Consider the following 127,682-nt stretch of genomic DNA (forward strand, 5'->3'; position numbering starts at 1 on the left):
AGAAATTTAAGGTAAATATATCGGGTATGATTTAAGGTTTTTGGTGTTTTTTCGCTCTCGGCGAAAAAAATACCGTAAACCTCTGAGATTCAAAATGGGATAATAATAGCATCGCTATCAAATCGAATTAGACCGTCGTACGAACCCGCTCGGCATTTTCAAAAATCAAAACACCGTAAGTAAAAGCGCAGGTAAATTTAAAACTTTAGCCACGTTGCGAAGAGAATTAAAATAATAAAAAAAAGAAAAAACAGAATATTCAACGTCCTTATAATATGTGCCTTGCCCCCGAAAAGTCTCGACTTTCGAAGGAATTCGACATCGGGGGGCTTCCTTAGCTCATTAGATTAACGCACGGGAGCCCCTTTCCCCACTGTCACCGGGGAGGACGTGAGCGACACGCGTCCTCCCGCCGACAAGGCGTTACGCTAGCTTGTTGCGTGACGACAAGACGCGACGGGGCGCGTCGAAGCGCGTCCCGCGTCCCTCCTGGCATCACGACAGAAAGGACGTGCGGTTCGCGACGGTGGGGGGTGCTTGGGGGGAAACGTGGGAAAATGATTTTGGAGGAAGGGGGCAGGGGACGGCGGGGATCGAGGGGGCCGACGTTCGGTGCGATCGTGGCCGTCGGATGTGGAGTGATGTCGGGTTGGGGGGACCCACAGGAGTCGGAGTTGGGGGGACCCACAGGAGTCGGAGTTGGGGCCTTGACTGACGGAGTCAGCGGTGCTATTTATCCAATGGTTACGGCTTTTTCACATGAATGACGAGCGACGATCGGAAAAAATAATTGCATAAAATGGTGAAATTTTAATTTATTCAATATAGTCTATAAACTTTAATATAATATTTAATGAAGTCTCTGAAATTTTAATTTATTCAATATGATTTCTCGACTTTTGATACATATTTGGTATAGTTTCTAAATTATATGAAACGCTCAATGTAGCACATTGAATATTTTCATATAATTTAGGGACTGAATTGAACATGTACCAAAAGTTCATGTACCATATTGAATAAATTAAAATTTTAAGGACTAAATTGAACATTGGGCCAAAGTTCAATGGCTGTTTGCATCATTTTCCCATCTGAAAATGCAGTGAGATTGGGAAATCTGCTGATTTTTCCCCAAACTCGCTTACGTTTCGAAAATATGTTAAAACATTAATTTTGCCCCAAACCCCAAACTCCCTAAGATTTTGGTAGATTAATCACGAATGTATCATTTTGAAATTTTTTTTACACGAAACTTAGTTTGGTGTAAACGTGACATCTTTGAAATCATTAGTGGTTTTAACCCATCTTTTTAAAAACTTTTACGAAATAAGTTTCCATCTCGTTAGGATTTCGCACTACTCTATTTACTCTTTCGAAAACACGTTTTGTACATCAAGTGTGAACTCTAGACACCAGTTTGCACCTCGGCATTGGTTAGTATTCCGAATTTACTTACAAAAATCGTTATTTTCATTTCAACTAGGGCAGTTTTCAACTAGTCAAGGAAGTTATGAACTAGTTTCCCCGATCATAATGCATTGATCGGAGCTTGACCGGCGACCTCTCCAATCGGCCATCCGGCAAACCATCGCTCCCAATCTCCTCAGCTTGAAGTGCTGAGGAGATTGAGGCCAAAGGCCGTGCGAAATAGCTGGCAAATCGCTTGATTTTTGCTCGGCCAATGACCCCGAGCCTGAATCGCCGGAATTTGAACTGAACCGGCCGACAGACCAGTTCTGTCAGCCCTATTTTGTCATTTTCCACCGGGCCCGATCTGGTTCAGGACCCAGGTCAACAACCCAGGTTTGACCCCGACCTGATTCAGATCCGGATATCCGACCCGGGTCAACGCCTTTGGGTCAGGTCTGTTGACTTGGGTCGGTTCTTACCCGATCCGGATCCGCTGACCTGACCCGATTGAATATTATATTATTTTAATTAAAAATATTATTTTAAAATAATAATAAAAATATATATAATCCTTTTTTTATTTCTTTTAAAATTAGGAAATAGTTTAGAAATTAGCATTTTCTAATAATTTTCTAAATTATGTAAATTATTTGATTAATAATCATGTTTAAATCGGATAAGCTTATAGGACTATACAATAAGATTTTGGATGTTATTTTTACTACTGTTGTATTATCATTATGCACATTATTTCTAATTAGTATATAATTGAATAAATTGTCATGTATTGAATGTCGTCGCCTTAGTTAGGGTTAGAACCCCGGGCTACATATCTAGTTTGACTGCTAATCTTTAATGATTATGCACTCGTTTGATCACCTCACATGTTAGGAGATAGGTTCTAAAATTAATCCAAACTGCCTAACAAATATTTTCTGAAATGAGGAGGATGAAAGGTACCAAAAGGGCACTAGTCACTCAACTAGTGTAATCAAGTTCTCGAACTCATTTAATCTCTGGTTCGCAGAAGTAAGACAATTCTCCCACTACTTTACTTGGGTGTCTTATCGACCCAACCCAAATTGATTAGTGGCGACTCCTAGATAAAAATTACTTGCAAGTTAAAAACCTAAACCACAAGTCATGATATAGTATGTGTTTGGGAGAGCTCAAGTTAAGTCTCATATCTAGGCTTAGCGCGTACCATGCTACACCATTTTCCCCCATCCCTTTCGGGGAAATTCTGGCGGGTCGCGACAACTAGTCCTTTCAGCTTCAAAGGACTTCCAATGGAGAAGACACTTATGAATCGTAAATGCAGCTATAGGCTTCCCATGGCTGAAGCCAATTTTCTTCTCCACGACACAGTTAATAACAGCATCGATGTTCTCCTACAAATTCAAGATATTCGATCAACAAAAATAGAACACAGGCTAACCATGAAGAGAGAGGAAAATATAAGAAAAGGCACGCCCTGATTTATTTAGGTACATTCCTGTTGGCATTCAGGCGTTTCGCTCGGGGTTTCCTGCCTATAAATATTTTAAAAAACAGATACACAAAGTGAGATACGGTAATGTACATCCAGAACCATGAGTGGAGATGCTAAAGTTGCGTTGTATTACATTTGTCCCATTCTCCTCGATTACATGTTGCCAAAATATTTGGTTCTCATTTTCCATGTCAGAGATTTTCTCGACCGGCCTTCAGATAGGAAGAAAAAACGTCTTTGACTTGAGAACTAAGGAGAAATCCAAAAAGAGGAAAAAGTAGAAAACTGGAAACCAATTGACTGGTTTAACATTGCATTATCCATTTTTAACACGGATAGCAACCATAGCAAGCAAGAAGAAACGAACCTTCGCACATCCGTCTTCATCTTAATTATCTTTGACTCTGCCTCCAGAGCTTGCTTCGGTCTTTCTTCACTAATCCTTTTTGTCTCCTCATACTTTTTCTCAGTATCATCAATTTTCTTTTCCAGAGAATTGACCAAACCCTGCAATTTGTGGAAAAAGGCAATTCCCAATATAAAAGATGGGACCCCCAAACAAACCTATTAACATTTTATCACTCTCATAAGTGGATGATGGTGAACATGCAGGTACTGCTCCAACTATCTTACCTTGAGTTTTTCGTTTTCACATGAAAGCTTCTCCATCATTGTATGATCAATGACTGGAATCTCCTGTATAAGAGGGTATATCTCGGCTGCTCTTTTTGCAGCTTCCAGTTCCCTTAAAAACAACTCTTTGGTTTCCTTGAATTTAAGTTGTATGTCTTTCAAAGTAGACTGCAGTTTTACATTTTCTTGATTCTTCGGCTCTTCTAAATCAGCCTGCAAATTTTAGCAAAACGAATAATAAATGGGAGTGAAAATTTTTTTTCTGTGAATTAGTTTTCTGGACTTTTACGCGTTTAGTTTGCTGAAAATGATCAGTCGACGAAAAACCATTTACGGTCAAAGAAAATATGCATGTTTAAAGTTAGGAAAACTAATTCCCTAACTTGAAAAGGGGAAAACATTTTCTTGAAAATTGATTTGTAGGAAGAAAACACACTCTTAAAACATATACGATATGTATACATTACACGAACAATTGCCTGAGAAACTCGTTACCGCTTCTCAACAAATTCCTCCGATTCTAAGCCACAAAGTAACAAGATATGAAAACTTCCGAACGAAGCAATAGATAACTAGCTAGCTATCAAGTAACTTTTCGCTGACTAACCCTCAAGGAAACAATTAAGTCCTTTCAGTTGCCTCATGCTAAAAAAATTGCCAAGTCACACCAAGGTTATGAGATGCCTCTTATATTTGTCCGAGGCCTTAATCTTGCATGCACTGGAAACGAGACAGCCAAACCTAGTCCTTATACTGTGGAGGAAGACCTCCAACCAATGAGCAGCACATGTATAGCCTTGCCCTCCATGCAAATGGAACAGCAATAACTCCATCGGACCATAACTTCGGCAAATAAAATCAAAAGTTAAAAGCTATACCATAGCTGTTGAATTTTAGATAATCACAAAAGAAATAACACACAAGAATTAACGAGGTTCAGCAATAAGCTTACGTCCTCGGACAAATCTCTCACAGTGTTTCTCTCCTTTTTGTCGTGAGTTTTTGCTTTGCCATTATTCTTTCTTTTTATACAACAAAGGTAACAAGCAACCGGAAATAGGAAAACACTCCTAAATAGGTAGTAAGATAAAAAATACAATATTGACAATATCTCTTTTCCTAGAATAAGAGATCCAATCCTGCAACACTCCCCCTCAAGTTGGAGCGAAGACATTGTCAAAGGTCAACTTGTTCACCATATCTTGGAATGCTCCTTTGGGAAGAGCTTTGGTGAAAATATCCGCAAGCTGATCTTCACTACGAGTGTAAGGAGTCTCAATTGTCTTATCTTGAACCTTCTCCCTCACGAAGTGACAATCCACCTCTATGTGTTTAGTCCTCTCATGAAAAACAGGATTAGAGGCAATGTGTGTTGCTGCTTGGTTGTCACAAAACAACTTTGTAGCTTTAGTCGTAGTCTCACATCCCAATTCCTGAAGCAATAATCGCAGCCATACAATTTCGGATGTTGTGGTAGCCATGGCCCTGTACTCGGCCTCTGCACTAGAACGAGCAACAACATTTTGCTTTTTTGCTTTTCCAAGTAACAATATTTCCACCCACAAATGTGCAAAAACCTGTAGTAGATTTCCTATCCACAGGATTTCCAGCCCAGTCTGCATCAGTATACCCAACAATCTCTGTGTGACCATTATTCTTCATCAATATTCCTCTTCCTGGTGAAGCTTTTAAGTACCGAAGCAGGTGGTTTATCAATTCCATATGCCCCTGTGTTGGATTCTGCATAAACTGACTCACATAACTGACGGAATAAGCAATATCAGGCCTAGTAATGGTTAAGTAAATTAGCCGTCCTACTAGTCGCTGAAATTGCCCAATATCCTGTAATGGTGTATTGTTAGAAACAAACTTACTGCTATAATCCATAGGTATATTGGCCGGTTTGACTCCAAGCTTGCCAGTTTCCTTTAGCAAGTCAAGAACATATTTTCTTTGCGATAAGAATATTCCTCTGTGAGAACTTGCCACTTCAATACCCAAGAAATACTTCAATTTGCCAAGATCTTTAATATCAAATTCCTTGCTCAAATGAAGTTTGAGTGTTTCAATTCCAGATGAGTTACTACCAGTAATAACAATGTCATCGACATAAACCAGAATGACAACAATACCTTGATTGTCGGCTTTAGTAAACATCGACGAGTCTGCAGCACTTCTTTTGAAGCCGAACTTGATGAGTGCCAAACTGAGCTTACCGTACCAGGCTCTAGGCGACTGTTTAAGTCCATATAATGCTTTCTTTAATCTACACACAACTCCATCCTTATTTTGCAAGGGATGTCCTGGAGGAAGATCCATATACACTTCTTCTTCTAAATCTCCATGAAGGAAGGCATTTTTTACATCCATCTGAAACAAAGACCATCCACAATTAACAGCTACAGACAACAACACTCTTACCGTGTTCATTTTTACCATTGGTGCGAAGGTCTCTTTGTAGTCTATCCCATATGTCTGAGTGTATCCTTTGGCAACAAGGCGAGCTTTATATCTCTCAATAGAACCATCACTATTATACTTGATTCTGTAAATCCATCGACATCCAATAGTGTTTTTCTCCTTTGGCAATTGTACCAACTCCCAAGTGTGATTACGATCCAAGGCTTGAAGTTCATCTTTCATGGCGTCAATCCATACACCTTTATCCTTTGCTTCCAAGTAGCTAGTAGGTTCCTGTTGCTCCTCAATAGCAGATAAAAAACTGAAGTGGTTATGAGAAATTTTGTCATACCCAATAAATTTCTGGATAGGATGATGAACAGTGTAATAAGTGGAGAAATCCCGAAGACGTGTTGAAGGTCGAGTAACACGTGATGACCTTCGAAGTGAAATAGCTGTTGGCACCTCTTCTGCTGCATTTTCATTCATTATACCCTCAGGAACAACTTCTGAATTAGCAGCTGGGAAGGCATCACTATTAGCGGTGATATCAGAATCACGTGAGTGGTCATGAACCACTTCTGGGCATGAGCTTGCAGAACCTGTAGGACTCCTGACATATGGCGTCTCCTCGGGAGGTATTGGGACAGGAACAAAATCAAGAGAGAATTCTCTATAGTCATCAGTGTACTCCCCCTGAGTTTGGTTCCTGTCAGAGAAGAACATATGAGCTTCATCAAAAAACACATCACGAGAGATATATACTCGGTGGGTACTCGGGTCGTAACACCGGTAGCCTTTCTTGACGGAGGAATACCCAACAAACACACACTTCCTAGCACGAGGATCAAGTTTACCACCGGTTTGAGAATGAACATAGCAGATGCACCCAAATATCCTCAAATGAGAAAGGTCGAATTTCCGACCATGTAACACTGCCATAGGGGTCATGTAGCCCAAAACCCGACTAGGGAGTCGGTTAATTAAGTAACAAGCCGTGAGAACAGCATCGACCCAATAGGTTTTTGGCAAGTGACCAGAGAACAATAAAGCCCGAGTTATTTCAAGAATATGGCGATTTTTTCGTTCAGCAATGCCATTCTGTTGAGGAGTACCAACACAAGAGGTCTGATGAAGGATGCCCAAGTTGTGTAAAAAATTTTGAACTGTTGATTAGTATATTCGGTGCCATTGTATCGTACGGAGAACTTTCCGATGAGTATTAAATTGATTTTTACTATCTTGCAAAATTCTTGAAAGACACGAAGAACTTCAGTCTTTGACTTAAGAATATAAAGCCAAGTAGCTTGAGATTTATCATCAATAAATGTGACAAAATAGTGAAAACCTTCCTTAGAAATAATAGGAGAACTCCAAACATCAGAATGTACTAAACCAAATAATTCAGTACATTTATTTGTGCTAAGAGAAAAAGGCAGTCTATGCTGCTTAGCAAAGTGACAGGGATCACAAGTGCTAGAATCATGACTGAGGGACAAGTCAAGAATACGGAGTACGCGATCAGAGGGATGACCCATGCGCCAATGCCATAAGCGAGACGTGTCGGCAACAGCCTTACTTGCCATCGAAATTGCAAGGTGAGACTCCAACATGTACAACCCATTCTTCAGTGTGCCTTCACCAATCATCCTCTTGGTAGTGCGATCCTGGAAGAGCACCTTTTGCGGAGTAAAAATAACATTGCAATTCCACTGTTTAGCACACTTACTGACTGACATCAAATTAGATGATAATGTAGGGACCAATAAAGCCTCAGACTGTTTTGAAAAAAATTGGAGCTGTCCACTCCCCGTAGTAGGAACTTGCCCACCATTAGCAATAGTAATAGCAGGATGTAAGCTACTTGAAGTAATATTAGATAATACATAGGGAGAATGACACATGTGGTCTGTGGCCCTAGAATCAACTATAAACTGAGTGTGAGAAAGAGCAGAATTAGCATACACATTACCCGAAGCCTTAGCAAGATTTGCAGTGTTCGAGGTAGTAAAAGAAGCTTCTCCCTGACCATGGGTCTAAAGTAATTGCTGGACTTGAAGTGCAAGAGATTCCAACTGGGTCTGAAATTCTACCCCATTACTATGCATTGCAATCTGAGCATTCGGACCTCTGTATTTGGCGGGACGAAGGTGTGGATAAAGAACCCAACAACGGTCTTTAGAGTGCCCATCATGATTACAGTGATCGCAATGAAAGCGAACTAATTTCTTGGATTTTCCCTTGGCAAAACGCACACTGGACACCAAAGCACTAGACTCACCTTGCTGATTTTTTGGTGCGGCACTAGTGGTGATTGTAGCATTGTGGGCCAAGTTTTCCCCCATGGCCGTGAGTGGAGGTGGAGCCAAATTCATGACCTGCTTGCGGGTCTCCTCATTTTGTACAGTAGAGCACACCGAATTGAAGGAGGGAAGCACGGGACTTGATAAAATTTGTTTCCTGGTATCTTCAAACTCAGGCTTAAGACTTGCCAATAACTGAAAATTTTTGTCTTGCTCTTCTCTTTTGATATAATCAGCAATTGTTTGGGTGGCAGGTCGATATTGGCGGAGTTCATCCCATTGTTTTTTCATGTGACCCAGATGTTCAGTAAAGGATTGATTCGCACCTTGCTTGGAATAAGCCAAACCTTCTTTGCAATTCAAAAATTCAAGAAGAATTATTAGCTTGGCCATACATCTCATCGAGAGATTCCCACGAGCTTGAGCGATATCGAGAATAGGCAAAGATCTCATATATTTGAGATTCCATAGAATTGAAAAGCCATGTCATGACTTTGTGATCATTGGCTTGCCATTCCTCAAAAGAGGGATCAGACTCTTGAGGAATTTTTGTTCGATCAGTGATGTGAACCAATCGAGATCATCCACCAAGGGCAATCATGACGGCTCGGGACCACGGCAGAAAGTTCCTCCCATTCAGCAACAAGGACGTGAGTCGCTGACTGTGTGCCTCCTGCACAACGGTCTTTGATGACTCCGCAATAGCTTGCTCTTTATCACCCATGACTCAGAGCAAATAAAAAAAAAACAACAACCAACGGGAAATTGCAACAATTCGTGTTGAAGCAGTGTGCAGCAATAACACGAGCAAGCCACCAGAAAATCAGTAGGATGTAACTCGCTCTGATACCATGTTGAATTTTAGATAATCACAAAAGAAATATCACACAAGAATTAACGAGGTTCAGCAATAAGCTTACGTCCTCGGACAAATCTCTCACGGTGTTTCTCTCCTTTTTGTCGTGAGTTTTTGCTTTGCCATTATTCTTTCTTTTTATACAGAATTAGGTTGCTACAACAAAGGTAACAAGCAACCTGAAATAGGAAAACACTCCTAAATAGGTAGTAAGATAAAAAATACAATATTGACAATATCTCTTTTCCTAGAATAAGAGATCCAATCCCGCAACAATAGCTGACAGAGATTTTAAGCACAGAATGCCATGGGACTTACTCTTATGCGTTTCTTCAGTTGTAAGTTCCCCGTAAGTTCTTCCACTTGCTTTTCTAACTTATTTTTGGCAGCTTGAAGAGCTCGAGTTTCCCTGGCAGCCTGTGTAAATACAGGGAAAGAACTTATTACTAAATTGAAAAGAACGGGCACGGTCTCCAAATTTTTCGGAAAGACCACACGACTGGAAAAGAAACACAGGCAAGGAATGCATGGCAACTCCAACCGCTCATCAAAATTTCCACCTTAAATTAAATTAAATTAAATACTACATTACCCAAAGGGAAAATTTTAAATAAGGGCATGAAGTGCCCTCATTTTTCTCAAATAAGCGCCTGAACTGGTCAAATCGTCTCAAATAAGGACTTTTGGCCGGCCGATGACTAATCCGGCCTTTGAAGAAGGGGTATTTTAGCAAATTTTTTTTTTAAGTAAGTATATATATATTTTTTACTGTCCTTTTCTATTTCTTTTCTTTTCTTTTCTTTTCCCTCTTCCCTCCCCCGCCATCGCCGGCAAGTTCCACCGACCATAGGTGAGGGCGAGGGTCGCCTAGGCAAGGGCGGCCCTGGCTTGATGCCAGCGGAGGGAAAAGAAAAAAACATAAAAAGGAAAAGAAAATTCAAAAAAAGTAAAGGACGAAAGTGCCCTTCGGCCAGTAAGGTCGGGCCCTTATATGACAAAACGAAGGCACTTCAGACCTTTATTTAGAATTTTCCTTTTGACTCAAACCCTAAGCAAAATATTCAAACGAATTTGGAAGAACAATTTGGTCCTTTGGATATGGGCTTTTACGTAGAGCCATGTGAATAATATTTAAAAAACTAGAGATGTGTATTAACCTATTTTTCCTTTGGTGTAACAACCCCGAACGGTTAGAAACGACACCGCCGTTCATTCTCTGCAACGGTTAATCGATTAATTTCAAAGTTCAAACTCTGCAACGGTAAACCGATTAATTTCAAGTTATTTCGAGTTCAAGTTCAAGATAGAGACGCTCTGTCACCTTCTCCGCCCCTCTCTCTCTCTTTGTGTGAACCCCTGATTTCAAAGTACACAAGCTCTCGTCAACCCACATTTTCTATGAACCCTATAGACCTTCTCCGTCTCCATCTACAATGGGGAACCTCATCTATACCGTCACTTCGCCTTTGGGACTAGCCTCCTCGGTTTCATCCTTGCCGACATAGTCAGCATCCAGAACTGCAGAGATGACATCAGCTCCTGCAAGAGATTTGCATTTGTGCGTGAGCCCTCAAATATAAAGGACGCGAATGCCATCCTAGTCCTCAATACTAGGGGTGTGAGGGTTGGTTACATCAAGGCCTCAGCTGCCCTAGTCTTGGCCCCACTTATCGACTCTCAGCTCATCTCCGTCGAGACCATTGTGCCCTGAGTTCCTCGCATGCGAAAATTGGTTTTCGTGGAGTCTCGAATTCACGTAGATGCCAGAGTCGACGACTTTGAGCACGTTAAGTTGGCAATCTTGAGAGGCAACTTGATGCTCATCCCGCCCGTGGGGAAGGAGGTGAGGAGCGTGGATGAGAGTTTCACGCTGGTCGGCCGTAATGTCAGGAAGAAGCGAAGCCGGAGCCCTTGAAGCCTCTGGCGAAGATCATAATGACCCATCTCTTGGAGCACCAGAAATAGGAGTTGGGTTGGTTGGTTCATATGGAGAATACAGGGGAATTGTCTCCCAAATCATTGAGTATCTTGAGAAAAATATGAAAAAGCATATCCCACATAAATTTATTTTCCATCTGTTTATCTTGTCCATTTATCTTTTCAGTTGAAAAATCTAGAAAATTATAAAGATGGTGCCCCGCTAGCCCGCGTACATTTTTTCCTTAGAGGGCCGGGGCAAGCTTAGGCGTGCCTCGGTAGGACCTCAGGAGGTTTGGGCTCGAGCACGCCTAATCATAGCCCACTTAATGAGCAGGCCAAAGTTTACCCTTGGAGTAGACCACTTTACATATTCACATCGATTGTCTTTACGTCTCAATTCCTGTCTTCGAAAAACGCCTATCCCCCAAATTCTAAATTTTCTTGCCCACCCAAAACACTCAAAATCAATTAAAAACCGCATTTCGACCCTAAAAAAATTAAATTAAATTAAATACCACGTTACCCAAGGGGAAAATTTCAAATAAGAGCATGAAGTGCCCTCATTTTTCTCAAATAAGGGCATGAACTGGTCAAATCTTCTCAAATAAGGACTTTTGGCCGGCCGATAACTATTCCGGCCTTCGAAGAAGGGGTATTGTAGCAAATTTTTTTTTAAGTAAGTATATATATATATATATATATATATATATATATATATATACTTTCCTTTTCTTTTTCTTTTCTTTTCTTTTCCCTCTTCCCCCCCCCGCCATCGCCGGCGAGTTCCACCGACCCTAGGCGAGGGCGAGGGCGGCCCTGGCGAGGGCGGCCCTGGCTCGACGCCGGCTGAGGGAAAAGAAAAAAATAGAAAAAGGAAAAGAAAATTCAAAAAAAGTAAAGGATGAAAGTGCCATCCGGCCAGTAAGGTCGGGCCCTTATATGAGAAAATGAGGGCACTTCAAACCCTTATTTAGAATTTTCCCTTTGACCTAAACCCTAAGCAAAATATTCAAATGAATTTGAAAGGACAATTTGGTCCTTTGGATATGGGCTTTCATGTAGAGCCATGTGAATAATATTTAAAAAACTAGAGATGTGTATTAACCTATTTTTCCTTTGGTATAACAACCCCGAATGGTTAGAAACGACACCGCCATTCATTCTCTGCAACGGTTAACCGATTAATTTCAAAGTTCAAACTTTGCAACAGTTAACCGATCAATTTCAAGTTATTTCGAGTTCAAGTTTAAGATAGAGACGCTCTGTCACCTTCTCCGCCTCTCTCTCTCTCTGAACGCCCGATTTCAAAGTAGAGAAACTCTCGTCAACCCACATTCTCTCTGAACCCTACAGACCTTCTCCGTCTCCATCTACGATGGGGAACCTCGACAATACCGTCACTTCCCCCTTCGAGACTAGACTCCTCGGCTTCATCCTTGCCGACATAGTCAGCATCCGGCATTGCAGAGACGACATCAGCTCCCGCGAGAGATTTGCACTTGTGCGCGAGCCCTCAAATATAAAGGATGCGAATGCCATCCTAGTCCTCAATAGTAGGGGCGTGACGGTCGGTTACATCAAGGCCATAGCTGCCCGAGTCTTGGCCCAACTTATCGACTCTTAGCTCATCTCCGTCGAGGCCATTGTGCCCCGAGTTCCTCGCGTGTGAAAATTGCTTTTCATCGAGTCTCGAATTCACGTAGTTGCCAGAGTCAACGACTTTGAGCACGTTAAGTCGGCAATCTTGAGAAGCAACTTGATGCTCATCCCGCCTGCGGGGAAGGAGGTGAGGAGCGTGGATGAGAGTTTCACGCTGGTCGACCGTAATGTCAGGAAGAAGCGAAGCCGGAGCCCTTGGAGCCTCCGGCGGAGATCATAATGACCCATCTCTTGGAGCACCAGAAACAGGAGTTGGGTTGGTTGGTTCATATGGAGAATACAAGGGAATTGCCTCCAAAATCATTGAGTATCTTGAGAAAAATATGAAAAAGCATATCCCACATAAATTTATTTTCCATCTGTTTATCTTGTCCATTTATCTTTTTAGCTGAAAAATCTAGAAAATTATAAAGATGGTGCCCCGCTAGCCCGCGCACGTTTTTCCCTTAGCGGGCCTGGGCAAGCTTAGGCGTGCCTCAGTAGGACCACAGGAGGTTTGGGCTCGAGCACGCTCGATCATAGCCCACTTAATGAGCAGGCAAAAGGTTTTTTTGGTAAGGATGAGCAGGCAAAAGTTTACCCTTGGAGTAGACCACTTTACATATTCACATCGATTGTCTTTGCGTCTCAATTCCTGTCTTCGAAAAACGCCCATTCTCCAAATTCTAAATTCTCTTGCCCACCCAAAACACTCAAAATCATTAAAAAATCGCATTCCGTTCCCAAAAAAATTAAATTAAATTAAATACCACGTTAACCAAATGGAAAATTTTAAATAAGGGCATGAAGTGCCCTCATTTTTCTCAAATAAGGGCCTGAACTGGTCAAATCTTCTCAAATAAGGACTTTTGGCCGGCCGATGACTATTCCGGCCTTCAAAGAAGGGGTATTTTAGCAAAATTTTTTTTAAGTAAGTATACATATATTTTTACTTTCCTTTTCTTTTTCTTTTCTTTTCTTTTCCCTCTTCCCTCCCCCGCCATCGCTGGCGAGTTCCACCGACCCTAGGCGAGGGCGAGGGCAGCCCAGGCGAGGGCGGCCCTGGCTCAACGCCGGCAGAGGGAAAAGAAAAAAACATAAAAAGGAAAAGAAAATTCAAAAAAAGTAAAGGACGAAAGTGCCCTCCGACCAGTAAGGTCAAGCCGTTATATGAGAAAATGAGGGCACTTCATACCTTTATTTAGAATTTTCCTTTTGACCTAAACCCTAAGCAAAATATTCAAACGAATTTGGAAGGACAATTTGATCCTTTGGATATCGGCTTTTACGTAGAGCCATGTGAATAATATTTAAAAAACTAGAGATGTGTATTAACCTATTTTTCCTTTGGTGTAACAACCCCGAACGGTTAGAAACGACACCGCCGTTCATTCTCTGCAACGGTTAACCGATTAATTTCAAAGTTCAAACTCTGCAACGGTTAACCAATTAATTTCAAGTTATTTTGAGTTCAAGTTCAAGATAGAGACGCTCTGTCACCTTCTCCGCCCCTCTCTCTCTGTGAACCCCCGATTTCAAAGTACAGAAGCTCTCGTCAACCCACATTCTCTCTGAACCCTACAGACCTTCTCCGTCTCCATCTACCATGGGGGACCTCGACGATACCGTCGCTTCCCCCTCCGGGACTAGCCTCCTCGGCTTCATCCTTGCCGAAATAGTCAGCATCTAGCACTGCGGAGACAACGACATCAGCGCCCGTGAGAGATTTGCACTTGTGCGCAAGCCCTCAAATATAAAGGATGCGAATGCCATCCTAGTTCTCAATACTAGGGGCGTGAGGGTTGGTTACCTCAAGGCCACAGCTGCCCGAGTCTTGGCCCCACTTATCGACTCTCAGCTCATCTTCGTTGAGGCCATTGTGCCCCGAGTTCCTCGCGTGCGAAAATTGATTTTCGTCGAGTCTCAAATTCACGTAGTTGCCAGAGTCGCTGACTTTGAGCATGTTAAGTCGGCAATCTTGAGAGGCAACTTGATGCTCATCCCGCCCGCGGGGAAGGAGGTGAGAAGTGTGGACAAGAGTTTCACGCTGGTCGGCCGTAATGTTAGGAAGAAGGCGAAGCCGGAGGCCTTGGAGCCTCCGACGGAGATCATAATGACCCATCTCTTGGAGCACCAGAAACAGGAGTTGGGTTGGTTGGTTCATATGGAGAATACCGGGGAATTGCCTCCCAAATCATTGAGTATCTTGAGAAAAATATGAAAAAGCATATCCCACATAAATTTATTTTCCATCTGTTTATCTTGTCCATTTATCTTTTCAGCTGAAAAATGTAGAAAATTATAAAGATGGTGCCCCGCTAGCCCGTACACGTTTTCCCTTTAGCGGGCCTGGGCAAGCTTAGGCGTTTCTTGGTAGGACTTCAGGAGGTTTGGGCTCGAGCATGCCCGATCATAGCCCACTTAATGAGTAGGCCAAAGTTTACCCTTGGAGTAGACCACTTCACATATTCACATCGATTGTCTTTGCGTCTTAATTCCTGTCTTCGAAAAACGCCCAACCCCCAAATTCTAAATTCTCTTGTCCACCCAAAACACTCAAAATCAATTAAAAACCGCATTCCAACCCCAAAAAAATTAAATTAAATTAAATACCACATTAATCAAAGGGAAAATTTCAAATAAGGGCATGAAGTGTCCTCATTTTTCTCAAATAAGGGCCTGAACTGGTCAAATCTTCTCAAATAAGGACTTTTGGCCGGCCGATGACTATTCTGGCCCTCGAAGAAGGGGTATTTTAGCAAAAAAAAATTTAAGTAAGTATATATATATTTTTTACTTTCCTTTTCTTTTTCTTTTCTTTTCTTTTCCCTCTTCCCTCCCCCCGCTATTGCCAGCGAGTTCCACCGACCCTAGGCGAGGGCGAGGGTGGCCCAGGCAAGGGTGGCCCTGGCTCGACGCCAGCGGAGGGAAAAGAAAAAAAACAGGAAAAGGAAAAGAAAATTCAAAAAAAGTAAAGGACGAAAGTGCCATTCGGCCAGTAAGGTCGGGCCCTTATATGAGAAAATGAGGGCATTTCAGACCTTTATTTAGAATTTTCCCTTTGACCCAAACCCTAAGCAAAATATTCAAACGAATTTGGAAGAACAATTTGGTCCTTTGGATATAGGCTTTTACGTAGAGCCATGTGAATAATATTTAAAAAACTAGAGATGTGTATTAACCTATTTTTCCTTTGGTATAACAACCCCCAATGGTTAGAAACGACACCGCCGTTCATTCTCTGCAACGGTTAATCGATTAATTTCAAAGTTCAAACTCTGCAACGGTTAACCAATTAATTTCAAGTTATTTCGAGTTCAAGTTCAAGATAGAGACATTCTGTCACCTTCTCCGCCCCTCTCTCTCTCTCTGTGAAGCCCCGATTTCAAAGTACAGAAGCTCTCGTCAACCCACATTCTCTCTGAACCCTACAGACCTTCTCCGTCTCCATCTACGATGGGGAACCTCGACGATACCGTAACTTCCCCCTTCGGGACTAGCCTCCTCGGCTTGATCCTTGCTGACATAGTCAGCATCCAACACTGCGGAGACAACGACATCAGCGCCCGCGAGAGATTTGCACTTGTGCGCGAGCCCTCAAATATAAAGGACGTGAATGCCATCCTAGTCCTCAATACTAGGGGCGTGAGGGTCGGTTACGTCAAGGCCACGGCTGCCCGAGTCTTGGCCCCACTTATCGACTCTCAGCTCATCTCCGTCGAGGCCATTGTGCCTTGAGTTCCTCGCATGCAAAAATTTGTTTTCGTCGAGTGTCAAATTCACGTAGTTGCCAGAGTCGACGACTTTGAGCATGTTAAGTCGGCAATCTTGAGAGGCAACGTGATGCTCATCCTGCCCGCGGGGAAGGAGGTGAGGAGCGTGGACGAGAGTTTCACGCTGGTCGGCCATAATGTAAAGGCGAAGTCGGAGGCCTTGGAGTCTCCGGCAAAGATCATAATGACCCATCTCTTGGAGCACCAGAAACAGGAGTTGGGTTGGTTGGTTCATATGGAGAATACAGGGGAATTGCCTCTCAAATCATTGAGTATCTTGAGAAAAATATGAAAAAGCATACCCCACATAAATTTATTTTCCATATGTTTGTCTTGTCCATTTATCTTTTCAGCTAAAAAATCTAGAAAATTATAAAGATGGTGCCCTGCTAGCCTGCGCACGTTTTCCCCTTAGCGGGCCTGGGCAAGCTTAGGCGTTTCTCGGTAGGACCTCAGGAGGTTTGGGCTCGAGCACGCCCGATCATAGCTCACTTAATGAGCAGGCCAAAGTTTACCTTTGGAGTAGACCACTTTACATATTCACATCGATTGTCTTTGCATCTCAATTCCTGTCTTCGAAAAACGCTCATCCCCCAAATTCTAAATTCTCTTGTCCACCCAAAACACTCAAAATCAATTAAAAACCACATTCAGACCCCAAAAAAATTAAATTAAATACCACATTACCCAAAGGGAAAATTTTCAAATAAGGACATGAAGTGCCATCATTTTTCTCAAATAAGAGCTTGAACCGGTCAAATTGTCTCAAATAAGGACTTTTGGTCGGGCAATGACTATTCCGGCCTTTGAAGAAGGGGTATTTTAGCAATTTTTTTTAAGTATATATATTTTTTACTTTCCTTTTTTTTTTGTCTTTTCTTTTCCCTCTTCCCTCCCCCGCCATTGCCGGTGAGTTCCACCGACCCTAGGAGAGGGCGAGGGTGGGCCTGGCTCGACGCCGACGGAGGGAAAAGAAAAAAATAGAAAAAGGAAAAGAAAATTCAAAAAAAGTACGGGACGAAAGTGCCCTTCGGCCAGTAAGGTCGGGCTCTTATATGAGAAAACGAGGGCACTTCATACCTTTATTTAGAATTTTCCCTTTGACCCAAACCCTAAGCAAAATATTCAAACGAATTTGGAAGGACAATTTAGTCATTTGGATATGGGCTTTTACGTAGAGCCATGTGAATATTATTTAAAAAACTAGAGATGTGTATTAACCTATTTTTCCTTTGGCGTAACAACCCCGAACGGTTAGAAACGACACCGCCGTTCATTCTCTGCAACAGTTAATCGATTAATTTCTAAGTTCAAACTCTGCAACGGTTAACCGATTAATTTCAAGTTCTTTCGAGTTCAAGTTCAAGATAGAGACGCTCTGTCACCTTCTCCGCCCCTCTCTCTCTGTGAACCCCCGATTTCAAAGTAGAGAAACTCTCGTCAACCCACATTCTCTCTGAACCCTACAGACCTTCTCCGTCTCCATCTACGATGGGGGACCTCGACGATACCGTCGCTTCCCCATCCGGGACTAGCCTCCTCGGCTTCATCCTTGCCGACATAGTCAGCATCCAGCACTACGGAGACAACGACATCAGCGCCCGCGAGAGATTTGCACTTGTGCGCGAGCCCTCAAATATAAAGGACACGAATGCCATCCTAGTCCTCAATACTAGGGGCGTGAGGGTTGGTTACATCAAGGCCACAGCTGCCCTAGTCTTGGCCCCACTTATCGACTCTCAGCTCATCTCCGTCGAGGCCATTGTGCCCCGAGTTTCTCACGTGCGAAAATTGGTTTTCGTCGAGTCTCGAATTCACGTAGTTGCTAGAGTCAACGACTTTGAGCACGTTAAGTCGGCAATCTTGAGAGGCAACTTGATGCGCATCCCGCCCGCGGGGAAAGAGGTGAGGAGCGTGGACAAGAGTTTCACGCTGGTCGGCCGTAATGTTAGGAAGAAGCGAAGCCGGAGGCCTTGGAGCCTCCGACGGAGATCATAATGACCCATCTCTTGGAGCACCAAAAATAGGGCTTGGGTTGGTTGGTTCATATGGAAAATACTGGGGAATTGCCTCCCTTTTGGGAGGATAGGCATCACGTGTATGTGAACGTGTTGACCAACCATTGCCCGGTTGAGCGGCCGGAGCCTCTGTGGGACGGTATCTTCGTGGATCAATCGGGGTTGGGTAAGACTCTCACCCTTCTTTCTTTGATTGCCTTGGATAAATTTGATGGTTCGATGCAATCAGTTCAATCTGATTCCGCTAAGAGAAAGGGGAAGATGGGCATTTCTCAGTCTCCAAAGAAGAGTAAAACTGGACACAGTAGTTCGAGCAGCGTGACCCTAGATGATGAGACGTGGGATGGCACCAAATCGACACTGGTCGTGTGCCCTCCATCTGCGTTATCCACTTGGACCACGCAAGTAAGCCAGCATACTAGGAACATGAAATTGTATAGATATCATGGACGCAGGACCAAGGATGCCGAGGAGCTTAGAGAACATGACATTGTGCTGACGACATATGCCATACTGGCTAATGAGGAACCTCTGGAAGAATCTCCTGTGAAAAAGATAGAGTGGTGGAGAGTCATTTTGGATGAGGGCCACGTGGTCAAGACTGTGAATGCCCAGCAGAGCCGAGCGGTCACTAACTTGAAGGCTAGGAGGAGGTGGGCGGTAACTCGAACGCCTCTTCAGGATGGTTCGTTTGACCTGTTCTCTTTGATGGCATTTTTGCGGTTTGAGCCTTTTTCCATAAAGAGCCAGCGTCCACTCAGCCAACAGAATCAGACAGGGCTTTCCCGTCTGCAGGTAATTTTTCGGTGTTGATCTTTATGTAACAATTTATGCCTATTAGGCGGGACTGTCAACTTTTGTTCTTGTGTGAGACATGCACTTTATGTGGTACTACAATGTCCTTTGCGCCATTTCAGGTTCTCATGGCCACCTTTTCTCTACGGAGGACAAAGGACGAGGTTTTGATCGGATTGCCCCAAAAGACAATAGAGACTTGTTATGTCGAACTTTCTTCCAAAGAACGTGATTGTATGACCGCATGGAACAAGAAGTCAAGAGTGCTGTGGAGGAATATTTCGATGCTGGTAGTGTGATGCGTAATTACACTGCTGTGCTTGGTATAATTCTAAGACTCAGACAGATATGCAGTAGCATGGCCTTGTGCCCCCCAGAAGTGACCTCACTTCTCCCATCTAACAAGATTGAAGGTATCGATGAATATATGTTTTTTGATATTTGACTTGGGACATTATTTTACTATGTAGTAAGACCAGTTTGCTGAGATATGTCGAGGTAGTTTGTGTGATTGAACTGATGTTTGTGTAATTGTTGTCACAGTGGTTTTTTGTGGTTCTACTTTCATAAACATATATAATGCAGAACTAGATTTCAGCATTTCTGCTTCTAGAATTTCCTCAAGTTTCCCACTTATCCATAATTGGGAAAATAAAGAAAAAATTGATGTCTCCTAATGCTTCCTCTAGTTCACGTATCTGTTCAGGAATCAGCACATGTAATCCGATGTTCTCATGATTTACACAAGTTCTGCCCATCTGGGACCTTAGTTAGGGCAATGGCTAGGTCAGTATCAAATTTTGACTTAGACTCCGAGATGGCAAGGGTGGGAGTTGGACATGCTTTAGGTTTGAGTTATCTTCTGACCTGTGTATAGCTTGGTTGTAAAGGAGCCAGCCTGGACTAAAACTCTAGTCGGGTACATGCATGTGTCACGGGTCGATCGATCTAGCGTTTCCACACCTGTGCGGCCTTAGGAATTTCTCCCCAAGTAAGCCTTCCCACGCTCACACTCGCAAGAACTTTAGAGAGAGAAACTCTAGAGAGAGAAGCTCTGAACTTTGTATTGCTTCTTGGAAAATGAGAGATGATAAAATGAGGGGAGGAGACCCCATTATATACAAGTATCGGGCTGACCGTATCCGTAGATCTCTCCCCGATCTCAACGGTTGAGATCGTACTCCCCCAACTACCCCACCTACCGCATTTATTATGGAAGGGTACAATTACCGTATCGCCCGCCCCCAGGAGTATTCTAGAAGACATCAAGAAAACCCTAGTACTAGAACACTCGGGGCCCGCCTTCTCGTCCAAGGGTCGATCACGGTCCATCGTCCAGAAAACCTCAGGAACGATCCAATTCTTCGGGCCGTGACACATGCCTGCAACTCAAATACAAAGTCAGATTACTTCGACAGTATTAATTGGATATTTGGCACATTCCAGTCAACGTATGGAAGCGTTGCAGGATAAAACTATTTCTCCTCTTATGTTGGGTCTGTGATAACAATTGGAATCCTAGTACGGCACATTTTATCTGCAAATGTGCCTTTCTATCTAAATTTGCATTGGGAGTCATGACTAGGATCTGAAGTCTTAGTGTTTTGATGAACACTAAGACTTCGCAGAACTTAAACTTTGTTTAATTAGTGATATCCTTGAATTTGTACTTTTGGTTAACTATGCAAGTGAATTTTCTAACTTTTAGTTACTGGGCCATAGATGCTGTCATACTTTAAGATGCATGTCAATCGTTTGCCCTTGGAAGACCAACTATGGTTGTGGAGGTCGTTTGTGTTTCTCCTTAGATATGCAATGTGCTGAGTATTTGCAATGTGGCAGATGTTTCTAACAATCCAGAGTTGCTGAAGAAGTTGGTTGCAGTGCTACAAGATGGTGAAGATATTGATTGCCCAATATGCATTTCTCCATGTACAAATCTAATAATCACTCGCTGTGCTCACATATATTGCCAAGCCTGCATTAGTAGGACTCTGCAGAACTCAAATAGGCAGTGCCCCCTTTGTCGCAGTCCTTTGGCTGAGTCCGATCTGTTCTCTGCTCCACCGGAATCATCTGAAAGCAGCAAAGTGGAGAATCTTCCTTCTGCCAAAATTTCCACTCTTTTAAATCTTCTCCTTGCAGCGAATGATCGCAATTGGAGCGCCAAATCGGTTGTATATTCTGAATTCAGAAAAATGCTATTACTTCTGGATGGGCCCCTTAGAGAAGCCGGTTTTCATATCTTGCGCCTAGACGGTTCGATGAGCGCAAACAGAAGGCAAGAAGTCATCGAAGAGTTCGGAGCGCCGGAGCAAGGTCCACCCACCACGTTGCTCGCCAGCCTAAAGGCTGCCGGTGCTGCTATAAATCTGTCTGCTGCGTCAACTGTTTATCTGTTGGAACCGTGGTGGAACCCTGTGGTCGAGGAGCAGGCCGTGGATCGAGTGCACAGGATCAGGCAGAAGGAGGATGTGAAGATTGTGAGATTGATAGCAAGCAACAGTATCGAAGAGAGGATATTGAAGTTGCAGGAGAGGAAGAAGACACTGGCGAGGAAAGCTTTCAGGAAGTGGCTTCGACTGATGGGAGGGAGATTGGGTTGGATGATCTCCGCGCACTAGTGTCCTTGTGAACACATGGAAAAGTAGTTTTTGCACACTTTTTTGTAACTAGATGTTTCTTTTTTTCTTGCTTTTGGAGGTTTTCAATGTCGACCGGTCGAATTTCAGACAGAATGCTGTAGCCAGCTTCGACTATGCTGAAATTTGTTGTAAATTCTGGCCCGGACATATGCATACTATCCACGACATACTTTTACCATCCACAACTGCTATTCTTGTCACTGTATGTTGAAAGTTTACGAGGCAAGGCCAGAACCATCGACGTAAACTCCAAGACCAAAATTCCAAGGGCATGCTGCGATTTTCGTGGATATTAATCTTGAGGGATTGAAAAGAAAGGAAGGCCCGTCGGCTTGACAAGGAGAATCAAACATAAGAAGACAAGTGCATGAAGTTACTGGTGATTAGAGCAGCAAATAGTTATCTGCAACAATTATCCAATCCCATATCTCAGTATCTCCCAATTGCACTTTGACATGATCAAAACCCTCAATTCAAGTGCTTTGTATGCTGCAAGTTTAACAAGCATCTGGTTTTGAGCTTTGGAGCTACATATTCTATTTCATCACATCGAGAACCTACAAGTCATAGCGAATTCAATGACACCACACGATAACTAATTCAATCTTTTTTCATCTGAGAACTAATTCAACCTTCATGTCACACCTGCCCTCTCGATAGTGATACATCTGCGCAAAAGAACTTAGCAATCTTACTAAACCAAATCAAAGCCATGGCTTCAACGTTAGACTGGCAGAAGCAGGGGGAGGCAGTGAAGATGTTGGTTTTGGTTATTTAGAGGACTCGGCACTGATTAAGGTCAGAACAGAATAAGTATATTCTTGCGCCACATCAGAAGGTTACAAGTATAAGAGAGGAAAAGAGGGGAGACGAGCACGAGCAACACTTCCTTTATGGCTTGTGTGGTGCTGAGGAACGCAGGTAGCTCAGGAGAGCAGTGGCACAGTTAACCAGCATATCTCTAGGTGGAACACATTCAGTAATCGGCAGAATTTCAATGAAGTTTTGTGCCCATTCATGAAGGGATGGGAACTTCTCAGCATCAAGTATATTCATGCCTCCAGCTTCTTCCATGACGCCGAGCCAATGCGGGATCCAAATAGCCTATCTTCTCTCCCGCGAAGACTTCTTCCCCTCGATCTGCTTCTCGAGATACGCGGAACACTCTAACGCAGCCTCCACTGCTTTCTCCTTTCCTAGCCCATATTCGGCACGACCGGCTCCCCAAGCGCCTAAGACACACTGTTGTCATTGACACGGGAAAGAAGAAGAAAAAAGCAAGTTCGTCATCAAGACGAATTATTTGACTTGACGAGAAATTAGTTCTGCTGTAGCCAGAAACTTGCATAATATAAAGACCACTATTTCGGAAGGAGGTGAATTCTATATTTGGGTGCCAGAAGAAAATCTGAACTTAAGTTGATTTAATAACATTTAACTCTTTTGGCACATGGATAGGCATACCCTCGGCATAGCCGGCTCTATGGTTGAATTTCCACATCTATTGAATTTAGGGGTGTGACGTCCCAGGCCGTCACCACTAACGACAAAGGGTCTAATAATCCATATAAGCATGCGGAAGCTATTAATATTTTTGAAACAAGTATGTAAAGTATCTTTTATTGAGAAACATACACAAACGCACGCTGGTAAATACCTTTATATATATATACACAAAGTTAGAGTCAGGGTACAGGCGAACTAACTGTACAAATATACAAATCAAAAGATAAGTCGCCCCTGGAAGATTAGGTATACTACTCCACCTACACAACCACCCCTAAATGTTACCCTGCTACAACAACTATACGACCCTATCCAAAAAGGTCCGTCATTTAGGTCGTGCTACCTCAAAAAGTCGTCCATCTGGTCACCCAACTACTCCTCCATATTAGGATCGCTGTCCGACCCTGAGTTTGAGTCAATATCCAGAAATGGAAGCGGCCCCCAAAGCTGTCCCTGGCAGCGGATATACAACGCAACGAAACGGTATGAATCTAACCTTGGCGCAAAGCCTACATCAAACCCACAGCGTGGACACAAACCTCACAAAAACAACATTCGGAAACTCAGGAAAGGTCACGTCCTCCCAATGGAACGTAAAATCAACAGGGGCTCCATAACGAGCGCTATAGATAGCGGGAGGAACGGATGGCATATCTACTAATCTGAAAAGATAAATAACCACGGGAGCAAGCATAAAGCTTAGCAAAAAGATATCTAAAACATCGACAACACGAATCATCAAATCACCACAAGATGTAAACATCATTTATGAGAGGAATGATGCAAATGCAATAAAATGGGTGCAGTGCATGTTATATGCCAGTTATTATTCCAGTTCTCTCATCAAATATCCACCCCCGTACCACGGTTACATCGGCGTGCAGACCGACCTGTGCGGGTAACTTCCAGCGCGCAAACCGGACTTCCATGGTATACCAATCACAGGCATCTCACTCCGAGACATCGTCAGCGCGCAGACCGACGGCATCCAAGCCTTTCGTACTTGGGCATCCCGATACTCCCGTGGGGCATCATCGGCGCGTAGACCGATGGTCCTCACCATTCATTTTCACATGATGCACATGAAGCAATGCACATAAGGCATCGTCAGGAATCCCCCGTCTGACGACCCTCACTATCCATTATCACACAATTATGATATGATGAGTGCAAATGATTCTAACAGAAGCATGTGAATAACAATCCATATATGGGGCATATTAAACCAACGAGACACCAACGATACTATCCAAAGCGCAGGCAATATAACAACATCGTGCACAAAATCACCATCTCATATAAACTATCCTTCATCACACGATTAGCTGACGCGAGACCACGTCGTCGCCATCCATGGGCTCAGTCACCACCAACGTCGGCCTACGACATAGGCGTTCCTCACACCTCCATCCCGCACCGTGAGCCACCCCCGTGCTACTTTCTATTCCGTGGCCACCACGCGCCGTTAAGTGGTTCGGCTCAACGCAAACCACGACTGCCCTTATCGACTCCTTAAAACCATTCAAACTCACCATGTGTCATCCCGACACTTGAACAACACCAAAAACGACTAGAAAATCAAACGAACATAGTAAAAATTTCATCATCCAACTTACACATAACCTTAACACGTCTCGTTCGAGCCATCCAAGCTCGTTTTCAATGATCCGTCACCATCACACGATATCCCGACACCCGTACGTCCTCAGGAAACCAAAAAGTCAAAGACTTTCCGAACTTTTCAACTCGAGACCCAAAACCTTTCATAAAAGGCCAAAAACCATTTATCTCGGGTGAAAAGACGAATGCGAAGTCGAGGAATTAGAATCTACTTGCCTCGGGGATGATCTTATCGAAGAATCGTAGGAAGTCGAGCCGATTTTCCTCTTGCGCGGCCACGATCCATCCAAAATGAAGAAGAAAGAAGAAGAAGAAGAGAAGAAGAGGATGAAGAGACAAAAGGAAAAGACTTGATATAAAGGAATTTCGGACAGAATATTCAAAAATATTCTGATTATATTTTTTTTTTGAATTTTTTTTTGCGCCAATATGGAAAAACACCAAAAATCAGGATGTCACAAAGGGTCCGTTGTTTTCCATGGAATTTTCTCAGTTGCAGATATGGTTTCATCATAAAACCCTTTGATGGAGAAAAACTCATCAGGAATGCATATTCCGTTGTCTAGCATATTTGAAGAAGAAAATCCCAATTCCAAAGAGCTTCATCCATATTCCATGGCATTAATTGATCCTGCCATTCAGGAGCTGGCATTTCGCTTGATACGTATTGTATGGGTACACAACACGTATCAAGCGAAATGCCACTCCCTCGTCACGCGTTTACATCAATACGGTTCTCCTCCGTATTCTCGGGTGAGTAAAACTCTCTGTCTCTCTGTCTCTCTCTCACATATGCATCGAGCGAGCATGATAACGCAAGAAATGTATCCACAGAATGAGAAAGAGGAAAAACTCTTGTGAACATTCAATTGATGTATCTAATAGAAACTCGAGCCAATTGAGCGACAAGCTTGAACTAGACTCGAATCATTGGCACGGCAATTCAAATTCAACTTCCTAAAGATCAACTTTGGGGGAGAAAAAGGGAGCATCATTCAACAGAAAAGTGTCTGTACATCTACAATACATCAGATTGCACGATATACTCCAATTTTCCCCTAAAAGCATCTAGTTAAATAATTGCTCCATCATAACTCATACTCATCATGACGGGAACAAAACAGCACAGGCAGACTGATAAAACAATAACTTGGGGAAAAAGGTCAAAAGGGTCATCTTTTCCATAAGCAGACTGAGCCCAGAAACGAACTTGAAGGGGTCTTGCGGCAACAACGGAAAAAGATCACCTCCCTTCCACTTCTCATCAATGATGTACTCCAGGATCACTTTCGACCCTGCAACGCGACCTCATCGTCCAAAAGCACCGGGACCTTCTTGTGCACTGGGTTCGACTTCAAAAGCAATTCGCTCTTCCTCTTGCTCCATTCTTCAACAATCATCTCGTCCTCGAGGCCCTTCAGTTTTAGAGCCCACTCGATCCTTGTGCAGAACATGCTCTTGTTTTGTTGTTTTGAGCAGTGTAAACGAGCTGGGATGTCTCGTGTGTATAAATAAATGAGATGTGCTCTTGAGAATGACCGCGATGTTTAGTCCGGGAAAATTACCAAAAAAGTCCTAAACCTTTTGCAATTGTGCCAATTCAGTCCTAAACCTTTTTTTTTTGCCAATTCAGTACTAAACCTTTTGCAATTGTGCCAATTCAGTCCATCCGGCCAATTTTGGGCCGCCGGCGCTGACGTGACCGCCGGCCGGCTGACGTGGCGCCACTCGGCGTCCACGTGGCAATATTTTAATATATTTTTTTCCTTCTCCCCCTTGGCCTGTTTGGCCAGGGGGAGGCTCATCGGCGAGGGCCCAGCTCCAGCGAGGCGAGCTCCGCCTCGCCCAACTCCGGCGAGGCGGAGCTCGCCATGGCTGGGCGAGCTCCGCCCTCGCCCAAATCCGGCGAGATGGAGCTCGCCTTGGCTGGGCGAGCTCCGCCCTCGCCCAAATCCAGCGAGGCGGCCAGATCTGGCGAGGCGGAGCCTTGGCTGGGCGAGCTCCGCCCTCGCCAGATCTGGGCGAGGGCCCAGCTCGCCATGGCTGGGCGAGCTTCGCCTCGCCGGAGCTGGGCGAACTACGCCCTCGCCGCCGCTAGGCGAGCCTCGCCCAGATCCGGCGAGGCGGAGCTCACCTTGACTGGCGAGCTCCGCTTCGCCGAGGATGCGAGGCGGCGGAGCTCGCCCGGCCATGGCGAGCTCCGCTACCGCCCGGATCCGGCGGCGGAGCCTTGGTGAAAGCGAGCTCCGCCCTCGCCCCGGATGCGGGCGAGGGCCTAGCTTGCCATGGTTGGGCGAGCTCCGCCTTGTCGGAGCTGGGTGAGGGCGGAGCTCGCCATGGCTGGGCGAGCTCTGCCTCGCTGGAGCTAGGCGAGGGCCCGGCCGCCATGGCCGGGCGAGCCCGCCTCGCCATCCGGCGAGGCGGAGCTCGCCTCGCCATGGCGAGCTCCGCCTCGCCGGATCCGGGCGAGGGCGGAGCTCGCACGGCCAAGGCGAGCTCCGCCGCCGTAGCCGGACGAGGTGGAGCTCGCCCAGCGGCAGCGAGGGCCCGGCTCGCCTCGCCGGAGCTGGGCCCTCGCCGGCGAGCTTCCCCCCTGGCCAGGGGGAGAAGGAAAAGAAAAAATATTCGAAAAAAATAAAAAAATATTAAAATATTACCACGTGGACGCCGGCCGGCCAAAAGTGGCCGGATGGACTGAATTGACACAATTACAAAAGGTTTAGGATTGAATTGGCCAAAAAAAAAAGTTTAGGACTGAATTGGCACAATTACAAACGGTTTAGGGCTTTTTTGGTAATTTTCCCGTTTAGTCTAGTGCTGCCAAGTTTGAATCTTGGAGCAGAGAAATGGCGCGGCCATTGATGAGGAACAGAGAAAGGCAAGGCCAAGTAGGAGAAAAAGTAGGAGAAAACCGAAATAGGTTTTAAAAAGGGGAAATAATATGTATCTGTCGTTCCACGACAAGAAAAGAAAGGAACTAATAATCTTTCGGGCAAGAAGCAGAATGGGTTTGATCGTTTGATACGCACAATTAGACTTCATTGTTTAATATAAGTTCATCCTGAAACAATAATAAATTTCAGGCATTTCTGCTGAGCTATGTGTAGATCCACACTTCATTGGTTAAATATATAGGTCTATAAGCCTGTTCAGTAGCTTCTTTTCTTCTTTTCTTTTTTGCTCAGTTTTAAGCATTACAAACTTGCTCCCACGACGAAGCATCGCTCGAATTTAAGCTGCATATAAAATCTCCCAACGGGAATCTAGTTAAGCATAGAAGTAGAATAGAATCGTTTTGCGCCATATTATAATGTTCCGAGTAAAAACATGTCAAGAGTCTCATCTTCGCAATGCATTTAGGGTTTATTTGGCTTCTAAGGGAAGGCATGGTTTCTTGAAAATGATCTTCAACTTTAGTTCGATATCCACTGCGTTTGAATGATCGAGCCGGACACACAAGTTCCTGGAAGTTCCGGTCATTGACAAGCAAATGGGAAAGGGACATGGAGTGTAGAGTCAGAAATTGGTGTATATTTCCATTAGGCTTAGGTGGGTATTTATATACGCAAGAGTACATTTTAAAAGATTTACTTGCAAAAAAAAAACATAAAATAGAAAACTTTATATCTTCTAAAGATGAGATTCCAAAACTTCCAAAGTCGATAGCCCTATATTTGGTTGATAGAGAGTAAGGAAGTTTTTGTTTGCATGCACGTAGCTTGGAGAGAGAAACCGACGAGATTTGGAAGTAAAAGTGAGATGAGTTTCTCAAGTATAAGAAGTTGACGAATTACAATTTATATTTGGGAGACTGACAATGATAATATACCAGTCCATGGAATTATTATTTCAAGAAGGAAAAGGTATGTAATTGCTACAAATATGTTGTTGTTGTTGTTTTTTACCACGCAATGCGATTGGCATGGGCATATATTTACTCAGACGCAATTTATCTCAACTCATATCTGTGATAGACTAATTTTATGCAACTTTTTTCTTACTCGTGAAACATTGTTTACCAAAAAAAAAAAAAGGCAGGTTTCCTCAATGTATGCATTTTATACAAAAAAAAGACATATAAATTACATCGAGCACCTAGTGATTGGAGGGACGGTGTGCCCTCGTTGGCCCCGCTTGTCGCGGTAAATTTTACATGAAATACAGAAGTATATATGTTCTTTTTTTTCATAAACATTTGATTTTTATTGCTAGTTCTGCAAATTGAATGATTCGGTTGTAGTAAATACATCTTCTATAAATCGTATCACATTCGAAGATCCTTGTGTTTTCTCTTTGACTCCTTTTCAAGTATATTTATCAAAGTTGGCAAGTATTCTCCAACCCAATTATTCGGCCGGAAAACGGAATCAGTACGCTAAAGTAAGCAAACAAAGGAAAAAGCAAAGATTCACGTAGTCCTCGCCTTGCAAGTCGTCATATCCATATTGGAATGGACGGTCATGGAAAGATGAGTCTACCTCTATCGAACCCCATAATTTTCGACCAAAAAAAACAAACCCCAATAATTTGCGACATTGACACCCACGTTGTGTTGTGTCGAAGTTAAATAAATAAATAAAAAAAAGAAAACCATAACACGACCAAGCGGACGGTGCTATTTTTTATTACTATTTTTTTTTCGAAAATTTCTATTTTTTTTATCAAATCCGTGGCCCCATTTATTTATATGCTCATGCTCTTTATTATTGTGCTATTTTTTTATATATTTTTTTTTATTTATTTGCTTACAAATTTTTTATTTTTATTTTTTTAACAAGTGTACTCGGGCAATGCGGGCGAAGCAAAATCCGATGCGTCACTCCATCTCTCCATTAAAAGATAATATGAATTGTTAAGTTATTTTTTAAATTTTACATCAAATCCAGGTTTTTTCCACCCCGTAGGCCGGACTTTTTATCTAGATGTATTGGGTTTATCCGGTCTCAAATCCGGACTAGCTAACGTAGCAAAAGGGGTTTTTTTTTTTGGTCAGGCAGCCAAAGCGGTTTAGAGAGCCAATTAACAGGGAGGGTCCTATTCTATGAGCTTTGCCAATCCAATCGGCACAAAATTCCACAACAACTCCTTCGAGATGGGCCAAGACGCACCTACATTCATTAATTGAGAGACGAATAGTCCATGGACTTTGGATTCGGCCTGATACGGAGTTAACTGTTGACTTTATAGGACCACTTGTAGGTCACGACTCTCCACCCGTAGATCACTTCCCAGCGCCTAGCTTCCTTTCTTCAGTTAAAAACAGAAGTGCTTCTCGCAGAGCTAGCTAGGGTCTCGGCTAGCTTGGCCAAATCGGCTCGAATTTTCTTCGTCAACCCAGCAACCGGCACTCCATGAGCGTCTTGACGGATCTCGACAATTGAAGCCTCCGAGGAGCTGTCAACCCATGATCCGTCAACATTCATATTCAAAAGCCCTTTTCCTGGCAACATCCACCCAATCAGTAAGTCACAAATCTTCGTTGTTAAACTCCTGAGGGTTTGGGACTACAGTGAGAAGCTATTGTGCAAGGCCAAGGTGTCGTCCACGATGGTACCTAGACTTGGGTTGTGACCTTGAAAAAAATAGGAATTTCGAGCTTTCCAAATCAACCAAAGTATACCAGCAACCAATTCTCTCGGAGGTGTGTTAATTCCTACTGTCATATCCTCGAGAATCCATTTGTCCATTCTTGTGATGTTTCTCGGGGATGTGTTGATGTTTATTCTTGGATATTTCCATATAGCCTTGATCCACTTGCACAAAGTGAAGAGATGTTCAACCGTTTCCGGAGCTTGTCGACATGATGGGCTAATCTGATCAGGTAACAACTTACCTCTATACAAATCCTACTTTGTGGGTAGTGCATTTTGACACACTCCACAAAAAGAATAGTATCAAACGTAGCTGCCAAATAGTATTCCATACGCCTTGATTGCTCGCGAGCCCCGTCCGACGACCCATGTTGGTGTTTGACAAACAAATAAGGCATTTTCCTTGTCTCACATAAGAAAAAAAAGGAAAGTTTTGATCACTTTATAAGTAAAAGTGCTATTTACTATTGTAAATAGAGAAAATGGGTGAATGGGCTAGAAAATAAAGCATCGGTATGGCACCATTTGAGGCGTTATATGGTCGAGCTTGCAGAACTCCAGTCTATTGGAATGAGGTCGGGGAAAAGAATGTCACGAGTCCAAAGCTAGTCCAACTCACCGTAGAAGCTGTACAAGTGATTAGGGATAAGCTTAGAACTGCCCAAAGCTGACAGAAAAGTTATGGTGATAGACGTCGGAAGCCTCTAGAGTTTCAAGTAGGCGACCACATATTCCTTAAAGTGTCACCCATGAGAGATGTATCGCGCTTTGGAAGGAAAGGAAAGCTAAGTCCCAGGTACGTAGGACCCTTTGAAATTCTAGAAAGAATGGGGAATTTTGCTTATCGGTTGGCATTGCCACCAAAACTTGCTCAGGTATATAATGTGTTTCACGTATCGATATTGAGAAAGTACGAGCCCGATCCGGCACTCGTCCTAAATTTCGACAAGGTTGAATTAGATAGTAAGGTGTCTTATACAGAAAAGCCGGTGCGGATCGTGGACCGAAAAGAGCAAGTATTAAGAAATAATACCATCCCTATAGTAAAGGTCCTATGGCACCATCATGGAATAGAAGAAGCCACCTGGTGTTGACACCTGATTTTTAGCTTATTTTTTTTCATATTTTCAAAAATCTCAAAATTAGGACTAGGAATCTTGGCCAAGCCTAGAAACCTATTTCTAAACCAAAAAATAATTTTTTTAGTATTTTCCTGCATTTTTCCTTAATTTCTTTTTGTCAAAATAAGTGAGAAAATCAAGAAAAATACCAAATGGAATCATAAAATTCCATAAAAATATTCATTAGTCTTATTTTAAATCTAATTTCATTAATACATCATCAATTTTGAAAAATCTCAATCGGGTATATGTTTTTCCCAAAATTGGGCAAAATCAAACCCGAATTGAACCAAAAATGCAATTAAATCTTTTCTAGTCATTTTTAAGTCATAGTGTCTTCACAACAAATGATTCTGGGATCTTGAATTACATAATGGTCGGTCCAATTGCATAATTTGTCATAGAAATCAGAAAACCCCAAAATTCAATTGAAAATTAAGAGTTTTGAGTCCAAATTGGGAATCGTGCCCAATATGAAATTGTCGAATCATGAGACCATCATTTCTAGAGTTAATCAGATGTGGGTAATTCAATTTTGGCATCAATTTTGCCTAATCAGGTCATTAGGACATCAAATTGAACAAAATCCTATTAACCCGAATACAAAAATGTAAAAATCTTGGACATGATTATCACAAAAATTAGGGAAAATCACATATTTGGGTTCAAAATGTGATGAGAAATTCAATTTTGGGGTTTAACTTTAAAAATTGGGTCAAAATTGAGCTTAATTTACGAATTTAGACCAACCCGGGTCTGACGGGTCGATCGGGTCAACCCGACCCGACCCAAGTTGTTCATCTCCCTTACTCGACTCACTCAGAATGCCCATTAAACCCAGAAAAAGCATTTCAAGCCCACGACTTTGCCAATCTTTTCCAGCCAATTTGACACATGAAAATCGACTTGGCCAACTAGAGAATCTCCGGCTGGTACCAAGGAACCGATCCAACCGATCGGAAGTCGGTTCCAAAAAACTTTGGGCAGGAATTTTGATGAACAAAAACGAAGAAAAATTGAACATTGTAGAGGAGAAGGTGTTCGACGAATTGCCAGAGAGAGAGGAGAGACAGAATAGGTGCAAAAGAGAGAGAGAGAGATTGAACGTGAGGTGAGTAGATACTCCCTGGGACCGAGCGATCGGTGCTTTTCCAATCGAAAAGCGCCGACAAATCGGTCTTGACGGTGAGTTTCCTCACCGGCGAACTAGAACAGGAGTTGGCCGTGAACACCTAAAAATCGAGCTCGGCCGGCGTGCTCAGAGCACTTCCGGCGAAGCCAAGACCACTAGTTGGAAGTCTGAGTGTTGAAGAACAACTACACGGGCACTGCTTATTTCGGGAACTCCGATTTGATTGCATTCGAAAAAGGTAAAATCCTCTCATAATCACGGTTTTCCAGAATTCTAGAAAGCATGATTTAGTTCAATCTTGCTGATTATGCAATCTTCTCTCAGATTTTGAGTTTCTGAATGCTTAGAATACATTTCTAAACATATTTTGTGTTGTTTGATTGCATTTTTGGGCATTAAAAATGCAAAAACCGAATCGGCCATTTCGTGAACTATCTCGCCGGAATTCAGAGGATCTCGCCGGAGCATCCCCATGGCCATAGGCCGTCAAAGTTAGCATTTTCTCCCCTGTTTGATGATTTTATATCGATTGAGATCGACGTAGACGGCTAGGGCGATTTGTATGATAATCTGTGCGCTTGAATAGATGGTTTAGGATAGTTAGCAAATTAGGTTTTTTGGATCAGTTTTACGCCGGCCAGCAGAGGTCCAACGACGTGCTAAATGGATCGGACTGAAAATAGAATACACGAACTTTACAATGGATCAATCAGAATGACGAAACTCTCATCAAAAGGTCGCCGGAGAATGATTCAAATTGGTGGCCTCGAGAACATAGAACTAGGATTCATGCCTATGAGGTGTTTGATAAAATGCCTCAGTGAACAGAAAAGAAAACGACGCCGTTTCCGGCGTCATGCTTGCCGGAGGAGATGACCGGCGCCGGCGTCGGCGCCGGCGATGCCCGGTTCGGCTCAGCCGAACCGGGTTGAACCGGGCTGGTCCGGTTCATTTCTCGGAGGGAATTTTAAAAAAATAATAAATATAAAAAATTAAAAATTAAAAAAATTCATAAAAATTTTAAAAATTAAAAAAATTCATAAAAAAAGTTCAATTTTTTTTTTGTAAAATCATAAAAATATAAAAAATTTGAGAAATTAGAAAAAAAATTTCAAAAAAATAAGAAATTCCCAGAAAAATAAAAAAAATTAGAAAATTCATAAAAATTCAAAAATTTTCAGAAAATTCATAAAATACAAATAAAAAATGTAGAAATTTAGAAAATCAATAAAAAATTGAAAAAAAATTGGAAAATTCATAAAAATTTTCAGAAAATCATAAAAATCAATTCTCAGTTAATGAAATTCTCAAAAATTCAATTTCCAAAAAGAAAAATAAAAAATTTTAAAAATTCACAGAATAGTTTAAAAATACTGTGGCTAACCTTAGAAAGTGAAATTTGAATTTTTGGAAGTGCCCAAGTGGCATTTTTAGAAAATCTCAAATTCAAGAGTTATAACCCCTAAAAAATCCTAAAACCCTAAAAAATGTAAATCATGAAATGAATAAAGTTCTAGAGCTTCATTAGGGTTTTGATGTTTTGATTGATTTTTATTTTTAGAAACTATTTAGGATTGATTGATTTGATTGACATTGATTGCGCATTTAATACTTGATTGGTTTTTCCCGTGATTAGAATGGATAGAATTAGTGGGTAAGCCTCGGAAATTTGCATGACACGTTAGACATCGTATCGTTCTTAGGTACAGAAAGGGCGTTAGAGATCTCGATTTAGGATCAATAACGTGAGCAAGTCCCCGTACTCAGAATCTCTGGTTCGTAGAATCGTGGTATTTCTCCCATACCCCGATTAGGTTTCTAGTCTATCTACCAATAATGACTAGTGGTGACTCCAAAATCACAAACTTAGACTAAATAAGAAATTACCATCCGCTGTCACGTGAGGTATGGTCTGGGAGAGACCCTTACACGGAAATACCTCCTTAGCGCACAAATCCCGAAAGTCCCAATAAAAAGCACGGCGCGACACCTGGGAAAGTGAAGAAATCATGAAGCGTCAGTACCCATACTTGTTCGAGGAACCAGGTCTATATTTAAATTTCGAGAATGAAATTTTATTAGAGGGGGAGAATTGTGACATCCCTAATTTGGGCCAAGACGACCAAAGGTAAATAGCCATGGACTTGGCGGGCGGTCCGATCCGAGGGCCGGTAATGGGACGGACAATATGGTCGGAATGAGCGTACGGATGGTTGGTCATGGTTCCATCGAAAGATAGCCCATGGATTGGTCATGAGATCGATAATGGAATGACTTTTCGATCACGCAAATCGATTAAAGTAATATGACCACGGATCGACCTTTTGACTATAAGAGCCGTTAGTGGGACGGTCCGGGACAAACATAGATCAGCGCCGTGTGGGCATGTGTCGATCACGAGTGATTTCGCTCGGCCATGCATTAGTTGCGGATGACCATGGATTGATCTTGTAGTACTTAATTCCACGCGACTATATGACAACCGAGGATTGACCATGGGTCGTAGATACTCAAATGAGGACCGGTTGCAAATCGGCCATGGATTGACCCGTTGAGTCGGATAGGCTATGCACGAGCCATGTGCCAGGCCAAGAGCCTCGTGGCTCAGTCGCGGACCAGGCTTTGTGCCAGCCATACCGGCCAAGCCTTATGCCCAGACATGACCGGCCCTTGTTCCCGTCAGCTAGGCCACGGACCGGCTACGTGCCCGGCCGTGTGCCAGTCATTGTGCCTGACCTGTGTGCCAAGCTTTATGCCCATCATCTTTGGTTCCGACCTAGTTCCGTGTCCAACAGACTTGGCCACGAGCCATGCATTGTGCCCGTCCGTGAGCCAATGCATGTATTCGGTCCTTGAACCGGTCCCTTGCTCGTGTGACCCAGCATTGCGCTCGGCGCACCGCTTGTGCGGCCCGGCACCACGTTCGTGCACTTGGCTCCGTGCTTGATACTATGCCTGTGTGGCCTGGCTGTATACCAAGCCTTGCGCCCGGTCAGACCTGACCAAACAGGCCACGTGCCTGGTCAGTCCGATTGGTCCAAACTTGCACCATTTAACCCGAACTTTGGCTCAGTTATACCTGGTCATATTTAGACACATTCCTACACCGAACCACAATTCGAATAGGTTCGTCGATCATTTTAGATTTGTAAATTCTCATTTACTTAGGCATTTTTTCTAAGTATCATTATTGATTTTGGAGGATGCACTTAATGAAGGAGGCGAACCATAATTAGGCTGTCCTTAGTGAATTAGTCGGTACCCATGAAAGACAAGATCAAGCCTTACACGGCCAAGCTTGGAGAACAAGAAGCCAATTTGATCAAGTCAACATTTAACCAATAATTGAGGGCTAATCATTAGGGATGATCTTATCTTATAAGATCTCCAATAATTGAGTGTGTTCTTGAGAGCTCTAGAGAGTCACACGCCCAAGGAACTTGGAAGACGAGAATGAAGACCAAGTTAAGGCCAATTATGAGAGAAACCATCATTAGGGGCTTAGGTGTCCCTATAGTCATAAATGAATAGGGTGACTCATATACCCTAAGCTTCGGGCATAATGGCCCTAACAAGACACTTGTTAGCCAAATGGGATCAACAATAATGGGGTCTAAGATTAGATAAGATTTCCTCTAATTGTAGGCATCACCTTAATGCAATTGATTGGTCCATTTGGCAAGTTAATCATTATAACTTAGTCTATAAATAGGAGGACCACCATTCATTCCTTTTCTTTCCTCAAACCGAACACACCATCACTCTCTCGGCATCTCTTCCTTTCTCAATCTCTCTCTCTCTCTCTCTCTCTCTCTCTCTCTCTCTCTCTCTCTCTCTCTCTCTCTCTCTCTCTCTCTCTCTCGGTCGCTCCCTCTTGCCCGCCTCACCATCACCGGACACCCCTTGTTAGAACTACCTGTGACCCTAGAGTAAGTGAATTCCCTATTCTTTGGTTAGGATGTGGTGTTGTGCGTTTGGGCTCGAGTGGTGACCATGTTTGTAATGTTGGACGCTTGCATGTATGCTTGTTGTTTCGCTTCATAGCCGTGAGTCAAGGCACAACCGAAGCGCGAAACGGGGCATCGTACGGTCACGCACTCATGTTGTGGTGCTACGGAACGAGATCGGCTCGATGCGGGTTTATATTAAATCGTGTAGACCCGGGCTAAGTCTGGCTCCGAGCCGGCGTTCGGCATGGTGGATCGAGCCACGAGTCCTAGACCGTGCTCGGCATGTTAGGCAATTGTCCTAGAGATTATGAAATCACGAACACGGCACGCCTTCGGGTTTGAATGCATGGGTTAATTATCGAGATAATAAACCGGATTGTATACTGCTATTTGCATGATCACACGAGAGACTAAGGCCATTACCGATGGATTTCAGGACATTGCCGTCGTCGATAGATTTTGGGGCGATGCCGCTATCGATGGATTTCGAGACGATGCCGCCATCAATGGATTTCGAGGCGATGCCCGATGGAGTATCGGATGCCTGGTGAATACCGGAGGAACCGATAGATTTTGGTTGAGAAATAATGAATCCCGTGTGTCGATCTTTGCATGCAACATTGAAAACCATGCTTGAGGTTCTCTTGTTTGATGAGTATGCCATGTTTAGTACATATGCAAGGTAAGAAGCATTTTGCTATTGATTTACCGTCAACAAGCCAACGGAAACGATTATTCTCTTTTCAATAGCGAGGTTATCTCTTAGCCGAAGCATAGTAAATTTAACTTACTGAGTTATGTTACTCACCCTTTATATTTTCAGCCTTGTAGGTATGGCTTTGCCACCACCTGTTCACTTTGGTCTCCTAGTAGAAATGCATGTTCGAGTTATAGATGTTGTCGATGTAGAAACAGAAGTCATGTATCGTAAGTGTAGTACCACGGTTTGGGTTCAAGAAAGTGCCGACGAGCTGGTCCCCCATCGTTATGAAGTGTGATTTGTGTGGTTTGATGGAGATCTTTTGGGACCCCTAGCGGATTTTGACGGGCCACCCGGGGCTGCTGGTGATAACGCGCCCAACGGGAACGCCGAAGGACCGTAGCCAGTCGATCGAGCTTGGGAAGGAGCTAACTTTTGCTTTTTGTGAAGGGACGGTGGTAGTGAAGCTAGGATAACCCCAGCCATGTGGATAGTATGCGAAGGACCCGACGTGATCCGGATGTAAACAAATAACCAAGAAGGCCCGTAGGAAGGAGGGCTTGTAATTTAAGTATCTATAATGTAAATTAAGTGTGCTTGTATAATATACTTTCCAGCTCTTGTTGTTGTTTTTGTAATTATTATCGAGTATAATAGCTTTCGCTTGTGCGTAACCAAAGAATAGCGTAACGGGACGTCGCAATATAAATCCCCGGAACAAAAATGAATCACGACCGAGCCGGGACCGAGTGCTACGGTCTTGACCCAGAGCGTGACAATCTTGACCATTGGAATTTGTTGATCTTATATACAATCCTGTGAAACAAGGAATGATAAATCGTCATCCAGGCTTCACTCCATTTCAACAAGCACCAAATACTCAAAAGAAAAAAGGAAGAAACACTGAATACGAATAAAACAATGAAACCCAAAGCAAACTTTCGAAGTACATAATCTCAAAGGACAGCTTCAGAAACTCACCAGTCAAATAAACTTGAGTACACAGTTTTTGCCAGAGCATCTCTTTGGCCAGCTGCAGAATCTGGATCCACGAACTTTGTTATGGTTTCACCACCAGGAGGTACAATTACACGCTTGCAAAGAGGATCCTCCAGTGCCTTCATATCACACCTGAAAAGACCTTACACTTAGGAAGCTGCAAATTTTTTTGCATGAGAGCATTTAAAGTGTAGCAGGATAGCATGTCTAACACTCCTTTCATCTGTAAATAAAATGGCTTAAATACATTAATAGCTCAGCCGCAGTTTTCAAATGAAACCAAAACTTTTCATCCTTGGGCGTTGAGGAATCTATTTCTTTTCCCTCCACACATTCAACGTTCCCGAGGTGAAGAATTGCAGCCACCACTCGAAATATTGCGTCCTGAAAAGACACAACTCAATGAAAAGAGCCAAAGGGGTATGTGCTCCAAAGGATCACTTACGTGTTCCCTCGTATACCTGCTCGTGAGAACTTATCCTAACGATAGCCATTGCTCTCCTAGTCGCAATGTATTCCTTCGAATCATCAACACCATCCAACACAAAACAGTTTGATTGATTCAGATAATGAAATGTTCTTGGGTGTCCTAGCTTGAACCTCTGGATATCTGTCAAACAAAATTGAAGCATGATAATCTTGTTTTAAGAGCTCTTTAAATGAAAGGAAAAAAATCCTTCACTATATCACAAACTTTTTGCGACACAGATAGCATGAAATGTTCAGTATGTCCTCAAAGACCTACCTATAATACTTTTTTTCTGAGATGATGACACGCCTTTGCAAAAATTGACATTTTAGAAGTACCAAAGAAAGTACAGAGCCCAATAAATTCAATTTAATGAATGATCACAAAAGTAAGATTCTGATTGAAACTGAGATTTCCCCCCCTCTTACAGGGCCTAAAAAATTCTGCTTTTAGCCTTTTGTTATCTCTCATGGTCATAACATCACACTTATCAAACAAATACCACAATACCAAAGGTTAGACAAAAGAAACAACCACCTCTAGCCCTGATTTTTTAAAGTAATGGCTAAAAAGGAAGCAGACATAAATGATGATGTAAAAATAGAAAAGAGCGTCTCAGATTAATGCTAAATGTTGGCAAAGACACTAACATTAATAAAATACTAGATGGAACTCACAGGGAAGTTACCCCACATTGAATTAAATAATCGAAAAATTAAATGCTACCCACACCGTTTCGGTGCCCTGCAGGATCTGGCCTATGTGGGGGAAAAGAGCTTTTGCTTGACCTAAACATTTCAGCGGCAAAATCTTGGGTTCAATGATAAGTTCACTCGGTAAAAATGGAAACTTACCAACAAAAATCACACAGCTCATATCAACCTACTACTTACCAATCTTAATTAGAGGTCGATGATAAGAAATTGATCTCATTTTGAAACATGAAAAGGGGATAAGCCTACCAATAGGAGATTAAATTTCGTTATAAATCTCTGTTTGTTAATTTCTACTGGGATTATAACAATAATATCTAGTCAGTTATGTCGCAATCAATTTAAACTCCTTTAGCAAGAACAGACCATATATTATTCTAGTAATATAGTTTTGTCCCTCTTCATCTCTTCTCACAACTCGTCTCCAAAAGTGATGCACTTCCATGGCATGCTTTTCTTTGGTAGTATAAACAAAAGAGGATAAAAGGCTTGGTCTAAACATCTTGAAAGAATGCTTGATTGGAAATCTAGATCCTCACCTCCTGAGGAGCAGCACAAAGCATATAGAAACAGTGATAGTTTCTCTCAGGATCAGAGATCTTACAAACACGTGACCTCTCCAACAAAAAAGTTCTGACAGCAGCTCCAGATATCCGTCCCCTTTGGTCAAACTGAATCTCCACAAACTTACCAAATCGACTGAAACATTTATCAAACAGAGAAGATGAGACCAACTGGAGAGGTAGCAAAGGATCTGAGCATATGCAATAATATTTATGTCCATACACGAAGATAATCACATCTTGAGTTGTTGTTCCTGGCGGTCCTGGCGTTACCAAATGCTTCTAGTACAGGGTTAGACTGCAAGATTGCAGTATTGTAAGTGTACGTCGTGCAAGTCACGTAATTGTTGAGGTAAAATACTCAATATTCTTTGGTGTACTTAGTTACCTTCAAAACCTGCTGCTCGACAGTTCTGCCCTCTGCAGCAGCTCGCCCACCCAAATAAGGAAGATAACGCATAAGTAGCTTTGTGCTCTCAGTTTTACCCGCCCCACTTTCACCAGTAATCAAGATTGACTGACTTTTCCCATCACTGATCATGAGTCTACACATATCAACAGCACTCCAATTACATATGAAGTAAAAGGCCATAGAAAGTCAAATATTAAGATAAAGCAGCACCTGTACGCGGCATCTGCTACAGCAAAAGGATGTGGACTCCGCTTCCCAAAAGCTGCCCCGTTATATCGAGCCATCATATGGCTATCGAAGAGATGAGGTAATTTCGTAAAGGGGTTTACAGCAATCAGTATATTTCCTATGTAAGTCTGAAACCATCATAAGATTAACATTAGCATGCTAAACCATGAGTAAAAATAACAGTATATTTGGTCAGCACCATCCGTTGGACTCCTCCAAAATCAGTCCAGGAAAAGGAGACAACCTAAAGACGAGGGAACTCACATATATTTCATTCTTATCATATCGCGACCACAAATTCTGTAGAACTCCCGGCTCATGCATATAAGCCAGCTTTGTCATATCATCCACTCCACTTGGTGGTGCTTCAGTATCTTTAGCATATACATCTGAGGCCTTCACATGGACCTGTAACTCCATCAAAAGAAGAAATCCACAACGAAAAAGCTCAATGTCAGGAGATTTGAGAGCGAAGTTTCTTCAATAATGAGAAAGATATAGACCATCCAATCTCTGAGCTTAAGTCTACTCAAGTTGCTAGAATTGTCATTAACATTTACAAACAATTTCTTCAGCAGATTACAGAAAGGCTTTTCAAGATAACAGAAGAAAAAGAGAAAATTTCAGAATCACATTATCTGGCAAATTCCATACCGTCTTGCCCAATGAACAGAGGACTTTCAGCACCGGACCTTTAACTTCCACAACTTCACCATCTATCCAAGCCACATCAGGATAACCAAACAAAAGATCCAACACTAACCTGCATATAGACAAAAAAAATTAGGGAGTCTAATGATATTGGTTCACTGAAGCCTCTATCGATTCATTCACTGTAGAATCAGCTCCTTGGATCCCACATCAACACGGAAGAGCTGGTGCAGGTTTAGAGCATGCAAATTACAGGTCCCAAATAGAACTCCGATTAAAGGTGACATCAGAGTTTTAATGTACTTAAGGCACATCCACAATAGAACAGACACAGACAAAATCTAGATAACGATTTACAGAATGTGAAGTCAATTACAACAAATATACTAAATGAAATCTCAACATTAAGAAGCATGAGAGGCGGGTAGAGGACATCAGCAGTTTCAAGAATTTGTTAAGATTCAGAAAAATGAAAAGGAATAAGTAATAACAGGATGGAATATGCACTTCAGGAAAGGATTAACTTTGTAAAACATCACTCTAGACTAAGAAAACGAGAACAAAAGTACCAAACATGAGAGATAATCAGGTTTATGTGTTTGGAAAAACTATTTCCTCAAAAGTTGAACTTTTCTTGCAGTAGAAGGCATGATCCTCCACTTATGTCTACATGCAAAACAGACATAGAGCCCCGCATATAAGCACCTAAGAAAGTCAGGCCTTCCCAATACGTCTGGATAGGAATGCATCTTACCTATTGAAGTAAGAGATACTAAAGATTCAAATGCTTCATGCTAAAACCAAATTTCTTCAAGTGAGCAAATTTTTCTAGAGAAAGCCGCTTAAGCTCAAGAGAAAATTATATAATGTGGCAATAAGGCTAGGAATGCTTCAAAGACAAGGTGCTGGGCTGTTAAGAACCAATCGTGTGCAAAATGACTGTAGTAGAGACGAAACTACTCGGTTGGATAAGCAAACACATGAGAAAAGATAGGATTAGACATTAAACTATCTAAGGAAAAGTAGGTGAGGCTCCTACGAGGGCAAGACATAAGCTCATTTGAGATTGTGCTGTCACGTTGAATGAAACATTGAATGAAGGCCTTCGGCACCAGTACAATAAGGGGATGGAGACTCAAGTTAGAAGGGGCAGGAGAAGTCCTGAAAAGACTTCTAATAAGACGATAAGGAAAGGTATGGAGCACCCAGAGCTTACAAGAGATTGATAAAAAATCAAGCTCAAAAGCAAAACTAGATTCATACAGCCCAAACCACTCTTTCATCATCATCAATATGTCCAGCACCACATTCAGATTTTGCGAGCTACTACAGTGTAGAATGGCACATTCCCAAAAACAGATAGAAATACGATGCAATGAACAATCACATTCGACTAAAGATTTTGCTAGCACATAAATCATTCCACAGACCGAAGAATGTCAACAAACACTTGTACCATTTTGACCGAACACGATCCAGTCAGAAACTCCTCTCCTCTCTAACCAACTGGCCACCAACAAACTTGGACTTCTTCGTTCTCGCAGAAGCGTCCGGTTCACTCCTCCAAGCAAACACTCCAAAGAAGAACAAAACCAAAAAAACATTCACTTCACAAAATGAAAAGCTTCAAACTCATTGAAAGAGAGAGAGTATCGATTCGCAGAGAATTTTTGGAAGTTGTTTTCGTGTGCTCCTGGCTCTTCTCTGCGTTTTTCCTTCAATGTTTACGAAAGATATTTATGCATGCGTTCCTCCTTCTTCTTTCCCGCCTCTTAGCGCTTTCTGTCGACGTCAACACTCGGAGAGTTTTGTTAATTACGGAAAGCTTCTCATAAATGATAGGATCAAAGTGACATCAGACCAAAATTTGTAACAAGGAAAACTTTAATTTTTTATGAGGTTAAATCAAAGCCACTACCAATACAAGTACTAGTTGATAACTCCTTAACTAGGTAAGAGGGCTAAGATTTAAGCTTGATGGTCAATGTCGAGACCATCTCTTTTGGATTAAAAAAAAACTCACAGTGGGCATTTATAAACATGGAACTTACTACTTACGTCAAGATCCTTTTATTTCACGGAAAACATTTTCCTCATTTTATGGCGTTTGGTTCGTTTAGGAAAATCAGTTAACGAAAAATGTTTTCCTAGTCAATCGAAAATATTTTTTTACCAAAGCTTAAAGTCAGGAAAATGATTTCCTTTCTGAAAGAATGGAAAAACATTTTCCAAAATATGACTAGGTATTGGTGTTTGGATCCAAAACTCTACACTTGGGCACGGAAACCCCAACGTTGGTTACCGAGTCCCGACATTCAAAATCAGGTTTCCGCGGCCGGGCCTAGGTCCATTGAGGTCGAGCCTTGGACCCAGTGCTTGAACTTGAGGTTGAGCCCCCGGCACCTATGCCCGGGTCCATTGACGTCGAGCATGAACTGTGACGCCCCAGAATGTCACGTGCGATACCTGTCCTTTCCAATTATTCTTTTAAATTGGTAATAGCATGCGGAAGCACTACAAAATTTTCGCAACATCATTTACAAGAAATTACACGAGTTTAATAACAAACATATCTTCATCTTTATACAAACATCAGTTACTATCATAACAAAATACATAGTCCTAGGAAAAAGGGTCGGGTTAACTAGCACCACTATACTAAACCAAAAGCAAGCCTAGACATCCAAACCACCATCCATCTCAGGAGTTGGTGGTCTCCCTCGATCGCTTCCCACCTCATCGGATCGGGTCGTTTCTGGCCCATCGGCTTCCACCTAGCTCATCCCCAAACCACACACCTAATAGTGGGGGTCCGCTTTAACATCCTTGAATTAACTCATCTGAGGTAACATCCGTTGTGGCCCTTCCCATACTGGGCCTCACGGCTTCTCTTTCTCATGTAATTAATGATAATGAAATACTTACCTTAATTCATTTCTCATTATGCCATTCAATGATCACATGCACTCATTAGACAAGGTGTGAATGTATGCATTTATACATACACATAGACATGCATCATATTCGTTATTAGCATATCATTTTATCCCCGACTCTCAGGCATCCTAACTCCGGGACATCCCGACACACAGGGCATCTCAATTCCGAGGCATCTCGACTCTCGAGGCATCTCAAAACACTTCCCGGGGCATCCCAACACACGGAGCATCCCAACTCCAGGGCATTATCGCCACTAATATGTGGATGGCGGAATTTACTTTCCATAATTATTCACATAACAACAATTGCATCCACAACACTCGTTTCAATAGTTAACATCCGGTACACAACACCTTTCATGTATATCATTACCTTGCCATTTTCTTATAATTACATATGTGGGTAATGATAATCACATATTTACTGCTTTTCATTTCTCATACAAGCAAAAATAACACATTCAACAAATCAACAAACGGCCACACTCGTTAAGTAGGTACACTCAGCAATAGCAAGTGAATCATAGTAAGTAATGTATTCAATAAGTGAATATGATCAAACAAATGAATATATTCAGACAAGTAAATATGCTCAGGAAGTGAATATATTCAAGAAGTGAATTGATCAAACAAATGAATATACTAAGACAAGTAAATATACTCAGTAAGTGAATATGATCAAACAAATGAATATACTCAGAAAAGTAAATACTCAATAAGTGAGTATATTCAGGAAGTGAATATGATCAAACAAGTGAATATATTCATACAAGTTAATATGACCAGTGAGTACAAAGTGGATCTGACGAGCGAATATAAGGTGAGCATGATCGGAGAACATAAGGACAATGTTATCATAAAACATAAGGTAAATATGATCAGAGAACGTAAGGTGAATATGACCAGCGAATTTAAGGTGAATATGATCAGAGAACATAAGGTGAGTATGATTAGAGATCACAAAGTGAATATTATCAGAAAACATAAGGTAAATATTACCAATGACGGGTGAGTCTGAAATCATGAAAACATCACTCTGAAGTCTAAATTCATTATTTGACATATAACATATTGCCACACTTGCAAGGAAATTCCGTCAAATACCTTTTAGGTATGTAAGTACTTATCAAAACAAATCAAATCATTCCAATATCCAATCACACCACTACTTAATTTTACTCATACCTTCCATCAAATTTAACTAACTTTTAAATTTAACAACAAGAATCAATCAAGTCAAGAGTACTAAGAAGATCATCCTAACTTAACTCCTAGAATCTTCACTTATCTTGAATAAGGACTTGACAATTTAAAACTTTGGGTCACCTCGGACAAACTTAAAAGATTAAGACTGAAACTTTGATATCACAAGTGTGGGACCTTCGCCTTTACATGTGGGGTTTGAAAATGAAAGAATGAAGAAGAGAGTTGGTAATTGGAAGTTATTGAAGTAGATATTTCTATCCTAGGATCTTGAGTATTCTCAATGATCAATCTTCACGGCCAATACAAGGTTATAAGGGGTAAAATTGATTAACCAATGTTAAAGTTATAATAACCTTGGGTTAAAATGCTAAGTGTTTCAATGAATAAGCTTCGAATGGCCCCTATGAAGTTAGCTAGGATACAAGTGACCCAACAGAATTAGTCACAAGAAGATATTTTGATAGAAAGGAAGATGACCCTCTCTATTTCGGCTAAGTATATGCATGAATCATCCTTGTATTAATGAACTAGGGTTAAAATTGATGATGTCATGCATGACATTAAAGCTAACCAAATTCAATGTCTCAAATTAAAGCATGGGTTTAAAATTTTGGTAGAAAAATGAAGAGTAGGCGTGCCAATTGAAGAGAAATCAAAGGCCAAAGAAACCAATATTCATTGATAAATTCGAAAATATCTTAAATTCACTAGAATTATTGGTAAGCCACACCGGATCTTAGGAAAATTCCAATTCAATAACTTTAAAACTCGAATATCATTAGATATGAAATTCGGAACAAACTAGCCCTTTATACAAATAATACGGTTGCGGGTTAAATACCATCATTCCACACCACTAACGTACATGTCAAAATTTATCAATCGAACTCCGAGCGATTATGGTCGCGAAAAATTGTCCTTTGCTCTTCACAAAATTAGAAGCCTACATAACATCCGAAATTCCAAGCTAAATAATGCTCAACTTTATATTCTAACTATCATCAATGAAAATAAAAAATTCCGGATGTCACAATTCTCCCCTCTCTTAAAGAAATTTCGTCCTCAAATTTTAGAACTACCTCACCATTCGAATAATTGCGAGTACTTGCATCTCATTTCATCTTCAATATGGAGGAAACTACAATCAAAATTCACCATATCCACTAATTCCACAAAATTTTTTACAGTAAGATCGCATCCTTCGGTTATGAAGATCACATTTATCATTCCAACTGATAAACACAAGTAAATTTATGTCTCACGTGACAATTCAACATACAACTTCTAAGATCAATCCTTATCATACTAAATATCTTCATGTAACACATAAAGACTTTCAATATATATTCTCCTCTTCTAAAAAGAATATCATAAGCTATCTCAACCGATCATAACTTAATTCTCAAAATCATCACTCACTATCTCTAGATCATAACTTAAGCTTCTAATCACTAGCACATCTTATCACTCCATTAACCTTGCAAATGGCGTTTGCCATTCCTTGAACTAAAGGCAGCTTACTCTAGTGTCTGTTTTTCCATGAAACTTCCGACATTTGCAAGCGCTAGAAGGATTCTTTCCATTGGAGGATATTGCTCAAAGGTCATCTTGTCTTACAAGGCCTTCACATATCACTTAACTTAGTGGCTAACTAATAAGTAACAAAAGTTACTTGTACCGCACAACCAATCAATGGCAAACACATGCATTTAGTATTTTATACTAGCAATTAACTCCTTTTTTCCAACCACTAAGCGTACCTTATCACTATCAAATTGAACCGGAATATAACATGGTACGTAATTAATTTTGATTGAATCAGCTGAAACCGAATTCAACCAACTAAACAATCGTACTATATGTCGCCCAATTCGAAACCCGCTCGGCATTTTCGGAATAAATATACCGTAGACAAATGCGATTAAATTAAAACCTTGGCCACGTCGTGAAGAAAATTTTAAAAAAAATAGTCCAAGTCCTTGTAATATCAATATGCCTCCCAAAAGTCTCCACTTTCAAGCCGCAGTGCATGGTCTTTTTTAATTCATTAGATTAGCGTACGAGGTTGACCAAAAAAAAAAAAGATTAACGTACGAGAGTTCCTTTCCCCGCTGTCACTAGGGAAAAGGTCAACTCCACGCGTCCCCCACTCGGCCATACGTAACCGGTAGAGACTGTTTTTTCGAATTTAGCTCGAAATTTTTTTTTCCTTCGAATTTAGCATATTCAGTTTTAACTCTAGACACCAATTTGCACCTTGATATTAGTTAGTATTCTGAGTTTACTTACAACATCGTTATTTTTATTTAAAAAATACCCAAACCAAAATCTAAAATTTCCAACCTCACACTAACTCGAAACCTAACTCATCCGTTACTGGCCATCGTGATCTGCCACCATTCTTGTCTCCGTCTTACTCGTTGTCGAGCGCTGACGACCTCAACGCTAACAATGATATATGCGACGGATAGATGATGGATATCGAAGTAGACGGTTTAGTCCGACGGGGCATTAAAATCCCTTTTTCTCGTGTCTAAATCAAGAATTGAATTTTATGACATTAAAATCAATTGATGATTTGATAAATAGGTTTGGCCGCATCAAAATCATGCAAATAAGCCACCCCATTTATGAAAGTATTTTAAATCCAATTCGCACCCCGTCAACATTTTATGAAATCAATCGTACTATATGTCGGCCCCGATATGCACCGGCTCAGCATTTTCAAGATAAGAGCACCGTAGAAAAATGCAATCATTTTAAACTTTAGCCACGTGGAGAAGAATATATAAAAAAATGAATTGAAAAAGAATAGTCCACGTCCTTAAAATATGACTTCCAAAAGTCTCGAACTTACAAGCAAGCTGCATGGTGCTTTGCTTAGTTGGATTCGCCATCGTTGGGTCTTTTTTAAAGATGCTAGAGTGACGGTGCATAAACCAACCTTTTTTTTTTTTTTTGTGTATTTTTCCCCAAATCACAAGTTCTTCCAACCAAAAAACGAAATTGGTTAGAAGGCTCATCGAGTTGGTTGATTTGGCGTCGCTCAAGGTATAATGTCGGACTATGATCTTAACAGAAGATGGTTTTTCGACTCCACGATTGAGTCGGATTTGAGTTTAATTTAACTCGACTCGACTCGATTACGATAAAACCAAATTCTATTGCGGAGTGTAGAAATCAACTCCTGTTCTCATAGAAAAATAAATAGATTTCATTTTCACGTTGCTTCCTTTTGCGCATGCATCGGCATATCGTATGTTCATGGCCTAACTACTTGTTGTTCATGTTTTTTTCCAAAAGGGCTTGCAGTTGCAGTCGCAAAGTCACTACTAATACCACGGCGCATCGAGTCGACGGTATCTTTGGCTACGTAAGAGAAAGTTTTTTGTGATATAATGTGGTAGACCTATCAGTGCTTTAAAGTTGCCGACGGAGTTGGTGGAGTTATTGGCGGTAGCCACCGTGCCCTTGGCCGGAGACCTAATTCGGTTAATTAGTGACATTCGCCCTATTGCTGCCTAGTAGATAACTTCCTTAACTAGGTAAGAGAGCTAAGATTGAATCTCGATGGTCAATGAGGAGACTCCCTCTTTTGGATTCAAATAAGCCGAAGTGGGCACTTATAGACACGGAACTTTCTTAATTACATCGAATTCATCCACGGTCAAATCTTGTTTCCATGCACTAAACTCGCTAAGTATCGTATCTTACGTTACAAAAGATTATACATTTTGAAATCCAAAACGAAAAAGAAAAAAAATGAGAGCATCACTGTCGAATCGAACCGGATTGTTACAAGGCACGTGATTAAATTAGATCGAGTCGACCGAAACCTTATTCAACCAACCAAGCAATCGTCCTTATAATATGACTTCCAAAAGACTCAACACTTTCAAGCTTGCATGGCATGTTTACAAGGTGCGTGATTAAATTAGATTGAGGCGACCGAAACCTTATTCAACCAACTAAGTAATCGTCCTTACAATATGACTTCCAAAAGACTCGGCACTTTCAAGCTGCATGGCATGGTTACAAGGTACAGGATTAAATTAGATCGAGTCAACGAAAACCTTATTCAACCAACCAAGCAATCGTCCTTATAACATGACTTCCAAAAGACGCGGCACTTTCAAGCTGCACGGCACGGTGCTTAGTTGGATTACGTTGGATGGGAATGGATGCTGTCTGTTGGGTCGGCGACCGGGAGTCGCGGCCTTCTTCACCGGCGGAGTTGGCCGGTGGTTGGTCTTGGCCTCGAGAATAATTTGCGGCTTTTCACATGGTTGACCAGCGACGATCGAAAAGAATATCGTATAAAAATGGGATTTTTTTTTTTCTTTTGCGAATTTTGCTCGGAACAAAAGGGATGCGCCAAGACTCAAATCGCCAAACCTAATGTAATGACGCCCGTTGATCGTATATGTAATAGATATTGTAATTATTTTCCTTTTTTAAAGTTGTTACGAAACAAGTTTTTACCTTAGGGTTAATATCACGAAAAACTCCAAACTGGTACATCCGTGACAAATTTACCTCAAACTAATTTTTTGACCATCAAAAACCCCAAACTGATACATTTGTGACAAATTTACCTTCCGTTAAATTGTATTAATACCACGGAAATCACAAATCGATACATCTGTGACAAACGGAGGCTAAAAACCCATACCAGTACACCTGTCAATTACCACGTGTCATTTAACTCAACAATTCGATAGTAAAATTTAACGGAACTCACCAAGGGTAAATTTGTCGCAGGTATACCAGTTTGGGGTTTTTGGTGGTAAAAAAATTAGTTTGAGATAAATTTATCACAAGTGTGCTAATTTTGGGTTTTTTCGTGGTATTAACTCTTTATCTTATTAGGACTTCCCACTATTTCATTTACTCTCAAAATAACACTTTTGCATATTCAATTTTAACTCTAGACACCAATTTGCACCTTGATATTAGTTAGTACACTGACTTTATTTACAACATCGTCATGTTTATTTAAAAGATACTCAAACCAAAATCTCAAATTTCCAACCCCACACTAACTCGAAACCTAACTCATCCGTTACCAACTATCGTGACCTGCCACCATTCTTGTCTCCGCATTGCTCGTTGTCGAGCGCTGGCGACCTCAATGCTAAGACATCTCTCTCAAATGACTTTAAGAATGTCTTAACATCTCTATCTATTAACTTTACTCTAACTCAAAAAAGAAAAGAAAAAAGGGTCATGCTTTTGTATTAACTACATAACAAAAAAGTTGTCTACAACCCAACTTTGAATTTTGCTGCTGAATTTCTCGAAGTATGATAAAGCTCGTCTTTCAAGTGGGTTCAAATGAGTGCAACTTCTGAAGCCAGGAGCTCGGAGTACGTAGCCCGAATGATACATGAACTCACTCAATTATTTCAAACAAATTATAGTGGAGTTCGTACGTATGGAGAAGGGAATGTTTGTGCCTGACTGGTTGGTCGGTTAGGCAAACGATTCTGGTGATGTAAATCCATGGCGACGCAGCTCTGTTTTCCACTCAATCGAGAAACAGGGGACTCAACCAAATTCTGCAGAATCAAGTGATTTCTGTAATATTCGCATGAATTAGCAGCAAGACTCGCTAGATCTGGCGAAAGCCCTTGGCGAGGCCATCGCGGCCCCGCCAGCCGCGGGTGAGGCGACCTCGCTAGATCTGGCGAAAGCCTTCGCCGCCTCGCCTGCAGCCGGCGGGGCCGCAATGGCCTCGACAAGGGCCTTCACGGCCATACCGGCCGATGGCGAGGCAGCCCTCGCCCAGTTTGGCCAAGGGCAATGCCTCCGGCGAGGGTCACCGGCGACCCTTGCCAACCTTGAAAAAAAAATGAAAAATAAGAAAGATAAAGAAAAATAAAAATTCAAAAAAATCAATAAAATAACACTAAAAAAATCCACATCGGATGGAAATTTAATTAAAAAGCCACGTAGGACGATTTCCCGGAAGTGGCGCTCAAATGATTTTTTTTTGCCGGAAGTGGCACTTAAGTGATCTTTTTTTACCGGAAGTGACACTTAAGTGAGCGAAAAAAAAGTTATGGCACTCAAGTAAGCGCCGTACGAAAGTTATGGCACTCCTAGTGTCCTTATCCCGATTTTCAGTGCCAGTCGTTGTTAAAAAGTGGTTATTTCAGTGCCAAGCGCACACCAGCACAAATTTCACATTAATGTTGCCTCACTCTCGATCCACCACCCTGGCTTGTAAGAGCGAGAATGATAACCATTCTGTTCCAAAAATCAATTTCTGACCAAAAATAGATTTTTTTATTTCTATTCCCTGGACTAGTTTCTGAGCAAAAATGCACGTTTGATAACAACATAAAATTTCTGTTTCCGAAATAGAAATTCGTTTGATAACGATACAAAATTTTTCCCTTCCGGGTGGCCGACGGAGGACGGTGGGTGGCGGAGGACGGTGGCCGGCAGTAGCGGAGGACGGAGGCCGGTGGCGGTGTAACACCCCGGGTCTACACTGTGTAATATTGTCCGCTTTGGGCCCACTGACCCTCACGGCTTTAAAACGCGTTACGGGATAGGCCACCCAGGCCTTATAAGCAACCCCGGGACTCCTCCCTAAGCGATGTGGGACGGAGAGATGCCCCCTTGCCATCTTAAAAGCTCGCCGGAGCCGCTCCTTGTCCGGGTCCTTGAACCCCGGCGACCATTCCCGCCCTCGTCGGACCGGGTCGTTACATTCTCCCTCCTTCGAGCACGGCGTCCTCGCTGTGGCCCCACACGCGGTCGGGAGTCGGCTCGATACTACTTGTAACACCCCGGGTCTACACTGTGTAATATTGTCCGCTTTGGGCCCACTGACCCTCATGGCTTTAAAACGCGTTACACAGGATAGGCCACCCAGGCCTTATAAGCAACCCCAGGACTCCCCCTAAGCGATGTGGGACAGAGAGATGCCCCCTTGCCATTCTAGAAGCCTTCCAAGAGCCGCTCCTTGTCCAGGTCCTTGAACCCCGGCGACCACTCCCCGCCCTCGTCGGACCGGGTTGTTACAGGCGGGAGGTGGTCGGAGGCAAGAGGCATCCGGCGGTGGGTGGCTGGCGGCGTCGGGGGCGGAGGACGGTGGTAAGAGGCAGCCGGTGGAGAACGGTGGTCGAAGGCAAGAGGCAACCGGCGGCGGAGGACGGTGGCAGGCGGCCTGCGGTGGACGGCGGCGGCCAGCACCGGGCAGTGGAGCACGGCGGCCGGCGACATCTGGTGGTCGGTGGCGTAGAGTGGCGGAGGACGGTGGCTAGCAGCAAGAGGCTGCTGGCAGTGGAGCACGACGGCCAGCAGTGGAGGACGGTGGCCGGCGTCGGGCGGTGGAGCATGGCGGCCGCTGGCCTCGAGTGGCTGCCGGCGTTGGGCGGCGGAGGACGGTGGCTGGCAGTGGACGGTGGCCGGCAGGTGGTGACGAAGGACGGCGGGAGGCGGCGATGGGCGGGTGGTGGCAAATGGCTGAGGATGGCGGCGAGAGGAGGCGGTCAGCAAAGGACGGCTGCGGGAGGCGGCCGACGGCGGGAGGCGGTCGACGGGGGGAGGCGGCGAGAGGCGGCCGACGGCGAGAGGCGGCCGACGGTGGCGGGAGGTGGCCGGTGGCAATAGCGAGCGGCGAGTGGATAGCCGACTAGTAACGAGGGCGAGCGATAAGAAGAGTTTTTATTTCTCTTTTTTATTCCAGAAATAGAAAATTAGATTTTTTTTACTTTCGATTTCTATTCCAAACCTGTTCTCAGAAACAAAAAAATAGAAAAATAGATAAATATAATGATTATCATTCGCGACTTAATTGTTCTTTTCATTTTTCTTTATTAGGTTCATTCATAAAACGGGGTTCAAAATTATTGAATCAAAACAAATACGTTAAGTGCTTCTCTCTTGTACAAGGAAACTATGTAAACTACAGCTACAAGGCATTCCCGCATAACAATTCCTCTAGCGTACTTTGAGCCTATGTCTTCTGTTACAGTTTCTGAAGTGGCGGCTTATGCCCATAACATTTGGAGTTTGGAAGGAGGGTGGACGTGGAGGGAAAGGAGGGAGAAATATACACATGAAAATGCCACATAGACTTAAAAAAATAAAAGCAACTGAAATTAAAAGTTTAATTTTGAAAGCCACATAATTAATTTGGCCAGAATTTCTCGCCGGTAACACTTAAGTGATCATTTTTTCTTCGATTTGGCATTTAAGTGAGTCGACGAAAACTTTTGGCATTAAAGTGAGCGCCGTACAGTACACAACTTTTGGCACTCCTAATGTCCTTTTCCCTACAATAAAGCCTTGTTGTTCTCAATCCTCTTGCTCATCTATTGTGTTCCAAATACATATACACTTGCACACAAGGTTCCGCAAAATTCGACATGTACCATACTTCTTCACAGGTGTTGGCCTCCGTTGTTCCTGCTTATAAAGGTTTTTAAGAAACAGATACACAAAGTGAGATACGGTAATGTACATCCAGAACCATGAGTAGAGATGATAAAGTTGCGTTGTATTACATTTATCCCATTCTCCACGATTACATGTTCCCAAAGTATTTGGTTCTCATTTTCCATGTCAGAGATTTTCTCGACCAGCCTTCAGATAGGAAGAAAAAACGTCTTTGACATGAGAACTAAGGAGAAATCCAAAAAGAGGAAAAGAAGAAAACTGGAAACCCATTGACTGGTTTAACATTGCATTATTCATTTTTAACGTGGACAGTAATTAGGCAAGCAAGAAGAAAAGAACCTTTGCATATCTGTCTTCATCTCAATCATCTTTGACTCTTCCTTCAGAGCTTGCTTCAGTCTTTCTTCACCAATCTTTTTTGTCTCCTCATACTTTTTCTCAGTGTCACCAATTTTCTTTTCCAGAGAATTGATCAAACCCTGCAATTATTTGAAAAAGGTAATTCCCGATGTAAAAGATAGGACCTCCATACAGGCATCTAAACATTTTATAACTCTCATAAGTAGATGATGGTGAACATGCAGATACAGCTCCAACTATCTTACCTTGAGTCTTTCGATTTCAATTGAAAGCAACTCTTGGGTTTGCTTGAATTGAAGTTGTTTGTCATTCAAAGCAGACTGTAGTTTTGCATTTTCTTGATTCTTTGACCCTTCTAAATCAGCCTGCAAAATTTTAGCAAAATGAACAAGAAATTAGGGAGCATTTGTTTGAGTGAAAGAATTTTTCGCGAATTAGTTTTCTGGACTTTCACGCATCTGGTTTGCTGAAAATGATCAGTCGACGGAAAACTAATTACGGTCAAAGAAAATATGTAAGTTTAAAGTTAGGAAAATGAATTCCCTAACTTGAAAAGGGGAGAACATTTTCCTGAAAATTGATTTCTCGGAATCATTTTCCTTTATCATGAAGTTTTGCCCAACACAAACACTCTTAAAACTTTTATGATATATATACATTACACAAACAATTGCCTGAGAAACTCATTACTGCTTCTCAACAAAATCCTCTGATTCTAAGCCAAAAAGCAACAAGACATGAAAGTTTCCGAACGAAGCAATAGATAACTAGCTATCAAGTAACTTTTCAATGACTAAAACTCACGGAAATAATCAAGTCTTATATTTGTCCAAGGCCTTATTAATCTTGCATGCATTGGAAACGAGACAGCCAAACCTAGGAGACCTTATACTGTGGAGGAAGACCTCCGACCAATGAGCGGCACATGTATGGCCTTGCTCTCCACGCAAATGAAACAGCAATAAGGACCATAACTTCAGCAAATAAAATCTAAAGTTAAAACTTAGACTATAGCTGACGGAGATTGTAAGGATAGAATGCCATGAGACTTACTCTCCTGCGTTTCTCCAGTTGTAAGTTCCACGTAAGTTCTTCCACTTGTTTTTCTAGCTTATTTGTGGCAGCCTGTGTAAACACAGGGAAAGAACCTATTACTAAATCGAAAAGAACGGGCATGGTCTCCAAATTTTTCAGAAAGACCACACAACTGGTAAAGAACATGGGCAAGGAATGCATGGCAACTTCAACTGCTCATCAAAATTTCCACCTTGAAAAATGAGTCCGAGAATTTGACAAGTCAAACATGCAACGGCGACAGCAGAACAAGCAAGTCATTAAGTCATTATGAGGTACACTTTTCAGTAGCCCTGATGATTTATTTTCCTTTGCAAATACCACCATTCTATCCACGTCTGCCTGTCTCCTTCATCCAACTTCCAAAATCACATTTTCCTACTAATTCAATGTACCTTTTTTCTTGAAAAATTGCACTTACTACACTGCATCGATTTTCTTTTTGTGGACAATTGGAAAGAATTAAAATCAGACGAACAAGTCCAAACTGAATTTCCACTAACAATATACCAAACGATCGGAAAAAAAGTCATATGACGAAAGAAAACAAATTACCATCTTAAGCTTCCGCAGTTCTCTACGAGCAACTCCCCCTCTCCATGCACACTGAGTTGTAAGTGCTGCCTTTTCAGTATCCAGATATTGGACCCGTGCCAGGTATTTGCGACAATGACTCTGGAAAAAAGAAAATAGAGAGAGAGAGAGAGAGAGAGAGAGAGAGAGAGAGAGAGAGAGAGAGAGAGAGAGAGAGAGAGAGAGATTATTCCGAAGTGATATAAAACAGAAAAGAGAAGTATGGAATCCTATAAAGATCAGTATTTTAAGCAAAAAAAGACATTATTATGTAAACCTTTTACAAGGAAATCGGATGACACGAACATTAGCAGAGGCAAAGATTGCTTCGAACTCCTCGGTGGAAGCAAAAGCTTGGACTGGCAAAAGGATTGCAAACCACTCTGGATGAAGAATGGACGCCTACCTGAATAACGATAGCAGCTTTGATTTGCTTTCTCAGTCGTAGCTCGCATCGAGCAGCCATCCCATGTAAGCCTGTCTGTATACATATGGCTGAGGAACACAAGTCCTTATATGCTTTTCTAGCAATATGCATACGCAAATATTTCTGAATCCTGAGGCAGGCAGCTTCATGCCACATGCTCTCATATATGTGACGTGCGAGTTGTACTGAAATTGGAAAAAGAAGAAACTTCAGGCTATATACACAACCAGTTCCCATGTTTAGTATGTGAAATGACCGAAATACAGATTCCCCCAAAGTTAAAGAGACGAGTATGACACCTACTGAGCATATACCTTGGCAAACAGCTTGAATAAGCATAGCAGACTTTTGGAGCAAGACAAAACTTCGCCTTGCCAAATAAGAACGCGTTTTTCTCTGAATGATGCTTGCCGATCTTCCTAAGACCTCAGTCCTACGAGCATCAAATTGTGCCATTTGAGTAGCTCTGAGAAATACTTCTGTTTTACCAATCTGCAAATATAAATTTTATCTTAGTTCATGTCCGAAATTTCAACCCAGTGCCAGAACCAATCCTATCAAGAAACGCATTGCATTGCCCCATTAGAAATCATTAGTCATCTTAATTTATGGCCGGAAAATGTTCTCCATGACTGAGGCCATTGCATGTCCTTAGAGAAATCAAAAGTCACAAAAGACAAATGACCATTGCGATTCGGGTGGGAAGTGAAGAGGCGTGGAGGTGGAGGTGGAGGTGAGTGGCCATGGACGGTAAGGTCGGCCATCTGCAATGTCTATCTCCTCTGCGGTCAAGAACTTCAGGAGCAAGAATCCCAAATTGGTCCACAAATTCAAAAAAGGGCCTTCTTGTTGGATATCCAGCACAACTTATCCTATTGGCCTCCATAACAACCTAAAGTGCAATAGCGAGAGAGGAAAAAAAGGTCAGAAAGAATTAAGAACAGCAGCAGATTGGTTTGAGGCAACCAAACTTGTTCCAAGGCTACTGAATTCCAGTAAAAGTACTACCCCACAACGCAGTTGTTGTAAATCATTTATACTCTCAGAAATGTCTGGCTTGAGAAGGTTATTTGGCTTCACACATCGTATATAATGTGGCTCAGTAGCACTCAAAGTTTCAAGCAATGTCTGTAATTGTTGCTGCATAAGTCAATAGGGACGCTATTAGTAAGACATAAGAAATGATGAAGTCGGCAATCAGGCATAAGAGATCAAGCAAACATGAACCTTGAATCGAGATCCTATTAACCACAAGTGCTTTAACTGTTTGGAAGACTCCTCAGCCGGAGGCGGAAATAATCCAGAAACAAAAGACCATTGAGAAGCACTCAAGAGTGCTTGATGTTCTGCAATAACATAGTCTTTGTTCTTGTCTAAGAAAAGTTCAGCCTGACAGAAATACCAAAAACAGACAGAAATACGATGCAATGAGCAGTCACATTCGACGAAAGATTTAGCTAGCACAAAGATCATTCCACAGACCGAAGAATATGTCAACAAACACTTGTACCATTTTGACCGAACACGATCCAGTCAGAAACTCCTCTCCTCTCTAAACAAAACCGTCCAACCGGCCACCAACAAACTTCGACTTCTTCGTTCTCGCAGAAGCGTCCGGTTCACTCCTCCAAGCAAACACTCCGAAGAAGAGCAAAACCCAAAAAACATTCACGTCACAAAATGAAAAGCTTCAAATTCTTCGAAAGAGAAAGAGAGAGTATCGATTGGCAGAGATTTTCTGGAAGCCGTTTTCGTGTGCTCCTGGCCCTTCTCTGCGTTTCTCCATCAATGTTTACGAAAGATATTTATGCATGCGTTCCTCCTCCTCCTTTCCCGCCCCTCCGCGCTTTCTGCTGTCAAAGTCAACACTCGGAGAGTTTTGTTAATTACGGAAAGCTTGTCATTACGGGTTTGATTAAGAAGACCGATACAACAGCTTGTCAAGGACAGCTCAACCTTTGTACACGTGGGTCATTATCGGACTCAGGGGGGACAGCTCAGCTCACGACCGGGCGTTAAAATTTCTTTCCCTCTTACATAATTCAGGATTCGTGAATTTTATGAAATCCAAAATCAATTGACGGTTTGATAAACAAGTTTGGCGGCATCAAAATCACGCAAATAAGGCACGCGGCTTACGAAAGAATTTCAAATCCAATTCGCAACCCGTCGGCGTTTCATGAAATCAATCGCACTGCATGTCGGCCCGGATTTGCACCCCGCTCCGCATTTTCGAAATAAGAACACCGTAGAAAGATGCAATTGATTCAAAACCTCGGCCACGCCGTGAAGAGAAGTTAAAAAAAGAAATGAAAAAGAATAGTTCCCACGTCCTTATGATATGACTTCCAAAAGTCTCAAACTTCCAAGTAAGTTGCATGGTGCTGCCCGGTCGGATTCGCCGTTGATGGGGTCTTTCTCTATTTCATTCGATTAGCGTACGAGAGTTGCTTTGCGCGTCGAAGCGCCTCCACCTGACGTCATCCTACGGACGTGTCGGATGACGTGGACATGATGTGAAGAAGGGGAGAGAGGATCGGAGAGGGACGGTCTCGATTGAGGGGGGGGGCCGATGTTCGGTGCGATCGCGTCCGTTGGATGGGAATGCTGATGGGTCTTAGCCTCGAGAATAATTTACCGCTTTTCACGTGGTCGACCACTGACGATCGATTTTTCTTTTTCTTTTTCTTGGCATAAAATATGGATTTTTGTTTTTTCCGAAATTAGCCCGAAACAAGACAGATGCAACTAGTTGAAGAAGAAAGTCTCACCTGGACCCGGATCGCCGAACCCAGCGCAATCACAGCCGTTGATCGCATATGTAATGCTCATGAGATTAGCAATTATGATACCGGTCCATGTGGACCTGTATCTAGATAAGAATGTAAGTTTTTTTCGTTCTTTTTAAAGATATTACAACATTAATTTTAATCTTTTTAAGATTCCGCCCTATTATATTCACTTTCAAATACACAGTTTTTGCACATTCAGTTTTAACCCTAGACACCGATTTGCACCTCGATCTTGGTTAGAATTCTAGATTTACTCACAATGCTAGTTATTTTTATTTCAAAAATACCCAAACCAAAAGCTAAAATTTCCAAATCCCCATGCTAACCCGAAACCTAACTCATCCATCGCCGACCACCGTGACCTGCCACCGTGCTGGTCACCTTGCTCATTGTTGAGCATCGACGATGTCAACACTAACATCTCTCTCTCTCTCTCAAATGAATTTAAGAATGTATTAAACATATTATACTATCTATTAACTTTACTATAACTCAAAAAAAGAAAAAAAAAAGGTTCACGTTTTGTATTAACTCCATAGTTTCATCGTCGGTTCTTGGATTGGGGGTTGATGCTTTCTAGGCCGTTTGATATAGATGGGTCAACCCGTTGAGCTAAGATTGGCAATCAAATTTTCACTCCTTGAACATGTAGGTTACATTATAAAGTTTATTACCTTCGTTTTTGTGGATTGTTTTTGCTTAATTTCGTTGGCGTGGACCATGACTTGGCACTTCGCGTAATACGAAGCAACAATGCAGAGACCGTTGTGACGATAACATTACAAGGAAACCTGTTATTCGAGCGTGTCGCTGTGTCGAACTTTGCCGAGTGCAATTTGATGATTTTATCACAGTTATGCAATGTCATTTGGTCAACATGAACGATGAGCGCGTCATGATATTCGACAGCAACCAACTAGGCGACTTAGTAATATACAAAGCCCAAAGATCTCTGAATGTAACTTGGGATCGAATTCATGTGGATTTTGTATCCATCGACAAGGACGGACATTGTTGGAGCAAAGTGTTTTCCATGTTCGTCATTGTGCTCTCCAAAAGGCACACTTAGACATAGCCAATCTTCCATAACTAATTAGCAGGTATACATAGACTTGATCTCCATGAAAACTCAATTATCCAATGTTCCATAACCAATCGGTGTGCTCCATGAGTCGCCATTACATGGAAGACTTTCTGTGTTTGATTTCACAGAATTGCCGGTTTGTCTAAATACGGAGCCAAAAATGGATCGGTCCGGAAGGGAAGACCAGTTCTAGCTCCCAGTTGCTTGCACCCAGCAGCCGCCTGGAGTTGAATAATGGTGGGATGAAAAGAACAACTCATAAGCGATTAGTATGACAAAATTATGTGATGTTCCTGTCTTTCGTCTGACTTAACTAAGTTCAGACACTTTCTAGGTAGCAACTATAATTCTCTTGTCACTTCATCAATTCAAAGGAAGAAAGTCTACATGAAGGGATGTATCGAGAACCGAAACAGAACGATCACGCAGAAATCAGAGAAAATAGACGATGTACGAATTTACCCAGGTTCACCCTCGAATAGGGCTACGTCCTGCAAAGAGATTTCACTATATTTTCGGTTTACAGCCACTCAACTCGTTACAATGATCAGAAAAACGAGCAAAATATATATGTGCCCCAAACGGGCCCAAAACCTAAACCTATACGAAATCTCTTAATCTCGCACCATACGGGCCAGCTTAAATAAAAGCCCAAACCCGTTGAGGTTTCGGGGGCGCTGCCCCCGAGCCCCCGCCCGCTCACCGGCGAGCGGGGCAGCCGTCCGCTGACCCCGAACCCCCGCCCGCTGACCGGGCAGCGGGGCACCCGTGTCGGGGGCGCTACCCCCGAACCCCCGCATTCCGCACGTAGGGGTCACATGTCATCAGATAACACTTCAGTGTCCCTAAGCTCACGTGGGCGTACCCGGTGTGAAAAACAAGGGTCTCCGAAGTATTCGCCAACTCCAACACTACTTACCACTGTGGCAGCAAATGGAAGCATCTTTTCCGGGCCCATGTTCATACACAATGCTGCAAGAACGAGAACGAAAGTAGAACACGTCAAGGTCTTCATCCGAGAGAACCGATGCATTTGCACATTTATATGTTGGTGTGGAGTGTCATGTGGTATGTCGCTCTAACATATCATACTTTGTCTATCTACGATTGATGGTTAAATATCATGTGATAGGGAGCATACGACCTTTTGTAAAGTTTATGATGCAAAAGTAATTTGCAACCAAATAATACTGTTGACCATGGTCTGGCCCATGCGGGATACTTGCATGATTATCTCCGAGTTTATGATTTACATTGTCATTTATCACGTGACAGAATATGAGTAATGGGAAACAGTTAGTCAAAATATGGAGTGAGCAACCAAGCTGTGCTATCCCACCATGAAAATGAAGCATGATTAACTGCACAAACAAATGGAGAGTTTCTAATCTATAGCTAAGCCTACCATAGAGAATAGCTCCGGTGAAAGCATCGCCGGCACCAGTTGTGTCGACTAGTTCTGATGGCGGTATCCTTTCGGCAGTACCCACGAGCAATCTACCGGTCAATGTCCCAATTCCGTTTGCTTTCAGTTTTACCACTTTCTGACAGGAAAACAAATTGTCGTTAGTTATTATTCCAATGTAATCAATGCAAACCAGACAATGTCATGCATTTCCAAGCTAGAACAATAATGAGCGCGGGCACTTCAAGTATAAAACCAAATTTCTACCCTAGGAGTGTCGTGTGCTTCTAAAATGGAAGGTACTACAAACTATTAGAAACTGCCAAGCTGCCTTTGAGCAACATTGCCAAAATATTTTTCTCCCCCAATCACATCTAATGAATGAAGTAATCGGGACAAAACAGAAAATGGGAAAATTTATTTGTTGGTTGTACTGTAGTAGTAAATGGAAACCCGCCTTCCATTCGAGGATCATGGAGAGGGTGATTTGTGTAAGGCAACTACCATTCGAGATTGCTTACGTTGTGTTTAAACATCATATCTTATTTTTCCTTATTGCAAGGTATGCGACTTGGATCCTTCATCGATGGTATGGGACTTCGATGTGTGGTTTATATGGCCCAGGGCTCACCCACCTCAATACTAGCTTTTGGGAAGTAAGATGAGAGTTCATAACGGATTTTAAATTCATTAGCATAGAAGTACTTGACTGAATCAGGCTTCCTTTCCTAGACTACTTTGCTTATAAGCATAGAGGATTGACAAGGACCTGCTCATTCTGAACAATTGTAATCCGGACAATGGCTAGAGGAAAAGTATAACCAGCATTTTCAAGAGTAGACTTAAGAAGATATCTGGCAACAAGTTAGAAAAAGAGATTCATTTCAATGCAACGGGAGGACACATTTTCACATTCAATTATACAATTGGTTGATATGTTCAATCTCATAATTCATTTTTGACTAAGCGACTTACTATTATCAAAAAGTCATGCATTATCAGTAGATAGTAATTGGGAATTGTTGAAATTCAGCACAGAAAGCTGCTCTAGTATCTCCAACTGGCTTTAAACACAATAATAACACAACGAGAAAGCTTATTTGACGTCGATTAGCAAAGCACATTACCGATGGAATGCACATTGGTCTGGCTACACTATCATCCTTTTCTTGCTCCAAAGAGTGCAATAAGCTATCGGCATCTTCTTCTCCCATCGGAGGGTTCTCTGCTGTACATAAAGTGAAGACTTAAGCATCGGTTGAAGGCATTCCTGCGTAAGGGGAAAGAAAAGGTCACGGCCGGAGTCCCGAACTTACCATCTGATGATCTCTCCAGCATCAGGCATCCATGTTTGCCCAAGGTCACGATTGCGAATTTCAGTTTTGGTAATCTAAGAAGTATGGATAAAAGGGCACTAGGCAAAGATGGTGCCTCTGTCCATGCCTGTTGTACATAGAAATCATGTTGCATTCAGAGTTTATTGACAAACTGAACAGCCAATAAGCACACAGCGAAAGCAGACGAAAGCTCCAATAAATGGCTCGAACCGTTTATATCTGACAATGTTGACCAAATGTAGATGTCCAATGTGTCAAGGTTACTAGCTAACTTATACAAAGCATCAGAGGAAACTCGTGGAACATTTATATATTGAGTACTACATGCGATGAAGTGCGACAAGTTTCTAGCAAAAGCATTCAGTAAACCAAACTCAGCAAAGTTTCCTTAATAAACAATAATTTGATAGTCGAATATCAAATGTCTTTCCTAGCAGATGAGTAGCAGCTTTATCATCCGGCTTAGAGTTTAATAATCAACAATAGACTGGACTGCCCTATAGTTGGTTTACCTGCAGAAATTTAGCTGAACATACGACATAATCCAATAATTGAAGAAGACCTTCCAATCCTGGCCTTTTCTTTTCTGCATCAAGCAGAATGGGTATATTTTGCGCAGCTCCTTGTACCGACAAATGAGATGTAGTCTTAGAATATGAGTATTAGAGAGTATTTCCCAAACATTTCATGTGAGAGAAAATTCCTAATCTGCTGTATCTTATACAGTAAGCACCAACAAAAATAGAAGAAAATAAGATGACTATACCTCTTCGGCAACAACTATTGCAGTATCTGTGTCTTGCATCAAAGTAGACAAACCTCGCTCCTTCGAGTGCAGATTTTAAAACCATCTGGGAAATGTCAGCCGGTTCCATGACGGGGAATCCTGGTGTGAAGATGCAAGTACGTGTTCTCCTGAAAGTCTCATCAAAGTTGATAGCCACATGTAAACGCCGGATATTACGTTAGCATCTTTTGTTAAGAAAAAAAATATACAACTGAGAAATTGTACGGAACAAAGTAACACGACAGGACATTTGGCATGGTATCCCAAGAGCAATCCTAATTTCTGTCTCTTTTTCAGAATTTGAGCATAATGATTGCAGCGAGAAATCGAAATCCGTGTCATAGTCCATCAACATTTTCAAATAATCATTTCTATAGTACAACTGATCCTTGAGTTCTTAGAAATGACAGAATTAAATAACTTCCCTCCGAGGAAAAGATGAACCAAAGCTAAGCAAAGGGTACTGAAGATTGAATGAACTGGAATTACGAACGTGAAAGAAGCATTCTTCATATGCTAATTTTGCCACTGAAAAACCTATATCCCTATTCTCGATATCTCAAAGAGAATGCTAACACAAAGAATGCTAGGGAAGAGCAGCTTAAATGCTCAAACATGCTTACGAAACTACATGAAATTCTGGTCAAATTAAGATAGGAGATGTCCTCACGTTGATTCGTCGACCATAACATAGGAAAACGGCGTTTGTCCATCCTTGGCAACCTGGAGAAAAGACAAAGGTTTTGGGGACAAAAAAGCCACTCGAGTGGACAGCATGCAATGCTCTTCTAAGAAACCAGTGATTAGGTGTAAGTGAAGAACAACAAGAATTGCAGATTTCTAATTCTAAAGTTATAGACGCCAAAATTAGTTCCTCAGTGACTTCGTTCTTTTTAGCTGAAGTCTACATAGAAGCAACTGCAGATCGGTACTTGAATAAAAACCTCAAAGCTGCTGAGAAGAAAGTGTTTGTTCTCCTATAGAAAGAAAATGATCTCTAAATGAGTAAAACCAGAATCTTTTGGATAGCATGCCGACGCAGAAACGGATTTGAGCTAGATAATCTGCTTCAGCTTAATGCACATCCTAATAATTTACCAAGCACATGCAGATGATTACTTGAAGATGCTCCCTTAAACGGCAAGGTATCAATATAAATCTTACCACAAGAAAAGAGGTATCTACACCATCAGCCTTTAGCTCCCCCAATATGCACTTACCGGGGACGTCATCAGCAATCTAGTTAATTTCACAAAGCATGCAGAAAATGTTTAGCTAAAAATCTAAATGTGGTCCTCTAAGTCAGACATTTGAGTAGATCAAAATGGAAAATTTATAGATATGCCAGCCAGTAACCTTGGACATAAGCCTTGCTCTCACACCCAGACGAGCCAAACAAGTTAAAGCGTTCGCTGCTCCTCCATTTCCTTGAACCTAAACAGTAGACAGAGGATTTAAAGGTCACTCCAGAAACCTAATTGTCTAAAAGCATCATTTCTGGCATACACGTTTCTTCAATGGCATCAACATAAATGAGAAGTGGTTGGACTGGATCAAAACTGATGAACATAAACAACGAAAAGCGAAGAACGTGAAAATGGATTTACTCCTGCTGATGTCTTATCTCAGGATAAGGACACTAACACTGCCGTAACTTTCATTCAATTCTCATTTTGGTATCATAACTTTTTTCAAGAACAATCTTCCATGGAACAATCTGTCAGTTCACTTTCTTAAAAACAAGTCCATCCCTATGGAAGGCCAAGAAAACAAATTAAAAAAAAATCACAGTCAGGGAAAATGGAGTACTTTCATGCTCCTGCATTGGGTTTTGTCACCAGGCATGGGTAAAGTGGACAAAACAGCCAAGTAATCCAGACAAGTCTCACGAATCCCGCCTGTGCTTCCAAACACACAAACATCAATCGAATTTGAAGCAGTTTTTTTTTTTCTTTTCTTCAAGAATGTGAAGAGAGGTAATATACATTTTGTGCTCTGCTTAGACGCAGGCATGAATGAGCATTCATGCAAATAGAGTGTGTGACACAGACGTACAACGAGGCATTGCTCAGGCGATGGAGGAAGAGATGTGGAGGACATGATGATGTTTGAGTATGAAACGAGAATAGCCAAAAGATGAGAGAGCCAAGAGCTGGAGAGAGACTGTCTTAAGGGGGAAGCAAAATGCTAAGACTTTTTATATGCAAATATTTAAGGAATAAGTATAGTGGAAGTTCTAAAACTATTACGAAAGTACAATCAAGTTTTAAAACTTTTAAAAAGTGCAATTAATTCCAAAAACTTATCAAATTAATACAATCAAGTCCCAATTTTGTTTTGATTTTTTGAAAATTTTAGGCCTCAATTGCACTTTCGTGACGAATTTTATGACTTGATTGCACTTTTTGAAAGTTTTAAGACTCGATTGCACTTTTGCAATAAGTTTTATGACTTGATTGCACTTTTTAAAAGTTTTAGGACTCAATTGCACTTTTGTGGCAAATTTTAGGACTTTTGATGCACTTATCCCAATATTTAATACTAAAGCATTTGATATTTTACAAATTTGAACATTATTCTAGGGTGGGAAGTCATGATCATCATTACTAATTAACAAAAATTAAGTCATTCTAATCATGAATGAATAAAGGTACTGCATTCAAGGTCTAATCAAAGCGACGTAGCTAAGCACACGAAATTTTTAGAGAAAAAAAAAAAGCTAAGCACATGAAATGCTATCGGAATTCATCAAAGAAAGAAAGAGAAAGAATCGAGTGATAGATATATGACATTTTTACGACTAAATCAATGATATTTACGGTTCCCTATTAATTCAAAATAGATAATTCTTTCACCGACTCTCCATTGGTTTGTGCAGCGTTGCATAGCTACATGATACATCGAGTGGAGAGGCTTCTCAATAGCAAGTATCTTGCTAGGGTTACAATGACGGACTTGTTGCCCCCGAACTTTTAGGTTGCTAGTAGCGCATATAGCTATGGCTCAAATAGAATATTAGCAGGTGTGAGACTCTTATGATATCGCCAAAAAGGATTGCTAGCGCTAATCGCATCCTCCGGTGTGTCTATTCCCTCGAAAACAAGAATATGCATTCCTTGAAAGGGGCCAAGGTATATATATATGTCATACACTTATGAATAAATTTATTTTTCATTTTCAAAAATGACGTTGCATTCCTATACTTAAATTGAATTTAAAATGAACTGATATTACCAAGATATGAATTTTATTTATGTTAAATTAAACTCATCAGTCATGGTTGAATATAATTAACCAATAGGGCAAGGGAATGAATAGCTATTTGCAGGATCCACCCTGCAAACCAAAATGGTGAATTGCCATCGCTTTGACACTCTCACTATGTTCTTTTTCCATTAAATAGATGTGACATTTTAACTTCTTTCATCTCACTCTGTTCTTTTTCCATTAAATAGACATGACATTTTAACTTCTTCCATCCATCGAATTGGACGTGACGTTGGGAAAGGGAATATCACACGTTAACTTTCAAGTGCAGTCACACATTAGTCCCATTGCGAGACAAAAAAGTCTCCCTCACATCGCGTGGTAAGGAAAATCCCAATTAAGGATCTTAAACGGAGCATTTTTTTTTTCAAATGAGGACCCGAAGTGGACTTAATGTCAAATAAGGGCCTGAAGTGCTCAATCAGTCTCAAATAAAGACTCGAAGTGCTCAAAAAATCTCAAATAAGGCCTGGGTCGCCGGCCGGCCAAAATGCCTGCCGGCAGGCAAGAATGTTACTATTTCGGCACCGAAACAGTAAATTTGTAATTTTTTTTTATTTTTTCCTTTTCTGTTTTTTTTCTTTTTCTTTTCTTTTTTTTGTCTTCTCTTCCTCCGCCGGCCATAGCCGGGGCCGGCGGAGGTCGCCGGCCTCAGGCGAGGGCTTGCCGCTGGCGAGGCTCGACCTTGCCCAGCAACGGCGAGGTCGAGCCTGGCTAGTTCTGGCGAGGGCTCGACCTCGCCGGCCGCTGGCGAGGCTCGACCTCACCGGCGTCGGGCGAGGCCGGCCTTGCCCGCAAAGGCGAGACCGGCCTCGCCGACGCCGGCGAGGTCGAGCCCTAACTGAATTGGCCGGGCTCGACCTCGCCGTTCTTCGGGCGAGGTCGAGCCTCGCCGGCTGTCGGCGAGGTCGAGCCTCGCCGGATCCGCGAGGGCTCGGCCCCGCCCGGCCGCCGGGCGAGGCTCAACCTCGCCGGCGTCGGGCGAGGCCGGCGTCGAGCGAGGCGAGGCGAGGTCAAGCCTCGCCGGCCGGCCCGGCGGGCCGAGCCCTCGCCAGATCGGGCGAGGCTCGACCTCGCCGGTAACTGGCAAGGGCGGCCCTCGCCTGACGCCGGCGAGGGCGGCCTCGCCTGAGGCTGACGACCTCCGCCGGCCCCGGCTATGGCCGGCGGAGGAAGAGAAGAAAAAAAAAGGAAAAGAAAACAAATAGCAAAGGAAAAAAAAATTAAAAAGTTACTGTTCCGGTGCCGGAATAGTAACATTCTCGCCGGCCGGCAGGCATTTTGGCCGGCCGGCGACCCAGGCCCTTATTTGAGACTTTTTGGGCACTTCGGGTCCTTATTTGACACTAAATCCACTTGGGGTCCTCTTTTGAAAAAAAGGCCTAACTTGGGGTCCTTAATTGGAATTTTTCCTCGCGTGGTACGTACGAGAAATCAAATGGAAGGACCGAAGCACTTGAAAAGCCATTAGGCTTTTTTTGGGGTTTCCCGACGTATTGATTCGAGATCAATTAAGACCCCACCGAATTACGAAAGCAGTAGAAATCAATCAATAATAAAGATTGAAATTTTGTAAACTAGTGTATCAAGACGTTAATTGTGCATAACATGAGATCACTCGGTGTATAAGATATTGTAAATTTTTCTTAAAATGGTTTGTTAACAAGCGCTAATGGGCACTAATTATCAAAATCCTAAATATCTTTTTTGTATAGCGGCTTAGGTGGCGGTCAAAGTGACTTTCGCGTACCTCGATCGATCTACCTCTCGAGGCAATTTTAAAGGTACACTCTTCCATATCAGCTTGGTACATTCGTGATTTTACTCATGAACAGTTCCTAAGAAGACTTGGACTCAAGACCGCCAAAAAAAGAGGAGCAAATTCCCATAACATCTAGAGTCTAGACCAATACATGGTAAAGCCCTAAAGTTTACTCCTAGAGTGTATATGTAAATATCGAGGACCATGTGAAATCTCCACCCACTTGCACAGACTTCATTAACAGTAAAAGAAAGATCGAGAGAGGTCCTTCTTTTCTTTATTCTTCTTTTTTCCCCCTTTTTGGGTTAATGGACCGAGCAAGTCTCGCATGTACTCGGTGCATGTGAACCCACTTTACTTAAGCTATCCATCTTGCCTCCCTCCAAACGTTCAATTCGTTGGCCGGCTCACAGGGGATAAAGACGAACGTCGCCGACCACAAAGTCTTTCTCTTGCCGACCAAGTAAATAAAGTCGATGGCCCGTGGGACTCCCGATCCAACGATATCCGATGGAGCAATAATGTAGGGACGAATGGAATAAGGCACCCAAGATTATTCCAAGAGTGTATATGTAAATATCAAGGACCATGTGAAATCTCCACCCACTTACACAGATTTCATAAATAATAAAAGAAAGATCCAGAGACGTCCCTCTTTTGTTTTTTCTTTTTTTTTCCCCTTTTCGGGGTTGACAGGCAGAGCAAGTCCCGCTTGTACTCGGTGCATGTGAACCTACTTTACTCAAGCTATCCATCTTGCCTCCCTCAAAACATTCAATTCATTGGCCGGCTCGCAGGGGATAAAGACGAACGTCGACGACCAGGAAGTCTTTCTCTTGCCGACCAAGTAAATAAAGTCGATGGCCCGTGGAGCTCCCGATCCTACGATATCCGATGGGGCATTAATGTAGGGACGGATGGAATAAGGCCCCCAAGATTAGGCTTGCAAATTAGTCATGATAAAGCTTTGAATACGCATTCCCAACCACGCATGAAGAGACAAAAACACGAGATGATTCAGCTCCTCCACGTTTCAGAGCAGGCAAAGTCCTGAGGAATTTCATCGATTCTTTCGGAGCTCTGAAACTTCAAAGCTAAGGACAAAGATTGCTTGGGTTGTCTCACGAGTAGTCCCTTTCAAATGGATAGATTGGATTGGATTTGGGTGGATCGAAAATAGGCTTGACCCAAATCGATTTTTTTTTTTAGTACAATTTTAGCGATTGATATTCAGCCCGAACTTGGACTAACTCATATTACTAAAATACATTCAAATTTATGCCAACTAATCAAAACCCATGCCCACCCATTTAATTTAACTCACTTTAAGCTCTTTGTGTGAATTTGTTATTTGGAGAAAATGTTCTATCAAATAAAAAAAAGTATCTTAACAAAAATAAAATTATGTTAGTAAATAAAATAAAGAATGCAAAAAAAAAAACCCAAAACTTGAGAAGCTTATAAAGCACTAGAAAAGTATGCATGTGTTGTGACGACACATATTCTGAATTCATGCTTTAATGATCCAAGTCAATTTAGTCATTCTTCAATAATTTGCGTCAAGTTCCACGGCCTAACTATTCCCTCAAAAAATTTATAGACTAGAGTGGGATCGATGAACCTGTCCATCAACTCCCATCACGCGCCGTGGCCATCTTCGATCTGGGAGGGCTCAAGCCCACACCCACCTTGCTCTTCTAAAGACTTTGATGCGTCACCCAAGACGTGGGCGATACATGATTTGAAAATAGATTCTTTCTAAACCCACTGAAACCAATTAGACTTTGTTCTATTAGACCCATTCCAAGCGTTTTAAATCTTTGGCAACTCATTTATCACCCAACCCACCAAATATGAAGTAAAATATGGGTCCATGACTTATTTTGCCACATTTCTCATTTAATTCCTTTCTCAGAACGATGGCATGCACCGAGATCATGACATAAATTTTAGGTAAGAGAAAGGAATTAATTGAGACATTATGAATGAAACAATGTCTATTTAGAAATTTAATCTAATATTGGTCATCAGCTTCGGTGGAATTTATTGGCTAAAGCTTAAAGTTGAATTTCACTTTGGATTCGCTTTATTTATTGCAGAAATAAAATATTGCAATAAATTAGGAAAATCGTGTACTTAGTCTAATTTGCATATATTAAACCAGATACCAAATATCTTGATCTTTAAAAGAGCAAAAGCCAACACGTGCAATGCTACTGTGGAACTTTTGCCCGTGGAGAGGAGAGAGGAGAGGAAACGGATGGAGTCACAGAGGTTCCAATGGATCCTTCCTAATAGAGAAGCTACTGTAGAACCCATCATTAATTAGGTTTTGTGACATATGGATTGAAAGTATGTTCTTTCTAGACCCACTAGAACCCATCAATTTAGGTTTTGTTTTATTAGACACATTCCGCCTTATATGGGTCCATTACCCATTTTTCCACCTCGACTCACGAGGGACGAAATGTCGAGGCGACTTCTTATTTTAATACGACGTAGCGCATAACTCTCCCACTTGCTCCTGCTTTGTGTATAGTGTATGTTCATGTCATCCGTTTAAACTCTATTTGTCCTAAGTTAATGAATCTTTCTTGTTGATGTCGATTCTTGCGGTGATCCTCATCACTGATTAGCGGATCACCCTCATCATTCACGTTAATATAATCGGACAAGCTAGAACTGCTGGAGCCTGTGGAGCAGACAAATGACTTGATGCAGAAATTGACAGCAACATTCAAGCACTCACCAATGAAATAATGAATAAAAGGCGAAGAAACTCTTCGAACAGCCAATTATGTGACCATGTTTCTCTCGAGTGTCCTCCAGATTCTCCCTCTTGTCCACTGGCTGTCAGTGTTTCGGAGCTATCAGCTCAGAAAGGGCAATAGGTGCGGATCTGTGTGGTACGGAAGACTTGTTCGAGCTCCCAAAGCTCAACAAGTTGTAGCAGCCTGACAAATAGATGGTTGAAAAATCACGAAATGCACTCTTCAGCGCTGAAATAAATCTTATGGAGATGGCTGAAAATAACATAGAAAATCATTAGCATCAATAGCAGCCAAATCTGCAGGTGAATCCTTCAACAAAGATATCATCCAGACTTATGGCCATGCTAAAAGAAGCGCTAATTGACGTTTGATAAGTAGTCACAAAACATGTATCATAGCGAAGAAGACTGACTGAAATAAACGATTGAACTTCTTAAATACGGCCATGTATAAAACTACCAATAGTCTAGAATGTTTCCTGATCTACGCAACTTTGTATATGACATCTCTCTCTCTCTCTCTCTCTCTCTCTCTCTCTCTCTCTCTCTCTCTCTCTCTCTCTCTCTCTCTCTCTGTGAAAGTGTCTGCGCACATCCAAGTGCTTGCGTGTATTTTTGCTGTCATGGCAGTGGAGTAATAAAATGAATGTACCCAGTAGAGTACGAGCTATATCGAACTTCCACAAGTTAGACCACAAGTTGTTCATCCTGAAATACCAGTGAACAGCCCCAATTGGCTAGGTTATTACGAAAGGAGCACGAGTGCTATTTGCTTACTGCCTCTCGACTCTTCACATTGAATATAGACAAGATTATTCTACTATTAATCATATGAAAGCTACATACTTCAATGCTGAACATAACAAACTGGGTATGAGGAGTGGAGAAACATGGCCATTGTTTCTGCACTTTTTGGGCAATAAAGGAATATCTCTCTCTTGACAATCCTGCCCTTGATAAAAGGAGATCCCGGCTTAGGTTTTGTATGGAATGTATGAAGACCAGGCTTCTAGTCAACAAGGGTAAATAATCTCACTGCTCTTGAACCTAGAAACAGCAAGCACTTTAGATTCTTTTGAATGTGTTATAGGAGGGGGGAAGGAGCTTCAGACAAAGATGCCCATAATCCGGACGATGACTAGAAGAAAAGTATAACCCCTATTTACCTTTCCAATTCCATATTTCCATAGATTTAAGCCAAAGTCTAACTTACGCGTGAGGGGGAGTGTTGAAATATATAAATAATAAACCAAGCATTCATCTAACAGCTTAAGTTTTTGGGTTGAACTTCCTAACACACCCTAACACAATACACAATGGGAGGCAATTTTTTCACATGGTTGGTAATTTCAATCTCATTATCCATTTTTTGACTAAGCAACTTTTACACATTCATTGCAAGGGGCCAAGAATGAATTCACTCCAAGTATAATTGTTTGAAATCTTTGGTGATATTAACCATTCTTTTTAGAAATTTTACAAAATAAGTTTTAATCTCATTAGAATTTCGCACTGTTCTATTTACTTTAATTGCACCTTGACGTTAATTAGTATTCCGAATTTATCTTTTCATTCCAAAAATCGAGTCCGGGCCCATAAGCACCGGTGGGTGCCCGACGAGATATCTGGAGTTTGACGTTGATGGGCTTCACGAGGCTGATCTGTCTTCTCTGCCCATGATTTCATCATCAATTCATGGATTGAGGTTGATGCTTTCTAGGCCATTTGAAATAGATGGGTCAACCTGTTGAGTTAAGGTCAGCAACCACTTCAGTCTCTTGATCATGTACGTTTACATGTACAGTTTATTTCCTTCATTTTCGTCTATTGATTTTGCTTAATTTCGTTCCGTGGACGACGAAGCTGGCGCTTCGAGTAATATGATGCAACAATGCGAAGACAGTTGTGACGACTAACAGTTTTAAGGAAACTGATTGTTCGAGCCAGGCACCATGTCGACCTTGGCCGATGGGTGCAATTTCAGTGATTCACGTTATAGTAACGCAATGTCATTTGTTCCACATGATTCGACGACAATCAACTGGATGACTGCATTACATACACATCAAGATCGCCGGACTGAGCTCGTGATCAAATTTCTTGTGGATTTCATGTCCATCGACAATGTTGGATGCTGTTGGAAAAAACTGTTTTCCATGTTCGTCATTGTGCTCTCCAACAGGTAAACTTAGACATAGCCATCTTCCGTAACTGATTAGCAGATATCTAGGGCGCGAATGATAACCGTTTTATTTCCATGTTTTTCTATTTTTTTGTTCTCGGAAATAGGTTTGGAACAGAAATCCGTTTGGTAAACTAATTTCATTTTTTATTTCTGAGACAAATTTTGGCCCAAAAATAGATTTTGAACAGAAATGAGATGTTAAAATTTTTTATTTTTCTATTTCTGGAACAGAAACAGAAATAACAACTCTCTTTTATTGCTCACCCTTGCCACCCACTCGCCGCCGCCGCTTGTCAGCTGCCTGCCCGTCGCTTGCCGCCCGCCCACTGCTACTCGCCGGCCGTCTGCCGGGAGCATAAATTTAAGAATAACGTATCAAACGAATATCTATTCCGGGAACATAAATTTTGTATCATTATCAAACGCTGCTTTTTGCTCAGAAGCTCATTCGGGGAATAGCCAGAAATAGGGCCGGGGAAGAGAAATGTTGTCATTCGCGCCCCTAGGCTTGCTCTCCATGAAAACTCGATTAGTAAACTGCATAGCAACTCCAGTCAAGGTCAGGAATGGATACTTATCCTTGTTCTCTTGTTTCTTTCTTCGCGGTTGTTTACGAGAAGAAGCGAAAAAAAAAGTATTAAGTTAGAGCCAGGACAGAGTCCAAACATGCAGATTTGCATTCGCAGAAAGAGGCGAGAGTCGTCAAAGCAGAAACTTGCTATGCTGTCTCTCAGCCCCCGGCTTTATTCACACTACAAATGTTTATAGAGAGGCAAACGAGCAGCTGGCTACAGCTTAACAAGCAGTGGCAGATTCACACAACACGTTATCACAAACTAGAGTTACGGTGCAACGTAACCTATTATCACCAAACCAATCAACCAAATGCCGATACCATGTCGGCATGCTCCATGATGTCACCTATACACGGAAGGCTTTCTCCATTTGATTCCGCAGACTAGCCGGTTTCTCCTAAAAACGGAGCCGAACACCATCGGTCTGGCGGGGAAGACCGGTTCTAGCTCCCAATTCCTTGCACCCAGCAGCCGCCTATAGTTATATAAATCGAGGGATCAAAACAACTCAGAAGAGGTTAATATGACAAAATTATGTAATGACCCCATCTTTCATCTGATTTAACTAAGTTCTGACACTCTTTCTAGGTAGCAACTGTAATTCTCTCATCACTTTATCAACTCGAAGGGAGAAAGTCTGCTTACCACCGTGGCAGCAAATGGAAGCATATTTTCCGGGGCCATGTTCATACACAACGCTGCAAGAACGAGAGTGAAAGTAAAACACGTCAAGGACTTCATAAGAGAGAACCGATGCATCAGCACAACATTTACAGGTTGATGTGGAGCATCATGCGGTGTCTCACTCTAACATGTTATACTTTGCCTGTCTACGATTTATGGTTAATATCAGGTGATATGGAGATACGACCTTTTGTAAAGTTGATGACGCATAAGTATTTTGCAACAAAATAATACTGTTGACCATGATCTGGCCAATTTGGGATATTTGCATGATGATCTCCGGGTTTATGATTTACATTGTCATTTATCACATGACAGAATATGAGTAATGGGAAACAGTTAGTTAAAATATGGAGTGAGCGACCAAGGTAAGCTATCCCACTATGAAAATGAAGCATGATTAACTGCACAAACAAGTGTAGAGTTTCTAATTTATGGCTAAGCCTACCGTAGAGAACAGCTCCGGTGAAAGCATCGCCGGCGCCAGTTGTGTCGACTAGTTCTGATGGCGGTATCCTTTCGGCAGTACCCACGAGCAATCTACCGGTCAATGTCCCAATTCCGTTTGCTTTCAGTTTCACCACATTCTGACCGGAAAACAAATTGTCGTTAGTTATTATTCCAATGTAAGTGTTGCAAACCAGACAATGTCATGCATTTCCAAGCTAGAACAATAATCTATCAGAGTGTCGCTTGCTTCTAAAATGGAAATTACTATAAACTATCAGAAATTGCCGAGCTGCCTTTGAGCAACAACCGACATGAAGCCACTGAAATTGCCAAAATATTTTTCTCCCCCAATTACACCTAATGACTGAAGTAATCGGGACAAAATGGAAAATGGGGAAATTTTTTTGTTGGTTGTACTGTAGTAGTAAATGGAAACCCGCCTTCCATTTGGTGATCATGGAGAGGGTGGTTTGTGTAGGGCAAACTACCATCTTGAGACTACTCAGATTTTGTTTAAACATCATATGTTATGATCCTAATTGCAAGGTATGCAACTTGGATCCTACATCGATGGTATGGGATTTAGATGTGTGGTTTATATGGCCTAGGGCTTGCCCACCTCAATACTAGCTTTTGGGAAAGTAAGATGAGAGTTCATAATGGATTTTAAATTCATTAGCATAGAAGTACTTGACTGAATCAGGCTGCCTTTCCTAGACTGCTTTGCTTATAAGCATAGAGGATTGACAAGGATCTGCTCATTCTGAACAACTGTAATCCGGACGATGGCTTGAGGAAGAGTATAACCAGTATTTTCAAGAGTAGAGTTAAGAAGATATCTGGCAACAAGTTCGAAAAAGAGATTTAGTTGGACGCAACGGGAGGCAACTTTTTTCACATTCAATTATACTATTGGTTGATAGGTTCAGTCTCATGATCCAATTTTTTGACTAAGCGACTTACTATTATCCGGAAATTATTATCAGTAGATAGTAATTGGGAATAGTTGAAATTCAGCACAGAAAGCTGCTCTAGCATCTCTAACTGGCCTTAAACACAATAATAACACAACGAGCAAGCCTTTTTGACGGAGATTCGAGAAGCACATTACCGATGGAATGCACATCGGTCTGACTACACCATCATCCCTTTCTTGCTCCAAAGAACGCCATAAGCTATCGACATCTTCTTCTCCCATCTGCGGGTTTTCTGCTGTACATAAAGTTAAAAAGTAAGCATCAGTTGAAGGCATTCTGGCGTAAGGGGTAAAACAAAGTAACAGCCGGAGTCCCCAACTTACCATCAGATGACCTCTCCAGCATCAGGCATCCATCTTCGCCCAAGGTAACGATTGCGAATTTCAGTTTTGGTAATCTAAGAAGTATGGATAGGAGGGCACTCGGCTGCGATGGTGCCTCTGTCCATGCCTGTTGTACATAGAAATCATGTTGCATTCAGAGTTTATTGACAAACTGAACATCCAGTAAGCACATACAGCGAAAGCAGACGAAAGCTCCAATAAATAACTCGAACCCTTTATATCTGACTATGTTGACCAAATGGAGATGTTCAACGTGTCAAGGTGCTAGTTAACTTATAGCAAAGCATCAGAAGAAACTCGTGGTATATGGATATATTATGAGTGATACATGCGATTTAGTGAGACAAGTTTCTTAGCAAAAGCATTCAGTAAACTAAACTCGGCAAAGTTTTCTTAATAAACACTAATTTGATAGTCAGATATCAAATGTCTTTCCTAGCAGATGAGTAGCACCTATATCATCTGGCCAAGAATTTAGAATCAACAATACACAGGACTTCCTATAGTTGGTTTACCTGTGGAAATTTAGCTGAACATACGACATAATCCGATAAGTGAAGAAGACCGTCCAATCCCGGCCTTCTCTCTGCTGCATCAAGGAGAATGGGTATATTTTGCCCAGCTGCCTGCATAGACAAGGGAGATGTAATCTTAGAATATGAGCGTTCGAGCATATTTCCCAAATATTTCATGTGAGAGAAAGTTCCTAATCTACTCCATCTCATACAGTTCGCACCAACTAAAATAGAAGCAAATATCCGACCAAAAAAAAAAAAGAAGCAAATAAGATGACTATACCTCGCGGGCAACAACTATTGCAGCATCTGTGTGTCTCGCATCAAAGTAGGCAAACCTCGCCCCTTGGAGTGCAGATTTTAAATCCATCTGGGAAATGTCAGCCGGGTCCATGACCAGGGATCCCGGCGTATGAATGCAAGTACGTGTTCTCCTGAAAGTCTCATCAAAGTTGATAGCCATATGTAAACGCCGGACATTATGTTAGCGTCTTGTGTTAAGGGGAAACAATATACAACTGAGAAATTATACGGTACAAAGTAACACGACAGGACATTTGGCATGGTATCCAAGAGCTATCCTGACTTCTCTCTTTCAGAATTTGAGCATAATGATTGCAGCGATAAATCGAAATCCGGGTCATAGTTCATCAACCTTTTCAAATAATCATTTTTATAGTACACCTGATCTTTAGAAATGACAGTATTAAATGACTTCCCTGGGAGGAAAAGAAAAACCGAAGCTAAGCAAGGGGTACTGAAGACTGAATGAACCAGAGTTAGGAACGTGAAAGAAGCATTCTTCATATGCTAATTTTGCCACTGAAAAACCTATATCCCTATTCTCGATATCTCAAAGAGAATGCTAACACAAAAGATGCTAGGGTAGAGCAGCTTAAATGCTCAAACATGCTTACGAAACTACAGAAATTCTGGTCAAATTAAGAGAGGAGATGTCCTCACGTTGATTCGTCGACCATAACATAGGAAAAAGGCGTTTGTCCATCCTCGGCAACCTGGAGAAAAGAAAAAGGTTTTGGCGAGAAAAAAGCCACTCGAGTGTACAACATGCGATGCTCTTCTAAGAAACCAGTGATTAGGTGTAAGTGAAGAACAACAAGAATTGCAGATTTCTAATTCTAAAGTTATAGACGCCAAAATTAGTTTCACAGTGACTTCGTTCTTTTTAGCTGAAGTCTACATAGAAGCAACTGCAGATCGGTACTTGAATAAAAACCTCAAAGCTGTTGAGAAGAAAGTTTTTTTTTTTTTTTTTTTTTTTTGGGTAAGGAGAAGAAAGTGTTTGTTCTCCTATAGAAAGAAAATGATCTCTAAATAGTAAAACCAGAATCTTTTGGATAGCATGCCGACGCAGAAACGGATTTGAGCTAGATAATCTGCTCCCGCTTAATGCACAACCTAATAATTTACCAAGCATATGCAGATGATTACTTGAAGATGCTCCCTTAAACGGCAAGGTATCAATATAAATCTTACCACAAGAAAAGAGGTATCTACACCATCAGCCTTTAGCTCCTCCAATATGCACTTACCGGGGACGTCATCAGCAATCTAGTTAATTTCACAAAGCATGCAGAAAATGTTTAGCTAAAAATCCAAATGTGGTCCTCTAAGTCAGACATTTGAGTAGATCAAAATGGAAAATTTATAGATATGCCAGCCGGTAACCTTGGACATAAGCCTTGCTCTCACACCCAGACGAGCCAAACAAGTTAAAGCGTTCGCTGCTCCTCCATTTCCTTGAACCTAAACAGTAGACAGTGGATTTAAAGGTTACTCCAGAAATCTAATAGTCTAACAGCATCATTTCTGGCATACACGTTTCTTCAATGGCATCAACATAAATGAGAAGTGGTTGGACTGGATCAAAACTGATGAATATAAACAACGATAAGCGAAGAACATGAAAACGAATTTACTCCTGCTGATGTCTTATCTCAGGATAAGGACGCTAACACTGCTGTAACTTTCATCCAATTCTCATTTTGGTATCATAGCTTTTTTCAAGAACAATCTTCCAAGGAACAATCTGTCAGCTCACTTTCTTAAAATAAGTCCATCCCTATGGAAGGCCAAGAAAACAAATTGAAAAAAAATCACAGTCATGGAAAATGGAGTACTTTCATGCTCCTGCATAGGGTTTTGTCACCAGGCCTGGGTAAAGTGGACAAAACAGCCAAGTAATCCAGACAAGTCTCACCGAATCCCACCTGTGTTTCCAAATACACAAACATCAATCAAATTTTGAGGAAGCTTTTTTTCTTTTCTTCAAGAGTGTGAAGAGAGGTAATGAAATTTTTGTGCTCTGCTTAGACGCGGGCATGGATGAGCATTCATGCAAACAGAGCGTGTGACACAGACGTACAACGAGGCATTGCTCAGGCGATGGAGGAAGAGATGTGGAGGACATGATGATGTTTGAGTATGAAACGAGAATAAGCAAAAGATGAGAGAGCCAAGAGCTGGAGAGAGACTGTCTTGAGTGGGAAGCAAAATGCTTGTCCTTTTATAGGCAAATATTTAATAATAAACCATTTGATATTTTATAAATTGGACCATTATCTCCATTATTTTAGCTTATTTTAGGGTGGGAAGTCATGATGATCATTTCCAATCAACAGGAATGAAGTCATTCTAACCATGGATGAATAAAGGTCCTACATTCAGGGTCTACTCAAAGCAATGAGTAGCTAAGCACGTGAAATGCTATTGAAATTCATTGAAGAAATATTTGGCGGGACGCAATCTGAATATCTTGGTGACTCGTCAGGGGAAGGAAAAGAAGTGAGCAGAAAGCGTGTGGGGCCAGGATGGGAAAAAAAAAAGAGGAAACAAAATAAAGTAAAACCAAAAGGGCTTTTTGACTTTGCCTCGATTTCCAATCCGATCCGATCCAATTCCATCTAAGAATCGAAACTGAGTTAGGGGTATCAATTTTCAATTTTTAGAATTGAAAATCAATACTTGACAGGTCTTAATCCGGTTTAATGTAATCGATGCCTTCACAATTTTTTTATGGATTGATTTGAGAATTCAATATCACATCAGTTATTGTCGCAAATCAAAGTTTCATTATATTCCCGATGAATGTAGAAATTGAAAAAGCAAATTGCACCGTGATGAATAGTGGATATCGCCTAGAAAAAGTTGCTGAATCCAAACATGGGTGTTATCAATTTCCAACGAATTGTCATCCCAATAGTGACTTGATGATGTCTCTCTAGGTCACCTAATCGCAACTTTGACTCTTCGAGTCAACGAGGCGATCATTGCCGCCCCAAGTAAAACACACGAACATACAATTACAAACGGATGAGGATTTCGCATGAATACCTCTGTCATTGCCGGGATTGGGTGCTTCTGAGCCTCCCGATGAATGCTAAATCTTTAAAAGAAAATGCAAATCGCTGGATGAGCTAGGAACAATATTACTAGGAAGGCGAAACCTTGCCGAATCCGCAAAGTGTGGCTTCACAATTTTTTATTTTATGAGAAGATGTTGGACCTCTGAAGGAGGATTTTGAGGAGGTGGCGAGAGGAGGTGGTCTTGCCGCAATTTTTGGCACCGCAAATAAGAGCGGTTGGAGGCGGCAAGGTGACCGAGCTGTAGGAGATGCAAAAAATAGAGCAAGAGAGGAGGCAAGAGTCGAGATGAGACCGCGAGAGGGAGGCGTCAACTCTAGCTCAAGCAGCGAGGCGTGAGAGGCGAGACGCGAGAGGGAAAGTCTAATGAGGCGTGAGGCAGCGAGGCTTGAGTTGAGCTAAGTGAGAGAGAGGAGTCCGAGGAGAATAAGAGATTAGGGTTTAGCTGTTTTGATTGAAATTTTTTTAAAAAAAAATATGTAATCGGTCAAGTTAAGTTACCACCCTGGAACCGGGAACCGAACCGAAAATCACCAATTCCAATTTTATGGAATTGGGAACTGGACCGGTAGCCCCTGGAATCGCCTGGACCACCCATAATTGACTGGTCCGGGCGGTTCCTAGTTCGGGCGGTTCCCGTTGCACACCCCTATTGCACACACAGAAGAAGCCGCAGTCGCCCAAGAGAAGCCGCACAAGTATAGGAACCGTGAAGTTTTTTCTGAACGAACGAAGTGGCCGTGAACACTATGATTTTGTGCTATGATTTTACATCCAATTAAGTTGTTTATTTATAAACACTTTAGGGTTTTTGTGTAAGTTAGGTGTGAGAAACACTCAAGCGTGTAAGTAATTGTAACTCTGATTATTCGATTATAGTAGATTATTTATTGCTGCCTCTCTCCATAGATGCAAGTACCGACACTCGAACGGAACCACATATCATGTTCGCGTTAATATTTCAACAATATATGCCATGCACTTATGAATAAATTCAGTTTTCATTTTAAAAAAATCACATTGCATTCCTATACTTTATTGAATTTAAAGTGAATTGATATTACTAAGACATGAATTTTTACTTATGTTAAATTAGACTCATCAATTATAGTTGAATATTATTAACCAATAGGACAAAGGAATGAATAGAGCAATTCTGGTAATCTATATAAAAACATGGTCCTCGGATAGCAGCTATTTGCAGGATTCACACTGCAAACCAAATGGAGAGTTGCCATCGCTTTGTCACTCTAACTCTCTTCGGTTTGCATTAAATTGGCATGACGTTTTAACTTCTTCCATCCACCAAACGTTAACCTTCACGCGAACTCACACACTAGACACATTACGAGACAAAAGTCCCCCCTCACATCGCGTGGAACATATCCCAGAATGATGTTGGAATTAATGGGGGACTCTCACTTAGGATTATAAAAATCAAGATGAAGGACCAAAGCACATGAAAAGTCATCAGGCTCTTTTGGGGTTTTTCTGACGGTATTGATTCGAGATCAATAAAGAGCCCACCGAATTACGAAAGCAGTTGAAATCAACCCATAACAAAGAGTGAACATCTTGTTTCATTTGAAGGCATTGATTGTAGATGACACGAGATCAATCGGTGCATAAGATACTATAAAATTTTCCTTAAATGGTTTTGTTAACAAGAGCCGATGGGGGCACTCATTAACAAAATCCCGAAGGTCTTCTTTTCTGTGTAGCGGATTAGTTGGCGTTCGGAGCTACTTTTACGCACTTTGATTGATCCATCTCTCGAGGCGATTTTAAGAGCACACTCTTCCGTATCCATTCGGTGCATTAGCAATTTTACTCCTCTTCCGTATCCGTTCGGTGCATTAGCAATTTTACTCCTCAAGAGCTTCTAACGAGGCTTGAACATAGCATCTAGACCGATACACGGCAGAGCCCTAAAGATTATTCCAACAGTGCACATGTAAACATCTAGAACCATGTGAAATTTCCACCCGCTTACAGACTTCAGAAACAGTAAAACAGAGACGTCCTTGTTTTCTTTGTTCTTTTTTTCTTCCTTTTTGATTTAACGCACGGAGCAAGTCTTGCATGTACTCGGTGCATTTGCACCCACTTTACTTTAGCTATGCAACTTGCCTACATCAAAGCGTTCAATTCATTTGGCCGGCTCACGGGGGATAAAGACGAACGTCGACGACCAGGAAGTCTTTCTATTGCCGACCAAGTAAATAAAGTCGATGGCCAGTGGGGCTCCCGATCCGATATCCGATGGGGCAATAATGTAGGGACTGATGAATAAGGTCCCCAAGATTAGACACGCAACCTGGTCACGACAAAGCTTTGAATACCCAACTCCCAACCACGCATGAAGAGACAAAAACACGAGATGATTCAGCACCTCCACGTTTCAGAGCAGGTAAAAAGTCGTGAGGAGCGAAATGTCGAGGCGACTTCTTATTTTAATACGACGTAGCGCATAATTCTCCCACTTGCTCCTGCTTTGTGTATAGTGTATGTTCATGTCATCCCGTTTAAACTCTATTTGTCCTAAGTTAATGAATCTTTCATGCTGATGTCGATGCTTGCGGTGATCCTCGTCACTGATTAGCCGATCAACCTCGTCGTTCACGTTGTATGATCGGACAAGCTAGAACTGCTGGAGCCTGTAGAGCAGACAAATGACTTGATGCAGAAATTGACAGCAACATTCAAGCACTCGCCAATGAAATAATGAATAAAAGGCGAAGAAACTTTTCGAACCGCCAAATTATTTGATCATGTTTCTCTCGCGTGTCCTCCAGATTCTCCCTCTTGTCCACTGGCTGTCAGTGTTTGGGAGCTATCAGCTCAGAAAGGGCGCTAGGCGCGGATCTGTGTGGTACGGAAGACTTGTTCGAGCTCCCAAAGCTCTACAATTTGCAGTAGCCTGACAAATAGATGGTTGAAAAATCACGAAATGGACTCTTCAGCGCTGAAATAAATCTTATGGAGATGGCTAAGAATAACGTAGAAAATCATGAGCATCAATAGCAGCCAACATCCAGACTTATGGCCATGCTAAAAGAAGTGCTAATTGACGTTTGATAAGTAGTCACAAAACAGGTATCATAGTGAAGAAGACTGACTGAAATAAATGAGCGAACTTCTTAAATACGGCCATGTATAAAACTACCAATAGTCTAGAATGTTTCCTGATCTAAGCAACTTTGCATATGACATAGCTCTCTCTCTCTCTCTCTCTCTCTGAAAGTGTGTGCACGTGTGTGCGCAAGCGCATGTGCGTGTTGCTGTCACAGCACTAGAGTAACAAAACGAATGTAGCCAGTAGAGTACGAGCTATATCGAACTTCCACAAGTTAGACCACAAGCGGTCCATCCTGAAACATCAGTGAACAGCCCCAATTGGCTAGGTTATTACAAAAGGAGCAAGAGTGCAATTTGTTTACTGCCTCTCGACTCTTTCATATTGAATTAAGACGAGTATTCTACTATTAATCATACGACAGCTACATACTTCAATGCTGAACATAGCAAACTGGGTATGAGGAGTAGAGAAACATGGCCATTGTTTCAGCACTTTTTGGGCAATAATGAATATCTCTCTCGACAATCCTGCCCTTGATAAAAGGAGATCCCGGCTTAGGTTTTTGTATGAAATGTATGAAGACCAGGCTTTTTAGTCAACAAGGGTAAATAATCTCACTGCTCTTGAACCTAGAAACTGCAAGCGCTTTAGCTTCTTTTTGAATGTGTTATAGGAGGGGGGAAGGAGCTGCAGACAAAGATGCCCATAATCTCAGGAGGGTCACGGCGGGGGCGGAGGGCATGAGAGTGAAGATTCTCACGTTTAGTCGTCAACAATTGTTGAACAACTGTAATCCGGACGATGGCTAGAGGAAAAGTATAACCAGCATTTTCAAGAGCAGAGTTAACAAGATATCTGGCAACAAGTTCAAAATAGAGATTCAGTTCGGTGCATCGGGAGGCAACTTTTTCGCGTTCAATTATACAATCGGTCGATAAGTTCAATCTCCATTTTTTTCACTAAGCAACTTCTTCACATTCATCGAAAGGGGGCAAGAATAAATTCATTCCAAGTATACCCGTTTGGAATTTTTGGTGGTATTAACCATTCTTTTTAGAAATTTTACAAAATAAGTTTTAATCTCGTTACGATTTCGCACTGTTCTATTTACTTTAATTGCACCTTGACGTTAATTAGTATTCTGAATTTATATTTTCATTTCATCTAGGCAGTTATCAACTAGTTAAGGAAATTACCAACTAGACGACTCCGTTACATACATATCTCAAGATCGCTAAACCAAACTCATGATCAATTTCATGTGGATTTCATGTCCATCAACACTGTTGGACACTGTTGGAAAAAAAATGCTTTCCATGGTTGTCATTGTGCTCTCCAACAGGTACACTTAGACATAGCCATCTTCCGTAACTAATTAGCAGATGTCTAGGCTTGATCTCCATCAAAGCTCGATTAGTAAACTGCACAGCAACTCCAGTCAATGTCAAGAATGTATACTTATCCTTGTTCTCGTGTTTCTTTCTTTGCGGTTTTTTAAGAGAAGAAGCGAAGAAAAACAATTAAGTTAGAGCCAGGACAGAGTCCAAACATGCAGATTTGCATTCACTGAAAGAGACACAGTCGTCAAAGCACGTACTTGCTTTGCTGTCTCTCTGCCCCTGCTTTATTTACACTACAAATGTTTATAGAGGCGAATGAGCAGCTGCTACAGCTTAACAAGCAGTGACAGATTCGCACAACACATCATCACGAACTAGAGTTACGGTGCAACGTAACCTAATATCACCAAACCAATCAACCGGCGTGCTCCATGATGTCACCTATACATGGAAGGCTTTCTCCATTTGATTCTGCAGAATAGCCGGTTTCTCCTAGAAACGGAGCCAAACATGGATTGGTCTGGTAGGGAAGACCGTGTTAGTATTTGCGGAAGCGTGATTTGTTTTGTAAGTGAGTGAGTGATTTAGTGAGTACAAGTGTTGGTACGTGGACTTGAAGCAACAGTAGAACAAAACTTTTGATGGTGGAAGACAAGTAGAAAACAAAGAAGACAAAAAGTATTGTATTATGAAGGCTTTGTACAAGGGACTTAGTTTTTTTCTTCTGATAGGTGTGTATTCTTCAAGTGGAGAGGGGTTGGCTATTTATAGCCCTCTTCCACCGCCACTAAGGAAAAATCTATAGCATGTTACATAGATATTTTTCTAGAATTTTCTACACATGTCTCATTAACCTTCTAGAAATATCAAAGATTTTTTCTAGAAACTTTTCTAGAAATATCTTAGATATTTCTCACAACTTTCTAGATTATTCATTTAAATATCTATTCTCCAAAAATCTTGAGCATACTAGAAACTTCTAGAAATTGGATCACTATTTCAACACTCCTCCTTGATCCAATTTCGAGAAACTCCAAGCATGCTTCTTAACATCTCGAACTTGACCAGCGGTAGTGCTTTAGTGAATATGTCCGCGACTTGATCTTCGGTCTTGCAATATTTGAGCTCGATCTCTCCATTATATTGCACTTCACGGATGAAGTGATATTTGATGTCTATGTGTTTGGTTCTTCCATGGAAGACAGGATTTTTTGATATGGCGATCGCAGACTTGTTGTCGCAAAATATTGGAGTTGATTCCGTTTGTGCTTCTCCAATGTCTTCTAGAATTCTTCAAGCCATATTGCTTGACTAGTAGTCGTAGCAGTGCCGATATATTCAGCTTCTGCAGTAGATTGTGCCACCTGAGTCTTGTTTTTAGATGCCCAAGAGAATATTCCAGAGCCCAAGAGTGTGAATGCATAGCCGGTGGTGCTCCTCCTATCGTCGATTGATCCCGCCCTTGGCCACCGCTCTGTGTAGCCAACGAGCTTAGCAGGTTGAACTTGGCCGATACCAAATGCCATAATCGTCGTTCCTCGTATGTATCTTAAAATTCTCTTGGCAGCTCCAAAGTGAATTTGACTCGGACTCTGCATGAATCGTGATAGTAGACTTGTTGCGTATATGATGTCCGGTCATGTAGCAGTGAGATATAATAGACTACCAATCAGACTTCTGTAGAGGGTGGCGTCGGCTTTTTCTGCTCCATCTTCCTTTAATAGTTTCTCGTTTGTCACAAGCGGTGTTGCAACTGTTTTGCAATTATTCATCTTGAATTTCTTAAGGAGGTTCTCGGCATATTTCTTCTGTGAGATAAAAACTCCTTCATTTTGGTTGATCTCAATACCGAGGAAGTAGCGCATCAAGCCCAAGTCCGTCATCTCGAATGTCTTCATCATTTCTTCTTTGAATTCTTGAATCATCTTTTCATTGTTCCCTGTATATATAAGATCATCCACATACAAAGAGACAATGAGAGTGTCGGACTTACCTTGGGTCTTGATGTAGAGCGTTGGCTCACTCATGCTCCTCCTGAATCCTTGCTTGGTAAAGTATTCGTCTATTCGCTAAACCATGCTCGTGGTGCTTGTTTTAACCCATAGAGGGCCTTCTTGAGCTTGAGGACTTTTTCTTCTTGGCCTTTGATGGTAAAGCCTTGTGGTTGTTCCACATATATTTCTTCTTGAAGATATCCATTAAGGAATGCAGACTTTACATCTAGTTGATAGATCTTCCATTCCTTTTGTGCTTGCTAAGGCTATGAGTGCCCGAATAGTATCAAAGCGTGCAACAGGAGCGAAAGTTTCAGTATAGTCAATACCTGGTTGTTGCAAGTATCCTTTCGCCACGAGCCTTGCCTTATGCTTTTGAATTGATCCATCTACATTGAGCTTTGTCTTGTAAACCCACTTGACACCAATGATTTCTTTGTCGTCGGGCGATCGACGAGCTCCCACGTTTCATTCTTCTCTATCATCTTGATTTCTTCCTCCATGGCCTTAATCCAAACTTCTTCTTTGGTAGCCTCTTCATAGTTCTCTGGTTCTAAAGCTGCAAAGTTGCATGTTTCATAAACTTTTCTAAGAGATTTTACCCTTAAAATAGGAGATTCTGAAGTAGATTCTTCTTGTGTTGCGCCAGGAGAGGATGGTGGTGTTACGTCTTGAGTGGTTGAATCTGGCACTTCACCTTCATCTTGTGATGTTGAATCCTCTCGAAGCGGGTTGTTTGTCCGGCAAGTTGACATACTTCTTCTCAATCTTTTCGTCCTCCCAATTCCGGGCGCCATTCTCGTCAAATTCGATGTCTCGACCGATCATGAGCTTCTTAGTTCTTAGGTTGTAGACCCGATAGCCTTTTGATTGGTCTGTAGCCAAGGAAGATTCCTTTCTTGTCTTCTCATCTAGCTTGCTCCTCTTTTGAGCAGGAATGTGGACGTAACATATGCAGCCAAACACCTTGAGATGCTTCGTCTGAAGGCTTCCGTCCACTCCATGCTTCAACCGGAGTTTTATTTTGACTGCTTTAGTTGGACATCTGTTTAAGATGTATACCGTATAGACGCTTTGCCCAAAACGTGTTGGGAAGGCCTTTCTCCTTTAGCATAGACCTTGCCATCTCCATGACGGTTCTATTCTTCCTTTTTCGCTTACTCCATTTTGCTCCGGGGCATAGCCAACGGTTAGTTGATGATGAACTCCTTCATCTTCACAGAATTTATTGAACTCCCTTGAGTTGTATTCCGTGCTCTCGTCGCTCCTTAGAACTTTGATTCTGCGGCCACTTTGATTTTCGACGTGGTTCTTGAATTTTCGAAAATAGAGAAGACCTCCGATCTTTCTCGAAGAAAGTAGACCCACGTCATTCTTGTGTAGTCATCGATGAATAGGATGAAATATTTATTTTGACTGGGTGTGAGGGTCCTCATTGGACCACACACATCCGTATGCACTAGCTCCAATGGCTTCTTAGCTCTCCACGCACCTCCAAATGGGAAGGATTGTCTTTGTTGTTTTCCAAGCAGACAGCCTTCACAAACATCTGAAATTTCTGAAATAGCTGGAAAATCTCTCATCATTTTTTTTTATGGAGAACTTTTAGCCCAGCAAAGTTGAAGTGGCCAAATCTTCGATGCCAAAGCCATGAATCATCAAGTTGAGCTTTCATGGCTACATCTATGATATATTTCCATTGAATAGGAAAATTCCTATTCTCCATCTTAACAGAGGCAATGATATTTTTATATTTATCATAGATAATGCAGGCATCTTCTCTAAAGTATAGAGAATACCCACTTTGAATCATTTGGCCCACGCTCAATAAATTTTGAGCAAGACTAGGGACAAGATATACATTGTGAATATATTTTGGGCCTTTATTTGTTTCAATGGCTATAGTGCCTTTTCCTTTTACTTCGACCAATGTGCCATTGCCCAATTTCACTTGGGATTTCACCGACGTATCAATATTGGTAAATATAGATTCATCCCCCGTCATATGATTGCTACACCCACTATCAATGTACCACGTATCATTTTTCTTATCATTTGCCGCTTGGCCTGCGTAGAATGTGTTGTCTTCAGTTTCTTTTTCTTCAACATAGTTGGCTCGATTATTTGTTTTCGAGCGACAATTCTTTTCTACATGGCCATATCTTTTACAAAAGCGGCATTGTGGTTTATTTTTAAACCAGCAATCTTTCTCTAGATGATTAGTGTTCTTGCAAATTCCACAATGTGGGTATTTTTCCTTTTGGATAGTTTCTCCTCCTCCTTTTTTACTTTTCCATAAGCTCCTTCCACCATTTTTAGATTGATGAGACCGTATGTTTATTTTGGACTGAAAGGCACTTTCAACTGAATCTTCATCTTGTGCCATCAATCTTTTCTCATGTGCTTCTAGAGAGCCAATTAATTCACTTCTTTGACTGTGGTCGTTAAATCTTTAGTTGCTTCTACGTAGTTGTCACAATAGGATTATACTTTCTAGTAAGTGACACTAGTATTTTTTCTACGACCCTTTGATCAGCGATTTCATCTCCATAGGCTCTCATTTGATTAACTAGTTCTTTTAATTTCCCACAGTATTCTTGAATGGTCTCATTTACTTTCATTTTAGAATTCTCAAATTCTCTTCTTAGAGTTTGAAGCCGAATAGTGCGTACCTTTTCTGATCCTTGGAATTCATCTCGTAGTGTTTCCCATGCCTTCTTTGCTGTCTTCGCTCCAATTATCCTCGGAAATACTGTTTCCGAGAGTGCTTGCTGAATAACACATAGTGCCCTTGCATCCTTTTGTAGTTGATCTTTTGGAACACTTGCACCTTCTTGTGGAGCCTCATAACCCTTTTCTACGATGTCCCATAAATCTTGGGCCATCAAGAAAGTAGTCATTTTAATGCTCCAATAGTCGTAATTATTCCCATCGAAAATAGGAATGGGAAATGAGGATGATGTAGAGTTGGCCATAGTTTAGTTGTTGGATAGTTGAATGGGTAGTTTTAGGAACGGGTGGTTCGGACAAACGCCCAATACCAACCAAAACGTGGCTCGATACCATTGTTAGTATTTGCGGAAGCGTGATTTGTTTTGTAAGTGAGTGAGTGATTTAGTGAGTACAAGTGTTGGTACGTGGACTTGAAGCAACAGTAGAACAAAACTTTTGATAGTGGAAGACAAGTAGAAAACAAAGAAGACAAAAAGTATTGTATTATGAAGGCTTTGTACAAGGGACTTAGTTTTTTTCTTCTGATAGGTGTGTATTCTTCAAGTGGAGAGGGGTTGGCTATTTATAGCCCTCTTCCACCGCCACTAAGGAAAAATCTATAGCATGTTACATAGATATTTTTCTAGAATTTTCTACACATGTCTCATTAACCTTCTAGAAATATCAAAGATTTTTTCTAGAAACTTTTCTAGAAATATCTTAGATATTTCTCACAACTTTCTAGATTATTCATTTAAATATCTATTCTCCAAAAATCTTGAGCATACTAGAAACTTCTAGAAATTGGATCACTATTTCAACAGACCGGTTCTAGATCCCGATTCCTTGCACCCAGCAGCTGCCCAGAGTTACATAAATCGAGGAATCAAAACAACTCAGAAGAGATTGATATGACAAAATTATGTGATGACCCCATCTTTCATCTGATTTAACTAATTTCTAGGTAGCAACTGTAATTCATCTGATTTAACTAATTTCTAGTTAGCAACTGTAATTCTCTCATCGCTTTATCAATTCGAAGGGAGAAAGTCTGCTTACCACCGTGGCTGCAAATGGAAGCATTTTTTCTGGGGCCATGTTCATACACAACGCTGCAAGAATGAGAACGAAAGTAAAACACGTCAAGGACTTCATAAGAGAGAACCGATGCATCAGCACAAGATTTACAGGTTGATGTGGAGCGTCATGTGGTGTTTCACTCTAACATGTTATGCTTTGTCTATATACTATTTGTTGAGAATACAGGAAAGAAAGAAGATGTGGAAAGCTGAAGGAAGTTCTTCAAGTCTTCTATATGCTGTTCTACGTAATTGATTTCTGTTCTTAGAGCAAAGGAAAAACAGAGTAGTTAGCATTCGTTAGTTCAGTTCAACAAGATTTGTTTCTTCTGTTAGTTTAGTTGTTCAGTTGCATTTTCTGGTATATGAGCTGTTAGCTCAAGTGTTAGTTTTGTGGTATGTATATAAACAGCAAGATTCACGAGAATAAAGTTGAGCTCTCAGATGAAGTTCAAGTCTTTCAACTATAGATTTCTTTTCTTCTTCCTTTCATTTCTCTAGTATTTTTCACATAGTATCAGAGCTATCTCTGAGAGCAAAGCTTGATCTCATTCGTTGAAGAACACAACAATGGCAGCAAGAACACCGAGATATCCTTTTCCTATTCATGTCAACATTACTAACTTCGTTACAATCAAGCTTGCTGAAGACAACTTTCTTCTCTGGCAAGCTCAATTTTATAGATTTCTTCGCAGTCAAGAGCTATTTGGCTTCATCAATGGAGAAATTCCGCCACCTCCACAGACAATACAAGCTGAAGTTGACGGGAGAGAAGTCGAAGTAGTCAATCTTGATTACACTGATTGGGTGAAAACCGATCAACTGGTATCTTCATGGATAAGTGGTGCAGTTTCTGAGAATATCCTGGGGCTAATCATCACCTGGAAACATCCTATGAGGTATGGCGAGACTTTTTTGAATAGATTCACACGAAATCGTAGCTAGGAGTTTGAGTTGAGGGGGAAACTGCAGGCATGTCATAAACGAAATAGACAGCTATCTGATTATCTTAGAGAATACAAACTAATTTGCGATCAGTTAAATGCAATAGGAAAACCTGTGGATGAAATAACTAAAGTTTTTGGCGTCTTGGAAGGACTAGGATCTGAGTATGAAAACTTCAAAACAACCATGTATTGTTTGAAACCTCAACCTGATTATGATGAGGTGATATCACAGCTGGAAAGATTTGAAACAAGACTGGATAACTATTCCTTGAATCAGTTTAATCCTAACTTGGCATATTACGGAGAAAGAAATGTTGAGATGGAACCGAAGATAGTTACTAGCAAAGAACTTAATCGGCCTAATGGCTTTTATGGGACAGAGAGGTAGCTTCAGGGAGGACGAAACTATGGCGAGGGTCGTTCCTTTGACAATCGAGGTCGTGGTTATGGTTATCAAGGAAGAAGTCAGAATTATAGATCATTTAGTCTGACTCACGATCAGGAGGCTCGGCGTTTTAAACCACAGAGTCCCGGTTTTCGACCACATGCCGATTCTTCACGGAGATATCAAGAGACTAAATCTTATCCCACTCAAACCTCTCGCAACTTATAAGAATTTACGGGTTGTGAAAGAGACAGATGGAATTCGAGTAGCATGTCAAATCCGCAACGACAGTGGCACGATGCACTTCGATGTTGGTATCGGTTCGACAATTCTTATCAAGACGAAGCTATTCCTCAAGCTCTAACAAGCAACACATCTTGAGGATCCTACGGGCGTGAATGGTATCCTCGACACGGGAGCCACGTACATCACTTGCTAATCCTGGTATAATTCATAACCCTCAAAGTATACTTGGACATGATCTCGTCATGATAGGAAATGGATCATGTATTCCTATTACTTACACCGGTAATGCGTTCTTACATTCTCGAGCTTGATGTGTTACCATTAAATGATGTCTTGGTGGTTCCCGAAATCAAGAAGAATCTTCTTTCGTTTCAAAACCGATCGATGACTTTCCCCGCTCTTTTGTGTTTGATAAAAATGGTGTCTATGTGAAGGACAATCGCACCAACACCACGGTGATGCTAGGGAGAAAAGTTGGGGGCTCTATCGAGTGGATCCGCAGAAACTAAGGCTCTACTTACGTAGAGGCATAAGGCGATCGAAGAAGAAATATGGCATCAACGACTTGCTCATACCAACTCACGGATCTTGAAGCATCTCCAACGACAGCAGAGGATCTGCGCACTAAGAAAGCACCACTGTGTGTGGTAGTTGTCAACTTGTCAAAAGTACTTCACTACCTTTTCCCCTTTCGATTCACTGGCAACTAAGTTCCTCTAGAAAGGATACATTGTGATATTTGGGGTCCATCACCGGTGACTTCACTTGGGATTGATTTTATGTCATCTTTGTTGACAATTTCTCTCGCTATAGTTGGCTTTATCCAATGAAGGCTGAAGTCAGACTTCTATGATGTTTTTCTTATGTTTGAAGTTTGTGGAAAACCAACTTAATCATAAAATCAAAGTTTTTCAATGTGATGGGGCGGTGAATTTACTAGCACCGATTTCAGCATCACTTGGAAACTTGTGGTATTAAACAATACTTATCTTGCCCTACACCCCCGAACAAAATGGGATTTCCGAGAGGAAACATCGTCATGTAGTAGAATTGGGCTTGACTATGCTCTACCATGCTAGAACTCCATTACAATATTGGGTTGATTCCTTTTTGACTGCCAATTACATCATTAACTTGCTTCCAACTCCTAAGTTGCGGATGGACTCGCCTCACGTAGGTTGTTTAAACAAGTACCGAGCTATGATCATCTTAGGGTCTTTGGCCGTGCTTGTTATCCCCCTCGGGCCCTATGCACAACACAAGTTTGATCCTCGATCCCTTCCATGTGTTTTTCTGGGATATAGTGAGCGTCATAAGGGGTATCGCTGTCTAGTTCCTACTGATGGTCGAATATATGTCAGTCGACATGTGCAGTTTGATGAATGTTGCTTTCCTTTTACCAAGAAACTCAATAGTGACTATCCTCACTACACTTCTCTGTATCGCAAATGGGTTGATGAGGTAGACTTTCTGGATTCTAACAAGCTGCATTCCATGCGACATCCTTCTATTTGTACCACTGGTCATTTACAGGACACTGACGTTATGGAGGTTGGCCATATTCGTGTACCACATATCACAGAGCCGTGCAACCACATGTCTTTATCATCCTCACAACCTCCTACTAACCATGAGGTCTCAGGATGTTCTGCTCCAGATAATGCAGCACCAATCATTTCTGTTGATGATCCAGCTCCTCCAAGTGCTTTTTCCCATCATTCCCATGATACCTCTGTTCATCCTATGCAAACTCGACTAAGGTCTGGTATAGCTAAACCAAATCCCAGATATGCTTGCTTAGCTGAATACAATGTTCCAGCTGAACCGAAATCACTTAAATCAGCTCTAGCTCATAAGGGCTGGACTCAAGCAATGCATGAGGAAATGGATGCCCTACATATGAATCAAACTTGGATATTAGTTCCAAGATCAACTGAGATGAATATTATAGGTTGTAAGTGGGTGTTTAAAACAAAGTTAGCATCACATGGAAGTCTTGACAGGTTGAAGGCTCGTTTGGTTGCTAAAGGGTTTCACCAAGAAGAAGGAGTAGACTTTTTTGAAACCTTCAGCCCTGTAGTGAAACAAACCACACTTCGTATTGTCTTATCAGTGGCTATGGTAAAGCACTGGCCTATTCGTCAACTAGATGTCAAAAATGCCTTTTTACATGGCACACTCACTGAATCTGTCTATATGGAGCAACCCCCTGGTTTTATCAATCCTACTTTGCCTCATCATGTCTGTTTACTCAAGAAATCTTTGTATGGTTTGAGAAATTCAGCAACTTCCTTCTTGAATTTGGTTTTTTCTGCAGCACCACAGACCCTTCTCTCTTTGTGTTTCATCGTGGCACTGACACAATCTTGTTGCTTCTGTATGTTGATGATATTGTGTTGACTGGTAACTCACATCAATTGCTTGATGATTTCATCAAATCTCTGAGTATCTCTTTTCACATGAAAGATCTGGGCTCACTTCATTATTTTCTGGGGATAGAAGCCAAACGCACCTCAGTTGACCTTTTTCTCTGCCAAACCAAGTATGCTATTGATCTTCTTACAAGAGCAAACATGCAAGATTGCAAACCTATCACAACTCCACTAGCTGTAAGGCCTCTGCACACGAAGGATGATGATATCTATCTTGTTAACCCACTTGAATACAGAAGTTTAGTTGGAGGGCTTCAGTATCTCACTATAACTCGCCCAGACCTTGCTTATGCTACTAATCTTTTATGTCAGAAAATGCAGCGACCAACAATCGCTGATTTTCATAAACTAAAGCGAGTTCTTCGATATGTTAAGGGCGCTGTGAATATGGGAATCTTCCTCCATTCTCAAAGTTCCATGACCTTATATGGTTTCTCTGATGCTGATTGGGCTGGCTGTCTTGATACCCGACGTTCCACAACTGGTTTTTGCACATATCTTGGTTCCAATCTCATCTCCTGGTTTGCTAAGAAACAACCGACTGTCTCTCGTTCATCTACTGAAGCAGAGTATCGAGCTCTTGCATCTGCTACTGCTGATCTTACATGGATTAGTTTTGTCCTACGTGATCTTGGCATATCTCTACCCTCTCCTACAACTCTATTTTGTGATAATCAGTCTGCCATATCACTTACCACCAATCCTGTCTTCCATGCTCGAACTAAACATATTGAAATTGACTTTCATTTCGTCAGAGAAAAGGTCTCCCTGGGATCCCTACGAGTTCAATATATTCATAGTAATCGACAGCTTGCTGACATTTTCACCAAGGCTTTGCCACGACTTGATCATTTCACTCTCAGAACCAAACTGGGCTTGGGGTTCAAACCTGCACCCAGTTTGCGGGGGGATGTTGAGAATACAGGAAAGAAAGAAGATGTGGAAAGCTGAAGGAAGTTCTTCAAGTCTTCTATATGCTGTTCTACGTAATTGATTTCTGTTCTTAGAGCAAAGGAAAAACAGAGTAGTTAGCATTCTGTTAGTTCAGTTCAACAAGATTTGTTTCTTCTGTTAGTTTAGTTGTTCAGTTGCATTTTCTGGTATATGAGCTATTAGCTCAAGTGTTAGTTTTGTGGTATGTATATAAACAGCAAGATTCACGAGAATAAAGTTGAGCTCTCAGATGAAGTTCAAGTCTTTCAACTATAGATTTCTTTTCTTCTTCCTTTCATTTCTCTAGTATTTTTCACACTATTTATGGTTAATATCAGGTGATATGGAGCATACGACCTTTTGTACAGTTTATGATGCATAAGTAATTTGCAACAAAATAATACCGTTGACCATGATCTGGCCAATTTGGTATATTTGCATGATGATCTCCGGGTTCATGATTTACGCTGTCATTTATCATATGACAGAAAAACAGTTAGTTAAAATATGGAGTGAGCAACCAAGCTATGTTATCCCACTATGAAAATGAAGCATGATTAACTGCACAAACAAGCGAAGAGTTTCTAATTTATGGCTAAGCCCACCATAGAGTATAGCTCCGATGAAAGCATCTCCGGCACCAGTTGTGTCGACTAGTTCTGATGGTGGTATCCTTTCTGCTGTACACACGAATAATCTACCGGTCAATGTCCCAATTCCGTTTGCTTTCAGTTTCACCACTTTCTGACAGGAAAACAAATTGTCGTTAGTTATTATTCCAATGTAAGTGTTGCAAACCAGACAATGTAATGTATTTCCAAGCTAGAACAATAATCTATCAGAGTGTCGCATGCTTCTAAAATGGAAAGTACTATAAACTATCAGAAACTGCTCAGCTGCCTTTGAGCAACAACCGACATGAAGCTGCTGAAATTTCCAAAATATTTTTCTCCCCCAATTACACCTAATGAATGAAGTAATTGGGACAAAACAGAAAATGGGGAAATTTCTTTGTTGGTTGTACTGTTGTAGAAAATGGAAACCCGCCTTTCATTCGGGGATCATGGAGAGGGTGGTTTGTGTAAGGCAACTACCGTCTGAGACTACTCAGATTTTGTTTAAACATCATATGTTATGATCCCAATTGCAAGGTATGCAACTTGGATCCTACATCGATGGTATGGGATTTAGATGTGTGGTTTATATGGCCTAGGGCTCGCCCACCTCAATACTAGCTTTTGGGAAGTAAGATGAGAGTTCATAATGGATTGTAAATTCATTAGCATAGAAGTACTTGACTGAATCAGGCTGCCTTTTCTGGACTGCTTTTTTTATAAGCATAGGGTATTGACAAGGATCTGCTCATTCTGAACAACAGTCATCCGGACAATGGCTAGAGGAAAAGTATAACCAGCATTTTCAAGGGTAGAGTAACAAGATATCTGAAAACAAGTTCGAAAAAGAGATTCAGTTCAACGCAATGGGAGGCAACATTTTCACATTCAATTATACAATTGGTTGATATGTTCAATCTCATGATTCATTTTTTGACTAAGCAACTTACTATTATCAAAAAATTATTATCAGTGAATAGTAATTGGAAATTGTTGAAATATAGCACAGAAAGCTGCTCTGGTATCTCTAACTGGCCTTGAACACAATAATAACACAACGAGAAAGCTTGTTTGACGTTGATTAGGGAAGCACATTACCGATGAAATGCACATTGGTCTGGCTACACTATCATCCTTTTCTTGCTCCAAAGAACGCAATAAGCTATCGGCATCTTCTTCTCCCGTTGGAGGTTTCTCTGCTGTACGAAAAGTCAAGACTTAAGCATCAGTTGAAGGCATTCTTGCATAAGGGGAAAGAAAAGGTAACGGTCGGAGTCCCGAACTTACCATCTGATGATCTCTCCAGCATCAGGCATCCATGTTCACCCAAGGTCACGATTGCGAATTTCAGTTTTGGTAATCTAAGAAGTATGGCTAAAAGGGCGCTCGGCACAGATGGTGCCTCTGTCCATGCCTGTTGCACATAGAAATCAATGTTGCATTCAGAGTTTATTGACAAACTGAACAGCCAGTAAGCACATACAGCGAAAGCAGACGAAAGCTCCAATAAATGGCTCGAACCCTTTATATCTGACAAGGTTGACCAAATGAAGATGTTCAGCGTGTCAAGGCTACTAGCTAAGTTATAACAAAGCATCAGAGGAAACTCGTGGAATATTTATATATTATGAGTAATACATGCGATGTAGTGCGACAAGTTTCTAGCAAAAGCATTCAGTAAACTAAACTCGGCAAAGTTTCCTTAATTAACAATAATTTGATAGTCCAATAGCAAATGTCTTTCCTAGCATATGAGGAGTAGCACCTATATCCTAGGAAACACAGACACTCTCCGGAGACCTCTATGTCGTGTTGGACACCGACACTCGTTCGACACTCTTTTTTTATTGTTTATTTATTTATGAATTAGAATCAAATTAATTTGATTGCAATAATCACAAAAATGATAATTTATCTTGTATATATAAAAATATACATTTAATATACAACATATCCCAACGTGTCGGAATTCTCATTTTTTGAGAAATGACGTGTCATGTCGTGTCGTGTCGCGTGTGGCGTGGTGGTATCGGTGCTTCTTAGCCTATATCATCTGGCTAAGAGATTAAGAATCAACAATAGACCGGACTTCCCTATAGTTGGTTTACCTGCGGAAATTTAGCTGAACATATGACATAATCCGATAAGTTAAGAAGACCATCCAATCCCGGTCTTTTCTTTTCTGCATCAAGGAGAAAGGGTACATTTTGCGCAGCTGCCTGTACCGACAAATGAGATGTAGTCTTAGGATATGAGTGCTAGAGAGAATTTCCCAAACATTTCATGTGAGAGAAAGTTCCTAATCTACTGTATCTCATAATGTAAGCACCAACAAAAATATAAGCAAATAAGATGACTATATTAGTGGTCTGCCTTAGGAATCAATCAAGGTTAATACTCTAATATTAGTTGTGGATTAGGTTGTTTCGGAAAACCGATCTCCACTATACTTAGGTAGTCATAATGTCTTGCTAGAGACCGCTTATGACTTGTAGGTCAAAAAGGGTTTTGAGCACACTGCTAATGTTTAGTGAACTTACAGGGTCGCACACAATAACAAACTGAGTTAATATTTTCTGTGCGTCGGGATCTACTTAAAATAAGAAGTAGATTTCAATTTATTCTCCTATTCAACTTATCTACGCGGTCGTGCACATTATGAGATAACGATTAAATGTACGATTGAAGGTGGATAGTTTTGCGGGCCCAAATCGCCCAGCCCCACTTCTTTTAATTCGCGTAGATAATGAGGCTATATATATATAGTGTGTGGGTGAAAAAGAACCCTAAGAAGAAAAAAGAAAAAAACACCTCTAAGAGAATACAAAGAGAATCGTTCTCTGTTCAGATATCTTCGAGAGAGTCTCGAAGATTAAAGGCGATCAAGAAAAGAAGTTCAAGATCTTTAGCTAGCACTTGGATCGTTGGAGACTTCCGTTCGTGTATATGGATACCGGTAGAGGCGCAACACTTGAGGCGCTAATCCAGACACAATCGATTGTCAATTTACCTTCGATCTGCAAAAAGATACGTGTCGAACTTCTATTTAGATTTCAATATATGCATGAATCCTGTCTAGGGTTTTGGTTTATAAATTCCAATGCGTTTTTAGCACTCGAGGAACCCTACAAACTATACCTCTTGGGCAACAACTATTGCAGTATCTGTGTGTCTTGCATCAAAGTAGACAAACCTCGCACCTTCGAGTGCAGATTTTAAATCCATCTGGGAAATGTCAGCTGGTTCCATGAAGGGGAATCCTGGTGTAAAAATGCAAGTACGTGTTCTCCTGAAAGTCTCATCAAAGTTGATAGCCATATGTAAACGCCGGACGTTGTGTTAGCGTCTTGTGTTAAGGGAAAAAATATACCGCTGAGAAATTATACGGTACAAAATGACACGACAGGACATTTGGCATGGCATCCCAAGAGCTATCCTAACTTCTGTCTCTTTTTCAGATTTTGAGCATAATGATTGCAGCGAGAAATCGAAATCCGTGTCATAGTCCATTTTTCAAATAATCATTTTTATAGTACACCCGATCCTTGAGTTCTTAGAAATGACAGTATTAAATGACTTCCCTCCGTGGAAAAGATGAACCAAAGCTAAGCAAAGGGTACTGAAGATTGAATGAACTAGAATTAGGAACGTGAAAGAAGCATCCATCATATGCTAATTTTGCCACTGAAAAACCTATATCCGTATTCTTGATATCACAAAGTGTGTTGCGGAAGCCAAGCGATCGAACAATAAAATTGACAGAATAAGAAAATAGATCGGATACCAAATTTACGTGGTTCGGTCGTAGTGACCTACGTCCACGGGGAGAGCAGTACGGAATTCCACTATTGATCAAGCGATACAACGGAGATTACAACCACACTCGAGTTACTCAAACACTTTAAATATTTCCCAAGCCCCAATTACACCAAATAACTCACGCAGTGTTTAGCTCCACAATTCCTCACGAAATAATCTCTTAACCTCACGAAGGAATTGTACACAAATCTTATCACAAGATTTAATCGCTACTAACACTTGAATTCTTGGTGTAATTCCACGACAAAACCACGAACCCACTGCCAAGCACCCAGCATGTAACAGCCTGAATTTCGATGTAATTCCGGGATCAATAAATTGACCATATTTCGCATTTCATTTAGTAAGTCTCGCCCAGAGCTGATCACTCTCGGGATACTAACCAATGGGGTATGGCTAACTAGGAAAATGGTACGTGGACCAGGGACCCGATCGTGAATTGGGCACCGATCTCGAGAAATGACGAGAGAATATTATGAACCAGTATGGACCGATCTTAGGAAAGGTAACGGATCTGGTTTGGCCAAGGCCAACGATGTACCATCGGATCGCAGGTGATTCTGCAAGACCGAAAGTACACGTGGCCAACCAGTCTTGAACTTGAACCGAGCGATCGTGACCTCTGGAACTAATGATAATTTCTCATTCTCTCAATGATCGAGATCATTACGATATGGATAGCCCTAGGTCGATACGCGTAACTCCTAAACAGCCGCCCGTTAGTGAGAGACCCTGAAATTGAAAGTTTAGCGAGTTTTGTTCACGGAATTGAGCCCGGATTTCGAGGTCGATTTCCGAAGGCTTAAGAGACTATTTTTGGGAATCGGACGTCATATTACGCTGGCCACACACGTTTGGGGTTAGCACGAGTGAAAATTGGAATTTCGGTCCGGGGGTGAGAAATTACGGTTTTGCCCCTGTGGGCACCGAAACCGGATTCGGAGGCCGTTTGAGGTTATTTTTCGCGGCCAATGTCATTTTGGGGTGGCCATGCACATTTAGAGTGGTTTTGGCAAAAAAGTGGAATATCGACAAAAATTGGAAAAATAATATTATTTTATTCCCGAAACTTTGCAGTCAGTTTTCGAGGACTTAAAAAGTGAATTTCGCGATTCCGACGCCATATTATGTTGGCCACACACATATGGAACGCGTGTGTGCGAAAATTGGAATTTTGACCCGGGACCGAAAAATTACCAAAATGCCCTTGGACCCATTTTTGGTAATTCCGAATTTTGGATTTAATTAGGGGACTAACCAAGGTGAGTTAGGGCTAAACCAGGTCTGGTCAGCTTGGGTTAAGGATCAATGACCATTTTACCCCTAAATTATTGGATGAGAAGGAAGGATAGCCCTTGGATCAAGGGCAAAATTGTCCAATTGGCCTAGATCTTGACACTTGGACTCCACTAAGACCAAATTTGACCCATATTTGACCAGAAATCTCTCTCTCTCTCTCTCTTCCATTCTCGCCGATCCGCCGAGAGCTCCCTCCCATTTCCTCTCTTCATCGCCATTTCGTTCGCCGTGCACATTCACGCACGCCCGTGCTCGTTCACGCCGGAACAAGATGCCCTGGAGCTACCGGTCGCCACCAGCCACCATCCCGCACCACCAAGCAACCATTTTCGCCCTTAAAGCCACCACGCCCCATTTCCGGCTCCGAATGGAAGAAAACAAAGAAGAAATCGCCGTTCCCCGTCTGCCGCCGTGACCGCCGGCTTGCACCCGAACGCCGCCGTCGATCCTTACCGCGCGTCGGTGATCGACCGCCCGTTCCCGTCGTCCCGAGTCGCTAATAGGCGAGTATAAACCCCTAAACCCTTAATTAGTCTAATTGTGTCCTTAGGGGGTAATTAGGGGTTAATTAAGCTCATTTAGGACCTAATGATGTTTATTTGGGTGTAGGATGATTATGATAGGTCATTAGGGTTTAATGAGGTTATTTAAGTGTGGATTAGTGTTCAAAATTACTGCTCGTCTTGTTCACAAAGTACCGAAAATGTGCATATTTGTCTAAGTTTTGCACTAATTGAATTCAATGATTCAAGGCTTGAAATTAGACAATTCAAGTGTTAATTAAGCTCATTTGAGTCTTAATTATATGTATTTGGTGGTTGGATGTTTAGGGTAGGTGATTAGGCCTTAATGAGATGGTTTAAAGGTGGTTTAGTGCCTAAATGTTAATTTTTCCTGGTACTGTTCATTCAGTACCGAAAATGCCTAATTTGTGCCCAAGTTGAATATTCTAAGAATAATGTACTAATGACAAGAATTTAGGCATTTTTAGGGGATGATTAGGACGTGTATAAATCCTATTGAATGACCCCGAAGTGGTGAGAACAACTATTGAGATGGATTTGCCCAGGGCGGGCCTTTAACGCATTGAACTACCTTGGAATGAACGTGCGAATGAATGTGGGATTCGTTGAACCAAAGTGAAAATATATTGGATGTGCCAAGGATGCGTTGAATTCGTTGATTTGGTGAATGATTGTGTTCGGCATGTTGGCTTAGGTATTATCGGTGTAGTCTGGACTGGATTAGGTAGTACCAGTGTGTAATTCGGACTGGATTGAGGATCGATCGTTGGAAATTAAGTCTAAGGAATTTAGTGGGATTATTAGAAATAATTATTGGACTAGCACAGATTAATCGGGGATTATGTGATTGGACTGCTGGGTATGCCCGGGTTGATTGACTGGTTGATTTCTATACCCAATTGTTGGGAAATTGAGTAATGCCATGTCGCGTGACTGCGTGGCCGACTTGTGCGGAGTGTGATTGGCCATATGATGGCTTGATTGAATTATTGAATTGCACATTGTGAAATTGAGCCGCAGGGTATTAATTGGCCAGTGAACGATTGTTGCGGCATGAAATTAACTGAATGCTTGAATTGTGCTGATGCTCATGTTGCATTGTTTTGCATTTCATGGCACGCATAGTGAATGCCGGGAACGAGGCGTGTGATGAATTGTGCGAGAATGCGTGCCTGCCATGAGCATGTGATCACCTAAATGCCCTGATGCGTGATACGCGGGGTGCAGATAATAATTGATTGTGTGTATGTGTGATCACAATTTCGCCCTGATGCGTCTTACGCGGGGTGTGCCGTCCTGATGCGTTTTACGCGGGACGATGCCCGGTACGTCCGGAAGACGACCAACCTGATGCGTTTTACGCGGGCTCTGGTTTGTGAGGAGATCGGTGTTGCGCCTGATGCGTTTTGACGCGGGCTAGAGACACTGGGCCAGTTGATGCGTTTTAACGCGGGCCACGAAGTGTTGTGATTAAATAAAGAGACCTGATGCGTTTTACGCGGGTCGTAATAAATGATAAATTGAGCAAGTGCCAAGGTGCCAGTGTGGGCTAGTGAGCCGAGGCATGAGTATGGTGTGACGATAGCATTGCATACATAAGAATGCATGGGCCGGTTTGCGGGTGTGCGGGACTCGGTGATTGACACGCGTTATTACCATTATTAAGTATGAGCATACGTTTGACGTACGCGTGAACCGAGTGCTCGCGTATGTGACTTGATTTAAATCATGATTGTCAATAACCTGCAGGGTCAGCCAGGTAAGAGATCTGGGTCAAAGGGCCTAGATCGGAGTTTATTTATAAATTGGTTGGTTATGTTGTTTTGTGCTGTCGGTCAGGAGATTGTATGTTAGCCTAGCCTAGGTTTAGGGGGTCATACTCGCTGAGATTCGTCTCACGGTTGTGTAAACCGAAACATTTTCAGACCCCCAGCCGTAGGATGCCGAGGACACCACCACTTTTTGGGATGCTGCATTTCATCCAGCGGTCGTTGAGCGTGCACCCCTGTGGAGACGGAGCAGATCGGAGAAGTGGCTGTTTGGTTATTCCTAGGAGTTGGTGTTTTATTTGAGTTGTTGGGAGCACTGTAAAAAGAGTTTTAAAATAGTGATATAAGTATGTACATATTTTCTACGTTGATCGTTGTTTATTGCTTGGCTATCCTTAGTCTCATGCGATTTATTGTATGGGTGTATATATTTATTTATATACGTTGCTTCCGTATGTGTTTGATCTCTGATTGGGCGTTGGGTCGGCAATGCTTCCTAGGAGCGTTGCACCATAATCGACCGTCGACGGGATGTTGCGTTCCGGTAGAGTACGGGACGTGACACAGCACCTATGGATGTCACTCAGAAATTTGGCACCCACGGCACTCAGAGAAAACGGTGCTTCAAGTCTGCTCACATCAACAACTACGTGCAAATCTTGCGGCAAAAGAACAGCCTTATATAGCCCAAGAAGTGAACGCACGGTGGTCGACTCAGAATTGGAAACCTGCATATTTCGGTCAACAAAGTATGGTTTGGACTTTCCCTTTGTTGACCGTGACTCCCACTAGAATTAGGAAAGAATATCTTTCTAATTTCCTTTTTATTTCTCTGATGCAATTAGCCACACGTCGACGATTGACTTTCCAAACTCAGTCCAACTCTTCAATGCACAGTAGGAAAGATGATTTATAATATTTCCTTTTGCTCGATTTCAGATGGCCGCAAAATACCAATTCGGAATATTCAGATTTTCGTTTCGGGCTCAAACTCGAGACATATTTTTAATAATCTCTACCTTAGCTCGACATTTAAGCCAAGTCACAATCGCTTTAATAGAAATCCGAATTTCGCTACTACTCTCTCACAGCCCTCGATGGGCTCAACCGCCACAGATGTCTTTCAAGTCCAAGCCTCGCTTGAACTTCGCCATAGCCGTGAACCTCATCAGAATACCAACTCCACATGCACCTTTAACCGCTCCATAAGGATTTTCCGACACAACTTCCTCAATCGCAGATAAAGCAAAACCATCATTGCATCCATATCTGTCAGGAGATCGAATACGCACCTTGTCAATATCAGCAGTTACAGCAACTGTTGGCTCAATAAGCTCCACCTCGCTACAAGCACCATCCGTGTCAATTACTTCATTAGCACCCGCTACCTCAAGAGTTTCTGGTTGCAACTCCACCTCAAGCTGAACACTGTCCAGATCCATATAAACACTACTATTAACACTCCTAGCCAGAAGTACTGGAGACTCGTCAAATGTAACTTCTCTGCTGATAATAGGTGAATTTAATTCCGGACACCACAACTTATAGCCCCGATCACCTTGTGCATAACCTAGGAACATGCACTTCGTTGCCCTTCCATCAAGCTTACCATCTCTAACTCGAACATAACATGGGCAACCAAACATTCTAAGAACAAAATAATCAGCAATGTTACCTGACCACACTGCTTCTAGAGTCCGACATTCAATCGCAGTCAATGTGGATCTATTTTTCAGGTAGCTCACCATACAAAGCTCATCCGCCAGGAATCTCCTAGCCATACCAGCACTAGAGAGCATTTTATGGGCCATCTCTAGTAATGTTTTGCTCATCAACTCTGCAACCTGTTGTGGTTTAATCGCACTAGTGCGGTGTTTCATTATGCCTTCCTTCATGCGGAATTCGTTTAACAGCTTCGAGCAAAACTCCATACTACTGTCAGTCCACATCTGCTTGATCATTTTACCAATCTCCTTTTCGATCAAAGCTTTCAACTGCCTGATTCTGACAATAGCATCAAACTTGTGCCTTAGCACAAACACCCAAGTCTTCCTCGAGTAATCATCAATAACTATTAGCATAAATCTTGCACTCTTCCTCGAAGGAAATCGCAACAACCTGCGAACATCTAAATGAATTAATTCTGCAATATCCATGGTTTCCTTAACAACCGTACTGAACTGCACTTTCCGCCGTTGATCTAAATCACAGCACCTGCATATATTCAGTTCGTTAGCCACATAACCACTTAGAACCTTCAGGCTTCTCTCACTAATGTGCCCCAAACGCATATGCCACAATTTAGACTCTCGAACCGATGCATCCGACGTCTCCGCAACGAATTTCATCACGGTCTCACCTTGAAGCCATACAGGCCATTATGCTTGGTTCATTTCATTATCACCAAGGCACCTCGAGCAACTTTTAGAACTCCACATTATGAAGAATACCGACACCCAGCTGAATCCATGGCACTCAAGGAAATCAGATTTTTCTTCAACTCTGGAACATGCCTCACTCCAGTCAATATCCACACAATACCATCATGCATTCTGATTCGAACATCACCAATACCATTCAGCATTGTTCCCCAACTGCACTTTACTACTATCCGTGCACTGATAAGTAGTAAACCAATTCCTGTTTGGTGTAGCGTGAAAAGAACAATCAGAATCCATAATCCATCTGCCAAACGACGAATTATCAGTAACAAACAAGACATAATCAGCATTATCCGAATTACTATCTGCTATAGCAGCAACATCATCTGCAGACTCAACTCTAATTCCCTTACCCTTGTCGTTTTTCAGCTTAAGGCAATACCTTCTAAGATGGCCCCTCTTGCCACAGCTCCAACAGATAATACCACCAGTCCTAGACTGACTTCGTCTATTCGAGTTCATACTACTTCTGCTAACACGTGTACCAGTTCTTCCTCTAATTTCACCTACTAAAGCAGCAGATACATGTTCGCCAGATTCTCTTCTACGGATGTCTTCACTCAGAATTAAATCTCGAACACCATCAAACGTCAAACAGCAGTAACAAAGCACGTACCTCATCTTCAAAGTCAATATCAACTGAACTCAATTGATTAACGATCACATTGAATTCATTAATATGATCTGCAACTGACGCACCCTCGCTCATCTTCAAGTTAAATAGACATCGCATCAAATAGACCTTATTGATCGCAGAGGGCTTCTCGTACATGTCCGACATGGCTTTCATCAAACTTGCAGTAGTCTTCTCATTCACGATGTTAAATGCGACGTTACGTGCCAACGTCAGCCGAATAACACCCAAAACTCATCTATCCAGCAATTCCCAATCAGCTTGCTTCATCGTCTCTGGCTTCTCCCCAGACAAGGGCAAGTGCAGTTTCATCTGATATAGATTATCCTCAATCTGCATCTTCCAGAAACCAAAATCTTTCCCATAAAATCTGTCGATTTTCACTTTTCCTTCTTCTATCGCCATCGATTCGCTTCAACTTAAGCAAGTATAGCTCTGATACCAATTGTTGCGTAAGCCAAGCGATCGAACAATAAAATTGACAGAATAAGAAAATAGATCGGATATCAAATTTACGTGATTCGGTCGTAGTGACCTACATCCACGGGGAGAGCAGTACGGAATTCCACTATTGATCAAGCGATACAACGGAGATTACAACCACACTCGAGTTACTCAAACACTTTAAATATTTCTCAAGCCCCAATTACACTCAATAACTCACGCAGTGTTTAGCTCCATAATTCCTCACGAAATAATCTCTTAACCTCACGAAGGAATTGTACACAAATCTTATCACAAGATTTAATCGCTACTAACACTTGAATTCTTGGTGTAATTCCACGACAAAACCACGAACCCACTGCCAAGCACCCAGCACCTATGGATGTCACTCGGAAATTTGGCACCCACGGCACTCAGAGAAAACGGTGCTTCAAGTCTACTCACATCAACAACTACGTGCAAATCTTGCGGCAAAAGAATAGCCCTTATATAGCCCAAGAAGTGAACGCACGGTGGCCGACTCAGAATTGGAAACCTGCATATTTCGGTCAACAAAGTATGGTTTGGACTTTCCCTTTGTTGACCGTGACTCCCACTAGAATTAGGAAAGAATATCTTTCTAATTTCCTTTTTATTTTTCTGATGCAATTAGCCACACGTCGACAATTGACTTTCCAAATTCAGTCCAACTCTTCAACGCACAGTAGGAAAGATGATTTCCAATATTTCCTTTTGCTTGATTTCGGATGTCCGCAAAATACCAATTCGGAATATTCAGATTTTCGTTTTGGGCTCAAACTCGAAATATATTTTTAACAAAGTGAATGCTAACACAAAAGATGCTACGGTAGAGCAGCTTAAATGCTCAAACAGGCTTACAAAACTACATAAAACTCTGGTCCAATTAAGAGAGGAAATGTCCTCACATTGATTTGTCGACCACAATACAGGAAAACGGCGTTTGTCTATCCTGGGCAACCTAGAAGAAAAAGTTTTGGCGAGAAAAAAGCCACTCGGTGTACAAGATGCAATGCTCTTCTAGAAACCAGTGATTAGGTTTAAGTGAAGAACAAGAATTGCAGATATCTGATTCTAAAAATGAAGACGCCAAAATTATTTTCCTAGAAACATCGTTCCTTTTAGCTGAAGTCTACATAGAAGCAACTGCAGATCAGTACTTGAATAAAAACCTCAAAGCTGCTGAGAAGAAAGTGTTTGTTCCCCTATAGAAAGAAAATGATCTCTAAATGAAAAAAACCAGAATCTTTTCGACAGCATGCTGATGCCGAAATGGATTTGAGCTAGATAATCTGCTCCTGCTTAATGCACAAGCTAATAATTTGCCAAATATATGCAGATGATTACTCGAAGATGCTCCCTTAAACGTCAAAGTATCTATCTAAAGCTTTACCATGAGGAAAGAGGTATCTACACCATCAGCTGTTAGCTCCTCCAATATTCTCTTACCGGGGATGTCATCGGCAATCTAGTTAATTTGACAAAGCACGCAGAAAATGTTTAGCTAAAAATCCAAATCTAAGGTACTAGTCAGCCATTTGACTAGATCAAAATGGAAAATTTATAGAAGAATTGACAGATATCCCAGCCAGTAACCTTAGCCATAAGCCTTGCTCTCATACCCAAACGAGCCAAACAAGTTAAAGCGTTTGCTGCTTCTCCATTTCCTTGAACCTAACAGTAGACAATGGATTTAAAGGTTACTCCAGAAATCTAACTGTCTAAAAGCATCATTCCTGGCATACAAGCTTCTTCAATGACATCCACATGAATGAGAAGGGGTTGGACCGATCAAAACAAATGAACATAAACATCGATAATCGAAGAACATGAAAACAGATTTCGTACTGCTGATATCTTATCTCGGGATAAGAATGCTAACACTGCTGTAACTTTCATCCAACGCTTACTTTGGTATCATAACTTTTTTCAAGAGCAATCCATACCTATAAACAGATTTTCTGTTACTGCAGTTGCTAAAGTGATCGCTCTTTAAAAGTTGTGACATCAAAGTGGGCGCCCTACAATAGTTATGGCATCGATACCGTCCTTATCCCCTTTCACTTCTCACTTCAGGCAATTAGCAATAACTTCTCTGCAAATTTCAGGCTCCTTTCGCAACCTCTCTGGGAGGAAGACATGAGCTCCCCCTCAGTGAGCCTCCTTATAAGTTACAAAGGACACAAACCAACACAAGAACAATCTTCCCATGCACATCAGTCAGCTCACACACTAGAAAAAACAAGCCCATATCTATGAAAGGCCAAAGGTGTAGGCCACAAAAATGGCACGCCCAGGATCACCATAATTAGAAATCGAAACACGTTAATGGAGAAATTATCGATTCGCGTACCTGGTTTGGAATCCATCGAACTTGACGCGAAATTTGTGACGGTTTCCGAACATGAACTCAAGTGCTTCTCCCATATACCCTTCGTTAAAACATTGGCCTAATGAGATTGCCACTCACGAGAAGAAAGTTCTCTCTAGATCCGTATGTGAGTCAGATTATGCATCATCAGGTTAGGGGAAGGACTTGAACGCTATTTATAGAGCTTTCGACCACGGGCCCTCTCATTATGGGCCGAGCTGTACTCGGCCCACACTAGCCAGTCCCATATTAGACTTATTAAGAACTCTTATATCTTACCTTTATTAGACCAAACTAATTCAGTTAATTTCAATTAATGAAGCCCACATTAGGAAATTCTTACATTCTCCCACTTGGGCGATATTGATTGAAACAGAACTGTGTGCACACCATTATATTGGTCTAAAGATTATTATTAATAGTCAATCCGATCCCATAAAGTCTCGAACACTGAATCATGGCGGTAACTGCATGTACTCACGCAGAGCCTTCCATGGTCACGAGTGCTTTCAACTTTACTGATATGGATTCACTATGGTAGTGTGTCAAATGGACAATACCTCATGATGAGTGATACTTCTTGTTTTGTCCAATTTGTTAGTCCAAATTCTCTCTCTTTAAGTGTCACAAAACCTAGTGTCACCAGAGAATATCCTTCATGGTTCCAACGAACCTGCATATGTCTTACCTTGATAGTTAACTGTACTTTATGTGTAACAAGACATATCGTTAAGGCTAATACCAAGAATGCCCCATAGCCTGTACTCAAGGTTTACACAATGTCTCGAGATTTTCATCAAATATGTGTACTCAACTTGATAAGTCTACATTCACAAAAACCTCATTGAATGCAAAAAGTTGATACATATCCAAATGCTACAAAATGTAACATTAAATCATATACAAATTTCATAAGAGCAACATAAAACTAAACAGCTCCCACTAATTAACAGTATCCCATGATACTCCTAAGCCCATGTTCATGACATGTCAATCAAATACACAAGGGCGAAGGCTTTTAGTTAGCGGATCTGCAATCATATCATCTGTTGAAATGTGCTCTATTGCAATGTCACCATTATGAACTTTTTCCTTTGTAGTCTGGTACATAACCTCCATATGCTTAGACCCCTTGAGACCTCTGTTGTTTGTCAAACAACACTGTAGAGTTATTGTCACAATACAACTATATGGGCCTATCCACAAAATCAAATATGATCAACTCCTTAATGAGGTTTCGGAGCCAAATTGCCTGAGTAGCGGCCGAAAAACATGCTACAAACTCTGCTTGCATGGTAGAGGATGTCATTGATTTCTGTTTCTCACTTTTCCATGATACTGCACCTCCTGCTAACTTAAAGATATAACCTATTGTCGACTTCTTTTCATCCTGACAGCCAGCAAAGTCCGAATCCGAATACCCAACCAGCTGTAGGTCCTGAACATGTTTGTAAATCAGCATATAGTCTTTTGTCCTCTTTAAATACCTCAAAACCTTCTTGGCAGCAACCCAATGATCGTGTCCTAGATTTGATTGATATCTGCCTAGAAATCCTGTTGCAAAAATAATATTTGGTCTAGTACATACTTGAGCATACATAATACTCCCAAGTGCATTAGCATAAGATACATTCTTCATTTGGGCTTTCTCAAAATCTGAATAAGAACATTGTAACATACTCAACTTATCACCCTTACTGACAGGAGCAATTCCTGGCTTGCATTGCTGCATGTTGAATCTTTCTAAGATACAATCAGCATATGCCCTCTGAGATAAGCCCAATAGTCGGCGAGAATGATTACTATGAATCGCAATGCCAAGGACAAAAGACGCCTCACCAAGGCCCTTCATATCAAAGTTCATTGACAACATCCGCTTTATCTCATGCAGTAAACCAAGGTCACTGCTCGCAAGGAGAATATCATCCACATAGAGTATAAGGAAAATGACTTTCCTCCTACTGACCTTGTAGTATATACACTGATTTACGTTATTCTCAACAAAACCAAATGAAGCGACAACACTATGAAACTTCAAGTACTATTGTCTAGAAGCTTGCTTGAGACCATAAATAGACTTTTTCAGTCTACATACAAACGTACCTAAATCATTTGCCGCAAAGCCTTCGAGTTGCATCATATAGACTTCTTCATTAAGGTCTCCATTGAGAAAGGCAGTTTTAACATCCATCTGGTGTAACTCCATATCGAAATGAGCTACCAATACCATGATCACTCTAAAAGAATCTTTAGAAGAGACTGGAGAAAAAGTTACTTCATAGTCTACTCCTTCTCTCTGAGTGAAACCCTTGGCTACCGGTCTGGCTTTAAACTTCTCAATCTTTCCTTTAGAGTCTCTTTTAGTCTTATACACCCATTTGCCATCAATGGGTCTATGACCTTCAGGTAATTCAACAAGTTCCCAAACTCCATTATGCTTCATAGACTGCATTTCATCTCTCATGGCATACAACCACAGTTCCGACTGAAGACAAGAAACAGCTTCCGCATAAGTCACTGGATCAGCCACAGAACCGATATCGTAGTCTTGCTCTCCTATATAAACTAAATAGTCCGGTGGTATAGCTAGTCGTCTCTCCTTAATGGATCTCCTTACTGGAGCAGCAACAGCCTCATTCTGCACCTGAGAGCCTTGAGAAACTTCATTAGGAGTTGTCTCTACAACAGGATCCCGAGCCTCAACAGATTCAGTCTGTGGCATAGAAGTCTCCACAATTATCTGTATGGGAGGAGATAAAGATACAACATTACCCACCGTACTATTATCCTCAATAGTTTGTGAGCAGCTACTTTCTTCGACCACATCAAACTCCAGAAACTTGACTGTCTGTGATTCCACAATTCTTGTGCCTCCATTGGGATTATAGAACCGATATCCCTTCGAATGATCCGGGTAAGATACAAAGTAACACCGAGTGGTTCTAGAGTCCAACTTACTTAATGTTGGATTATATAACTTCACTTCTGCAGGACATCCCTAAACCTTAAGATGGTTAAAGCTAGGCTTACGTCCAGTCCATAACTTAGAAGGAGTCAATGGAATAGCTTTAGTAGGTACACGATTCAGAATGCACAAAGCTGTTTTCAAAGCTTCACCCCACAAAAAATCAGGTAAATTTGTCCTACTAATCATACTCCTCAACATTTCCATAAGGGTGCGATTGCGCCTTTCGGCTACACCAATTTGCTCAGGACTCCCAGGCATAGTAAACTAAGCCACTATCCCAGAATCCTCTAAGTATTTGGCAAATGGCCCCTTAAGCTGTCCGCCATCGCCATGCTTGCTATAATACTCTCTACCTCGGTCAGATCTAACAACCTTTATGACCTTTCCCAACTGTTTCTCGACTTCAGTCCGAAAAATCTTGAACTTGTCAAGAGACTCAGACTTTTCTTTAATCAAGTATAGATAGCCATATCGAGAATAGTAATCAATAAATGTGATGAAATAAAAATTTCTACATAAGGTTGCCATATAGGGTCCACTTATGTCAGTGTGAATGACATCAAATAGGTCAAAACTTCGGACTGCAATTTTCTTCCTTATCTTGGTCATTTTACCTCTACAACAGTCTACGCATATCTCTAGGTCATCTTTAAGAGTAAGCAGGATATTAGTCTTTATCAGCATTTCTACTCTATCTTTAGAGATATGACCAAGTCGTTTATGCCACAATGCATAAGACTGTTCCTTAGGTAGTGGTCTCTTGGAAACAACATTTTCAGCCGTATAAGCGACGTATATGTCATTGGGAGACAAACACAATCTGTACAATCCGTTGGACATATTACAGCACCCAACCTTATTTGAATTAAGAAACAAAGAAATAACATTGTTCTTGATTTTAAAAGAGTAGCCATACATGTCCAAACACGATACGGAAACTAAGTTCCGTCTAAAAGAAGGTACATAAAAAGTGTTTTTCAACATTAATCTAAAACCAGAGTCTAGAATCATTATAACATCTCCCACAAACACAACATCGGCTTTCTCGTTGTTTCCCATAGTGAGTCTTGACTCATCCTGATTTAGCTTCCTCCGGTTTATGAATCCCTGTAGACTCACGTTTGGACAACCAAGATTTGAATTTTCCACAGTCCTTCTTTATGTGACCTTTCTTCTTACAAAAGAAGCAGCGGTCACCATCCCTTTTGAAAAATGTTTTCTTTAGACCCATATTGTCAGATTGACCGGTAATGTCATGAGTACCTTTATGAGTACAATTTCTGGACTTCTTATCCTTTCTTTTGTGGGAACCAGAAACATATAAGGCTATATGCCATTTTTCCATCTTAAGTTTTTCTTCCTCTGCCACCACCCTTGCTATCATGTCATTAACTGACCAAGTCTCATCTTGGAAATTGTAATTTATCTTTATAATCCCAAAATCAGGTGAAAGGGTGTTCAGGGCTTGATGCACAATACAAGCATCAGGAATGGAAACATTAAGAGCTTGAAGCTTCATCTTTAGGTCTACCATCCTAAGGACATAATCTCTCACCCCAGCAGTACCATCATACTTCATATTGAAGAGCTTTTGAAGAAGTGTACCAACCTCAGCATTAGATGAAATGCGATTTCTAGCCTCTAAGGCTGCCATCATTTCTTTAGCAGTACAGTCATCTGGCAAACCACTTTTCAAGTGTTCTTAAATGGATTTCTTCATTGTCAATAAGCAAATTCGATTGCTCTTTTCCCAAGTAGCATAATCCGTTTTCTCAGCTTCAGTACTGATGGTCGTGATATCTACCGGCTTATTCTTTGTAAGAACAATGTGAACATCCGCCAACTCCATTCCAAATAGAAAATCCTCTTTCCATTTCTTAAAGTTCAACCCAGTAAGGACCTCAATGGAAATGGAATTGCCGTTTACAGAAAAGTTGACTGGAAAATAAATAAACAATACAATCAGCATCATGTGAGTACTTATCCAGAGAGTTACATACATCATCACATAATCACCTTTGGGCAGAAAATATGACATATAGTTGTACGCTCTCCACATGACAGCGGCCATGAGAACATATTCTAATCTTTCGTGAAATCACCACCTTTGGGTATATGAACTACTAAGATCAGTCATTTCTCAAGCACATGCTATACATGTACCCCTCCATGAACCAATACAAGATCACCTCCTTTGGAAGTATGATCAAGCAATAGAACAGGAGACATCCCACCACAATATGAGATCGATATTTCTCAAACCCAGTCAAGTGTGCCACTTTGGCGGTCACTACCCAACTGAATCCTTGAAAATCTCTCATACCAAGGATATGAGCTTTATGTATCACATTCACTATATACATGTAATGCTAGACGTAAAGACAGCGGCGTATATCTCTGAAATTACATGTCATGCTAATTATATTGTTCCATTCATTGATAGACAATGAATTACACTCTACACAGTCCTTATGTGGTGATATACATGTGAGCTACCATATGCATTTTCGAAACCATAGAGAAATACAAGAAAATACGCAAAAATACCCTAAAAATACGCTTATATAGGGTTCTATATGTATTTTCACATCTGTAAAAGCTTCAAACATGTAAAATAAATATAACACAATGTAGAGAATCTCGATAAGAGCGCGTCGGTAACAAGAAAGTCCCAAACGGACGTCGGACGCGCCCTCACGCGCCGCCGGAAAGCGCGGCGCATGCGGGCGTGTTCAGCTGGTCAAACCGGTCTGAGCAGCCGGTCTAACCGGTTGACCAGTCGGGTCGGGTCGAAATTCGGGTCGGGTCAAGATCCGGGTTGACCCGGATCTGCGCCTCGCTGACGTCATCCGACAGTTACCGGCGCAAAACGCGCCGGTTCGGCACGGGCACGTGGCCGTCACTAGCGGCCGCGCCCACGACGCGTGTCAGCGCGTGCTGCCTCGTCCGATGACATGCCGCCCGTCAATCTTCTCGTCTCGACTAGTAGATTCCGAATATGTAATAAAATTTTACATTCAACCGACAAAAAATTTCAAAAATGGGTAAAAACCTCTCGGACATAACGAAAACGATCATAATCCGGATGTTTCAGTTCTAATCTATATCAGGCTCTGATACCACATGTAGGCCACGAAAATGGCACGCCCAGGATCACCATAATCAGAAATCGAAACACGTTAATGGAGAAATTATCGATTCGTGTACCTGGTTTGGAATCCATCGAACTTGACGCGGAATTTGTGACGGTTTCCGAACACGAACTCAAGTGCTTCTCCCTAATACCCTTCGTTAAAACACTGGCCTAATGAGATTGCCACTCACGAGAAGAAAATTCTCTCTAAATCCGTCTGTGAGTCAGATTGTGCATCATCAGGTTAGGGGAGGGACTTGAGCGCTATTTATAGAATCTTCGACCACGGGCCCTCTCATTACGGGCCGGGCCGTACTCGGCCCACACTAGCCAGTCCCATATTAGACTTATTAAGAACCCATATATCTTACCTTTATTAGACCAAACTAATTCAGTTAATTTTAATTAATGAAGCCCACATTACGAAATTCTTACAAAAGGAACAGATTAAAAAGAAATCATAGAGGAAAGAGAAGGAAGTACTTTCATGCTCGTGCTTCTGGTTTTGTCACCAGGCTCGGGGAAAGTGGACAGAACAGCCAAGTAATCCAGACAAATCCCACCTGCGTTTCCGAACACACAAACATCAACCACATCTGGGGAAGTTTCTTTTTTCGTTTTCTTCAAGGATGTGAAGAGAGGGAATGAACTTTTTGTGCTCTGCTTAGACGTACGTGGCATAAATGAGGATGTATGCAAAAAGTGTGTGTGACGCAGACGTACAACGAGGCATTGCGCTGGCGATGGAGGAACTCGCGGGACATGAACGATGTTTGTGTAAAGAAACGAGAATTCTCAAAAGAGATGAGAGAGCAGCCAAGAGCTGAAGAGAGACTGTTTTGTTTTGAGGGGAGAAGCGAAATGCTGGACTCTTTATAGACCTGATATTTGTATATAAGAAATGATTAAGTAATGATACTTAATTTATATATATATAATTATAAATCATTGTGGGATTCACTCCTTTAAGAATTTATAATTCATGACGTACTGTTTCTTTCACAGTAACCTAAAGACGGTTATACTAGCAAAATCCTTTGTACATATTACGTGATTAATACAAAAAATTTATATATATTATGTGATGTAAAGAATCGTATTAAAAAAAACAAAATTTGCTTTTTTCTATGGGCAACCCGAAACTAGTCTGCAAAACTATATGATAAATTACGAATGCCTTGGTGGATAAGTTATATGCAAATATTTAATGAAAAAAAACTACTTGATATATACTACAAATGGGATGGATGGGCTATTATTGGATGACTTCGAGCCATCCGACAAGTGGCATTTGGAATTTCCGTCAAGTAAAAAGAGACCATTTAGATTGACCTCAATTTACCACTAAACCAATCCCTTTCGTGGTCCCGATCAGTTCGAACGCTTTGTGCAATTCTTTTACCAACTCTCCCAATCATGTCAAACTCCAAATTATTCTAGAAGCTTTGAACGGTTTGTGCAGTGTTGCCTAACTACATGATACATCGAGTGGAGAGACTTTCTAATTACAAGTATCTTATTAGGGTTGACGGACTCGCCACCCTCGGATTTTCAGGTTACAGATAGTACATATAACTATGACTTATTTTATAGCAGGTATGAGACCCTCATGATATTGCCAAAAAGGGTTGTTAGTGCTAATCGCCTCCTACGGTGTGTCTATTCCCTCAAAATCAAGGAAAGTAAAAAAAAAGTCGTAAATCTATTACATTGGCATCAATTCAGTCATAAACATTTCAATTGGACAATTTTAGTCCTAAACCGTTTAAAAGCAGTACCGAGTCTATTCGGCCAATTTAGGCTTGAAATCGTTGACATATTACGTGGTATGATCGGCGTTAACGTAGACATATTTTAATAATTTTTTTTCTTTTTTCTTTCCCTTTTCTTTTTGTCGATGGTTGGCCAGCCACCGGCAGAAGGCGAGGGTTGGCCTCGCTGGGCCGTGCCTAGGCGAGAGCGAGGGCAAGAGTCGGTCTCGCCAGATATGGCGAGGGAGGCCTTGTCGGCGATCACCCTCGCCCAAGAGCGGCCCGTCGAGGCTGACCCTCACCTATGGTCGGCGAGGACGACTCCCGCGCTGGCGAGGCTAGCCCTCGCCGGCGATCGGCCACAAGCAAAAAGAGAAGGGAAAGAAAGGAAAAACTAGAAAAAAAAATTCAAAAAAATTATTAAAAATTATTAAAAAAAATGTCCAAGTCAACATTGTCCATGCCACGTAGGTCCAATTGATAGATTTAGGACTGAATTTGTCACGCACGAACCCTATCAAGCACGCGACATCCCTCTACGGTCGAAGATCGCAACATCCCAGGGTATCGCCGACCCAATTGTAATTCATCATAGATTTATATCAACCAGCGGAAACCACAAATACCCGGACAAAATAACTGGGGTAAACAGGGAGAATAAACATACTCATTAACGATTTCAAACTTATATAATATTCACAATTTACAACCACCATATACATATGCATACCGAACTATAAAACCACTGATATCTAAAATGATCGATAGCCTGGGTATTCTATCACCAAAAGTGGTACCCTCCAAAAAGCCTATTCTACAACCCCTATACTAGCCCCTACGCCCTCTACTTGGTGTCCACTCCGAGTCTGATTTTTCGTCCTCTCAATCTGAATCCCCCTGAACTATCTGTTCCTCTGAGGACTCCGGCTCGGCTTCAATCTCGATTGGGTGATTGATGCCACCCGATTCCACTGGAACCTCATCCCGCTCCTCCTCGTCCGGCTCCTCCTCAGACTCGTCCTCTGGCACAAACTCGGGGTCAATCCATTGCTCGTACGGGGGTATATACTCCGGTTCTTCTTCAGGCTCAGCAGGCTCATCCTCAGGTTCTGCCTCGAGTTCCTCTTCTGGTTCTTCCTCTGGGATCGTCTCGAGATCCACATCCATCGGATCATACCCCGCCTGCGATTCTTCAGGTTCTGGCACATGCTCGGCTCCCGAGGGCTCAGGTGCTGCGGGCGCCGGCTGTAGTCCTAACTGCGCTAGACTAGTTTCCAAACTAGTCATCTAGCCATCCGGAGAAGGTATAGCTGATGGATCCTAGTCTCCGACTCCATCAAAAGGGACATCGAAACCTCGGACGGGTCCAAACTCGTCTATCCCGTCCCTGAAAAACCAGGCGGTATATGTGTGGGCTTGCCATAGGGGTAATCCTAGATCTACCCAGACTACCGTCGTATGTTTGATCCAGGTCATGTGGTCATCTATAGGATACTCTATAACGTCGTGGTCGGTGTGCATCGGTACTCCAAAACGCTCAGGTGGCGGAGGCGAAAGATTCATTGCTCAGACTGGGGTTCTGAAATTATTGGTTGAAACAACCATGAGATTACATCTCAATAAGTACACCCCTAAACCCCACCTAGGCTATCACGTACCTCAAGACAATCACGACAATCAATCACACTCAGCCATCACATCACAGACACACAATTATGCTTACCTGGACCTTTCCAGCGTGCAACCTGGACGATAGTCATAACAACACCATTTCCAATTACATGCATGTTCTAATTACAATTCATGCATTCGTTCCGGCCTCAACACAATCTTTCCACCCAACTCGCCAGTGACCCGCGTAATGATACCGCCTCAGGTTCACTGCGACCCTCTCATATTCACAACACTTCTCAGCCCGCGTAATGGTACCGCCTTAGGCTATGTCTCTTGCCCTCGTAATAGTACCGCCTCAAGCTCAACATCCGTCACCTAGTGCACAACCCGCGTAATGGTACCGCCTCAGGTTGGCCATCCTCCGGTAATACCGGGCATCGTCCCGCGTAGTCGTACCGCCTCAGGACGGATCAATTCCCTGCGTAAACACGCCTCAGGGATTTAGTAATCACACGAACATACTCGCATACCATATATTTTATCTGTACCCCGCGTAAACACGCCTCAGGGAGTTAGTGATCACACGCACATCGCACGCCTCAAATCTCACACGTACACACACTCGAGTATCAATCAATTGCACATTAATGCACCCAATTTCATCACCACAACTCAGCCACATTACAAACACAATATCAACATACAAATTGCCATTTTTCCACATCCAAACTACGGCAAATCAATTCCAGCCCTTTACGACATTTTCACACAATTAATCGCCAAATCCAAATACCCAATTTACATATCGAACAACACATCACAGCACGCATTTCAGCCACTCACAGCCCGCCTTTGGCCTCTAATTTTCCACCAAAATCTCCCAAATTCATTTCTAAGGCCCGTTAATCAATTCCACCCGTAAAACTATACTAATCCGCGTCTAATTAAACCTGATTCCACCTCAAATTTGTCCGTCGATACCCGAAGACCTAAATAAAGTTTAGGGCGCGACTTACCGAACTCTAGACTAACTCGGCTAGAGCAGAAAACGGGCGGCGGTCAACGGTGAGCGGCGGCGAACGGCTCAGCAACAAGTCGTACAAGCAATCTAACCCAAATCAACAGGGATGTCACGCCCCGAACCCCAACGGGCTCGCAACACCCCTTCAACGGTCTTATTGAACGCGACGTCACAGGACGCGTCGCCGACCCAAACGAACTACGCAAGCGGAAGCGAAATAAAACAACCCAGACAACTAATATGATGACGAAAGGATAGCACGAAACAATAATTGCATGACATCATAAAGTAGTTACTATTACAGGACGATAACTCGGGCTACCAATTTCAAACCACAATTTTCAAAAGGGGGCGGTGGTTGACAAGCTTATCTCCTCTACAAAAAGGTACTCAAAAGACAGGGTAAACTTGATCTATCCTTTAATCCCTGTAGTACTCTGGCGGCATCTCCGAATCGATCACAGTCGCGGATCTGAAAATGGTTATATAATAACCGTGAGAACGAGTCTCAATAAGCAACACCCTAAACCTTACGTAGGCCAATGCGTACCCAGACAAGTCGTACAAGCAATCTAACCCTCAACACAGAAAATTCACGTCATTGCACTTACCTCGCCATCAAACGCATGCTCTGCACGTTAGTTAAACGTGATAATGCAATATTAATAGTCTAATAACATATCACAATCACTCAAGCACCAACCACATTAGCACTCAATCAATCCAACCAATTCAATCACACATTCAATCAGCCAGTCCAATCAGTTCAATCAATTCAATCACAGTCAACTCGCATGCGTGGCCGAACAACTTTCCACGACCTTCCAGGTCCTTTCACACTACCCGCGCCACTGCGCCTCAGGCCCAATCTCACAGCCCGCGCCACTGCGCCTCAGGCTCAGCCCTCAGATCAAGCCGGGCTCGGTCCCGCGTAACCACGCCTCAGGACATTTTTCCCCTTCCAATGACCCGCGTAACCTACGCCTCAGGTCTGGTCATGCCTTTCTCACCACACTCGCGTAACCACGCCTCAGGTTGGCAGCCCTCCGATCAATTCAGGCTTTTCTCATGCACATGCACCACAACACAATTCACCATTCTCACAAGTCGTACCAATCAAACTCAAGGCATACTCACCACAATATTCCACCAACCTGACCTTCAAGTCGGTCACATTCAGCTATCAATTCCACTCACAAACGCCACGATAAGCCAATCATTGACTCACCAACAATAGCCACAAATATGCACCCACAATCATCCCAATTCCAAATCACAAGTTCACGATTCCGACATTCAAGCCGGCCACAATCACACGTCAATTTTCCCCACACACGCCATGTCACGCCCCGAACCCCTACGAGCTCGCGACATCCCCTACTCCGGTCGAATAGTTGCGACGTCCCAGGAACGTCGCCGACCCAACCCGAACATCAGAGCCACATGCGGAAACGGCTATTAAAAACCCCGGACAAAAAGATGACGACAACAGGGTAGAACACCATAACGATCAAACAACAACATAATCATACAACACCAAATATACAAACATTTTATTACAGATATAAATACAGACGAACATCCTCAGCCACCGACTTAATTGTAATATCAGGGGTCTGGTTAACCTAACTTCACTATAGGTCTACCCAAAACTACACAACCCCTAAAATACCCTAGGGAAAAACCTAAGGATCACCCTTCTCCACTCTGCTCCTAATTCATCTGGCTCGATCCTCCGGAAGTCTCTTGGGCATCGCCTGCGAATCCACCATGCACCATGGCTGCTCTTCGTACTTCAAAAAGAGGAAGCGGGTTCCCTGGGTTAACGGCTGGGGGTTTGAAAATGGTGGTTATATAACCATAAGACGAATCTCAATAAGTGTACAACCCCAAACCCCACGTAGGCACTCACGTACCGCCAGACGAAAACACGCATAACACACGACAATCAATCAAACTAACAACCACACACGACCCTACCTGGAATCCATCATACACGTCCCTGCACGATAGACAATAACACAGCCAACATATCGCAGCAATGATTCACAGACGCGCACGTGCCTCAATTATAAGATAAAACCCACTTGGGCACGTCACATACAGTGCCTAGCAGTTTTTACCCCATAATTAAGCATCACATCACGCGATACAAACACACTCGCACACTGACTCACACCACGCATCACTTTCGTAACCCTCGCACCTCAAAGCCAATTCCCGCTCATTCCCAACTTTTCCACCACTACCGTGCCCGCGTAAAACGCATCAGGCCAACGGTCTTCTGACCTTGTCAGGCATCGACACCCCGTCGGGTCGGGCATCGTCACCTCGTCAGGGACGGCATCGTCCCGCGTAAACGAACACGCCTCAGGACGGAATCCTGCACACACTTTCCTTCTACCGCGCCCGCGTAAAACGCATCAGGCCAACGGTCTTCTGACCACGTCAGGCATTGTCACCCTGTCGGGCCGGGCATCGTCACCTCGTCAGGGACAGCATCGTCCCGCGTAAACGTACACGCCTCAGGACGGATCCTTTACAACAAATCCGACATTTTCATACCCTCGTTCCACTCAAACCACTCTACACACGGCTAACAACCGCACGACCAAACATACACATTTCACACTCATTTCACAATTCACGTCCTCATCACACGAACACACCACCCGATCACACATATTTAGCACACGAACTCAATGCGCATTCACATTACCACGCCACCACACCTCACGGCCATACGCATACGGCACACCACCAATCCACAATCAGTCCACAAACACAATCAGCACAAACATTCCAATCAGCCCATTCAAGCCACAATAATTCCAATCAATTACACAAATTAACCGCGATCGCTCCACACATCACAACCATCATCGAACCTCCAAATCCTCACAAATTTCTTCGCCAAATCAGTCCCCAAATCAGCCCACGACAACCAAATACCAGCCTTCATCTCAGCCCCCAAAACAGCCACATAAACCCCTAAACCGAACCCTAAACATGTCCTATGATACCCGAAGTCCTAGGTAGTTTTTGGGGAAGACACTTACCTAATAAGAATAGGGCAAACTGGCTAGATGGTGGCCGGAACAGAGCAGCAGCAGCAGCGACGTCGCCGGCGGAGACGTACGGTTGGCGACGTACGGACACCATACGGACGCTGTACGGACACCGTACGGACGGTGAAGCGTCATGGTGGCAGCAGCTCAGCTAGACGGTGCTCCAGCGGTGGCTGGTCGGCCTCCAAGAGGCGGTACACGGCGGTCCTTTGGCCGTGAGGAAGAGAACGAGAGGGAGAAAGAGAGAGAGAGAGAACGGACGGGTGAGGGTGATGGGTTGGGATGGCCTGGCGCGGCGGCACGGCTAGACGGCGTGCGGCAGTGCTCCGGCAGCTGGCAGCTTGCTCCGGCGTTCCTTGGCCGAGAGAGAAACCGGCGGGAGGAGGAGGACCGGCGAAGGAGGGGCTGCTCGGTGGGAGGTCTGGCCAAATGGGAGGTGAGGAGAGAGAGAGAGATCAGACCGGTCAAATATGGCGGGCCAAAAAGGGGACACTTGTCGCGATCCGAAGCTAATACCCAAAATACCCCTAATCTAACGGTCCTCGTTTGTCCAAATCCAATAATTGAGGGGCAAAAGCGTCCAAGGTCCAATAATTGAGCTGAAAATCCATTATTAATAATCCCAAACATTTTCCAAAATTCGGAACCCAAAAATAGCTCAGGGGCAAAATGGTCAATTTTCCGGTCCGGGGTCGAAATTTCATTTTTCGCCCGTACCAACCCCAAATGTGTGTGGCCAACATAATATGGCGTCGGAATTCTGAAAATAGCTTCTTAACCCCTCGAAAATCGACTGCAAAGTCTTGAGGGGCAAAACAGTAATTTTTCACTTCCGGGCCGAAATTTCATTTTTCGACCGTACACACTCCAATTATGCGTGGCCACCCTAAAATGGCATCGGCCTCGAAAAATAATCTCATATGGTCTCGAAAATCGAAGTCGGAGTCGAGAGGGGCAAAATCGTAATTTTTCCGGTCCCGAACCAAAATCCATTTTTTTGCAGAAATGGGTGACCCCAAGGTTGGCCAAGCCAAAATCGTCATCGGCCGCTCAAAATTGTCACTTTCAAAATTCTCGATTCCTGGGCCCGAATTCCAAGAAATGACTAGAATTGAACAATCGCGACTTTAGCTTATCTCTGGCTAACGGGTAGCTCATTGGGATTACGCGCTCTCGACCCGTGATCGACACCAAGTCAAATCACGTTTAAGTTTACTCGTACCAAGGCGACCTCGATTGTCATGTAATTGTGAGGGTTTGTCGCTAGTTCCCTTCGGACACGATCAATCAATTAGATCGGTCTCGGTTGGCTTAAAACATTCCCTCGTCAATCCTTATGGTTGAAGGTCGAACTAAGGTCAAGTTCTTTGGTCGTGCGAACTCAGTCCCGTAATGGCCTTACCCCTAAGGTTAGCATCCCGTGAATGCGCATTTCCAGGTGAGATCTCACTATAAGTACATTGGCCAAAATATTCATTTCTTAAATCCCGGGAAAAGGATCGAAAATTCAGACTGTTACACGCCACGACAATACGGATATTTAACCCATCATAAATAACCACCAACTAAGCCCCACAATTATCACAATTTAATTTAACAAATACGTACATACGAATATTGACCCTAATCCCCGTTTAGCTCCTAAATCGGTACTAATCACGTTCTAAACAAGTCTAAAAATACCCATAATCCTAAATAAGGATTAGGAGATCACTTACCAAGTTTTGGCCAAGAGAAAATCGGCTCGGGCCTAAAATAGCCCGGGTGAACAGTGCTGGACTAGGCACGGGCGCGGGCCAAACGGGCGCGCTGACCGGCCAACATGGGCACGGTGGCCGAACGGCGTGCCTGGCGCGCGGGCGCGGTGGTCGAACGGCGTGCCCGGGGCGCACGGCCGAGTGGGATGGGCGACATGCCCGGGCAACTGGCCGGCTGAACGGGCAACGCGCCTGGGCGATGGGCAAGGTGCCGGGCCGGATGAGCAAGGCGCCGAGCGGGCGGGCTAGCCCGGCTCGATCGCGTGGGGAAACGGGCCGGCCACGGCCTGGGCAAGCTCCCGACACGGCTGGGCAATTTGGTGTGAGCGGGCTGGTGGGCCGGGCTAAATAGGGCTGGCCGGCAAGGGCGACTGTGGCGACGACGACGATGGCTAGCCGGCGGCGAAGTGAAGTGGGGAAAAGGTCATCCGGGGGTGGAGGTGGCGAGAGAGAGAGAGAGAGAGAGAGAGAGAGAGAGAGAGAGAGAGAGAGAGGCTGGGGCTGAAGGAGGCGACGGCGACGAGCTTGCCGGGCGACGGCGGCACGGCTGCGGCTGGGACGACGGCGGCGGCGCGCGACAGCCAGGCGAGCTCAGGCGGTCGGCGTCGAGCAGCAGGGAGAAGGAGCAAAAGCAGTCGGGCCAGATAAGGGAGAAGGAAGAAGAAGAAGAAGAAGAAAGGAAGAAAAGAAAAGGAAAAGGAAAAAGAAAGAAAGAAAAGGAAGAGAGAGAGAGAGAGAGAGAGAGAGAGAAGTGGATGGGTCTGACAGGGGGAGGGGACACGCTCAGCAGAGGGTGGCGTGCGGCAGAGGAGGGAGAGAGAGAGAGAGAGAGAGAAAGAAAGTCAACATGCACTCAAGCGCGATCCAACGGTCCGATTTCAAATCTGAAAACGATCCTACGGTTCAAATTAATTCTAGAATATAATAAGGGACAAAGGCCAAATTAATTAAATCAAACTACCCCGAGGGAGGTCAACTAGTCCAAATTCGCACCCAGTCAAAAATCCACTTTTCACATATCCCGGGCAATCTCGAGGCTGGCCACAATAATATTGACACCGTCCAATTAAATTCGTCCCGAAACTCCGAGAAATTCGACACCAAAGTTGGGGCTCTAAATAACGGTCAAATTCGATCGAGTCCGATTATAGCGAAATCTCAATTTTAAAAATAATAACCGAGAGTGATCAGTTCCCGGGCGAGATTTTACTATAAGCACACTGACGAATTACACGTTTTATAAATCCCAAAAATGGGTCGAAATTCGGAATGTCACAATATTTACTACCAAAAAAAAGAAAATAGGAAAAACTTAGACATAACGACACAAACATCTCCCTCACATCGCGTGGAGGATATCAGAAGGATGTTGGAATCTCACTTTGGAGTTTGAGGATCAAAATGAAGGACCACAGCACATAAAAAGTCCTCAGGCTTTTTCGGGTATTTTTCTCACGTAGTGCAAGAGTCTATCAAACTACAGAAGTAGTTGAAACCAATCCACAATGAAGATTGAAGTTCTATTAACGAATACCTCCATGGCATTTATTAAGTATATTTTATGGTAAATAATTTAAATTATAACCCCGATGGTAGTCACTACATAAGATACTGCAACATTTTTTTAACGGTCTGTTAATAAGTACCCAATATTATTTTTTTGGATATAGTGGGTCAGGTGGTGTTTGGGACAGTTTTCGCGCAACTAGACCGATCTATCTCAAAATTACAAGAAAAGGAGCAGACTCCCGTGCCATTTAGACCGACACATTGTCGATAAAGTCCTAAAAATTATTCCAAGAGTGTATATGTCAAATCTCGAGGACCGCAGGAAATTTCTAGCCACTGGCAGGCTACTTTTCTCTGGCCTTTTGGGTTAGCGAGTGGAGCATGCGGAACAACTACTTTTCGAGACTCACTAACGATTTTTGAGTTCGGAAAAACCAAAGAAAGAAATTGCTGGAAAAAATGACAAATAGTTAATGTGAATCCGAGTTCAGTAAAGCCGGCACATGATCCATCGTTTTCAATTATACAGATTCAGTATAGACACGTACAAGACTCATGTAATAATTTCTCGAACTTCAGGTGAATTAAGATGCCCCGTGGCCACCGTGCATTCACATCACATAGCTATCGAATTGTCAATGTTTAATCTCAATCGTCGATCGTTTCTTTTTCCTTCGTACCCAACCAATTAAAAGGGCGTCACGCCTTTCTCCTGCTAAACGAACCCGAATGATCGATTTGCATAAAATTGTAAAAGGATGGACATTTTAAACACATGGATTGTAGAAGAGGAAGAGCAGGGCTCATCTTTTTTGCCTCCTCCCAAGAGCTTCCTTCTCCTCTTTGGGGGTCTTCCTCTCCCTCAGTGGGATTCGTCCTCTCCTCAATGGGAGTCGCCCTCTCCACTTGGTCGGAGTTTTCCCTTTCTTAATCG

General features: G+C 42.1%; 5 protein-coding genes, 1 long non-coding RNA gene and 1 pseudogene across 12 annotated transcripts; 2 read left to right on the forward strand and 5 right to left on the reverse strand.

Annotated features, from left to right (window-relative positions):
• Nucleotides 1-14,258: 14,258 nt before the first annotated feature.
• Nucleotides 14,259-14,873, forward strand: LOC115669202 (putative SWI/SNF-related matrix-associated actin-dependent regulator of chromatin subfamily A member 3-like 1). The gene is made up of 2 exons (XM_030590477.2): nt 14,259-14,330; nt 14,412-14,873. Exons 1-2 carry the CDS (start codon nt 14,259-14,261, stop codon nt 14,871-14,873), a joined length of 534 nt encoding a protein of 177 aa, XP_030446337.2.
• A 1,235-nt stretch (nt 14,874-16,108) lies between these two features.
• On the forward strand, nt 16,109-22,054 carry LOC115676210 (putative SWI/SNF-related matrix-associated actin-dependent regulator of chromatin subfamily A member 3-like 1; annotated as a pseudogene).
• Nucleotides 22,055-22,266: 212 nt separating this feature from the next.
• Nucleotides 22,267-25,319, reverse strand: LOC130138448 (uncharacterized). Of its 2 annotated transcripts, XR_008816853.1 has the most exons (3): nt 23,929-25,319; nt 23,733-23,842; nt 22,267-23,125 (listed from the first exon to the last, which is right to left on the reverse strand). It is a non-coding gene; the product is annotated as an uncharacterized LOC130138448 (long non-coding RNA). The 2 variants fall into 2 exon arrangements; XR_008816849.1 differs by having other exon boundaries at nt 23,733-25,319.
• A 28,586-nt stretch (nt 25,320-53,905) lies between these two features.
• LOC115676039 (myosin-6-like) lies at nt 53,906-56,999 on the reverse strand. The gene is made up of 8 exons (XM_056312624.1): nt 56,844-56,999; nt 56,509-56,714; nt 56,085-56,204; nt 55,509-55,580; nt 54,701-54,820; nt 54,435-54,574; nt 54,203-54,281; nt 53,906-54,104 (listed from the first exon to the last, which is right to left on the reverse strand). Exons 1-8 carry the CDS (start codon nt 56,983-56,985, stop codon nt 53,994-53,996), a joined length of 990 nt encoding a protein of 329 aa, XP_056168599.1. The 5' UTR covers nt 56,986-56,999; the 3' UTR covers nt 53,906-53,993.
• Nucleotides 57,000-57,196: 197 nt separating this feature from the next.
• On the reverse strand, nt 57,197-58,285 carry LOC130137358 (myosin-9-like). The gene is made up of 4 exons (XM_056308242.1): nt 58,040-58,285; nt 57,757-57,918; nt 57,538-57,669; nt 57,197-57,421 (listed from the first exon to the last, which is right to left on the reverse strand). Exons 1-4 carry the CDS (start codon nt 58,040-58,042, stop codon nt 57,197-57,199), a joined length of 522 nt encoding a protein of 173 aa, XP_056164217.1. The 5' UTR covers nt 58,043-58,285.
• A 1,857-nt stretch (nt 58,286-60,142) lies between these two features.
• On the reverse strand, nt 60,143-116,865 carry LOC115662349 (uncharacterized). Of its 4 annotated transcripts, none has more exons than XM_056320352.1 (12): nt 80,818-81,188; nt 79,605-79,694; nt 79,153-79,230; nt 78,961-79,035; nt 78,427-78,479; nt 77,747-77,897; nt 77,464-77,574; nt 63,127-63,253; nt 62,938-63,038; nt 61,811-61,949; nt 61,325-61,377; nt 60,143-60,626 (listed from the first exon to the last, which is right to left on the reverse strand). In XM_056320352.1, the coding sequence occupies exons 1-12, from the start codon at nt 80,824-80,826 to the stop codon at nt 60,528-60,530; spliced, it is 1,086 nt and encodes a 361-aa protein (XP_056176327.1). In that variant the 5' UTR covers nt 80,827-81,188; the 3' UTR covers nt 60,143-60,527. The 4 variants fall into 4 exon arrangements, with proteins under 4 accessions (XP_056176327.1, XP_056176329.1, XP_056176324.1 ...); XM_056320354.1 differs by lacking the exons at nt 60,143-60,626; nt 61,325-61,377; nt 61,811-61,949; ... (7 more) ...; nt 79,605-79,694; nt 80,818-81,188 and adding exons at nt 74,575-74,968; nt 75,139-75,191; nt 96,600-96,738; ... (7 more) ...; nt 116,512-116,591; nt 116,742-116,865; XM_056320349.1 differs by lacking the exons at nt 60,143-60,626; nt 61,325-61,377; nt 61,811-61,949; ... (1 more) ...; nt 63,127-63,253; nt 80,818-81,188 and adding exons at nt 74,575-74,968; nt 75,139-75,191; nt 75,626-75,764; ... (1 more) ...; nt 76,928-77,054; nt 79,850-79,961.
• On the reverse strand, nt 63,795-79,974 carry LOC115676270 (uncharacterized). Of its 3 annotated transcripts, XM_056320360.1 has the most exons (6): nt 79,695-79,971; nt 65,744-65,832; nt 65,291-65,368; nt 65,099-65,173; nt 64,605-64,657; nt 63,795-64,062 (listed from the first exon to the last, which is right to left on the reverse strand). In XM_056320360.1, the coding sequence occupies exons 2-6, from the start codon at nt 65,777-65,779 to the stop codon at nt 63,810-63,812; spliced, it is 495 nt and encodes a 164-aa protein (XP_056176335.1). In that variant the 5' UTR covers nt 65,780-65,832; nt 79,695-79,971; the 3' UTR covers nt 63,795-63,809. The 3 variants fall into 3 exon arrangements, with proteins under 3 accessions (XP_056176335.1, XP_056176338.1, XP_056176341.1); XM_056320363.1 differs by lacking the exon at nt 64,605-64,657 and having other exon boundaries at nt 63,795-64,070; nt 79,695-79,974; XM_056320366.1 differs by lacking the exon at nt 64,605-64,657 and having other exon boundaries at nt 63,928-64,062; nt 79,695-79,974.
• Nucleotides 116,866-127,682: the final 10,817 nt, after the last annotated feature.

This window comes from Syzygium oleosum, unplaced genomic scaffold, assembly GCF_021117445.2.
Source record: "Syzygium oleosum isolate NSW1041296 unplaced genomic scaffold, Sole_v2.1 Sole_v2.01, whole genome shotgun sequence".
Classification (NCBI taxonomy): Eukaryota; Viridiplantae; Streptophyta; class Magnoliopsida; order Myrtales; family Myrtaceae; genus Syzygium; species Syzygium oleosum.

Excerpts from the sequence above, each read along its gene's own strand:
- LOC115669202 (XM_030590477.2), top strand. The coding sequence starts at position 14,259 with ATGGGGGACCTCGACGATACCGTCGCTTCCCCCTCCGGGACTAGCCTC. Across the intron at positions 14,331-14,411 it reads GCTTCATCCTTGCCGAAATA|GATGCGAATGCCATCCTAGT; the intron begins GTCAGCATCTAG and ends TCAAATATAAAG.
- LOC115676039 (XM_056312624.1), bottom strand. The coding sequence starts at position 56,985 with ATGGCACAATTTGATGCTCGTAGGACTGAGGTCTTAGGAAGATCGGCA. Across the intron at positions 54,821-55,508 it reads AACTGGAGAAACGCAGGAGA|GCTGATTTAGAAGGGTCAAA; the intron begins GTAAGTCTCATG and ends AAAATTTTGCAG. Across the intron at positions 54,575-54,700 it reads TTGAAATCGAAAGACTCAAG|GGTTTGATCAATTCTCTGGA; the intron begins GTAAGATAGTTG and ends AAATAATTGCAG.
- LOC130137358 (XM_056308242.1), bottom strand. Across the intron at positions 57,670-57,756 it reads TAATAGGATCTCGATTCAAG|CAACAATTACAGACATTGCT; the intron begins GTTCATGTTTGC and ends TGACTTATGCAG. Across the intron at positions 57,422-57,537 it reads TACAACAACTGCGTTGTGGG|GTTGTTATGGAGGCCAATAG; the intron begins GTAGTACTTTTA and ends ATTGCACTTTAG.
- LOC115676270 (XM_056320360.1), bottom strand. The coding sequence starts at position 65,779 with ATGCCTGGTGACAAAACCCAATGCAGGAGCATGAAA. Across the intron at positions 65,369-65,743 it reads CCCAATGCAGGAGCATGAAA|GTTCAAGGAAATGGAGGAGC; the intron begins GTACTCCATTTT and ends TCTACTGTTTAG. Across the intron at positions 64,063-64,604 it reads GTTATGGTCGACGAATCAAC|GAGAACACGTACTTGCATCT; the intron begins GTGAGGACATCT and ends TGAGACTTTCAG.
- LOC115662349 (XM_056320347.1), bottom strand. The coding sequence starts at position 79,894 with ATGTCCTCCACATCTCTTCCTCCATCGCCTGAGCAATGCCTCGTT. Across the intron at positions 79,695-79,849 it reads CGCCTGAGCAATGCCTCGTT|GTGGGATTCGGTGAGACTTG; the intron begins GTACGTCTGTGT and ends TTGGAAACACAG. Across the intron at positions 79,036-79,152 it reads GAGCAAGGCTTATGTCCAAG|ATTGCTGATGACGTCCCCGG; the intron begins GTTACCGGCTGG and ends GAAATTAACTAG.